This window comes from Corythoichthys intestinalis, chromosome 17, assembly GCF_030265065.1.
Source record: "Corythoichthys intestinalis isolate RoL2023-P3 chromosome 17, ASM3026506v1, whole genome shotgun sequence".
Taxonomy (NCBI): Eukaryota; Metazoa; Chordata; class Actinopteri; order Syngnathiformes; family Syngnathidae; genus Corythoichthys; species Corythoichthys intestinalis.
This window is the reverse complement of record NC_080411.1, coordinates 8351294-8468701: the sequence shown is the minus strand read 5'-3', so window position 1 is coordinate 8468701 and position 117408 is coordinate 8351294. Positions and strand designations below refer to the sequence as shown.

Genomic DNA, 117408 nt, shown 5'->3' with positions numbered 1-117408 from the left:
AAGAATTTATTTGCAAATCATGGTGGAAAAAGAGTATTTGGTTAATACCAAAAGTTCATCTCAATACTTTGTTATGTACCCTTTGTTGGCAATAACGGAGGCCAAACGTTTTCTGTAACTCTTCACAAGCTTTTCACATACTGTTGCTGGTATTTTGGCCCATTCCTCCATGCAGAACTCCTCTAGAGCAATGATGTTTTTGGGGCTGTCGTTGGGCAACACGGACTTTCAACTCCCTCCACAGACTTTCTATGGGGTTGAGATCTGGAGACTGGCTAGGCCACTCCAGGACCTAGAAATGTTTCTTACGTTGCCCTGGCTGTGTGTTTAGGATCATTGTCATGCTGAAAGACCCAGCCATGTCTCATCTTCAATGCCCTTGCTGATGGAAGGAGATTTTCACTCAAAACCTCTCGATACGTGGCCCCATTCATTCTTTCCTTTACACAGATCAGTCGTCCTAGTCCCTTTGCAGAAAAACAGCCCCAAAGCATGATGTTTCCACCCCCATGCTTCACAGTGGGTATGGTGTTTTTCAAATGCAATTCAGTATTCTTTCTCCTCCAAACACGAGAACCTGCGTTTGTACCAAATCGTTCTATTTTGGTTTCATCTGACCATAACACATTCTCCCAGTCCTCTTTCTGGATCATCCAAATGCTCTCTAGCGAACCGCAGAAGGACCTGGACGTGCACTGGCTTCAGCAGGGGGACACGTCTGGCAGTGCAGGATTTGAGTCCCTGGTGGCGCATTGCGTTACTGATAGTAGCCTTTGTTACTGTGGTCCCAGCTCTCTGTAGGTTATTCACTAGGTATCTAAAATGCACCTCAATCGGCAAAACTTAACTTAAATCTAACTTTAAATGATGAAACAGTTTTAAAACTTACACGTCGGAAATAGACGGAAGGAAACTAATACAATAACGGGGGCAATTTTACAACTTTAAAGATTGATTCACAACAATGACTTCCACACATAGCAAAGGTTATCATCTAGTTATCGCAATACCCCTGTGTCTAGTTAAGTTTAGGGTAAAGAATTGGGCTATAGCCAATTGTCCCAAAAACCCTTTAAACTTCAGATTGTGTGACCAGTTTTTTTTTTTTCTTAGACAAAAACAAAAAAAACTAGGGCTGTTAAAATTATCGCGTTAACGGGTGGTAATTAATTTTTAAAATTAATCACATTAAAATATTTGACGCAATTAACGCACATGCCCCGCTCAAACAGATTAAAATGACAGTACAATATAATGTTCGCTTGTTACTTGTTTTTTGGTGTTTGGCGCCCTCTGCTGGCACTTGGGTCCATCTGATTTTATGGGTTAGTACCATGAGTGAGCATGGTGTAATTATTGACACCAACAATGGCGAGCTACTAGTTTATTTTTTGATTGAAAATTTTACAAATTTTAATAAAACGAAAACATTAAGAGGGAGTTTTAATATAAAATTTCTATAACTTGTACTAACATTTATCTTTTAAGAACTACAAGTCTTTCTATCCATGGATCGCTTTAAGAGAATGTTAATAATGTTAATGCTATCTTGTTGATTTATTGTTATAATAAACAAATACAGTACTTATGTACCGTATGTTGAATGTATATATCCGTCTTGTGTCTTATCTTTCCATTCCAACAGTAATTTACAGAAAAACATGGAATATTTTATAGATGGTTTGAATTGCGATTAATTACGATTAATTCATTTTTAAGCTGTAATTAACTCGATTAAAAATTTTAATCGTTTGACAGCCCTAAAAAAAACCATGAAAATTATCACCAGTTACTTTGTCAAGTAACTAATTACTTTTACATTCAGGTAACTGAATTACTAATGCAATTACTTTTCGGGAGAACTAATTTGTAACTGTAATTAATTACTTTTTTAAACTAAGATTAACAACACTGCAGTGGACAAGCACCCACCATAAAAAATTTCAACCCGCCCATCATTTCTATTAGGGTTGTTCCGATTCATGTTTTTTTGCTCCCGATCCGATCGTTTTAGTTTGAGTATCTGCCGATATTTCCCGATCCGATTGCTTTTTTTTTGCTCCCGATTCAATTCCAGTCATTCCCGATAATTTTTCCCGATCATATACATTTTGGCAATGCATTAAGAAAAAAATGAATAAAACTCGGACGAATATATACATTCAACATACAGTATATAATAAACAAACTGTATTTGTTTATTATGACAATAAATCCTCAAGATGGCATTTACATTATTAACATACTTTCTGTGAGAGGGATCCATGGATAGAAAGACTTGTAATTCTTAAACGATAAATTTGACTTTGTATATTGTGACTAAATATTCCCATCTAGTGTATTTGTTGAGCTTTCAGTAAATGATACTGTAGCCATTTAACTTCTGCCCAAATGCATGATGGGAAGTGCAACCATGACTGTGTGTCGTGGTACCAATTGATATATCTTCTCTGCGTCGGGAAATAACATAGGGTGTTAAGAAAAAGATCAACTACTACCTTTCTTCCCCACATTGCTTCCCACGATTATTCTAATCTTTGGGAGAGGGATTGTAAGGCTTCAGCCATTTAAAAAAAAGGCTCCAAAGGCTGCCAAAATTCTCTCTACTCATTTTACGCTGCCTTTTAGCTCTATATACTGTATGGGTAAAACGGCGCCATTATAGATTGAACGCGGCAATGCGTGAGTGGGTCTTGCAGCGCATGTGTTCATTGCGTTAAATATTGTAACGTGATAAATGTAAAAAAATATTAATTCTCGCCGTTAATGCGATAAATTTGATAACCCTACCTTAAGCTTGAACTAAAGACTCTGGAAGAGTGTAACACATTATGTCTGTAACGTTAAATACAATTAGAAAACGATTTAGTTAAAAAAATATATATATATATTGAAAAAAGGCTTTTTTTTTTGCCAATTCCAATACTTTGAAAATGACGTGATCGGACCGATCGATCGGGACATATCTATTTGTTACTGTAATTAATTACTTTTTAAAACTAAGATTAACAACACTGCAGGGGACAAGCACCCACCATAAAAAATTTCAACCCGCCCATCATTTCTATGTGGGAGAACTTGCAAAATCGCATTGTTCAAATACTTATTTTTCTCATAGTATGGGAAGACAATCTAAATGACCTATACAACTGAACTCATATAATGCAAATAAGGTTGCTTAAAAGTTGGGGGGGACAATTAGAGGATCCTGAAAAGTTGGTAGTGTGACGTCTCTACCGTCCTTATGCAAACCTACGCTCTTGTATTATTTACATTTTTTGTGAATTTTTTGTATAGATAGATAGATATATAGAATTATTTATAAATAGATGGAATTATTTAATGAGTAATTTGATAGTTTTAGATAGACAGTGGGTTTGGAGATGGTCGCATTTTTTTTCTCTCGTGTGCTGCAAAACTTCACCAGACAAGTTTGTAGAGCTGGTTCAGTGCTCTTATGGAATGTGTCTCTTCTGCGGAAGTCACCGCCGCATGTATGCGTGAGTGGTAAAGTAATAATGGTCGTACAATCCGTATGATAATGACGATAACAAGAGGGAGTGGATGATGAAAGAAGCTTTCGGATGAGGATGCTGAGACGTTGATTGAGATTCAGTTGGGGGTTGAATACAAGAGTGAATTTACTTGTATTTAATTGATTCGTTGAGTTTCATCGGAACACATCAGAAGTTGATGGATTGATGCAATGTGGATGTGATTAACTTCTTTTTTTCCCCCTCTAACATGAGAGGAAGGTCCACTAGAGGATAAGTCCCTTGCTTTTATTGGCACCGCCTCCTTTTACAACCCTTTACGCGTGGACACACACAACACACGTATACATACACACACTTCCCAGATGATTTCATTTCCTGTATCGGAGGCTATTTCGGTTTATTTGAATTTCCCTCTTCATTGTCTGCTTGTCGGCTGGATTTATTATTGTTTTTGTGTCTTTCCTTCTCTTTTAATAATCGTTGGTGTTGTTTTGTTTTAGCAGCACTTGTAAATTGACACATCATTGGTGTTTTTTTTTAAACTTAAATATCTTTATTGTGTTGTGAATGACAACATTTAATGTGACTTTCTGTAACTTTTCATCAATTCGTTTTGACACTTTCTGCATACTTTAAAAGTACAAATATTTAATTTTGATTTACCAAAAGTAGTTTTATATGTTATAGAAGTAACTATGCGTGAATCTTAATATTTCAACTTTTATCTCGGAAACACTTTCACACACAAATAGATTAAATTTATATATGGCGGAAAACACTCAGGTGACTTGAAGTTCTGCTCCGAGACCCCCAATTTGGCCAAATTTCCAAAATTGTCATCAAATCATTGGAATGCTTAAGATCTCAATTTTCTTGGGGAAGAAAATTTTTGAACAGGAGGGCATTTTTTTTAAAGATTTTTTTTAACCCCTAAACCCTAACTTGAGCTGAGAGCATGAGAGAGCATAATTAAAGACACCATGATTTTAACGAGATATTATGGCGAACTTATCTTGTTTTGATCCAAAAACCCCATGTAGCATGTCTCATCGAGTGTCAAGACACACACCTCTGAATTTAGACTTACATTGACCCCTTCTCACTTGCTGAATGTGTCAGTCCATTCCCCCCCCACACACAAAAGCACTATTGTTTGGCTATGTTCAAATACTGGAATTTAAATTTGCTAATAAAATCCATTTATTCTGGAAGTTTCCAAAAATGTTTCTTTGTTAGCTTTTGAAAACAAAGGTTTGAATCGAACGGTGTATCACCTGAACCAATACATATGCACTGCAAAAACACACTTCCTTAAACTAGTTAAATTCCCTTGTATCCAGTCTAAATCTACTAAATGAGTGACATGTTTTTTTTTTTTTTTTTAGTAAATTTTACTCAGATTTCTTGAAATTAGAAAACTACTAATTTATAAGGTGCATAAAACATAACTCATTGATATTGAGCTTACAAGTCATTCATTACTCATTACCCATCAAATTATTAATGACATATTACCTTTCAATAGGCATCATTATAAATGCTTTACAAGTTAACAAATCGAATCAACAATAAATCATTTATCAACAGTTTACTAATGATCTATTAACTAGTTATAACATAGTTATTATAAAGTGTTACTAAATTATCGAATTTAGATCAGTTCTGCTTTTTGCATTTTTAATTCATTGCATAGCTTGTTAATGGTATATTAGTAGTTTATAAGGTAAGTATAAATCATTGACATTTAGCTTACAAGTCATTTATTACTAATTAACCATCAGTTTATTAATAACATATTACCCATCAATAGGCATCATTATAAATGCTTTACAAGTCGTTAACAAATCAAATGAAAAATAGTTTATCAACAGTTTACTAATGATCTATTAACTAGTTATAACAGTTATTATAACGTATCAGTTCTGTTTTTTGCATTTCTAAAAATGCAACACATTTTCCAAGCACTTTATCAACTACACTCGCATTTCATTCATTGCATAGCTTGTTAATGGTATATTAGTAGTTTACAAGGTGTAAGTATAAAGCATTGACATTTAGCTTACAAGTCATTTATTACTCATTAACCATCAGTTTATTAATGACATATTACCTATCAATAGGCATCATTATAAATGCTTTACAAGTTGTTAACAAATCAAATCAACAATAAATCATTTATCAACAGTTTACTAATGATGTAGTACTAGTTATAACATAGTTATTATGAAGTGTTACCAAATATATTTAAAGAATTAGATCAGTTCTGCTTTTTGCATTTTTAAAAATGCAAGACACATTTTCCAAGCACTTAACGACTACACTCGCGTTTCAATCATTGCATAGCTTGTTAATGGTATATTAGTAGTTTATAAGGTGTAAGTTTAAATCATTGACATTTAGCTTACAAGTCATTTATTACTCATTAACCATCAGTTTATTAATGACATATTACCTATCAATAGGCATCATTATAAATGCTTTACAAGTTGTTAACAAATCAAATCAACAATAAATCATTTATCAACAGTTTACTAATGATGTAGTACTAGTTATAACATAGTTATTATGAAGTGTTACCAAATATATTTAAAGAATTGGATATGTTCTGCTTTTAGCATTTTTAAAAATGCAAGACACATTTTCCCAGCACTTTATCAACAACACTCGTGTTTCATTCATTGCATAGCTTGTTAATGGTATATTACTACTTTATAAGGTGTAACTATAAATCATTGACATTTAGCTCACAAGTCATTTATTACTCATTAACAATCAGTTTATTAATGACATATTACCTATCGATAGGGCATCATTATAAATGCTTTACAAGTTAATAAACACTTCTCAAATCAACAATAAATCATTTATCAACAGTTTACTAATAATGTATTAACTAGTTATAACGGATAGTTATTATGAAGTGTTACCAAAAATATTTAATGAATGAGTTTCGTTCTGATTTTTACATTTTTAAAAATGTAAGACACATTTCCACAGCACTTTATCAACTATACTCGTTTCATTCCTTTTTTAAATGGCCATTAAATGATCATATATCTTAGTAGGTCAAAGGCTTTGATAACTTTAAATATGAAACTTATTTGTAAGCACTCGAGAGTCAAAAAGTGTATTTTTTTAACAGCTTTATTAAAGCACACTTATTGAACACAAACGTACATACAGAAACATATTCAAGTGCAAATGTTTTTTCCACAACCAACACTAGTTTGTGTCATTCTTTCGCACTGGAAAGTACTTCTTAACAGCTATGTGTGGCTCTCATGGCAGGATACTGTGCGCTCTTGTGTAGCCTGCAGATGCAGAAGCACCACCGTCCCCCATTCCACACATTCCAGGATTTCCCAGCAAGCATTGCAAGCGAGCCCAAACAAGTCACGTTCTTGCACTGGGGCGGAATTTCACACAGTCAAGTGACTCGCGGCGGCTTGTCTTTCTTTTTCGGGGGCCCCTCAACCGACGCGTAGTGGTGTGCTATCACAGAAACAAGTAAATGAGTCACTTTGTGAAGTGACAAAGACATTGTTTTTTTCTTAAAGTTGTGCACCAGCGGTCTGGAAAGAAGGGTCTTTCAGCGCGGCACAAACAAACAACTCTTTGCTCCGCAGGTTGCCCTCAGGGTTCAAACATGAGGCACACACGGGAGCACTGACACCTAATCTCAACAACCTGAGAGAGGACGACGAGAGGGACGGCTTGGGGGGAGGGCGAGGGGCCTGCATTCCTCCCCAAACGCTCCCCTCACGCCCCCAGACCTGCTATACACTATAAGGATGCTGAAAAACACAGAGGCCCACCCTCCTCCACTTCCACTCCAACGCTTCCTTTTAGCACAAACTCACACGACTGTTTGATGACACAACAACACACGGGTTAGTATAAATAAGTTGTTACCGTTTCATGTAATGGACAATATTGTCACCTCAGACAATGAGGTTTATACTATTTGGAAGTTAAAACCATGAAGAATTCATGTTCCGCTATTTTTACTAAAGAATTTTTAGTGGGGTGGATTCCCAACCACCCAAGAAAACCAATATTGAATTCTGTTCCTGAAATGTACAAAAGCAGGATTGTTTTGGGGCTCATTTTCAGTAGGTGTGTGGAATTTAGCAATTTTTAAACAAATAATTACTTGTTGACCCCGAGTTACGACGGACTCGATTTACGCGATATGGACTATACGACGCAGAAGTCGCGTCCGCCATTGTCTCCAGTTGTTTTTTAAGCTGCGCAAACCATACCATATTTTACAACACAGTATTTTATTTTTAAATTTCTTAACTTGACGTGTTCTGTCCTCACTAAACAGCTTGACACACAGCAAACAAGGCAATTTTGGTTTTTGAAGCTTTTTCTTTCCTTCACTTTTGACAATTTGTAAAGCTAAAGAACACATATGTACACTTATGTTCAAAACGACACGCATTTTAACAATAAAACACCTGACACAAAACAAATAGTCTTCAAATGTCCATCTCCTCTGGTCAAAATGTAATTTAGTAGATTAAATTAGCCTAATTTACATAGCAAAGGTTTGCTATCTTAAATGCTACCAAACAAGGCAATTTTGGTTTTTGAAGCTTTTTCTTTCCTTCACTTTTGACCATTTGTAAAGCTGTAGCACACATATGTACACTTATGTTCAAAACGACACAAATTTTAGCGATAAAACACCTGACACAAAACAATTGGGTGTTCAAATGTCCATCTCCTCTGATCAAAATATAAATTTAGTAGATTAAATTAGCCTAATTTGCCTTGCAAATGTCTGCTAGCTTAAATGCTATTAAATACGGCAATTGTGGTTTTTGAAGTTTTTTCTTTCTTTCACTTTTGACAATTTGTAAAGCTGTAGCACACATATGTACAGTTACGTTCAAAACGACACATATTTAAATAATAAAACACCTGAAACAAAACAAATGGTGTTCAGAAGGCCATCTTTTCTGATCAAAATGTAAATTTAGGAACTTAAATTAGCCTAGCAAAAGTCTGCTAGCTTAAATGCTACCAAACAAGGCAATTGTGGTTTTTGAAGCTTTTTCTTTCCTTCACTTTTGGCAATTTGTAAAGCTTTAGCACACATATGTACACTTATGTTCAAAACAACACACATTTTAGCAGTAAAACACCTGAAACAAAACAAAAGGGTTTTCAAACGTCCATCTTTTCTGATCAAAATGTAAATTTAGTCAATTAAATTAGCCTAATTTGCCTAGCAAAAGTCTGCTAGCTTAAATGCTATCAAACAAGGCAAATGTGGATTTTGAAGCTATTTCTTTCCTTCACTTTTGACAATTTCTAAAGGTGTAGCACACATAAGTACACTTCGGTTCAAAAACACACACATTTTAACAATAAAACACCGTACACAAAACAATTGGGTGTTCAAAGTCCATCTCCTCTGGTCAAAATGTAAATTTAGTAGATTAGCCTAATTTGCCAAACAAAAGTCTGCTGGCTAAATGCTATCAAAAAGGGCAATTGTGATTTTTGAAGCTTTTTCCTTCTTTCACTTTTGATAATTTCTAAAGCTGTAGCACACATATGTACACTTCTGGTCAAAACAACAACATTTTAGCAATAAAACACCTGAAACAAAACAATTGGGTGTTCAAATGTCCATCTCCTCTGATCAAAATGTAAAATTTTGTAGATTAAATTAGTCTAATTTGCTTAGCAAAAATCTGCAAGTTTAAAGGCTATCAAGGCAATTGTGTTTTTTGAAGCTTTTTCTTTCTTTCACTTTTGACAATTTGTAAAGCTTTAGCACACATATGTACACTTATGTTCAAAACAACATACACTTTAACAATAAAACATCTGACACAAAACGATTGGGTGGTTTAATGTCCATCTCTGATCAAAATCTACATTTAGTAGATTAAATTAGCCTAATTTGCCTAGCAAACCTGTGCTAGCTTAAATGCTATCAAACAAGGCAATTGTGGTTTTTGAAGCGTTTTCCATCCTGTACTTTTGACAATTTGTAAAGCTCCTTGATGTCTGCAATTTCTGCATTGTGACCCTTGTTATATTACCGTGTTTCACCCATAAAATCCCCCATGCTAGACAGTGTTTTTAGATCGAAACAAGGTAAGGACACGATAATATCTTGTTAAAATCAGGGTGTCTTTAATTATGCTCCCACCTGAAGTTAGGGTTTAGGGCAGTGGAGGCGGGCCGTATACCCACATTTAGTCTAGCCCCCCTGAACAATACCAGAGAGCATTTTGATTTTTTTTCCCCCTATAGTGTTACTTATTTCCTGGCTTTTTTCTGTGAACAACACAGAGAGGGTTATTTGGTTATTATCTATTTAATTAGTAGGGTTACTATTATTCATTATTATTATTATATTATTTTATTTACTTTTGTTCCGTGAAGAATCCAGAAAGGGTTAATGGATTGTGGCTTTCTGAAAAACAATATTTTTTTACATTTAGGCACTGCAATCATCACACTTTTTCTGTTAAAAACTGACCGCGGCCCCTCATCAGAGAAGGGAAAAGTTATGTGGCCCTCACAGGAAAAAGTTTTGGGACCCCTGGTTTAGGGTTTTTTTTTTTTCTAAAAATGCCCTCCTGTTCAAAATTTTTCTTCCCCCAGAAAATTGATATTTTAAGCTTTTCAATGACAAATGCATATAGGATAATTTTGAAATTTGGCCAGATTAGGGGTCTCGGAGCGGAACTTTAAGTCACCTGAGTGTTTTCTGCCATACATGCTTTACACTCTGCAACACTACCGGAAAAAGCTGAAATACTGTAACATGTTCGGAGCTTTTGTTCGGGAAAAAAAAAAAATTGCTATCTGATCGGATGCAAAAATATTTGATCGGGACATCCCTAATCATTTTCATTACATACAGTGCCCTCCATAATTATTGGCACCCCTGGTTAAGATGTGTTTTTTAGCTTCTAATATATATATATATTTTTCATTCAAATAATATGGGACCTTAATGGAAAAAAAAGAGAAAAATCCAACCTTCAATACAAGTGCATTTATTCAGTGGGGAAAAAATCCCACATAAAGAAATAATTATTTGACATCAAATAATGTGTGTCACAATTATTAGCACCCCTGGTGTTAATACTTTGTACAACCCCCTTTTGCCAACAAAACAAGGTCTGGGGACTGAGGTGGCCATGGGAGGAGCTTGATTTTGTGTCTGGTGAACCATTTCTGTGTAGATTTGGCCATATGTTTAGGGTCATTGTCTTGCTGAAAGACCCAGTGACGACCCATCTTCAGCTTTCGGGCAGAGGGCAACAGATTTTGATTTAAAATGTCCTGGTATTTCAAAGCATTCATGATGCCATGCACCCTAACAAGGTTCCCAGGGCCTTTGGAAGCGAAACAGCCCCACAGCATCACTGACCCACCCCCATACTTCACAGTGGGTATGAGGTGCTTTTCAGCATGCGCATCTTTCGTGGCACCCCAGACCCACTTAGAGTGTTTGGTTCCAAAAAGCTCAATCTTTGTCTCATCTGACCAAAGCACATGGTCCCAATTGAAGCCAGGAACCGTTGAAGCCTGGTTGTTGGCAAAAGGGGGTTGTACAAAGTCTTAACACCAGGGGTGCTAATAATTGTGACACACATTATAATTGTGACCAGTGTTGTTAATAACGGCGTTACAATATAACAGCGTTACTAACGGCGTTATTTTTTTCAGTAGTGGGTAATCTAATTAATTACTTTTCTCATCTTGGCAACGCCGTTACCGTTACTGAGGACGGAAAGGCATGCGTTACTATGCGTTACTATATTGGTCGAAAAGTCTGAGGGAGACGGACTCACCGAGACGACAGAGCAGAGCAGGAGTAGGGAGGAGGCAAGAAAGTTGTGACGCCGAGCAAACGCGATGCTAGGTAGCTCCAATAATACATGTTGTAGCCGATAGCTAGTACAAACTACGCCCGCATGTTATGGTAGACATGGTAGATATCACATGTACTGTACATAGATATAACTAGATGCAAAATGACAGACATGGCACTAAATGAGTTAGTAGACAGCCGCCATCTTAAAGCAGTAGACTTTTTAGGACGGCTCTGTTGTAGAGAACCTTCCTAGCGAACCTAAGTAACTTTTTATCTAAAATACTTCTAAATCGGCAAAATCTTGACTTGAATCTATCTTTAAATGATGAAACAGTTTTAAAATTTTCATATGTCGAAAGTAGAGAGAAGGGAACTAATGCAATAATGGGAGCAATTTTAACAACTTTTAACAGTTGATTCAGGGTAAAGGGTAAATTAGGGTAAAGAATTGGGCTCGGGCCAATTGTACCAAAAACCTTCACAAAAAACTTCACATAGTGTGGCCAATGTTTTTTTTGTTTTTTTTTTTGAGGGGAAAAAAAAAAAAAAATTATCACCAATTACTTTGCCAACTAATTACTCTTACATTCAGGTAATTGAGTTACTAACACAATTACTTTTTGTGAGAAGTAATTTGTAACTATAATTAATTACTTTTTTTCAGTAAGATTAACAACACTGATTGTGACACACATTATTTGATGTCAAATAATTATTTCTTTGTAGGATTTTTCCCCCACTGAATAAATGAACTTGTATTGAAGGTTGGAGTTTTCTCTTTTTTTCCATTAAGGTCCCATATTATTTGAATTTAAAAAAATTATTAGAAGCTAAAAACACATCTCAACCAGGGGTGCCAATAATTATGGAGGGCGCTGTAACTTCCACCGAGGAAACAAAAAAATAGTTTTGTGAAAGGAGGTGGCATCTATAGGGGAATGTAACAAAAAATTAGGGATGTTTTTTGTCTTAACTTTTGACGTGTTTTCCCTTAATAAAAGTGACTCACACAGTTTGGATAGTAAAAAAAAGTGAGTAAACAGTGCAGGAGGCTCCACCACCTGCCATCAGCCATCAAGTCAACCAGTCCACTTCCACTGGCCAGTTCTGAGGCCAAATGCTATGACAATACTATTGCACTGCTAGAATGGATGGTACAGTAGTGCAACATTGTCAAAGCAGCTGACCTCAGCATGTGTCAGCACACGGACTGAATAAAGAGATAGAGAGGAGGGTGTGGGGGACCTAGAGGGCAGCCATTTTTGCTCTCCATCTACATTTAAATAGGGTTACTTGCAATGAGGTGTTGGGGGTAGTATTGAAATATTTGGAGGTGGTATGGGAAGTTGTTTTCCCCAAGGGTGGGGAAGCTACGGTTGGTGGACCATATGCAGGCAGTTTGAAGTGTTTGATTGGGACCACCGTGCGAGTTGAAAAGAAAATAAGTACTTATGAAAACCCAGAAATCCTCGTGATATATGATTAACAACATCAATGTGTAGGAAGATGTTTTTGCTCGTACACCAAGGGGTGGGGAAGTTGTTGGTGAACCATATGCGACCATTTAGCGCATTCATCTTGGATCGACGTGAAGTTCCAAAAGCAAATACAAGTATAAAAAAAAACATAATGAGTGATAATCCAAATATTCAGCAGGTTCTTTTAGTTCATAGATTAAAGGAAAACTAGGTAACTTTTCAGCCTTCATAAAATATTTTCATAACATTTGTGATATGTCGACTTTGAAAAGGGTGGCAGGAACCCTGCCACACAAAAAAAATACAAATGTGCTGACTGCTTTACGGCATACATCACTTCCCCCTTTCTTTATAAAGATGGAAGCCGATGCGAATGAGGCAAAGATGGCAGAGCAACAAAAGAGGCAAAAAGTTTTGTTTGAGGAGGAAAAAAAAAGAGAGGCTACCAGGATATACAGATTAAACATTGGCCCGGCTTTCACTCGCTGGTGTGACACCCCACCCCCCTTCCCCCAATTGAACTCGTCGGCGCAGACGAGTTCAGGTGCGGTGGAGGGGTAAGCCACACGGTTGCTAACCGTCATATGCTATTGTTTAGCCACAACTGGATTCATTACCTTATTACTATCAGTCCTTCACAAAGCCACTGGAAACAGAAAAGTTGTTTAACCAACCTGCGACCAGGAAATTGATTTTTATATTCATTGATGATTTTACAACACTGTGTGCGCTCGTTCTCATGGGAAATGCAGTCTTCCTAAACCCCTTCAGATCTGAGCATACTGCTGAAGGACATGACGTGTTTGCGTCTCTAAATCAATAAATACACTGAATTAGGTTGCTATTGTGACTTCTGGGAGATGATTGGACGGAATTTTACCTGTCGAAATCAAATCATGAGGTTTAGCACGCCCTCTTTGCTATTTTTGGCTCTCTGAAAATGGCTGAGACAAGACGGAACTTCAAAAACGCAAACGTAATTGCTCATTTCTCATTAAAAACAATAACTTTAACATTAAAAATAAACAATAAAAGTCATTTCTCATTAAAAACAATAACTTTAACATTGAAAATAACCAATAAAAGCATAGAAATATCCCCAACCAAAAAAATTTGCACTTTGTTCTGGTATTTGAGTAGTAGAGGTGGGAATCTTGGGGCACCTAACGATTACAATTTGATTATAAATCGATTATTGATGCACCCACCGCTTTTAATGTTTCGTACATTAGTTCCAAAATTGTTCAAAAATCCTCTCAGGCTAAACCAAACTACTATTTCAGTATCAAGTTAACAGTTCAAAACAGTAAATTAAATACTCATGTCCCCATTCAAAATTGCTAGCGTTATTCCATAATTTCCCTTCTGTCTACTTTTGATATGTGAAAGTTTTAAAACTGTTTTAAAGATAGATTCAAGTCAGGATTTTGCCGATTTAGGAGTATTTTAGATAAAGAGTTAATTAGGTTCGCTACAACAGAGCCTTCCAGAGAAGTCTACTGCTTTAAGATGGCGGCTGTTTACTAACGCTACTACTACTACTACTAATCTAGTTCTCTATACATGTTCTAACGCTGTCGTCAAGTGTCATTTCGCATCTAGTTCTAGCTATATGTGATATCTACCGTAGCATTCGGCCGTAAGTTTGTAGCAACTAGCAACTGGGCGTCGTTAGTAACGGCTGTCGGCCGCAGTCAGGTATCATTGTTTTTTTTTTTTTATCTAGCGGCACGAGTTGAACATATTTACTCTCGGTCCGTTCTTCATTGCGTCCCGAAGACCACGCTGACTGTGTTTTAGTTCCACTTTACCTGGTATAATTTAATAATCGGAATTTGGATATTTGTGAATGGGTCTCGAATCTTTCACTGCCAAATCGCGAATAATCTAGGAATCGGAAATTCGCACGCCTCTACTGAGTAAAGTAAAAATCAGCAAAGACAGAAAACGCAGGTCTGAAGGAGTTAAAGCAAAACACTACCGCTTTTGTCCACCAGCGTCGCCAAAAACGACCGAAACTGAAAAGTTACCAAGTGTTGCTTTAAGGGTTAGTGAGCCATAAAGCATTTTAGTGCTCCAACGATTAATCAACTCGAGTATTCGATTAGAAATTAAGATTCAAAATAAATTTAGCTGCTTCGAATATTCGTTTGATTAAAGTGGCGTTGTAATGGTTTGTTTTGGGGTTTGCATTTAGCTTTATTGATTTGGGTGGATACACAGCCTCTAGTATGGCCTCATTTCAGGTGGCTGAATCCGGCAGCTCCCTGTTAAGACAAACATAAGCTACGTTTTTGTTTGAGCCTAGGTTTTTTTTAATGCAATCGTAATTTAGTTTATAGGTATATTAAGCTGTTTTTGTTGTGGGAATATGTGTCTGAAACATTTGTTAAGAGCATTGTAAAAAAAAGTTAGCATTTTATAGCATTTAAGCTAGTGTACGGTACTTTTGCTATGTAAGTTAGCCAATTGTTCTTTAGTTGTACATAGATCATTTATTTTTTTATACCGTTTGACGATCAGCTCTTTGCATTTTTTATGTTCTTATCCGAATACTCCATTATTCGAACTAAATAGTTTGATTAATCGACTACTAATCGATATTTGCAGCTTTAAAGCATTTGATTGAGACTCACAAGCATGTAGATGTTTAAAACACGAATTGTAAATGGTTTTAGAATGAGGTAGTGCTGCAACGATTAATCGATTAACTCCAGTATTTGATTATAATATTCAAATTAAATTTTTCTGCCTCGAGTATTTGTTTAATTAAAGTGGCGTTGTATTGGTTTTGAAAGTGTTTGCATTTAGTTTTATTGATTTGTGTGGGTACACTGCCGACTAGTCTGCCTTATTTCACATGGCTGAATCCAGCGGCTCCCTGTTAAGACCAACATAAGCTAAGTTTTTGTTTAAGTTTTTTTTTAAATGCAATCGTAATTTAGTTTTTGTTGAGAGCATATGTGTCTGAACCATTTGTTAAGAGCATTGTAGAAAATTTTTATTTAAAATTATTGCATTTTATAGCATTTGAGCTAGCGTACTTTTGCTATGTAAGTTAGCCAATTGCTCTTTAGTTGTACATAGATCCTTATCTATTAGTTTTTTTATACCGTTTGAGGCTCAGCTCTTTGCATTTTTTTTTAATGTTCCTTATCCGAATACTTGATTATTCAAACTAATTAGTTCATCGATTAATCGACTACTAAAATAATTGATAGCTGCAGCCTTAAAGCATTTGATTGAGACTCACAACCATGTAGATGTTCAGAACACGTGTTGGAAATGGTTTTAGAATTAAGTAGTGCTGCAACGATAGTATTCGATTAGAAAAAAAAAATATTCGAATTAAATTTTGCTGCCTAGAGTATTCGTTTAATTAAAGTGACTCTGTATTGGTTTGTTTTGAAAGTGTTTGCATTTAGTTTTATTGATTTGAGTGGAAACACGGCCCTCTAGTCTGCTTTATTTCACATGGCTGAATCCAGTTGCACTCTGTTAAGACCAACCTAAGCTAAGTCTTTGGTTGAGCTAATGTTTTTTTTTTTTTTTTTTTATGCATTCAGTCGTTTTTTGTGGGAATATGTGTTTGAACTATTTGTTTAGAGCATTAAAAAAAAAAAAAAAAAGTTGGCATTTTATAGCATTTAAACTAGCGGACATTTGCTATGTACGTTAGCCAATAGTTCTTTTGTTGTACATATATCCTCATTTATTTATTTATTTTTATACCGTTTGAGGCTCAGGTCAGGAATTTTAATTTTTTTATGTTCCTTATCCGATTACTCGATTATTCAAACTAATTAGTTCGATTAATCGACTACTAAAATAATCGATATTTGCAGCCTTAAAGCATTTGATGGAGACTCACAAGCATGTAGATGTTCAGAGCACGTGTCGGAAATGGTTTTAGAACGAGATAGCGCGTCAACGATTAATCAATTAACTCGAGTATTCCATTAGAAAAAAAAAATTCAAATTAAATTTTGCTGCCTTGAGTTTTCGTTTAATTAAAGTGGCGTTGTAATATTTTGTTTTGAAAGTGTTTGCATTTAGTTTTATTGATTTGGGTGGATACACGGCCCTCTAGTCTGCCTTATTTCACATGCTCCCTGTTAAAACCAACATAAGCTAAGTTTTTGTTTGAGCCAGTATTTTTAATGCAATCAAAACTTGGCGTTGTTTAAAAAAAAAAAAAAAAAAAAAAGCATTTTTATAGCATTTAAGCTAGCTTACTTTTGCTATGTAAGTTAGCCAATTGCTCCTTTGTTGCACATAGATTCATTTTTTTTTTTTTATACCGTTTGAGGCTCAGCTCAGGTGTTTGCATTTTTTATGTTCCTTATCCAAATACTCGATTATTCAAACTAAATAGTTCCTCGATTTATCGACTACTAAAATAATCGATACCTGCAGCCTTAAAGCATTTGATTGAGACTCACAAGCATGTAGGTGTTCAGAACACATGTTGGAAATGGTTTTAGAATGAGGTAGTGCTGCAACGGTTAATCGATTAACTCGAGTATTCGATTAGAAAAAATATATTAGTATTCGTTTAATTAAAGTGGCGTTGTATTGGTTTGTTTTGAAAGTGTTTGCATTTAGTTTTATTGATTTGGGTGGATACACTATCCTCTAGTCAGCCTTATTTCACATGGCTGAATCCAACTGCTCCCTGCTAAGACCAGCATAAGCTATTTTTTTGTTTGAGCTAATGTTTTTTTTTTAATGCATTCAGCAGTTTTTTGTGTGGGAAAAACATTTTATAGCATTCAAACTAGCGGACGTTTGCTATGTAAGTCATTTAATAGTTATTTTGTTGTACATATACATGTATATATATATATTTTTTAAAATACAGTTTGAGGTTCAGGCCAGGTATTTTATGTTCCTAGTCCAATTATCCTATTATTCGAATTAACTAGTTCATTGATTAACCGACTACTAAAATAATCGATACCTGCAGCCCTAGAATATGGGAAGTTGTGAAGTTGGGACTCCCGTGTAATTCTAAATCCTAAAACTAAACTTCATAAAAATCTCCATATTTTTGTGGTGTGGGTCCATCAACCAATGCCCTTTTAATATTGCACTGCTCATCCCCAATGGCCAGTAGTGCAACAGAAAAAGGGCAGTGGTCAACAACCATGGAGCCTCCATTGCACAGAAAAATGAAAAATGACACAAGTTGAATGATCAAATGTAAAATAAATAAAAAGATACTAAAATTACCCCCCTTGTGTACTGTTAAAGACTGGGCACATTGACAAAAACTGCTGAAGTGTTGAATTAACTTCCTACATTTAACAGCGTCGCTTCTACTCTCGCCCTCGGAGAATGGGAATTTCCCAGCATGTGGGCCCATACCATTCTCTTCAGTCAATGACATGCATTCTAATTTGGGTAAAGAGGAGGAAGAGGAGGAGGGGGTTAAAGTGAGGAAGAAAAGGAAAGAGGGGAGAGGAAGCGAGAAGGGGGGGGGTCAACATTAAAGCCTTCCACACCTTGCCTATCAAACTATTCCTCGTACTAACTTACCAAAACTAGTTTACAGTGGGGTTAAAAAAAAAAAAAAAAAAGTTGGGGGGGAAAAAGCTCAATTTGTATGTGCGTTTGCGCAACGCCACCCGTGGGTGTTACACAACGTACACAATCCATAGCATGACGCGAGCTATTGGACGGCGAAAAAGCAGAACATCATGTGGTCGCATGGTGCTATTTACCTGCTTACCCTCTCTCTCTTTTTTCCGCCATGTCTACAAAGAAGGACAAGAAGAAGGAGTGCGCGCGGCCTATGCACCTCCTCCACTCCACTCCACGCGAGCCAGCCCCGAGTCTCTCTTCGCTGCCAGCTCACGGTGCAACACTGACGACTTGTTAGATTGCACAACAGGCTCGGTTGCACGCACACGCCCGCAACGTGAAAATGTAACCCTACACCCACCCTACCAACCGACCCCCTCCTCCCCTTCCTCCCAATCATCGGATACCTATTAGGTGGCCAAATAAGGTGCACTTTATCCTCTTCGAGCCCCACCCCACCCACTCCACCTACACGCCCTCACTTTGTTATCCACGCGTGGAATCAAGTTTGTGCACGAGATTTACGCAGGAAAAAGCTACAACTCACCGTGGAGAGATACCCCCCCCTCCTCCTCTTTTCTCACACACCGACCCCCTTTTCTACCTCTCGTCTACCCACGCAATACTATCAGCGGGAGATTCCGCGGATAGGCCAAGAAAAACAAAAACGACAGGGGAAAAAGCGAGCCTCTTTCCTCGAAATCACGCCGCGTGGAAAGAAAAAAAAAGGGGGGGCTATAGCTTCGGTACTCGCTGTCCCCGCGTCGTTAACGGAGCCGAAAACGGAGCTGAAAAGCGTCCGAAAACGAGCGTCGAGTCCCGCATAAACGTCCTCTTGTGCGTCTTGCGGGGGTGCCGGTGAAAAAAAAAGTCTTCCACGCACACGTAACACACACGGCCATCGCGCATACCGGACTCCATCTTTGACTACTTGACATTCACAGGCTGGCGAGGCTCGAGTCGCCGCTTTTGCATTGCCGCTCGCTGATTGGCTACCTCCTGCGCTAGTCCTCGCCCATTGGCCAGCTCTTGGCGGCCGCCCCGCTTCATGCACGCTTCTCATTAGCCGAACGCGTTGACGCGTCACTCCCAACAGCCAATCCCTTTTCAGTTAAGTCCCATTCACAAAATTCCACCCAAACTCCTCCTTCTCCCCCTCGCGGTATCCTAATTATTTTATTCACTTTTTAGGGGGTGAGGGCCCGCTTAAAAAAACAAGGAGGATGGCTTATGATATTATAATCAAGCTTTAATTGACTTCCGTTAGGTTGGACGTTTCACCAAATATGGCGTCTCCTCGTTTACTTCCGTACTGAATCGGGATTAAACCAACCGATGTGGATTAAATAAACAAATAAACTAACATTTTCGTGTTGGGGAGAAGCGGTCTGTGAAATTTGGCATTCCTGGACCAGAGAAGCTGAAATAATGACATTATCCCCCCAACCCTAAACTCGGGTCCACTGATCGTGTAGTCCTCAGTGCATTTTTTAATGTACATACAAGGCGGGGCGTGATAAAGGTTCGACTCATCGTCCTCCTAAAAGTGTCCCAACGAATGTCACACAAGTTAATTCAAGCAACCCGACCACAAGAACTTTTTGTGTAATAAATTCTGATAGTGACGGCCGGTGGTCCTCAGTGTCCTGCTGTTAAATGCACAAACTACACTAGGACGAACACTCGTGCTGGGAATTAATGCGGCAAGCGCCTGATTAACTCATTCATGACGTTGGAGAGCACACATACATTTTCACGCACGCACGCTGACAATCAGTTGAAAAAAATCATGCTGTGTAGTCAAGTTGAAAATGTTGCAAACGAGAAAAATGTTACAAACAAGGCAGGCAAAGGTAATCCCAAAATAAAATCAATAAACTAAGTGTTCTAATTGTTTGAACTAACTACAAAAAAATTACAAGTGTATCCATAAAGTCCACTAAAAATGTTTAATTTATAGACAACACAACAAAAACAACAACAAAAAACACACACAGGAACTGTTAGAAAATTCAACATTTTTTAAAAGTTTTTAAAACTTTCATTCATCTTGAAAGATGTAAGATAACGGATAGCACATTAGCACATCAATTTTGGCTCTGCCCAAGGATTCGACAATATTTAAATGGTACTCAAAGGTATTCAAAACACCAATTGATCCTGACCCCATAATTGCTCGGTTTGGTTTCTCTGAAACATTGCAAAAACTGGGTTATAATCGGACTTTTGTGATTGCTTACGGCATGATAATAGCCAAAAGGTGTATCTTAAAATTATGGAAGTCTGATGTCTCACCCCACTTTGAAACATGGCTCAGGGAATTTACAGGAGTGTTAAATATAGAAAAACTAAGGTATGAGGTATCAGGCGACCCTCAAAAGTTTCTGATTGTATGCCAACCAATATTGGAACACTTGAATTTATAGTAGACCCTTACTCCTCTCCTCCTGTCATCATTTGATGTATACGTGGACTTTGGTTAAAACAAAAAAGAAAAGAAAATGTGATGAGTACTTCAAGGTGTTTGTGTTTTTGTGTATATGTATTGCAGTTTGTATAGCACATATTTTTGGGGAAATGTACTCGTGTAGAGTATGTAGTTGTATAGCTTGACATACATTTCTTCATGCGGAGATTTTTTTGTTTGTTTTTTTGGGTTGTTTTATATCTATGTATGTGTGTATTTCGTCTTCTGTATGTCAAGGTGACGGTAGAAAATGCCAACAACTGATAGAACTTGATAGTCACTGTTTGTTGTTCATTGAAAACGTTTGTAAATAAACATGGTAAAAAAAACTTTCAGTAAGCTCAAAATAAATAAGGTTTAAATGATCCAACAGCTTTCAAATGAGACTTCACCTGCTTCACTCTTTATGCTCATTGAAATTCTTGATCTTTCATAATCTAATTAGCATTAATAGCTAATACAATTTAATACAACATAAAGCAGTGCAAGTATAGAAGACAACTATTAAGTTTCTGAATGAATGACAAGAACTGCATTATGGTTAAAAACCAAGGGCGTAGATTTGGTCTCAACATAACAATACATAACACTCGAGTCACGTGATTTCGAGAAACTGCCGATAAAGAGACCCGATTCGATACCCAAAAAATAAATACATAATTTAAACAAAAGTTCCAAACATCTTATAGCACTGTATTTCCGATTCCTCTTTTTCCAAGAGTAATTTCGTAGGATAAAACGTGTATATTTTTGTTTCTTTTGGAAATGTCATTGTATTTCTGGATTTTTTTGTTACTTTATGCTCTTAAAAAATACATAAATACATAAGTGTACTGCCCAAAACACTGCATTTCCGTGCTGAATTCTGCATGGCTTTAACTCCCAAATAGTGTAAACATAGCCTCATTGTCTGAGGTGGCAATATTGTCCATTAACATGTATTTGTTACATGTTTTGGTGCATTTTTATGGCTTAACAAAAGATTCATGTCTGAATTTTGGGGGGCTTGGAACGGATTAAGCAGTTTACATGGGCGTTTACATGGAAAATGTGTCTCTACTTACAGAATTTTCAAGGTAAACTACTTCCAGAACTAATTAATTCCGGAAGTAGAGGTACCACTGTACAACACTAACAAAATATGCACCCACAGTCAGGCCATTTCTAGAATGACTGACTTAAATGTACTTGTGAAATATACAGTGGACAGGAAAAAATATGTATCTTGTGATGTAGCATATGGCAGAAAACACAGACAAGACTGAAAAAGCAGTTTCTGCTCTTGCACTCCTCTTTAAAAGAAACTGCTGTATTTTAAGCTAAAACAACTGTTGTGTTTGATAGAACAATATGTCTATATGCTGCCATCGCAGATTCATGGCACATTAAACCCCCGAACTATTTTTAATTTGTCCGTTTTACCCTGAAAACCCCCGTTTACAGACGTCACGCAACCGCTTTTGTTTCAACCCACCCATAAAACAAAGATTATTAATTATATCTATTATTCAAAATGTCTGTCGTTTTTAGCTTAGAATCATTCATTGATGTCTCATATTTCATAAAAAAAAAAAAACTTTAAAAAATTATTCACTCGCATATTTTTAACTATTAAACAAATTACGTCACAATGAAAAAATGGCGTCTGTAAAAAAGTCACCGATATCTACCTCATAACTATCGCTTAATTGTATTTTTTTTTTGTTACCGTCGCATTTTCTCCGATATGTTAGATGATAAATAATTGATCCAAACAAAAAAAAGTTGGGGAAAAAAATGGTTAAAATGGTAATATATGAAAAAGAAAATCTCAACCACTCCTTGATGTCTGCGATTTCTGCATCTCGACCCTTTTTATATTATCATGTTTCACCCATAAAATCCCCCAAAAATCCAGCTGTGGCCATTCACAGCTGTGTCTTGACACTCAGTGATACATGCTACATGGAGTTTTTTTGGATCGATACAAAGTAGGTACACGATAATATCTCGTTAAAGTCATGACGTCTGTAATTCTGTTCTCGCGTGCTCTCACCTCCGGATGGGGTTTTGCTGTTTAAAAAATATTTTTTTCTAAAAAATTCCCTCCTGCTCAAAATTTTTCTTCCCCCCAAAATTGAAATTTTAAGCTTTCCAATGATGTATCACACATGCATATCGGACAATTTTGAAAGTTGGCTAAATTGGGGGTCTCAGAGCAGAACTTCAAGTCACCTGAGTGTTTTCCACCATATTTAAATTCTACTATGAGTACACCATCACAGAATACCAAAAGTGATATCACATTTTTCTGCATTGGTGTCTTGTCAGACACACATTTACGATCAATATTTGTGAATAAAGAACCACGCCAAGTATTTTGTCTTCTAATATGTTCAATATGTTCTCCAAATATATGGCGGAAAACACTCAGATGACTTGAAGTTCCGCTCTGAGACCCCCAATTTAGCCAACTTTCAAAATTTTCCGATATGCATGTGTGATACATCATTGGAAAGCTCAAAGTCTCAATTTTCTAGGGGAAGAAAAATTTTGAACAGGAGGGCACTTTAAAAAAAAAAAAAAAAAAAAAATTTACAGCAAAACCCTATCTGGAAGGGAGAGCACGCGAGTGCAGAATTACAGACGCCATAACTTAAACGAGATATTATCGCGTACTGACGTTGTTTCGATCCAAAAACTCCATGTAGCATGTATCACTGAGTGTCAAGGCACAGCTGTGAATGGCCACAGCTGGATTTTTGGGGGATTTTATGCGTGAAACATGGTCATATAACAAGGGTCGCGATGCAGAAATCGCAAACATCAAGGAGTGGTCGAGATGTTCCTTTTCATATATTTACCCTTTTAAACGTTTTTTTTTTTTCAAATTTTCTTTTTTGGATCAATTATTTATCATCTAACACATTGGAGAAAGGGCGACAGTAACCAAAAAAGTACAATTAAGCAATAGTTATGAGGTAGATATCCGTGACTTTTTTACAGACGCCATTTTTTTCATGGTGACATAATTTGTTTAAAAGTTTAAAATATGTGAGGGAATTATTTTTTGTAGTCGTTTTTAAAAAAAAATTTTTTTTAAACAAACAATGAGACATCGATTAATGATTCTAAGCTAAAAACTAGAGATTGACCCGATCACGTCATTCTCAAAGTATCGGAATCGGCAAAAAAATATCGGCCATGCCTTTTTCTAATATATATATATTAGGGCTGTCAAACGATTAAAATTTTTAATCGAGTTAATTACAGCTTAAAAATTAATTAATCGTAATTAATTGCAATTCAAACCATCTATAAAATATGCCATATTTTTCTGTAAATTATTGTTGGAATGGAAAGATCAGGCACAAGATGGATATATACATTCAACATACGGTACATAAGGACTGTATTTGTTTATTATAACAATAAATCAACAAAATGGCATTAACATTATTAACATTCTGTTAAAGCGATCCATGGATAGAAAGACTCGTAGTTCTTAAAAAAAAAAAAAAAAAAAAAATGTTAGTACAAGTTATAGAAATTTTATATTAAAACCCCTCTTAATGTTTTCGTTTTAATAAAATTTGTAAAATTTTCAATCAAAAAATAAACTAGTAGCCTGCCATTGATGTCAATAATTACACAATGCTGCTGATGGGAGCTGAAGCCTATAAAATCAGTCGCACCCAAGCGCCAGCAGAGGGTGGCAAAACTCCATAGACACAACAAGTGAGCGTTTCACTGCACTATCATTTAAATCTGGCTGAGCGGGCCATCTGCGTTAATTGCGTCAAATATTTTAAGTTAACGTGATTATTAAAAACATTAATTAACGCCCGTTAATGCGATAATTTTGACAGCCCTAATATATATATATTTTGATTAAATCGTTTTCTAATTGTATTTAACGTTACAGACATAATATGTTAAACTCATCCAGTCTTTAGGTTTAAGGTAGGGTTATCAAAAATTTCCCGATAACAATGGCAATTAACTTATTAAAAATTGTGTCACGTTAAAATATTTAACACAATTAATGTATGCGCTGCACAACCCTCTCAATCATTGTCGCGCTCAATCTGTAATGACGCCGTTTTACCTATATAGAGAGATAAAAGGCAGTGTGAAATGAGTAGAGTGAATTTTGGCAGCCTTTGGAACCTTTCGTCAATTGGCTAAAGCCTTGCAATCCCTCTCCCTGTGATTAAAAATATAATTGGAAGCAATGTGGGGAAGCAAGGTGGCAATTGATCTTTGTCTGAACACCTGAAGTTATTTCCCAAAGCAGAGAAGTTATATCCATCTGTAGCGCGACGCACAGTCATGGTTCCACTTCCCATCATGCATTAGGGCATGGCTGCAGTATCATTTACAGAAAGCTCAACAAATACACTAGGTGGCAATATTTAGTCACAATATACAAAGTCACACGTCTTTCTATCCGTGGATCCCTCTCTCTCACAGAAAGAATGAAAATAATGTAAACGCCATCTTGAGGATTTATTGTCATAATAAAGAAATACAGTAGTGATGTACTGTATGTTGAATGTATATATTCGTCCGAGTTTTATTCATTTTTTTCTTAATGCATTGCCAAAATGTATATGATCGGGAAAAATTATCGGGAAAGATTGGAATTGAAACGGGAGCAAAAAAAAGCAATCGGATCGGGAAATATCGGGATCGGCAGATACTCAAACTAAAACGATCGGGATCGGATCGGGAGCAAAAAAAGCTGATCGGAACAACCCTACTAAAAACGACAGACATTTTGAATAACAGATATAAATAATTACCTACGTTTTATGGATGGGTTGAAATAAAAGCGGTTGCGCGACGTCTGTTAAAGGGGGTTTTCAGGCTAAAACGGACAAATTAAAAATAGTTCGGGGCCTTTATGCGCCATGAATCTGCTATGGCAGCATATAGACAAATTGTTCTATCAAACACAACAGTTGTTTTGGCTTAAAATACAGCAGTTTCTTTAATAGAGGAGTGCAAGAGCAGAAACTGTTTTTTCAGTCTTGTCTGTGTTTTCCACCATATATATGTACTGTTCAGACTTAAATTTACCCCTTTTCACTTGCCGAAAGTGCAGGTCCATTTCCCCTCCCTCAAACACACGTTTGATTGGCTGTTGACTTGCATTCATTTAACATGTATATGGCGGAAAACACAGACAAGACTGAAAAAGAAGTTTCTGCTCTTGCACCCCTCTTTAAAATAAACTGCTGCATTTTTAGTCAAAAGATCTGTTGTGTTTGATAGAACAATATGTGTATGTGCTGCCATAGAGATTCACGGCGCACTAAGCGTCCGAACTATTTTTAATTTGTCTGTTTTACCCTGAAAACCCCCGTTTACAGATGTCGCGCAACCGCTTTTGTTTCAACCCAGCCATAAAAAGGTAGTTAATTATATTTATTATTCAAAATGTGTGTCGTTTTTAGCTTAGAATCATTCATTGATGTCTCATATTTAGTTTTTAAAAAACGACTTAAAAAAAATATTCACTCGCATATTTTTAACTTTTAAACAAATTATGTCACAATGAAAAATTTGGCGTCTGTAAAAAAGTCACTGATATCTACCTCATAACTATCGCTTAATTGTATTTTTTTCGTTACTGTCCCATTCCCCCCCATATTTTAGATGATAAATAATCGATCCAGACAAAAAAAAAAAAAGTTTAAAAGGGTAAATATATGAAAAAGAAAATCTCAACTACTCCTTGTTGTCTGCGGTTTCTGCATCGCGACCCTTGTTATATCACCATGTTTCACCCATAAAATCCCCCCAAAATCCGGCTGTGTCCATTCACTGCCGTGTCTTGACACCCGGTGATACAAGCTACATTTTTGGATCGAAACAAGGTAAGTACGCGATTAGGGTTGTTCCGATCATGTTTTTTTGCTCCCGATCCGATCCCGATCGTTTTAGTTTGAGTATCTGCCGATCCCGATATTTCCCGATCCGATTGCTTTTTTTTGCTCCCGATTCAATTCCAATCATTCCCGATAATTTTTCCCGATCATATACATTTTGGCAATGCACTAAGAAAAAAATGAATACAACTCGGACAAATATATACACTCAACATACAGTGCATAAGTACTGTATTTGTTTATTATGACAATAAATCCTCAAGATGGCATTTTGGAACACTTAAATTCTTTATTAAAGTACAAATAATCATGTAAATAACCGTAATTAATCACAAATAAACAATGAGGTTAAATACTGATAGCATTTACTAGTGCAAAATAATGGAAAGTAAACAGTTTCAGAACACTGACTTTGCCTTTCCAACATTGTTCAAAACAATTCTTAAAAAAAAAAAATTCTAGCATTATTATTATAGTATACTACTATATATAATAGTAGTATAATAATTATTCATTGGCAATCATATTTGTCATAAAGGGTGTCATTTGAAAGCTATTCTTAGTGTAGAATCTGTATTCTGTAGTATTTACTCTACATATTATAATATTAATTCTGAAGTATGTTGGATTTACTCCAGAAATCGTTATCTATATGACGAACATGACATGCTTTTATTTTGAAATGTTTACCGGAAGTACATTCGCTAAACCGTTAACCGAAAGCTTTACACTCTGTAAAAAAAAAAAAAAACATTCTTCATCTTTGCTTGTTGTGTCACTAATAGATTTTTTTTTCGTTAGCAAATACTGTTAACCAGCTGTTGGGTGTTATTGTACAGTGCCTTGCAAAAGTATTCGGCCCCCTTGAACCTTGCAACCTTTCGCCACATTTCAGGCTTCAAACATAAAGATATAAAATTTTAATTTTTTGTCAAGAATCAACAACAAGTGGGACACAATCGTGAAGTGGAACAAAATTTATTGGATAATTTCAACTTTTTTAACAAATACAAAACTGAAAAGTGGGGCGTGCAATATTATTCGGCCCCCTTGCGTTAATACTTTGTACATTATACATTTTGGCAATGCATTAAGAAAAAAATGAATAAAACTCGGACGAATATACACATTCAACATACAGTACATAAGTACTGTATTTGTTTATTATGACAATAAATTCTCAAGATAGCATTTACATTATTAACATTCTTTCTGTGAGAGGGATCCACAGATAGAAAGACTTGTGACTTTGTATATTGTGACTAAATATTGCCATCTAGTGTATTTGTTGAGCTTTCAGTAAATGATACTGCAGCCATGCCCAAAAGCATGATGGGAAGTGGAACCATGACTGTGCGTAGTGCTACCAATTGATATATCTTCTCTGCGTTGGGAAATAACATAAGGTGGTAAGGTCAATTGCTACCTTGCTTCCCAACACTGCTCCCTATGATATTTCTAATCGTAGGGAGAGGGATTGTAAGACTTTAGCCAATCAAAAAAACAGCTCCAAAGGCTGCCAAAACCCACTATATTCATTTTACGCTGCCTTTTATCCCTCTATATAGGTAAAACGGCGCCATTACAAATTGAGCGCGACAATGCGTGAGTGGGTCGTGCATTGCGTTAAATATTTTAACGTGATACATTTTTAAAAAATTAATTACTGCCGTTACTGGGATAAATTTGATAACCATACCTTAAGCCTAAACTAAAGACTCTGGATGAGTGTAACATATTATGTCTGTAACGTTAAATACAATTAGAAACCGATTTAAATAAAAAATATTCATATATTAAAAAAAGGTATGGACGATATTTTTTTGCCGATTCCGATACTTTGAAAATGACGTGATCGGACCCGATCGATCGGCATCATCTCTACTTCCGAGCATACTCTAATACGCAAAATGGCTTTTTTTTTCAGTGAACAGCATTTCTTAACCTGAAAAGACAGAAATGCCAAACGTTACACAGAAAAACTTGAAACGTTTTCAACACAAGCTGTGAAAACTTGAGGACATTCCAACGAAAATTGTCAAAACTATTGGCCTACGAAATGGGGTCAAACATTTTAGAACACCCTTTATTTATAATTGCTCTTTACCTTAAAAAAATGTTTCATCCGATTACTCGATTAATCGATAGAATTTCCAGTCAAATATAGAGCTGAAACGAATACTCGAGCAACCCGAGTAACTTGAGTTTAAAAACTGATCCGAGTAATTTTATTCACCTCGAGTAATCGTTTATTTTGACAGCTCTAAGCATCACGTTTTGCTCGGACTACTTTTAATGCGGGACAACGCCCTGATGTCACGTGCGTAGAGGAAGAGGCAAAAAAAAAAAAAAACTTACTGCAGCCGACAGCCGCTACAAACGACGCCGACGTTGCTAAATACTAGCCTGCACGATGCTACGTTGGTAGCAGGTAGCGTCTGATGAGTCTCATAGACATCACATGTATGTTGAACTAGATGCGAAATGACAGACTCGGCCGCGTCTGGGCAGCGTTAGTAAACGGCCGCCATCTTAAAGCAGTAGAGCGCTAAGCGCTAATAAAGAGCGCTAAGCGCTGGATTAACGTTACTGTCACTAGCTCATGTAACGTTAGCCCTGCGGAGGGCTAGGTTTCTATTAATTATGACCACTGTCGATGCGTGGCTAACGTGTCTTACAAACAGGCTTTAACATAACATAGTGTTGTGGAGTGATGAGGGTGTAAAATAAAAACTCAATAATGCTAACTATCAGTTTTAGCTCAGTAGTCATTGCTGGATAAAACACCAAGTAGCACTGGTCCCTAATGTGCTCCAATACAGCCTGTATCATACATTTATTTTGAACACTGCAAAAAACTCAAAATCCTATCAGGACTTACAGTTTAGACTAACTTAAAACTTAAAAATGGCTTGACACGAATAGAAATTCAATTGAAACACGTGGGAAAAAATCCTAACTTTTAAGTGATGTGTGTTATCAAGCGTAATGACATTTTTAGGTATATATACAGTGCCTTGCAAAAGTATTCGGCCCCCTTGAACCTTGCAACTTTTCGCCACATTTCAGGCTTCAAACATAAAGATATAAAATTTTAATTTTTTGTCAAGAATCAACAACAAGTGGGACACAATCGTGAAGTGGAACAAAATTTATTGGATAATTTAAACTTTTTTAACAAATAAAAAACTGAAAAGTGGGGCGTGCAATATTATTCGGCCCCCTAGCGCCACCTTTTGCTCCAATTACAGCTGCAAGTCGCTTGGGGTATGTTTCTATCAGTTTTGCACATCGAGAGACTGACATTCTTGCCCATTCTTCCTTGCAAAACAGCTCGAGCTCAGTGAGGTTGGATGGAGAGTGTTTGTGAACAGCAGTCTTCAGCTCTTTCCACAGATTCTCGATTGGATTCAGGTCTGGACTTTGACTTGGCCATTCTAACACCTGGATAAGTTTATTTTTGAACCATTCCATTGTAGATTTGGCTTTATGTTTTGGATCATTGTCCTGTTGGAAGATAAATCTCCGTCCCAGTCTCAGGTCTTGTGCAGATACCAACAGGTTTTCTTCCAGAATGTTCCTGTATTTGGCTGCATCCATCTTCCCGTCAATTTTAACCATCTTCTATGTCCCTGCTGAAGAAAAGCAGGCCCAAACCATGATGCTGTCACCACCATGTTTGACAGTGGGGATGTTGTGTTCAGGGTGATGAGCTGTGTTGCTTTTACGCCAAACATATCGTTTTGCATTGTGGCCAAAAAGTTCAAGTTTGGTTTCATCTGACCAGAGCACCTTCTTCCACATGTTTGGTGTGTCTCCCAGGTGGCTTGCGGCAAACTTTAAATGAGACTTTTTATGGATATCTTTGAGAAATGGCTTTCTTCTTGCCACTCTTCCATAAAGGCCAGATTTGTGCAATGTACGACTGATTGTTGTCCTATGGACAGACTCTCCCACCTCAGCTGTAGAGCTCTGCAGTTCATCCAGAGTGATCATGGGCCTCTTGGCTGCATCTCTGATCAGTTTTCTCCTTGTTTGAGAAGAAAGTTTGGAAGGATGGCCGGGTCTTGGTAGATTTGCAGTGGTCTGATGCTCCTTCCATTTCAATATGATGGCTTGCACAGTGCTCCTTGGGATGTTTAAAGTTTGGGAAATCTTTTTGTATCCAAATCCGGCTTTAAACTTCTCCACAACAGTATCTCGGACCTGCCTGGTGTGTTCCTTGGTTTTCATAATGCTCTCTGCACTTTAAACAGAACCCTGAGACTATCACAGAGCAGGTGCATTTATACGGAGACTTGATTACACACAGGTGGATTCTATTTATCATCATCGGTCATTTAGGACAACATTGGATCATTCAGAGATCCTCACTGAACTTCTGGAGTGAGTTTGCTGCACTGAAAGTAAAGGGGCCGAATAATATTGCACGCCCCACTTTTCAGTTTTTTATTTGTTAAAAAAGTTTAAATTATCCAATAAATGTTGTTCCACTTCACGATTGTGTCCCACTTGTTGTTGATTCTTGACAAAAAAAATTAAATTTCATATCTTTATGTTTGAAGCCTGAAATGTGGCGAAAGGTTGCAAGATTTAAGGGGGCCGAATACTTTTGCAAGGCACTGTATATATTAAATAATATCTAAAGGTTTTTTTGAGGGAAAGCAGTGAATTAGTGTTTTTTAAAATTTTTTATTCTAGTTACATCTGAGATGCAATTGTTGGCTGTTTTCAACAATATACATCGAAAATAAAGACATTGATTGACTGAAAATGGTTCAAGATTAGATGTCTTGTTTTCTCATGTATATTTATAATTGCGCTTCACCTAAAAACCTATTTGTTTTATCCGATTAATCGATAGAATTTTCAGTCGATTACTCGGTTACTAAAATATTCGATAGCTGCAGCCCTTGTCGAATATTCAAGTGCTAAAATATTCGATAGCTAGTAAGCTAGCAAGTCCATTTAAAATAATTGCCATAGACTGAAGTTTTTTTTTTGTGGTTTTACTTTTTTTTTTTTTTTTAAAATGGAGTTTTTTGCTGAAAAAAATGACTCAAGCAGAGTAGGTTAAAGAATAAAAAGGGAGAAAAAAAAAAATCACCTTAATGTTTTGGAACATGTTTCTGTTTTAAAAGGATCCCGAAGGGGAAGTAAAAAGGATTTTTCAGACCACATGTATGTAGTGGTAGTAGTGTGTGTGTGAGTGAGTGAGTGAACTGTGGGCCCTGGTGAAAAAAGCCTTTTAAAAGACGCAGCTTATTGTTGCATCTTTTTTTTTTTTGCCCCCCAGCAGCTCCCATCCTCCTAAAATGTACCTCCTTTCTTCCTCTGCACTTTGACCTCTTCCCTTCCCCCATCCACGTTTTCATCTACCCTAGCGCACACACACACACACACACACGCACGCACTCGTACACGCACAGCCTCTCGCTCACCCCCAAACTCTCCCATCAGGCCAAACCAGTGTGATGGATCGTCATTGATGATTTGGAAGAAGCTTAATGGTGAAGTTTTGGGTGGCCGTGGGAGGTTTCTTCTCCTTTCTCATGACGGAGCAGTGACTGGACCCCACCTCTTTCTGTTCCTCCCCCCCTTGAAACAGACTCTGACTGCATGCATGCATGACATTCCAGCTGTGTGGGTGGCACTTTTTTCCCCCCTTTTCTTTTGACTGCGTTTTCGACAGTATACCGCATCTAACGGCGTAGGAAGTACCACCGCTCCATTTTACCTGGTTGAAAATAATCTCATAATATTAGGTACACCTGCACAAACTATTAAGAACGCATATGTAAACCTTTACGAAGATAATGAAGCTTAATCAATTACTAGCATGTGTGAAACTGCACTGAATAGTACTTTTTTTCCTCCTCATTATTTGCTGCTAAATAAGGTCATTTCTAACCTAAATACCCTAATCTTCGGACTATAAGCCGCTACTTTTTTCCCTCATTTTGAATCCTGCGGCTTATAGTCCAGTGAGGCTTATTTGATTATTTATTTGGATTAATAGGTAACACTTTGTTTGACAGCGGCATCATAAGACTGTCATGAGAACGTCATAATTATGACATGACACGACACTATCATAGGCATTACTGAATTATTATGACAGATGTCAAAATGTGTCATGTTGCATATTATGTCACTAACTCCATTTATGTCCAGCTCAGATCTTTTACGTCCATTTTTAATAAAGATGCACCGATACCGATACTAGTATCGGCAGGGGGCGCCGATCCGGCCCGAAATGGTGGTATCGGTATCGGCGAGTACCAACAAAGACGGCGCCGATAGCATTTACCGGTCCATTATTATAACATTTGACCACAGACTTTTTCTCCTCCTGGCGCTCACTACACTCTGTCTCTGTGTTGTGTGATGACACGTGAACACCAAGCAGCTATCGCTATTGGCCTGCTCCAGACCAATGAGAGCGGGCCAATAGCCACTCCTGACCAATCAAAAGGGGGCTTTTTCATATGGACGAAAAACAAACCAGGAAATATGGCGGTGGTCGGGAAATATTTCCAAATAGAAATCCAGTCGATTAAAATCAATGACTGCATGCAAGATTTGCGGCCTGAAAGTTTGGAGATGTGGAGTTAAATCGGCCAGTTTCAATACCTCGAACTTGATAAAACATTTGAAGACGAAACGTGAACGAACACAACGAGTTTGAGCCTGCAAGAGCAGGACTGCTATCCAGAGGAAGAAGCCCGCTGGACCGGAGCAACAATCTCTGGTCAGTTCACTTCGTCTACTTTACTTTTATTGTCTTTTACTGAAAGAAATGCCGCAGTAATTTGGGAAGTGTTTCCAAAGTATTGTTGCCACCTTTCAGAAATAGAAATAAGGGACTCCCACCTCCCGAAAAAAAGGAGAGACGGGATGCTGTGGTCAATTATTATTACTTATAATTGTTAGCGTCCACAAATGCGGAAACAAGGTTGAACCTCGAAGCAGACAACAAGCGGGGGATACATAAAAGGGTTTAATGATTGCAAACAAAAAATAACACGCGATCGCGGGACAGTAGAAATAACAAAAGGAGTCCGTGACAGCAGGTCGACGGACAAACTAAGACGATAGGCAGCGGTTACAAACGAGAGCAGCACACTAACAGAAAAACCCAATGCAGGGGCATAACAAGGAAATGTAGCGAGATTATTGTGCCAGATGTCAAATAGCGATCAGCAAGGCAAATATCTTGGCAGCCTTCTCTGAGATAACCCGTGCTTAAATGCTGCGTTGATGAGCCCCCACGCCCAGCAACAAAACACAATCTAACCAGCAGCAGAATGTGACAATAATTTCATGAAAGTTGCACTGTTTGGACTTTGAGAGGTTTAAAAAAGTTTATTCAGTTCATTCAGAGCTTATTATTATGAATTTATTTTTACTTTCTTTCTGTTGGGCTAGTATTATACATGTTTTATTAATTTCACAAATTCAGCACTATTCTGGCCTTTGAGAGCGGAAGGTTTATTCAACTATTGTCTAGGTTTATTCAACTATTGTCTACTAGGGTTTAGTGTACTTTTTCCTATTTTGCAAAGGTAAGCAACAGCCTGACAAAGCCTTGATAGCAAAGATTTCACATCCAATTATGTAGCTCTTTGGAAAATATATATATATATATATAATATCGGGGTGGTATCGGTATGGTATCGGTATCGGCCGATACTGCACAGCCAGGTATCGGTATCGGGGCCAAAAAATGGTATCGGTGCAACACTAATTTTTAAGTGGGATAATTTGCTGGATGACACATGTAATTATGACAGTATTATGACACCACTATCCAAGAAAATGTTACCAAATACCATAACTAGCTATTAATGAAACAATTGGAAGAGTAACTGAAGCAATAATTAGCACAGGACATGAATTGATTGTTTTTACATCTGTAGCGCCGCAATGCATGCTAGGAGGAATGTTGGATGACAACAGTGGTGGCAGCAGAGGTTGACTGTCTCCCCCAAGGGAGCAGTGATGGCCAAATGAGGATTTTTAAAACAATAAGGCTTTGCACCAAATTGGTTCAAAGCTTAATGGTGGTTCATTTGGTTTCATGAAAGTCTTATGATGCCATTGCCAAATGAAGTGTTACCAGTTAATATTTTTTGGAGTAAATATCCCATAATACAATGAGGACAACTGCGGCTTATAGCCCAGTGCGCCTTATCAATGAACAATTTGCCGTTTTTATGTCAAATTTGGTGGCTGGCGGCTTATAGTCAGGTGCGCCTTATAGTCCAGAAATAACTTTTTTTTTTTCCCCCAAAAGGCAGAGTTGTTGATAGATATCCTGAAAAGACAGAAATCCTTATAATAGGCCCGAAAAGTGTGAGAGACCCTTTAGCTGCCCAGATAGTCACTCTGGACAATGTAAGTGTAGCCTCTAGCACCACAGTTAAAAACCTAGGAGTTTTATTCGACCCTGATTTATCGTTTAAAGCTCACATTAAACAAACCTGCAGAACGGCCTTCTTTCACCTAGTTTATCTAAAAGCGATGCAGAAAAATTAATTCACGCGTTCGTTACATCGAGATTGGATTACTGTAACTCCCTACTTGCAGCTTGTCCTAAAAGTTCTCTAAAAGGTCTTCAGCTTGTCCAAAACGCAGCAGCAAGACTTTTAACAGGAACCAATAGAAGAGAGCACATCACCCCTGTGCTCCAGGCCCTTCACTGGCTTCCAGTGGAGTTTAGAATTAAATTTACAATCCTCCTTCTTACATTTAAGACCATTAATGGGTTGGGGCCATCTTATCTCACCGATGCTCTGGTTCCATACCGCCCCAACAGAACACTTGGCTCTCAGAATGCAGGTCTACTGGTAGTTCCCAGGGTTTCTAAAAGTACTGTCGGAGCTAGAGCCTTTAGCCACCAAGCCCGTTTTATGGAATCAGCTTCCAGCTAATATTAAAGAAGCCGAGACAGTCTGCACATTTAAGATTAGATTAAAAATGTTCCTATTCAACAAAGCTTATGGTCAGGCTAGTTGAAGTCGGAGTAGACTCAAAGTTTAGTCTAAGTTGCACTAGAAGCTATAAAGCTGGGGGAAGTACAGCCACTGAGTTCTATCTCCTTTTTCTCACTCTACCTACCACTTATCTTACTTTATTTCTATTTTCCAACGTTAATATCTAGTTGTCTAGTCTCTTTATCACTAGTCACCCGGTGTCCCCTTTCCCCCCTCCCCTCTGGGGAAGGCCTATTTTTCAGCTGCAGCCTCCTGACTGTCCGGACCCCTGGCTGGATGGACGTCCTCGTTGCTACCCCCGTCTCATCTGGCTAGATGGACCTCTTCTTGTTCCTTTACTCCACTGCATCTTTACGGACTGTAACTTCGCCTTCTAATTCCCATTAGCGGTCCTGGGGCTTCCTGTCTATCTGTCCTGGGAGTGGATCTCTCCTGACTTTGGTACTCCCCAAGGTTTCTCATTTTCTCCCAAAGACTCTGTAGTTTTTGGAGTTTTCCTTGCCGACATGGAGGGTCTAAGGATGGGGGATACCCAGGACTTTAATTTATTTATTCATCTTTGTTGCTTCATTTGCTGTTTCTGATTGTGTATCATATTGCCTCCGCAAAGCCCTTTGAGACAATGTTGTTGTGATCCAGGGCTATACAAATAAAATTGAATTGAATTGAATTGATAAATGAGGTAGCTAAATTATTGGAATATTAGGAGACAGAATACTTGGCGTGCTTCTTTATTCACAAATAATGTTTGGAAATGTGCGTCTGAGGGACACGAATGCAGAAAAATGCGATATCACCTTTGGTGTTCTGTGTTGGTGTACTTATAGTAGAATTTAAAGCAGAAATGTGAAGCAATTTCATAACATGCCAAACAGGGTCACAATTAGGGTTGTTCCGATCATGTTTTTTGCTCCCGATCCGATCCCGATCGTTTTAGTTTGAGTATCTGCCGATCCCGATATTTCCCGATCTGATTGCTTTTTTTTTTTGCTCCCGATTCAATTCCAATCATTCCCGATAATTTTTCCCGATCATATACATTTTGGCAATGCATTAAGAAAAAAATGAATAAAACTCGGACGAATATATACAGTGCCTTGCAAACGTATTCGGCCCCCTTGAATCTTGCAACCTTTCGCCACATTTCAGGCTTCAAACATAAAGATATGAAATTTAATTTTTTTGTCAAGAATCAACAACAAGTGGGACACAATCGTGAAGTGGAACAACATTTATTGCATAATTTAAACTTTTTTAACAAATAAAAAACTGAAAAGTGGGGCGTGCAATATTATTCGGCCCCTTTACTTTCAGTGCAGCAAACTCACTCCAGAAGTTCAGTGAGGATCTCTGAATGATCCAATGTTGTCCTAAATGACCGATGATGATAAATAGAATCCACCTGTGTGTAATCAAGTCTCCGTATAAATGCACCTGCTCTGTGATAGTCTCAGGGTTCTGTTTAAAGTGCAGAGAGCATTATGAAAACCAAGGAACACACCAGGCAGGTCCGAGATACTGTTGTGGAGAAGTTTAAAGCCGGATTTGGATACAAAAAGATTTCCCAAGCTTTAAACATCTCAAGGAGCACTGTGCAAGCCATCATATTGAAATGGAAGGAGCATCAGACCACTGCAAATCTACCAAGACCCGGCCGTCCTTCCAAACTTTCTTCTCAAACAAGGAGAAAACTGATCAGAGATGCAGCCAAGAGGCCCATGATCACTCTGGATGAACTGCAGAGATCTACAGCTGAGGTGGGAGAGTCTGTCCATTTGACAACAATCAGTCGTGCACTGCACAAATCTGGCCTTTATGGAAGAGTGGCAAGAAGAAAGCCACTTCTCAAAGATATCCATAAAAAGTCTCGTTTAAAGTTTGCCACAAGCCACCTGGGAGACACACCAAACATGTGGAAGAAGGTGCTCTGGTCAGATGAAACCAAAATTGAACTTTTTGGCCACAATGCAAAACGATATGTTTGGCGTAAAAGCAACACAGCTCATCACCCTGAACACACCATCCCCACTGTCAAACATGGTGGTGGCAGCATCATGGTTTGAGCCTGCTTTTCTTCAGCAGGGACAGGGAAGATGGTTAAAATTGACGGGAAGATGGATGCAGCCAAATACAGGAACATTCTGGAAGAAAACCTGTTGGTATCTGCACAAGACCTGAGACTGGGACGGAGATTTATCTTCCAACAGGACAATGATCCAAAACATAAAGCCAAATCTACAATGGAATGGTTCAAAAATAAACGTATCCAGGTGTTAGAATGGCCAAGTCAAAGTCCAGACCTGAATCCAATCGAGAATCTGTGGAAAGAGCTGAAGACTGCTGTTCACAAACACGCTCCATCCAACCTCACTGAGCTCGAGCTGTTTTGCAAGGAAGAATGGGCAAGAATGTCAGTCTCTCGATGTGCAAAACTGATAGAAACATACCCCAAGCGACTTGAAGCTGTAATTGGAGAAAAAGGTGGCGCTACAAAGTATTAACGCAAGGGGGCCGAATAATATTGCACGCCCCACTTTTCAGTTTTCTATTTGTTAAAAAAGTTGAAATTATCCAATAAATTTTGTTCCACTTCACGATTGTGTCCCACTTGTTGTTGATTCTTGACAAAAAATTAAAATTTTATATCTTTATGTTTGAAGCCTGAAATGTGGCAAAAGGTTGCAACGTTCAAGGGGGCCGAATACTTTTGCAAGGCACTGTATATAACCTGTTTTGACCATAGTATGTGTAAAGGCAAAAAAAGCCTATGACCATACTTGCTGTTTGAATAGTTTTATGTTTGACAATTCAACACAATCTTATTTTTTTCTATTGAATGTTTATCCTAACAAGTTGTATCAATATTATCAAGCTTCAAAACGGATGGTCGAGCATGTTTGGTTGTCAATGGGACATCAACATTACAAATTTTGAAAAAATATTTTGGGATTTTATTGTCTTTTTGGGTCCAAAATGTGGATTATAATTGGTCAGTGAAGAAAACAACAGTTTGGACATGAAGTTCAAGGTGTCCTTAAAATAGGGACCCAACTTGGCCATTGTGAACAATTTTTTCTTTGAAATATAAAGGCAACATTAAATGCATGTAAATTCAGCCAAAATAGGCTTAGGTGTTAAAGGGTTAAAGAAACTTTGTAGTGTTTACTTTGGAATTGCTGCATTTGCGGCCATGATTAACATTACGCGCATGCGCAGAACCGCATTGTTGCGATTTTTGATGGGTTGCAAAATTTGTCAGGACACCAGTCCGTGCAAAAAAGACCCAAATAACACCGGCCCATGATGCAAAAAAGGTTGGGGACCCTTGATCTCAATCTACTGTACACTACAGACAACAGCACCTTGCTTAGCTGCTTTTTTGTACAACAGAAGTGCAGCCAGCGAGCAAACAGCGACCCTGAAACGCTCCCGTACTTACTTATTGACGAGCCCATTGATTACCTATGGATTATTTCCTGGTGTGCATGCAGTGCAGATGATCGACAACAAAGCTCATCCATAACTCACAGTTTACAACCTCTTTTCACATGCAGTATACACACATGCACACCTCCTCCTCTTCAACTATAGTGCATGAACAGAGTCCAAGAGGTAAAAAAAAAAAAAAGCTCAAGCCCATTAAATGAACTTCAGAGGAATTCCTCACTTTACATACGGAATGCACTCGAGGTCGAAGGGCAAAGGGCCAGAGGGGAATCCACCCGCGCCCGGGCAGGCCGGCCTTATTTAAACAAGCCTGGAATGCCTGCTCGCCGGTGTGCAGGAAGATGAGGAAGAGGAAGGAAGTTTTCTGGTAATAACGTGAGCATGCACGAGGGGCCAATAAATAGCAACACTCTATAAATGGGTCCTAATGCCTGCTTGAGAGCACCTATTACTAAAAACCTATACTAAAGATCGAAACACTTTGAATTTACGCTGTTATAAAAGTTTGTGATTTCTGTTGTGGCTGGAGTTTTAACAACAAATTAGCAGCCTATAACAAGTAAAAGTTGCTTTGAAAGTATGAATGTTTACTGACTTGAAGGTGCAAAATTTTAGGAGGCAAAACCTCCCTCCCCCGAAAAAGTTATACCTCTCTCAGTTTGTTTCTTTCAAACAACCATTTTGACGCGGAACAACTTTTTAAGTGTTAAAAGCAAGGGCGTAGGTTTTGTCTCTATATTGAGATAACCTGCATGTACATTTTTTACTGAGGGCGGGACATTAATAAGACCAAACAGATTGGGTAAACGGGTAATTTTTCTCACGAATATGAATCTAATTAATTGATAGGCTAAATAATCAATGCAAAATAAATTTGTATTGACATATACTAACTAGAGATCGACCGGGTCCGATCGCGTCATTTTCAAAGTATCGGAATCGGCAAAAAAATATCGGCCATGCCTTTTTTTGATATATATATATATATATATATTTTTTTTTAGGGCTGTCAAACGATTAAAATTTTTAATCGAGTTAATTACAGCTTAAAAATTAATTAATCGTAATTAATCGCAATTCAAACCATCTATAAAATATGCCATATTTTTCTGTAAATTATATATATATTCTGTAAAATAAATTGTTGGAATGGAAAGATAAGACACAACATGGATATATATATACATTCAACATACGGTACATAAGGACTGTAGTGGGCATTTCACTCTACTGTCATTTAAATCTGTCTATGCTGTCCTCACTCCGAAGCGTCGACTTTTTCCAAAGCTAGACAGCTAGTGAACGACGCCTTAATAATTAGACTTCTTCCTTTTTCATCCGATTTATTAATAAAATGGCCTCAAACCATTGTCCTCTTTAGACCGTCATAAAACTACAAAAAAAAAGTACACAAGCATTGCATTAGCAACAACGTTAGCTTAGATTCTATACAGGTTCACTAAAGATAAACAAAAAGCGTCTCATACAAAAAATATAACATTTCACTTACTAAAATAATATGTAAATTCTTTACAACAACCATACATACGGACAAATCTTGTCCAAGGATCATATAAGCACAACATTATCAGCCCGAGACGTCGTGCAGCCATAATGAACTGGCAAGAAAACAAACCATGTCGCAAAGTGACCACAAGAGTTCGCTGTTGGACAGCACAAAAAGCCTTGCTGTAAAACTTACCAAAAGGCAGAATACTTTCTGAGCGGGTCATGTGCGTTAATTGTGTCAAATATTTTAACGTGATTAATTAAAAATAATTAATTACCGCGCGTTAACGCAATAATTTTGACAGCCCTAATTTTTTTATTAAATTGTTTTCTAATTGTATTTAACATTACAGACATAATATGTTACACTCATCCTCTTTAGTTTAGGCTTAAGGTAGGGTTATCAAATTTATCCCGATAACGGCGGTAATTCATTAAAAAAAAAATGTATCACGTTAAAATATTTAACGCAATTAATGCATGCACTGCACGACCCACTCACGCATCGTTGCGCTCAATCTGTAATGGCAGCGTTTTACCTATATAGAGAGATAAAAGGCAGCGTTAATTGAGTAGAGTGAATTTTGGCAGCCTTTGGAGCCTTTTTTTTTTTTGGCTAAAGCCTTACAATCCCTCTCCCTACGATTAGAAATATCATGGGAAGCAATGTGGGGAAGCAAGGTAGCAATTGATCTTTTTCTTAACACCTTATGTTATTTCCCAACGCAGAGAAGATATATCAATTGGTAGCACCACGCACAGACATGGTTCCACTTCCCATCATGCATTTGGGTATGGCTACAGTATCTTTTACTGAAAGCTCAACAAATACACTAGATGGCAATATTTAATCACAATATACAAAGTCACAAGTCTTTCTATCCGTGGATCCCTCTCACAGAAAGAATGTTAATAATGTCAATGCCATCTTGAGGATTTATTGTCATAATAAACAAGTACAGTACTTATGTACTGTATGTTGAATGTATATATTCGTCCGAGTTTTATTCATTTTTTTTCTTAATGCATTGCCAAAATGTATATGATCGGGAAAAATTATCGGGAATGATTGGAATTTAATCGGGGGCAAAAAAAAAGCAATTGGATCGGGAAATATCGGGATCGGCAGATACTCAAACTAAAACGATCCGGATCGGATCGGGAGCAAAAATACATGAGCGGAACAACCCTAATACTAACTTTCACACTGCATATTTATAACGTCTAATCTGATCATTTTATTTAATCTAGTTGAATAATTTTCTCAATCTTGTTTTGAGTGTTAAAGCATAGTTAACAGATTAATACGTCAGATTATTCACATTTAGGGCTGCAGCTATCGATTATTTTAGTAGTCGATTAATCGATGAAATAGTTCGTTCGAATAATCAAGTAATCAGATAAGGAACATGAAAAATTAAAATGCCTAAGGTGAGCCTCAAACGGTATAAAAAATAAATAAATGAGGATCTATGTACAACAAAAGAACAATTTGCTAATGTATGTAGCAAATATCCGCTAGCTTAAATGCTATAAAATGCTAAGTTTTTTTTTTTTTTTTTTTTTTTTTACAATGCTCTTAATAAATGGTTCAGACTCATATTCCAACAAAAAAAGGCTAAATATACCTATAAACTAAATTTCGAATGCATTAAAAAAACATTCGCTCAAACAAAAACTTACGCTTACGTAAGCTTACGTTGGTCTTAACAGGGAGCAGTTGGATTCAGCCATGTGAAATGAGGCAGACCAGAGGGCAGTGTATCCAAGCTCATCAGTAAAACTAAATGTAAACACTTTCAAAATGAACCATTACAACGTCACTTTAATTAAACCAATACTCAAAGCAACTAAATTTAATTCCAATATTTTTTTTTTCTCATCGAATACTCGAGTTAATCGATTGATAATATATTATTTACTATAATAATATATATTAATATACTAAAATTTTGCTTAAAATAAGTGTTAGCTTATTTTCAGTTCGCTATTTTTCTTATTTCAAGAAATCTGAGTAAAATTTACTTGAAGCAGTGACAGATCATTTCACTTATTTCAGGTAGATTTACACTGAAAACAGAAATTTCACTAGTTTTAAGGAGATGTGCTTTTGCAGCGCATATGTGTTGGTTCAGGTGATACACCGTTCAATTCAAAGCCTTCTTTTCAAAAACTACTAAACAATCATTTTGAAAACTTCCAGAATAAATGTCTGGATTTTATTAGCAAATCTTAACTGCAATAGGTGAACATAAATTATATTAACATACACAATAAATACAAACTTGTTAATAATCTCTTAACTGACCAGGAAGCAAAAAATAAACATTTGTCTTAAGACCAACGCTGTCTAAATAAAAAAAATAAAAAAATAAATACAACTGAAAAAACTTAGTCAAGGAATAACGAAAAAATAAATAAAAATGGAGCCTTCCTTCAGGTAAAACACTACTGCTTTTGTCCACAAGCACAGTCAAACCCAACAAAAAAAAGCTCTTTTGGGCTGCTTTAAGACCACATAAATAAAATAGAAATTGGGGAGAAAACCTTGGTTCACTACATTTCTCAGTTTAATTAACGCTAACAGTAGAAAAAATACAGGAGGATATTCCTCTCAAAACAGCTTACTACTCGAGTTCAGGAAATTCACAGATCAATTTTATGATAACTCTGATGCAGGTCAGACTGTCAGTAGCAATAGTTGTGGTGTGTTCCCCACCTCCACAACACTGACATTGTCTTTTTACTAGGGCTGTCAAAATTATCGCGTTAACGGGCGGTAATTAATTCTTTAATTAATCACATTAAAATATTTGACGCAATTAACGCACATGCCCCGCTCAGATTAAAATGACAGAAGTGTAATGTCCGCTTGTTACTTGTTGTTATTTGGCGCCCTCTGCTGCCGCTTGGGTCCGAATGATTTTATGGGTTTGGGGAGTGAGTTTGGTGTAATGACATCAACAATGGCGAGCTACTAGTTTATTTTTTGATTGAAAATTTTACAGATTTTAATAAAACGAAAACATTAAGAGCGGTTTTAATATAAAATTCCTATAACTTGTACTAATATTTATCTTTTAAGAACTACACGTTTTTCTATCCATGGATCGCTTTAAGAGAATGTTAATGATGTTAATGCCATCTTGTTGATTTATTGTTATAATAAACAAATACAGTACTTATGTACCGTATGTTGAATGTATATATCCGTCTCGTGTCTTATCTTTCCATTCCAACAATAATTTACAGAAAAATATGACATATTTTATAGATGGTTTGAATTGCGATTAATTACGATTAATTAATTTTTAAGCTGTAATTAACTCGATTAAAAATTTTAATCGCTTGACAGCCCTACTTTTTACTATACTTACAGTGGTTGATGCTAGCAGAAAAAAACTAATATTCCTCGTCTTTGAAGGGGCAGAGGAGACGCCATGTTGTATTAGTGATATTTTGTGTCGGGACTCGGGACTGTGATTGCGTGTTTGGGGAAGGGGGGGGCAAGTCATCAGCCAATCAAACGTCCGTTTGAGTAAAAAAAAAATGGACTGGCACATTAAGCAAGTGAAAAGTGGTCAATGGAAGTCTGAAGATAATAAAAGTAATTCACTTAATAATGATCGAGTCACTTCTTTCCTTACAACATCTAGAAGAATCTAAATGACCTTTACACTGAAGTCATTATATAATGCAAATCAGGTTGCTTAAAAGTTGGTGGGGACAATTTGAGCATCCTGAAAAGTTGGTAGTGTTATGTCCCTACCGTCCCTATTGGTTAAAAGTGGCTAAAATAAATCATGAGTCAATAAACAAGTTGATACTCAAGCATAAATTTCAGATTAAAAAATGTCTTGCACTACACTGTAAATTAAAAGTTTGCCAATTTTACACAATCATAAACATTGGAGTAAATGAATACTTTTAAAAGTGTCAATTTAAACTACTATTATTATTATTATTTGATAATTCTAGGCACATTATTTGGATTACAAGATTGTGAAGGTGTGCCTAATAAAATGGCCAGTGACAGCAGCAGCAAAGAAAAACTTTCTGCTAATTGCAACATCTTATTTTTGTTGATGTAAACACTTCAAAATATGTGGGGAAATTGTTGTCAACAAATAACGCAACATTAGTACACTTTTGTGAGCGGAAGGAATGATTTTTCTGGTATTTAAATAAGCAATCGGTCTCATTTTTAGGTCAATTCAGTGTACCCAGGGGTTGTGCTGACTAATTTTAAAATGAATGCACATAAAGATTTGGAGTTTTTTTTCTTCTCCCATTAAAGTACATTTTGTGTTGCTATCCAATCAGCTATCTCGAGGTAACGGCCCCTTTAAAAGAGGCCCTCCAGCTAAAACCACTCACACCAGCTATACTTGTGATAAAGAAAGTTTGGCCACCCAGAATAACAGTTATAATTCATACAAAAAGTCTATTTTTACAAGATTTTTAAGTACCATATATTAACACAATGTTTTGTGGTGATATATAGTTATTTCCCTGTATGATATAATAAGATAAAGTATTTATAATTAGAACAATATACATTTACTGTAACTTCACTTAAACATATAATTCACACTTTTTAAATGATATACACTACAGTGCGATATATTTAGTCAAAATTATTATTTTTTTTAAAAATGGTAAATCATAGTCATTCTTTTTATAATTAACAAACCAGAACAAATGGAAACATAATGAGTCATTTTATAGGTTTTTACGTTTTTAAACATGTCCAAAATATATAGGCCACCATCAGATATGGTGACTTTTAGTGATTAAATTTTTTATTGTAATACTGTATAAGTTGTCATACTGTAATACTAGAAAAAAAATAGTGTGTTAAAGTGTTAAGTTTTAAAAAAGTGTTTTGATGTTTTATTAAATCTGAACTGCACTGACATTAAAAAAGCAGGAAACTTCCCCTTTCAAAAGTGGATTCTTGTGTTTCTTCGTCAGTTCATTAGAATAGACCAGAACAAATTAAAATTATAGAGTAACTGTAAAGTGTAGAATATAGAAAAATGTGCAAAATTAATAGAAGACATATAAAAGTGGTCTTTAAAGTTTATGACCTACTTTTTTCCTGAATGATTACAATCTGAAAAAATGTCGATGTAAAGCTTCCATGCAGGTTCTAATGTCTTATATGAATTTTTAAGATTTTACCAATTGTTAAAAACTGTTTTTATCCGTAACTTTTCATAAAATCTGCCTATCAAGAGAAGTGTCCTAAAAAGACTAAAAAGATTTCAGATTGCAATAAAATTTTTCCTCTTTTAGAGGCTTACAACAAAAAGAATCAATCAATTGAATAATCAATTTACTGGTTAGTGTGTGTGTGTGTGTGTGTGTGGGCTGAGGGGAATAGCAGTGTGCGTGTGGCGTAGGGGGTGGGAGTGGTGTCGGTATCCAATGAATGAAACAGTGCTCTAAATGTAAATGAATGCGTCTAATAGCAGCTGGCCATCATCACCTGGCCTGGTCATGTGACGTACGAGCACCCCTGGACAACAAAACCCAGCGTTGCCGGTTCTTTCTCCCCCCCAATTCTGTTTTTAGGACCACCTCGCCAAATTTCCTTTCAAATGACATGCTACAATCCCCATGGCCGTGGTGGAATTCTAGCCACTTCAAAGCGGCGTAGGGCCGGCCGGGCCGAGCGGCCAATGACGGATGAGGGGCGGGCCCCTGCCTGCCTTGACCTCCCCGACCTTACACCCTAGTCTGCACCCCTCCCCCTCTCGCAGCAATCCCAGCAGCCTGTGTCGTGCTCTTCAACCCCCCATCTTCCATGTCAGTAAACCCACCAAAAGCCAGTCACTGGTCAATTGAGCTCTCCTAGCTTAACATCTGTCACTTTTAACCATTATTGGGAGTCCATTAAAGACATTCATCTCATTAATTAGAGGCTTTGCAATTAATAGATCACAAATATTTGACATAATAATCTATGTTTGCCTATGTAAATTCAATTTGGTCAGGTCTGAAGGGGATTTAATGTAGAGCAGAGGTGGCATTAATATATTTTCGTCATTCTTGCTACCCCGAATTAAACAGCGGTTAACTTGAAGTCCCTCAAATGTTTTTGGTGTTCTTTTTCGTCATCAATGATGGCTGCAAAGCAAGCAATGAAGATGTTTGTAAGTATTCAATTGTAGGGTGTAAAAAGTCACGGGAAGTCACACACACAAAAAAGCTCAAATACTCAAGTACAGATAGCCCGAAACATCTACGTCATTATTTTCCCACACTAATTTGTACGAAAACAATAGAAAATTCAACATTGTGATGGATGTATGTGTGGAAAAACATTTTTAGGTCATCAATATATAACAATTCAAAGAAAATATGTTTGGAAAGGGAGTAAAACACCCAAAAAACAAAAAACTACAGAGGCATCGGGCAACGCTGAATTTATTCCGAATCAAAATATAAAGAAAAAAATTGCAGGTTTTCCCCTACATATAAATGATTGTGGTGCACCGCCAAACCAAAATAAAAGCTGCCACGCCTTGCAAATGAGATTTTTTTAAGATACATTCTAATTCATCATTTGTATAATTTAACAATACATCCAGATGAATATATATAGCTCATTATTTACACACTATTAGTCAGAAGTTGTCTGAAATAGCAAGTCAATACAAATTGTTCCTTTAAATGCTTTATTTTGAAAATCACATCGGTCATCCTGTTGCAAGCTTGTGTGCTGACTACGTCGGTACGGCGTTGGAAATTGGATGAAAAATCCACAGAAAAGTATTTCAAGTTAATAATTGTAATTATGGTTTTAAGCCTGTGGAAAACACCTTAATATTGACATTGACATAACGTTTAAATTCCGACCCGAATTGTCACGTCCTAGCATAGCATTTGTTCGTTGCTGATGTCACTGGTTGTGGTTTCAGATGAGTATTTTGAAGTATTTAGAAAAGATTTAAGATGTCAACGGACCAGGGTCCGTTAACAGAAGGACTATTATTTTTGTGGTAATGTAGTTCGTATCTAAAAGTTGGTCATTATTCATCTAAATCAAAAAGAATTTGCTTTTAAACATTTTTTTGAACAATATATATTCTTGAATTAAGAAAATTTCTGACAATCTTTTTTAAAGCGTAAATATACTATTTTACTGCTTTAAGTAAATTAAGAAAAATAGCTAGCTAGAAATGAGCTTATTACAAGATATCTAAGAGTAAAATTTACTTGCAGCACTGGCAGATAATTTCACTTATTTCTGGTAGGTTTACACTGAAAATAAGGGAATTTAACGAGTTTTTGGCAGTGTACTAATAATGCTTTATTGTGGCTTCCAGCTAAGTAGCGGCTCAAAGCTACATTACGCCTACATAATAATACGACTTTTTAACGTAGCAATAGTACAAATTCATTGCCGTAGTCCTTTTATTTATTTTGCCCTTAATACTCAATCATAAATGCAGACCATCATTTCCGAAATAATTCAATAGCCAATATTTCAAATAGACCTTTCTTATGGTTCCTCTTGTAAAAAAAATAAATGTTAAGAAAAATTCTCACATGTCATGATATGTAGCAATTTTGCCGTGGCACAACATGGTGGGGCTGTCCAACTCCGATGCAGCTCACCACCAAAGCTTCAAAAAATCCTAGGGGAAACCCTACATTGGTAAGTTTTATGAATCAAGGGAAAAATGATTAGGATGTTTAAAATAAACATGCCTGCATTTGACACCCCCCCCCCCCCCCCCCAAATATATTAAAAAGAAAAATGCACTTTCACGTGACTAACTAATATCTAGTTGTACAGAATGCGGGGTTTTCCTACAGTACTACAACACGTATACTTTATAAATATCAAAGCTAATATGTAGAAAAATATCAATTAAGGCAATTATTATTGTCAAATCTACTCTGTTCTTCTCTACTCTTATAGTGCGAAAAACCACAACGATATCAAACAGACACACAAACGAGCAAAAAAGCAGACAAGCAAGCAAAAATAAATTAATAACAGACTATACCAGGATTCCTCATTGTTGGGCAGCGTTAATGCATCCACATCGTCGTATATATTTTTTGTTATGTGTAGTGTTTTTAATAACAGATAGAAATACAGTAGTACCTCTACATACGAAGTTAATTCGTTCCAGGACCCTGTTTGTAAGTCGAAATGGTCGTATGTCAAGCAAGATTTTCCCGTTTGAATACATTATAATTCCATTAACTTGTTCTACAGCCCGAAAATCTACACTAAATCCTTACTAAATACTGCTGCTACTATTATAAATGGCAATTACACAAAGCAAAACAAATAAATTATAAATTAAAAAAATGGAATAATAATAATAATAATTCCTGTAATAATGGAACAAATCGGGTTCTAATGTGGCAGATGTGTTTTGTGTGCTTTACCTGAACGCACCACATGGCTGACGTGACTGAGATAGATAGGTGCTGTAGAGATTTTACTATCTCTTAATAACCTGTTGTTTTTGGAGTCAACTGCGGCGGACAGTAGGCGTGTTGTGTTGCACAAGTTCGGAAATAAATGATTGAAAACCTGACGAAGCTGGCGATTTTACCACAATAATAATTGTCACCTTAACTTATAAAGACAGGCGAACGGAACTCGTCGGAGGACCGTTGAGATAGTAGACATTTTACGGCCGTATTGTCGAGCCAGTTCACAGATGCGCAGACAAGGCTCATATTTTTCTGTTATTTCCATTTTGATTTCAACGGTATGCGTCACCTTTTTTCTTTTTTCTGAAAAGCTGAAAAAGAACATAGTTTGTGAACAAAACGTAGCGCTATCATACCTTTAAGCCTTTGTCCAGGGATGGGGCAAGAGCTGAAGAATTATATTCAAGTGTGTCAATGAGAGCGAAAAAGGAGCACGTTTAATTTGAAGCACTTTTAGAAACATTTGACGGGTATCAATTAACCGGTCATGGACCAGAAAGTATGTTAGCTACTAGCTAGCAACCACAGATCAGCGCTCAAATGAGTGACATTTGAGTTATTATAGTCGATATCGAATTGATGAAAGCAAATCCAAGGCATGTTTGTGCAGAGCAACAACAATATAAGTTATATATCATAAAAGATGCTCTGTCTTTTTTTTTTTACATACAGGTACAAACCTAGCATTTTTGAAACCAATGAACTGCTAATGCTAACAATTGTGTTCATTTCTGTATGTAACAAAAACTCTTTAAAAAAAAAAAAAAACAAAACAAAACAAAACAAAAAAAACCATGCGCTTTGCTTCAAGTTTACTTCACGTGTGGAGCGCGCAGCCACCTTTCAACTTGAATTAAAAACTTGCTACTTGCTAAACTGTGTCAAAATATTATTGCAAAAATAATAGCCAACTACAGTATTTATTTGGTTTGGTTAATGAGATTTTTGCTCACAGGGGTCAGTACATCGAGCTATGGATGTCGACTTCAATTTCACGAGGCGTGAACAATGTTTGTTTTGAATATAGTTCATTTAGCACGTAGCATTAAACCTTCTGCTTTCTTCGGAAATGTTCTTTTCTTGGATTGGCCATTTGCCTACCAGGGGTCAGACAGCTTCGCAAATCAGCGCATGTGACAGCAAACATTTACTTTTAGAGTAACAACAGTACCATAATCAGATTTAAAATTCCTTTTGCCTTTTTAGTTCATAATATTTCATGATGTCATTTTTCAGCACAATGAGATTTTATGAGATAAAAAGCGTGTGTTACAAAGATTTTTTTCCCCATAATGTGTTCATCCACAATGGGCTTTTTATTTCATAATGTTTTTCAGCACAATTAATTGCCTTCTGTCAATCCAATACATTAGGCGGAGTCAGTTAAGTGATTGGCTTGATCGTGGAGTCTGGCTAGCTGCGCTAGCATTTGGTAGCATCAATGAACTGTTAGGTAAAGCATCTAATCAAAAACACACCGCAGCTGAGATAAAGGCTTTTCATTACTATTCAACCAGTTCGCGACTTCTCTGAGTAATCTGAAAGTGACGCTACCAAATGCTAGCACAGCTAGCCAGATTTCACGATCCAGCCAATCCCTTAACTGGCTCCGCCTTATGTATTTGTTTGACAGCACACGCTTTAATGTGCTGGAAAACGAATTTATGAAATAAAAAGGCCATTGTGGAAAAATACATTATGAAAAAAACCCTTTTGCAAAATCTTTTTCATAATACAGTGGTACATTGACATACGATCGCTTCGACACAAGATCTTTTCAATATCCGACGTAAAATTTGACTCTCCATTTGTTTCTACATCCGACGAAATGCTCTAAATAAGTTGATCTACGACAGTGCCACAGTTTGCTTTCATGCAAGACGGAAGGGAAATTATGGAATAACGGGAGCAATTTTAACAACTTTAACAGTTGATTCACAACATTAAATTATTTGAATGTAGTTTAAAGCTGCTGATACAGAATGGGGACTTGAGTATTTTATTTGTTGTTTTGAACTGTTAACTTGATATTGAAATAGTTTGATTTTTGAACAATTTTGTTCCTCTGAGTCATAATTGAATCGTTATGTGCCCCAAGATTCCCACCTCTAATTGATATATTATTACATTTTTTATTGATACCGTATTTTCCGCACTATAAGGCGCACCTAAAAACCTTAAATTTTCTCAAAAGCCGACAGTGCGCCTTATAATCCGGTGCGCATTATATATGAATCAATATTGAGCCGTAACAGTTTTTTTTTTTTTTTTTTTGACAGATTTATACAAATTTGCAAACAAATAGGGGCTTACAAAATTGCACCATTATAATAAGAAAACCACAAATAACACTCGCCATCAAAATATACAAAATCTTACTTGCTTACCATGTTCAAAGAAAGAATTGTTAACAATGGCCTGCTTTTGGTTCCTTTTTTCAGGACACCTTGAACTTCATGTCCAAACTGTTGTTTTCTCCACTGACCAATTATAAATCAACATTTTGGGACCAAAAAGACAAAAAAATTCCCCCCCAAATTTGAATACATAGTTTTATATTTGATAATTCGACATAAGCAGCAGGTATAGTCATAGGCGTTTTTGGTCTTTATACATGCTCTGGTCAAATACAGTGCATACATTGCAAAACAGTGGGAAAATGATAACCCATCTAACACAAAAAGGGTGACTGTGGAAAAGAAAGTTCCCCTCCACTATGTGATATAAATGTTGCACTACATGTTTTACCTTGCTGTTGTGTTGCTGTTTTGTTGACATTCCCTTTAGCGCAGCACTGTCTAATGCAGGGGTGGGCAAACCGGTCCTCGAGGGCCGCAGTTAAAGTCTTTGTTCCAACTGATCCAGCACAGAGCTTTTAACCAATGAGGTTTCAATGGAAACAAGAAGCACCTGACTGCAATCAACTGATTGCACTTATTACACACCAGATTGGTGAAAAGGTGTCTTTGCCCACCCCTGGTCTAATGGATGCATAAAATAACCCCAGCCTCTACTGTAGCGTTTATTCTATGCGCCTTATAATGCAGTGCGCCTTATATATGGAAAAAGTTTTAAAATATGTCATTCATTGACGGTGCGCCTTATAATCCGGTGCGCCTTATAGTGCGGAAAATAACATAATTTATTTGTTTTGGTCTGTGCAATTGCTATTTGCAATAGTACCAGCAGTATTTATTAAGGATTTAGTGTAGGTTTTTGGGCTGTGGAGCCATTTCAACTTACAAACAAGGGGAACGAATTAGCTTCGTATGTAGAGGTACCACTGTATTACCATATTTGACAATTTAAGGTCCATTTTATACAATTTCTTTTTTTTTTTTTTAACCGTTTTGAGGTTCCATAGTTGTAGACGTTCAATCCATTTAAATTGGGAGAATTTGTTCATTTGCTGCCAGCCCTTCAGTTCAAAAGGATTGAATGCCTATTACCGTCAATGGATGCCAAAATGTTCCAAATTTGACCATTCATAGTTTTATGTGGTGAACTAATATTTTATTCCCACCAAATGATACTGTTTGGTCTCCACGCGAATATATTTTTTTGAAGTTATTCAAAATAAAGGATAGAATATAGCTTCAATGGTGATGCTTTGGAGGAAGCGAGGATTCCATTCATTGAATGTGTACTGCTTTATAGTAGTAGTAGTGATAGAGCGAGAGGGGAGAGAGAGAGAGAGAGATCCGCGTTTGAGGCTTTTCAAAACTCTTGACTCAGCGCCTTTGCTTTGTCATTGAGGCGGCCATTTTCTGTTCATGAGGTCTACTCACGCCCCTTCCCCCTTTTCGCCACTTTACTCGCCTTTTGCTACTGTACTTGTGTTCAAGGACTGCTCCTACTTTCAGAAAAGGTTTCCTTTTCTTTTATTTTCCACTTTAAATCTCGTAAAAGCTATTATGTTGTTATGACAATGTTTAAAATGTGTAAAAATCTGAGGTTGTCATGAATTTATGTATATATATTTTATAAATTTAATACTGTTGACTATGATATTCATACACAAGCTGCCATTTTAGTGAATGAAGTAGAAATAATGTTTAGGTCGTTAAACAATGTTCTATACCTGCGATGCTCGATGTCAGAAGTTGCGTTGTGTCGCCCTCTGCTGGTCATACACCCACGGGCAGCAATATTGAACAGGTTTTGACAGCTGGCGAAGCAGAAAAAGCACCTGCAATGGTTCGCTAAAGTTTGAGAAATAAGTTTTGAAAAATCAGACAAAAATATACAGGCCAATTTTCCACACAATATTCTAATTATATGAGGATACGCGGTAAAGAGGTTGAATGCAAGGGCGTAGGTTTGCATAGGGACGGTAGGGACATAACACTACCATCTTTTCAGGATGCTCAAATTGTCCCCACCAACTTTTAAGCAACTTTGTTTGCATTTTGTAATGAGTTCAGTTATATATGTAATTTAGATTGTCTTCCCAATGTTGTAAGGATAGAATTTACCCTGCCATTATTAAGCTAATTATTTTAATTATGTTCACTTACATTTATCCCTTTTTACTTGCTGAATGTGCCAATCTTGCCTCCCCTCAAAACGCACGTTTGTTTGGCGGATGACTTGCCCCCGCCGCCCCCCCACTCCCGAAACACACACAGCCCCGACAGATTCATGTCGACAACATGCCGCCTCCTCTGCCCCCTTCGAAGGGGAGGGATATTACAAGTTTTTTTGGCCAGCAGCATCTTCTGCAAGTAGTGTAAAAAGTAGTGCTGTCAAACGATTAAAAAATTTAATCTAGGTAATTAAAAATTTTAATCTAGGTAATCATACGTCAATTGTGTGATTAATCATGATTAATCACATTTCCCTCGGGATGAATACAGTTGCTCTTCAGGAAAAAAAATCTAGGAAAATACTATAATTGACTTAAAATTTGTTTTAAGATGAAATGTATGGTGTGTGAATGAATGAATAATTAACCAAATAGAGTTTTAGTGTTTTATTTAACAACTCAGCTCATATAAACTAAAAAACAAATTGTCTGTATTATACAGCAAAGAGTTTTGACAGATTAAAGTGCCTCAGACTAACAATGTGGCTCAAGTACCATTTGGCATATTACCCAAAATTAACTGCCAATTTAAAGAGCAGACAAGCACAATACAGTAACAATAGCTAGTGTTTCAAATAATGTGTAAACTTGTCTGTTAAATTCAACATTTCCCACAAATAAATGCAGCATTTGCAGTTTTACATTAAATGGCCTGAAAGCTGTGAGAGATATAAAAAAAAACCAACAATTTTCACACTTAACTGAAAAACATTACACTAAACTGTGTGTAAAGGTGTTTAGAAACACTGCTTAAGTTAGCCATACACTTTTTTTTTTTTAACCAACTTCTCAGGCAAACTAGCTTGTTGATATTTTCAGATAACAGAGCAGACCTTCTTTTGAACAATGTACCGTCAAAGAAAACAGTCTCTCGCAGAGAACGGTTGTGGCAGGTGTGACCAGATACTTTTTTTGCAAGGTGGGCCAGCTTACCGTGGGCACTATTGTGCGCAGACCACCACTGTAGTGGACATGAGTCCATGCTGGCACTGCCTTGTACCTGTCTAGGGGTTTGTCATTGGTTGTTGTTGTTTGTTGTCATTGGATTTTCAAGGCCCTCGTCTTTGACTATGTTAATGGGTCTACACCAGGGGTGGGCAAACCGGTCCTTGAGGGTTGCAGTGGGTCCTGGTCTTTGTTCCAACTGACCCAGCACAGATAGTTTAACCAATGCGGTTTCAGCAGAAATGAGAAGCACCTGACTGCAATCGACTGATTGCACTTGTAAAACAGCAGATTGGTGAAAAGGTGTCCTCTTAATGGGTTGCAACAAAAACCCGCACACACTGCGGCCCTTTGAGGAATAGTTTGCCCACCCCTGGTCTACACTCTACAGTCTCTGGCTACCCATGTAGCGATAGCAGCAGTCAACCTGCTTGGTTTCTTTTTGTTGGCAAGTCCGAGTCCGCACTCTGCCAGTGTAGCTTGATGACTGCTGCTTGTTCCCGCAGTGTTAGCGTCATTGCTAACACTAGCGAAGATATGCTTTGCCCGAAGGTGGTACTTTAGGCTGGTTGAGCTTCGATCGAAGGACAGTTCATCACAGCAGTATCTGCACACAACTTTGGTTTTATCCAGGTTTCCATTAGGCGCTTTTTAAAACAGAATTTGGTCATCATCCTCACTCATCGTGGCTGGCATTTTATCCTGCATAGCCGCGCGGAGAATGTAAACATCAGCGTATGGGACTACGGGAGGCAGTTGTGGCCAAACTTGGTGTGAGCGGTAAATTGAGTTTTTTTTTTTTTTTTTTTTTAATGCGTTAATATTTCCAGATTAATCATGGTCGTTAACATGTTATTGTTGACAGTAGGGTTGTTCCGATCATGTTTTTTTGCTCCCGATCCGATTGCTTTAGTTTGAGTATCTGCCGATCCCGATATTTCCCGATCCGATTGCTTTTTTTTTTTTGCCCCCGATTCAATTCCAATCATTCCCAATAATTTTTCCCGATCATATACATTTTGGCAATGCATTAAGAAAAAAATGAATAAAACTCAGACGAATATATACATTCAACATACAGTACATAAGTACTGTATTTGTTTATTATGACAATAAATCCTCAAGATGGCATTTGCATTATTAACATTCTTTCTGTGAGAGGGATCCACGGATAGAAAGACTTGTAATTCTTTAAGGACAAAAGTGACTTTGTATATTGTGACTAAATATTGCCATCTAGTGGATTTTTATGAGCTTTCAGTACATGATAATTCAGCCATTTAACTTCTGCCCAAATGCATGATGGAAAGTGCAACGTAATGGTACCAACTGATATATCTTCTCAGCGTTGGGAAATAAAATAGGGTGTTAAGATCAACTACTACCTTTCTTCCCCACATTGCTTCCCACGATATTTCTGATCGTTGAGAGAGGGATTGTAAGGCTTTAGCCAATTAAAAGAAGGCTTCAAAGGCTGCCAAAATTCTCTCTACTCATTTTACGTTGCCTTTTTCTATGCATACATAATACGGTGGTGCCATTATAGATTGAATGCGACAATGCGTGAGTGGGTGGTGCAGCGCATGCGTTAAATATTTTAATGTTATTACCGCCATTGACGCGATAAATTTGACGGCCCCACTTTAAGCCAAAACTAAAGACTCTGGATGAGTGTAAGAAATTTTGTCTGTAACGTTAAATACAATTAGAAAACGATTTCATTAAAAAATATATATATTAAAAAAGGCATGTCCGATATTTTTTTGCCGATTCCGATACTTTGAAAATGACGTGATCGGACATCTCTAGTTGACAGGCCTAGTAAAAAGACATCAATGTTGTGGAGCTGGGGGAAACATCACCAATTTTGCTACTGAAAGTCCAACCTGCATCAGAGTTAGCATAACATTAAACCGTGTGAACCTGCTAACCTGAAAAACTACTGCGGTCAGGACACCCTCCACAAGGAATAACGAAGTCAAGCTAGCCGTCCCTCATTTGGATCATTGTTTGCATTATGGTAATGCAACGCGGTGGCTTCAGAGTCCAATTCCCTTTATTTAACATGAACATTAACTGACACAAGAAAAAAATCTGTGAAATGAAATCACACATCAGAATTTCATGAGAGTACTTTGGTTCGAGTCTTGAGGAAGTCTAGTATGCCTCAGTTGTAGATCAGTCCTTGGATATATTGACGTTATATCGTCCCTACCAATGTTGTGACCAAACCTATGCCCTTGCTTGAATGAATGAAGGAGATTTTTCAACCAGCTCCTTGACAATGGCCCTGATACAAATAAAGACAACAAGTATTTACAGTTAGTCATGTTTATTTACAGCACAATCCTCAACGACGGAGGGAGACAAAAATGTTTTTGTTTGTGCGTGGATGGAACGTATCCGGATTCACGTTTCATCACGACACAGTTTCTATCGTATTGAGTCACTATTTGTCTATATACAGAATCCATTCACTCGCAATATCTATGTCGCTGCAATCCTCCACTGGAGAGAAAAACCAAAGAATTGAAAAGAAATCCATTGAAAAAAATCTTGTCCACAATGATCGTCTTCAGCTAATTATATATGCATATATATACACACATATATATCGGTATATATGTATACTTATATATGTATATAAATCTATATATTTTCTTGCCATATTCAGGGAGAGGTGATAGGGTTTGTGGTTTTGACTTTTCAGCTTTATAGAGGGTCCTCAGGTCCCAAATATTGAGCCATTTTACCCTTTCCTTTTCTCCTCCCCTCAGTCACAAATGTCCTGAGCACAAACTCTGCTGTGTACATGGGGGGGGTCTCGCATAATAGGTCCAGTCCAGGCTCCAAAAAAAGTCCAGAATTAGCCCTCCTAAATGATTACACTGTACACTTAACATGCATGTCCGGAGTAAAAAATAAAAATGTTGAAAAAGAAAAAACTGTGCCATCCTTCGGGCTTCCTCACCTCTCACATATAAATTAGAAATGAACTGACAAGCACCACAAAACTGTGGATAGACAAAAAATATAAAGTAATGATAAAAAAAAAAAAACCCGACAACAAAAAAGACCGGTTACAGTAAAAACATCCTACGTTAGCTTTTAGTTCTGTTGATCGATTTCAGATTTTTAAAGTGATTTCCTCCCCCCCTCAGGTCCAAAACACACACACACACATACGCGCATACATGTAACCACAGTACGTGTTCATCTCCTACTGACTTATCACAATAGTCAGGTCCTCATCACGCTTGCTTGCTTGTTCTGTGCCCACATCACCGTGTAGGTAAGCTTCTAATGTCCCTATAGGATGACTTGTGCAAAAAAAAAAAAAAAATTGTTAAGAGACAAATGGGACAAAAAGGTCTCCTGTAAGAATGTAACATACCTTCACAATTCAGTTCAACATTCATTTATTTGAAGAAACATCATAATATATATATATATGTATAAAAAAAACACTGTTTACATTTCCACCTGTCTTGACTTGTCCCCCTTACTTTGAAAAACAAAACCGCAATTTAGTACATATTTTACAAAAAAAAAAAAAATAATAATTACACTGGTGAGTTGGAGCATTCCGCCCTTGTTGATGCCAACCTGACTATTGTCACAGCCAGTCTAAATTAAAAGCAAATAAAAACACGTCATCACACCCCTCTACACACGCACACGCGCACACTTAAGAACAGGAGTGGGACACCAACAACTGCTGACATTGATGGACTTTGCTTTCTTTTTACCTGTGTTTTCACACAAGCAAAACACACAAAGGGTTCACAAGTCAACCGGCTGTTAGTTTTAAACCCACCTGTTGCTCAGCATGCGCTCAAATACTAACTCAAAAGATGGCAAAAATACATGTGTACACTTCTATACAAACGGAAGCCACGCCTGCCGGGAGTGTGCTTCGCAATTTAACAATGCATCATTTTCTGTATACGCAGAGAATAAAAACCTTTTCTAAATAAAATACATTGTCTGTGTGGATGGGTGAGCGAGGATACAGCAAATGACCAGAGAGGAGGACGACCACTGTATGTGTATGCTCCCCTCCTCCCGTTCAGTGCGCGGCCCCCTCCCGTCTCCACGGCGACACTCCGTGCTTGTTTGACATCGCTCCGAAATAATATTAATAATGTCAAGTGTAATGACCACGACAATGCTAAAAAAATATATATCACCCCCAATGTCTCACAAATGTAAGTCCACAAACGGAGGGGGGGACAGGGGGGAGGTCATGTGATCTCATGTGACAAATCAATGCGGCGGAAAGACGGGAAGGAGGGGAAGTGAAAGACTAGCAGGATGTGCTATGATGATGAGGAGGAAGATGTGTTGTGTGCTGTCACAAACACTCCCATACTTGTGTCCTTCTGAGGTGGGGGTTGGAGGGTGGTCTCCGCAGACATCGGTGGAACGCATGAACGAGTGGTGACGACGTGGCCTCGCTGTGAGGGTACCCCTCTACTCTCCCCACCCTTCCGTCCCCGCTCTTCCATGGGAAAGGGGGGTCCGCCGTCCTTCCCCTGCTTGTTAATTGGCCGAGTGCATCATACCTCCAGGAAACGGGAGGTGGGCTTGGCATGGAAGGGCTCAGACCACATGCGCCGCAAATCCCCCTTAGGAAGACACAGAAACACGTACACATGCGCACACTGTTTACATCGTGGGTGCATAAAGTTTGGCGCCGTTGTTTAATCTGGTCGAATGTCATTAATATCAGTGGTTTTTTTAACCTACTTTGAGCCTCGGCACACTTTTTTCATTACAAAAAAATCCCAGTTTTTTCATTACAAAAAATCCCAAGGCACGCCACCAGCAAAAATAATTTCTGTAGACAATATGAAGTAGTGTATTGAATAGGAATCAAACAAACACAAAGAAAAACACATTTTAGAATCATATTTTACTCACTCAGAGTGACACCTGGGCTTCTGTATTGGAGTAGGTATCACTGCAGCCCCATTGAAAGTTAATCACGCTATGTTCAGTTCTTTACATTCTAGCGTAAAGATGGCTTTGGATTTTTGCCTTACACCAGAAACTCCCCGAGGAGAAATGGTCTTTGTTTCCTTTTGACCGCTATTCACTGAATTGTATCTAGTTCTGAGTTAGCATCTTTCCTTTTTAAAAGCCTTTACCATTGCTGTCACCGTTATAGTTTCACTAGCTAGCCGCTAGCCTCAATGCTAGCCGCTAGCCACTTACCTCTTACTAGGGTTGTTCATGTTTTTTTGCTCCCGATCCGACCGTTTTAGTTTGAGTATCTGCCGATCCCGATATTTCCCGATCCGATTGCTTTTTTTTTTTTGCTCCCGATTCAATTCCAATCATTCCCGATAATTTTTCCCGATCATATACAATTTGGCAATGCATTAAGAAAAAAATGAATAAAACTCGGACAAATATATACATTCAACACACAGTACATACTAGAGGTGTGCAAAATTTCCAATTCTTCGATTATTCGCGATTCGGCCGTGGAAGATTCGAGAACGATTCACAAACATCCAAATTCCGATTATTGAAATATGCCAAGTAAAGCGGAAGTAGAACACACTCAGCGCGCCGCGCGGTCAATGAGCAGCGGAGCGAGAGTAGCTAAACATCATGCTTCTCATTACCCGGCCCCTCGGGTAATGCCAATGCTCAACTCACGGCTCTAGCTCAACTCATGCCACAAGATAAAAAAACACAACAACATACCTGAAGCTGCTACAAAAGTACGTCATCCACATAATGTTACGGTAGATATCATTTATATAAGACTAGATGCACTACGGTAGCGGTAGCGTTTGCAGCACATCTACAAAAAGCTAGATGCAGACGTAGTAAACGGCCGCCATCTTAAAGCAGTACACTTCTCTGCAAGGCTGTTGTAGCGAACCTTCCAAGCAAACCTAATTAACGTTTTATCTAAAATACTCCTAAATCGGTAAAATAGTGACTTGAATCTATCTTTTAAATAGTTTTAAAACTTTCACATGTCAAAAGTTGACAAAAGGGAAATTATGGATTAACGGGAGCAATTTTAACAACTTTAACGGTTGATTCACAACATTAAATTAATTGAATGTAGTTTAAAGCTGCTGATACAGAATGGGGACTGGAGTTTTTTTATTTACTGTTATTTTTGTATATTTGTTTACTGCTATATGTTAACTTGATACTGAAATAGTAGTTTGGTTTAGCCTGAGAGTATTTTTGAACAATTTTGGAACTAATGTACAAAACATAAAAAAAATAAATAAAAAAAAATAAAAAAAAAAGGGGGGGGGGGGTGCATCAATAATCGTTTTAGAATCGAATCGGACCATCTGAATCGTAATCATAATCGAAACGTTAGGTGCCCAAAGATTCCCAGCTCTAGTACATACTGTAAGTACTGTATTTGTTTATTATGACAATAAATTCTCAAGATGGCATTTACATTATTAACATTCTTTCTGTGAGAGGGATCCACGGATAGAAAGACTTGTAATTCTTAAAGGATAAATGTGACTTTGTATATTGTGACTAAATATTGCCATCTAGTGTATTTGTTGAGCTTTCAGTAAATAATACTGTCGCCATTTAACTGTTCTGCCCAAATGCATGAATGGGAAGTGCAACCATGACTGTGCGTAGTGGTACCAATTGATATATCTTCTCTGCGTTGGGAAATAACAAGGTGTTGAGAAAGAGATCAATTACTATCTTTCTTCCCCACATTGCTTCCCACGATATTTCTAACCGTAGGGAGAGGGATTGTAAGGCTTTAGCCAATTAAAAAAGGCTCCAAAGGCTGCCAAAATTCACTCTACTCATTTTACGCTGCCTTTTAGCTCTATATATAGGTAAAACGGCGCCATTACTGATTGAACGCGACAATGCACGAGTGGGTCGTGCAGCGCATGCGTTAATTGCGTTGAATATTTTAAGGTGATACATTTTTAAAAAAAATTATTTACCACTGTTAACGGGATAAATTTGATAACCCTACCTTAAGCCTAAACTAAAGACTGGATGAGTGCAACATATTATATCTGTAACGTTAAATACAATTAGAAAACGATTTAATTAAAAAAAATATATATATATAGATTCCGATACTTTGAAAATGACGTGATCGGACCCGATCGATCGGGACATCTCTACCTCTTACGTATTACTAAACACAGTAATTAGCTACTTATTGAAACCTACAGATGTGGAAGAGCACAGGTAGTCCCCGGGTTACGACGGACTCGAATTACGCAATTTCGACTTTACGATGCCAGTTTCGTAAACAGTACCTTATTGTACCACACGGTATCTTTATTTTAACTTTACCAACTTGATGTGTTCTGTCCTCACTAAATGTGAAGTTGTTCAGCTTGACAGAGAGCAAAAACAAGGCAATTGTGGTTTTTGAAACTTTTTACTTCCTTCACTTTGACAATTTGTAAAGCTGTAGCACACATATGTACACTTAAACTGCTGGCCAAAAGTACTGGCAACCCTGCAATTCTGTCAGATAACGATCAATTTCTACCAGAAAATTATTGCAATTGATTTGGTTGTAATATGTTCATTTATTTTGCTTGCAATGAAAAAACACAAAAAAAGAGAATGGAAAAAAAACAAATAAATCATTACAATTTTACACAAAACTCCAAAAATTGCCTGGACAAAAGTATTGGCACCATTTGAAAAATCATGTGATGCTTCTCTAATTTGTGAAATTAACAGCACCTGTTTACTAACCTGTGGCACACAACAGGTGGTGGCAATAACTAAATCATACTTGCAGCCAGTTAAAATGGATTTAAGTTGACTCAACCTCTGTCCTGTATCCTTGTGTGTACTACATTGAGCATGGAGAAAAGAAGACCAAAGAACTGTCTTGAGAAGCAAAATTGTGAGGAAGCATGGGCAATCTCGAGGCTACAAGTCCTCCCACAAACCTCCAAAGACCTGAATGTTCCTGTGTCTACTGTGCGCAGTGTCATCAATAAGAGTAAAGCCCATGACACTGTGGCTGACCTCCCTAAATGTGGACGGAAAAGAAAAATTGAGGATAAATTTCAACGAAAGATTGTGCGGATGGTGGATAAAGAACCTCGACTAACATCCAAACAAGTTCAAGCTGTCCTGCAGTCCGAGGGTACAACAGTGTCAACCCGTACTATCCGCCGGTGTCTGAATGAAAAGGGACTCTATGGTAGGATACCCAGGAAGACCCAACTTCTGAACCAGATACATAAAAAAAAAGCCAGGCTGGAGTTTGCCAAAACTTAACTGAGTAAGGCAAAAACGTTTTGGAAGAATGTTCTCTGGTCAGATGAGACCAAAGTAGAGCTTTTTGGGAAAAGGCATTAAAATTAAGTTTACGAGGGAAAAAAATGAGGCCTACAAAGTAAGAACACGGTCCCCACAGTCAAACATGGCAGAAGTTTCCTGATGTTTTGGGGTTGCTTTGCTACCTCTGGCACTGGAGTGCTTGATCGTGTGCATGGCATTATGAAGTCTGAAGACTACCAACAAATTTTGCAGCATAATGTAGGGCCCAGTGTGAGAAAGCTTGGACTCCCTCAGAGGTCATCGGTCTTCCAGCAGGACAATGACCCAAAACACACTTCAAAAAGCACTAGAAAATGGTTTGAGAGAAAGCACTGGAGACTTCTAAAGTGGCCAGCAATGACTCCAGACCTGAAGCCCATAAAACACCTGTGGAGAGATCTGAAAATGGCAGTTTGGAGAAGGCACCCTTCAAATCTCAGAGACCTGGAGCAGTTGGCAAAAGAAGAACAGGCTAAAATCCCAGTTGAGCATTGTAAGAAACTCACTGATGGATACCGGAAGCGGTTGTTCGCAGTTATTTTGTCTAAAGGTTGTGCTACCAAGTATTAGGTTGGGGGTATCAATACTTTTGTCCGGCCCATTTTTGGAGTTTAGAGTAAAACGATAATGATTAAATTTTTTTTTTCCATTCTCTTTTGTGTTTTTTTATTGCAAGCAAAATAAATGAAGATATTACTACCAAAGCATTTGTAATTGCAATCATTTTCTAGGAGAAATTATTGTCAATGTCAATTAAAGTCAATGGCAGCCAATAACTTAATTAAAACGTTCAGTAGATGCGTTTACTTGGGTTGTGATTTGCAAGTGCTAATATGTCAAAGTTGCCGTGTGTACAATATTAGAGCTGAAACGATTACTCGAGAAACTCGAGTAACTCGAGTTTAAAAACTGATCCGAGTAATTTTATTCACCTCGAGGAATCGTTTAATTTTGCCAGCTCGAAGCATAATGTTTTGCCCGGACTACTTTCAATGAGTGACAACACGCTGACGTCACGTGCGTAGAGGGAGAAGCAATAAAAAAAAATATAAAAAACCTTTCTGCAGCCTACAGTCGCTCCAAACTACGCCGACGTTGCTAAAAACTAGCCCGCATGATGTTACTGTGGTAGCAGGTAGCATCTGATGAGTCTCATAGATATCACATGTATGTTGAACTAGATGCAAAATGACAGAGTCAGCGGTGTTAGTAAACAGCCGCCATCTTAAAGCAGTACAATTCTCTGCGCTAATAAATAAGATTAACGTTACTGTCACTCGCTCATGTAATGTTAGCCCTGCGGAGGGCTAGGTTTCTATTAAGACCACTGTCGATGCGTGGGTAACGTGTCTTACATACAGGCTTTATTTAGTCTGTGAAAACATAGCGCTGTAGAGTGATGAGGGTGTAAAATGAAAATATGATAAAGCTAACTGTCAATTTTAGCTCAGTAGTCATTGCTGGATAAAACACCAAGTACCACTGGTCCCTAATGTGCTCCAATACAGCAGGTATCATACTGTACCGTTGACAAAGAGTCACCCGCTTCGTTAGGTTGCAATTATTTCTTTTTTGCGAACTTGTGGAGCGACAACAAAAACAGGAAGGGACGGCTCTCGCTCTCCCGCACCTCCCTCACCCCCGCACGTCACACGGTGCATTCAGGAATGCATGCAAATATCCCCGCCATGTTATAACCTGATATGTTACAATACATTTATTTTGAACACTGCAAAAACTCAAAATCCTATCAGGACTTACAGTTTAGACTAACTTAAAACTTAACTAGAATCTAAAAATGGCTTGACACAAATGGAAATTCAATTGAAACACGTGGGAAAAACACTTAACTTTTAAGTGATGTGTGTTATCAAGCGTAATGGCATTTTTAGGTAAGAAATATACAGTGCCTTGCAAAAGTATTCGGCCCCCTTGAACCTTGCAACCTTTCGCCATATTTCAGGCTTCAAACATAAAGATATAAAATTTTAATTTTTTGTCAAGAATCAACAACAAGTGGGACACAATCGTGAAGTGGAACAAAATTTATTGGATAATTTAAACTTTTTTAACAAATAAAAAACTGAAAAGTGGAGCGTGCAATATTATTCGGCCCCCTTGCGTTAATACTTTGTAGCGCCACCTTTTGCTCCAATTACAGCTGCAAGTCGCTTGGGGTATGTTTCTATCAGTTTTGCACATCGAAAGACTGACATTCTTGCCCATTCTTCCTTGCAAAACAGCTCGAGCACAGTGAGGTTGGACGGAGAGTGTTTGTGAACAGCAGTCTTCAGCTCTTTCCACAGATTCTCGATTGGATTCAGGTCTGGACTTTGACTTGGCCATTCTAACACCTGGATACGTTTATTTTTGAACCATTCCACTGTAGCTTTGGCTTTATGTTTTGGATCATTGTCCTGTTGGAAGATAAATCTCCGTCCCAGTCTCAGGTCTTGTGCAGATACCAACAGGTTTTCTTCCAGAATGTTCCTGTATTTGGCTGCATCCATCTCCCGTCAATTTTAACCATCTTCCCTGTCCCTGCTGAAGAAAAGCAGGCCCAAACCATGATGCTGCCACCACCATGTTTGACAGTGGGGATGGTGTGTTCAGGGTGATGAGCTGTGTTGCTTTTACGCCAAACATATCGTTTTGCATTGTGGCCAAAAAGTTTAATTTTGGTTTCATCTGACCAGAGCACCTTCTTCCACATGTTTGGTGTGTCTCCCAGGTGGCTTATGGCAAACTTAAACGAGACTTTTTATGGATATCTTTGAGAAATGGCTTTCTGCTTGCCACTCTTCCATAAAGGCCAGATTTGTGCAGTGTACGACTGATTGTTGTCCTATGGACAGACTCTCCCACCTCAGCTGTAGATCTCTGCAGTTCATCCAGAGTGATCATGGGCCTCTGGGCTGCATCTCTGATCAGTTTTCTCCTTGTTTGAGAAGAAAGTTTGGAAGGACGGCCGGGTCTTGGTAGATTTGCAGTGGTCTGATGCTCCTTCCATTTCAATATGATGGCTTGCACAGTGCTCCTTGAGATGTTTAAAGCTTGGGAAATCTTTTTGTATCCAAATCCGGCTTTAAACTTCTCCACAACAGTATCTCGGACCTGCCTGGTGTGTTCCTTGGTTTTCATAATGCTCTCTGCACTTTAAACAGAACCCTGAGACTATCACAGAGCAGGTGCATTTATACGGAGAATTGATTACACACAGGTGGATTCTATTTATCATCATCGGTCATTTAGGACAACATTGGATCATTCAGAGATCCTCACTGAACTTCTGGAGTGAGTTTGCTGCACTGAAAGTAAAGGGGCCGAATAATATTGCACGCCCCACTTTTCAGTTTTTTATTTGTTAAAAAAGTTTAAATTATCCAATAAATGTTATTCCACTTCACGATTGTGTCCTACTTGTTGTTGATTCTTGAGAAAAAAATTTAATTTCATATCTTTATGTTTGAAGCCTGAAATGTGGCGAAAGGTTGCAAGATTCAAGGGGGCCGAATACTTTTGCAAGGCACTGTACATACATACATATATATATTTATAAGATCTAAAAGTTTTTGGAGTGAAAGCAGTGAATTGGTCTTTTTTTTCTAGTCACATCTAAGAGGCAATTGTTGGCCGTTTTCAACAATGTACATCGAAAATAAAGACATTGATTGACTGAAAATGGTTCAATATTAGATTAACCCTTTAACACCGAACGTGTCGGCAGCGACGCGTTTACGCATGTCGTCTTTGAAGCTTCGTCACGCTGTAATTACGTCACCCACGTGCTGCTGGTTGGTCTCATTTGAAAGTACGGAAGTTGATGTCCACACCAGTTTTTATTTGAGGTCAATCGACCAAGAAAAACGGGAGATAATGTCATTTGAGTTTTATAGTTTTATTGCACTCATAAATATGCATTAAAACGCTGCATGGACCATGTATCTATCTCCATATTTCCATCATTTCTTGTCCTTTTTCAAAACCGAAAGCAGCACAAAAGACTACGTTGTGATGTCAAGAAGGGCAAACCGAATGTGGACATTTTTCATAATTTTCCGAGCGAGGCGCCAACTAAGGAAAAGGAGGCATGCTGAAGCAAGCAACGGCCAGTTTGAGCGAGCGACTTTGAAACGTGCAGAACGAATCTAAAACTAAATTTAGCGCAAGCTAATGCATTATTTCATTAACACAAGGAAGAAGATGAGCCGTATCTGTCGTTTTCCTGGGATGAGTCGGCGTCTCGGCGAGTAGAAATGACAGGCTGACAGCAGCGTGCAAACGGCGAAAGAGTAGGCTGTGTGACGTTGTGTTTGACGCAGCTCCGTGACCTGTTCATGCAGAAGCTTTATTGAGTTCAAAAAAAAAAAAAAAAAACTTTATTGGGTCGTATGCCAAAAAAATTAGAATTGAACTGAACTACTTGTCAATATTTTTGAAAATACTTTTTTTCAATGTTATATATATATTTTCTTCACAATAATCTTTTCAAATTTTATAAAGATGAGTGTTCGAGAAGCTTGGTTGCATGCACTATATACTTCAGATAAGGTGATGGGTATAATACCTAACTTCACAAAGAGATATACTCCAAACCCTTTTTGTGTTAGATGATATATATTATTTTTTTTCTCACTATTTTGCACTGTATATAACCCGTTTTGACCATTGTATGTGTAAAGGCCAAAAACGCCTATGACCATACTTGCTGTTTGTGTTGAATTGTCAAACATAAAACTATTCAATCTTATTTTTTTCTATTGAATGTTTATCCTAACAAGTAGAATAAATATTATCAAGCTTCAAAACGTTTGGTCGAGCATGTTTGGTTGTCAATGGGACATCAACATTACAAATTTTGAAAAAATATTTTGGGATTTTTTTTTGTCTTTTTGGGTCCAAAATGTGGATTATAATTGGTCAGTGAAGAAAACAACAGTTTGGACATTAAGTTCAAGGTATCCTTAAAATAGGGACCCAACCTGGCCATTGTGAACAATTTTTTCTTTGAAATATAAAGGCAACATCAAATGCATGCATATTCGGCCAAAATAGGCTTAGGTGTTAAAGGGTTAAATGTCTTGTTTTCTCATGTATATTTATAATTGCTCTTTACCTAAAAAATATATGTTTTATCCGATTACTTGATTACTAAAATATTTGATAGCTGCAGCCCTATACAAAAAAAAAAAAAAAAAAAAAAAAATGCTCATTTTGCGGGCTACTCTCTTTGCCTACCACTTTCAATGGCAGCCAATGAGTTAAAAGGGGCTGCCATGTGACAGTACGTCTGTATTGCCCTCTGGTGGCCATAGCGCACACACCAAAATGAGCAAAGTCCACCACGATAGTCACTAATATGTTGTTCCTGAGGGTCATATGAGTAGCCAGTGAGCCTGTTCTAAAAATAGCTAAGCAATGATGGAAGTAGAAGTGATTGTTTCAAATTGCAAGTAAATAATGTGTTGACATTTGCTGCTATGGATCAATTTCATGGATATTTCAAACGACCAAACCGGTAATTTATATGACTTTTCATTCACAGAGAACACAGCATATAACGCTTTACATAATAAAACAGAAACAAAAGCAGAACAGATGCCATGTGTGCACGTATACACACACAAACACAGGTTTTACACTTATATTGTTCTTAATCACATGCATACATATTTTAGAGGAATAAAATGAAGCTCTGTGGGAATAAAAGACTGCGGCATCAGTGCTGCTAAACCTGCTTGTGTGCTTGCAAAGCAGTATGGATACCTCGGTCATCGGGGAACAGTACGCCCGCCCCGAGTTCTCACTTGCTGGCCAGGAAAACATCATGCGCATACAGAGATCGACATAAATTTAGATTTTAAGAAAAAAGGAGGTGTCTGGCTGGACGTAGTTCACGGTTTTACTAAGGCCATCACAACATTCTTATTTGGCAGTATTGTTAAAGTGGGGGAAAAAAAAAGAGACTGAAACCAAAAACACACTTTTTTAATCGTGTTTCGGTCCGATTTTGCAGTCTTAATAGTTATTCCATCACAACCAGAGACCTTGATCATGAATGACTAAAATTCCTTTATATCTGTACTTTTTGAAAACTGTAAATGTGGTTGAAATTAAATGGTTACAGAAACGAAGGAAATTCAAGATTGTAAAATCTAAGAAAATTGATAAAAGAGTTCAGACTTCTTGAATCCTTGCTTTTTGCAAAGAGGCAGTATGCATATCTTGAGTACATGTACAAACCTCTCACCCTCATTTTGATCTGGCAAAAATGTTGGAAAACAAAATCTCATCTCATACATATGTCTAGAGTATTTCTTTATAGAAAGAAATTGTACTTGACTCATTTAACAAACAAAATCTGCTTCGACGCTGTGTCCGTTATGCTGTACATTCATTAAGGGGTTGCCTGTGTTCCCTTCCTGTTTCCCGTGTTGCCTGGCAACTAGCAGTGGAGCGTGGCTAATGAGACAGCTAACATCACCGCATCCAAGACCGGGAGATGTAGCAAATAGCACCGCAAGTGAATCACATATGCGGTGTCGACAATGTCATGTCATGTCGAATGCATGTTTTGCCGCAGAACATGAACAAACATACCTTCAGGTAGGCCATAGTGAGCAGAGGCAGCAGGGTGAAGGGCACCAGGTAGAGCAGAGCAGGCTGAGCAGCGCGATGGATCCTGGATGCCACGGTGGCCGTCAAAAGACCTGGTAACGCAAAACAAGTCAAATAGGATACATTAAGGAAAATTTTTAATAGCTTGGGTAAAAATAGTTAAATATCTGCATTGAAATTAGTGCTGCAACGATTAATTGATTTACTCGAGTATTCGATGAGAAAAAAAAACATTCAAATTATATTTTGCTACTTCGAGTATTCGTTTAATTAATTTAATTTTGGCGTTGTAATGGTTTGTTTTGAAAGTGTTTGCATTTAGTTTTATTGATTTGGGTGGCTACATTGCCCCCTAGTCCGCCTTATTTTACATGGCTGAATGCAGCTTCTCCCTGTTAAGACCAATAAGCCAAGTTTTTGTTTGAGCTAATGATTTTTTTTAATGCATTTGTTATTTGTTTTAAAGGTATATTTAGACGTTTTTTGTGGGAATATGTGTTTGAACTATTTGTTAACTCATTTGCTCCCAAAAATGTATAAATACATTGTATTTTTAATTGTTTCAGTGTCCCAAAAATGTATTTATACGTCTTTTGCGTTTTTTTTAGGTTCTATAGGTTCCTATGTATCTAAGATACAGTGCACAAAGCTCAAAACCCATTTTAAAGCAATAAAACTGGCCACTGGAGGTCAGTAGCGCATTTGGTAAGAACTCATCTCGGGCTAAGAAAGGAAGTGAAGAAAAATAGTCAGGATACGGAAGTTGGAGGGATCTTGTGAAGACGCACAAGAATTTGAGAAAAATCGGAAAAAAAAGGCAAACGACACTGGAGGAGTGTTTTGAAAAGAAAACGAAACCATCGTCAAAGAAGGATTAAAAAAAATCTATCTTGATGAGACCGACCGTGACGTCCACAACAGGGTCAGGCTCCACACGCGTTCTGCGGAGCTCACGTTGCGTTACTCCTTACCCCGAGGTTGAAACCAACGATGAACATAATGAAGATGATGAAAAAAGTGAGACCGATCTTGATCCGGACTCATCAGAGGCACCTCATTCAACCGGGAGCAGCCGAGAGCCTTCCCCGTTCTTATGTGCGCAAATAGTTCAACAGTTCAATGGTTTAGTTATGTGTAAATAAATTGTTACTTTGCGATCAAAAGCTCTATTTGTCTTGTTGTTTGTTATTTTGTAGAACAAAAACATTATTCAGATGTTTGGGATGTCAAATAAGCGAAAAATAGGGGGGAAAAAAGTTATGTTTGAAATGTATGCTTTCACAAAAACCACAATTTCTTTGTTTTTTCATCAGAAATTGGAAAATTGCTCAAACTAAGCTATTTTCTAATGCTGATTTCTAAAGAATGGAAAAAGATATGAATTAACTTTTTCCTGCTGAAAGAACAGAGTCTAATCTTTCTTTTGGTGGGTTCCATGTTAATATAGCAATAGAACAGAATTTTCTGTGGGCCTTGCAAAATCGGTCAAAATCCAGTAAAACGGCCGGGAGCGAAGGACCTTGCTCCAGTGAAAATGGCTGGGAGTGAATGAGTTAAGAGCATTGTAAAGAAACGTTGGCATTTTATAGCATTTAAACTAGCGGACTTTTTCTAGGTAAGTTGGCCAATTGTTCTTTTGTTTTACATATATCCTCACTTATTTATTTATTTATTTATTTATTATACCATTTGAGGCTCAGGTCAGGTATTTTAATTTTTTATGCTTCTCATCCAATTACTCGATTATTCGAACTAACTAGTTCATAGATTAATCGACTACTATAATAATCTATAGCTGCAGCCCTAATTGAAATAACCAAGTAAGTCTTTAGTTTTCCTTTTCCTTCATTGGTCACAGTAGTTGGATATTTGAATTTGGTGACCTGCTAGCAATGTGACAAAAGCCAGGCCCCTTAGTGACGAGAGTATAATCCATCCTGCTGTTATGTATACATGTTGGCTCCAGCTGGACTTACTACTGGCTTAGCAGTTCATGGGGTTAGTTTCACACACACAGACAAAAAAAAAGGCTCAAATACTTAACCCATAGGTATTTTGATTGTACGAAGAATTGCCACTGTATGACGTGAGCAGATGCTGAAAACAGAGGATTTTGTGTGGAGACAAACTAAATTCACAGTGTACGTTCACCTTTTTCATTGCCAAATTCAAACACTAACACTTCTAAGCGTTTTCAAGGAGTTGACGCAAAATTCAAGCATTTTTCAAACCTTGAAAACACGACTAGAGCTGAAACAATTACTCAAATAGTTCGAGTAACTCGATTTAAAAAATTTATCGAGCAATTTTCTCCGCTTTGAGGAATCGTATAATTTTGCCAGCTCTTAGCAAGACGTTTTGCCCGGACTACTTTTAATGCGGCACAACGCGCTGACCCGCTTCTTAGATTATTCGCAATTCGGCCATGGAAGACTCGAAAACGATTCACAAACATCCAAATTCCGATTACTGAAAAATGCCAATTAAAGCGGAACGAAAACACAGTCAGCGCAGTCTTCGGGACGCAACGAGGAACGGACCGAGCGTAAACATCATGCTGAACTCATGCCGCTAGATAAAAAAACAATAATACCTGACCGCGGCCGACAGCCTCTACAAAATACGCCCGCGTTATGCTATGGTAGATATCTTATGCATATAGAACCAGATGCGAAATGAGACTCGGCAGCATTAGCACATGTATAGAAAACTAGATGCAAAACGACAGAGCGAACCTAATTAATTTTCTATCTAAAATACTCCTAAATCGGTAAAAGTCTTGAATCTATCTTTAAATGATGAAACAGTTTTAAAACTTTCACATGTCCAAAGTAGACAGAAGGAAAATTATGGAACGACGCGAGCAATTTTAACAACTTTAACGGTGGATTTACAACATTAAATTAATTGAATGTACCGTATTGGCCCAAATATAAGACGGCCCTGATTATAAAACGACCCCCTCTTTTTCAAGACTCAAGTTTGAAAAAAGACTTTTTGAACACCAAATTATTTTTTATACAGAAAATAATTACAGTACATCTGAAACAAATGATTATAACAACATATTTGAGAGAAAAAGCATGTTATTTTGCCTCATTCAAATCTTACATCTGTACATTTAAATATGTAAATTAAAGTGCAATCAGATTCGTAAATGAATGGCTTCTGGTTTTGAAATGTAAATAAACCAATCTATTTGTGATAAAACAACAAAATTGCAATAACTGCATTAACCATCACAGTGAAGTCTACCTGTAACTGGTCTAGAAACAAATCTGAATAAGGAAAAACATTGCAATAAAATAATGCAAACTGGTTAAACTTGAGAGTAGCTGAGATCTGTCATGACAGAACATCGCTTCAATGATATCTGGCGCTATCTAGCGTCGTGAATGGGTATAATGTCTAGACCACGAATATAAGACGACCCCCACTTTTTAAGTCTTATTTCAATGCAAAAAACACCATCTTATATTCGGGCCAATACGGTAATTTAAAGCTGCTGATACATAAATAGTAGTTTATATAAGCTGTTCTTTCAGCAGGAAAAAGCCTGTGAGGATTTTTGTACAACTTTTGTAACTACTGTACGAAACATTAAAAGCAGCAAATAGCTGGTGGAGGGGCATCAATAATCAATATAAAATTGAATCATAGTCTCTGAAGTGTAATCGTAATCGAATCGTTAGGTGCCCCAAGATTCCCACCTCTAGCAGCGGATATATTTGATTTCAACCATGCATGAATATAGAGGTAACGACTAAGACACCGACGAAAGCGAAGAGAAAGGCACCAAGAAAAAGCAGAAAATATCACAAGTTTGGGAGCATTTCAAGCTGGACACCAAGGCCAACACTGTTTGATGTATTCACTGTAAGAAAGTGCTTGCATAACACTACAGCATGTCTTTAATGCTGCAGCTCCACCAAAGGCACCCCGTTTACTCCGAGAGCGGGGGACCCATACCCGAGACAAGGTAAAATTAGATGAATGTAGCGCTAATAAATATAAAATTAACGTTACTGTACCTTGCTAACATAACGCTAGCCCTGTGGAGGGCTAGGTTTCTATTAATTATGACTACTGAGGCGTAGCTTTCATACAGGCTTTATTTAATCTGTAAAAACACAGCGCTGTAGAGTGATGAGGGTGTAACATAAAAACATAATAAAGCTAACTGTCAATTTAAGCTTAGTAGTCATTGATGCATAAAACACCAAGTAGCACTGGTGCCGAATGGGGTCCAATACAGCTGTTATCATACATTTATTTTTAACACTGCAAAAACTCGAAATGCTATCACGACTTACAACTAACTTAAAACTTAACTAGAACTTAAAAATAGCTTGACACAAATGGAAATTCAATTGAAACACTTGGGAAAACACCTTACTTTTGAGTGATGTGTGTTATTTAGCGTAATGACATTTTTAGGTAAAAAATAAGATTTTTTGTTGTTGTTTTAAAGATCTTTAAAGTTTTTTGAGTAAAAGGGGTGAATTTGTTTGGTTTTTTTCTAGTCACATCTGAGATGCAACTTTTGGCCGTTTTCAACAATGTACATCTAAAATAAATACATTGATTGTCTAAAAAATGGTTAAAAACAAGGTGAAATGTTTTATTTTCTCATGTATATTTATAGTTGCTCTTTGACTAAAAAAATGTTTTACCCAATGGCGTACTATTGTGCTACTTTTCTCCGGTAATCTCTCAAAAACGAACATGCCGATCACACATTGCTTTTTTGGAACTTGTAGAAATGACTCTAGACATTACGGCATATGAAGGATGTTTTCTTCATACGTTTCCCGAAATCAAAAACTCAGAGGAAAAAATGTGAAGACTGAATCAACTTGCGCGGACTTTTAACGCCAGCTCGGCAGTAAACATTTATGCAATAAACATCTTGTTGGGTTGGCATTGTCTTTCAGAGGACCATTACAGAGGCCATTTTGATATTTTTAACTTAATTTTTAGCGTGATGTTGTGCCATGCTGCTTCTGTCTGACAATGAATGACCTGAAAAGAATTAAAATGGTATCTGACTGCCACTGTTACATTTTCTGTTGTAAAAAAACAACTTTAGTAAGGGGAAGTGCAAATAAATTATAGAATTAAGATTTGTTATCAATGAAAAAATTAAAAGTGTTCGTTGGCTGTCGGTGAGTAGCATTTGCGATCGCTACACAAAACAAACAATATAAATTACCCCCCAGAACGGTCAGAGACGTAGGCCAACCAGAGGATATAATATATAAGAAAGACAGGGCTGGTGGTAAAGGATAGCTTATTAAAACAGGAGAATGCCATTGTCAGTCACGTAAGAAGCTAAGGCTATGCTTCGGTCGGCTCATTTTTTTCAGCCCTCGACACTCAAGCCATCCATTTAACTGAACATTTTTAGGTTCTTCCACATCTTTGCCAGTGAAATTGGCACCAGGGACATCATTTTCGGAAAGAATTCATAGGTTTAGCTCTGTAAACATCTCCTTCGTACACGATTTCTGTTCATTTCCTATCGGGGACAAAGGGTCGCGTATCCTCCCTTAGCAACAGTAGCTAATGTCTTGAATATCAATGAACGGAAGTGACGTGTTGCTTGCGGTACACCATTCCTTGATTAATCGATGGAATTTTCAGAAGAATTCGCGATTATTAAAATAATTAATAGTTGCAGCTAAGCCTGTCGCAATATTCAATAATTCCATTTATCGCGCGATGAATAAAAATGAAGGCGGTAATTTTCCCGCTGCGATTTATCACCTTTCGTGCACGTGCGTGCATGCGGCAGACGTGCTGTTAAAAGTTCGGATTCCTCGTTAACAACTGCGCAAAATGCATCTTCGTTCTAGGTACGGCAAAAACTAGCGCCGGAGCCAATCATTCCCATTAAATCCTATTGTTCAAAGTATACAGGCCGCGTCAGTGCTCCGGAGTGACTGTGGACCATCTATGGCGCGCCGGTGTTGTTGACGTGTGGGCGCTCCCGTCAGGAGTAACATTTCACGCAGGGCGGCTATTTTTCGGCACAACGCCGGATATTTACAACAAATTCCGCCAAAACATTGTTACCGACTTGGCTGCTACGAACAACCTCGTTTTGACAACGAACAGCTGCTTCAAACTCGTCCTGTTTATGAAAGCCGATTGTCATATGCTGGTGTTGTGTAGTCATGAGGAGATGTGACTTCAGCGGCGCTTGCTAACTTTTTTAATGCGCGCACACACTAGATATCATGAAATGGCAAACTAGATGTGCTACGTCCCATGCCATTGGCTATGTGAGCCCAGAGTGATTATGGGACACGTAGTCCAGATACTACATCGATGAATTCTAAAGTGTCATGACTGAATGGAAGTCAAGAAGGCCAAATCAATCCATACCAGCGACTACAGATAATGTTGCAATATTGTTAATTCAGTACGTGACACAGATGGATTCGGACCAGAAATAGGATGTCTTGCTCATGTAGTAAACTTAGCTGCTAAGAGAGCTGTAGCCATCAACAGTGTGCCCTGCCTCACTTTACAAACAGTAAAGATTGTTCTCAGCACTTTTATACAAAATTTTTTCAGATCAGTAAGAAGTAAGCACATAAATATTATGCACTAAAATGCATGTTTATATGATGGCAATTTAATTTTTGCTTGTTAGCAAAACAACAACAAAAAAAAAAACGAAACAAAAAATATAATTGTTATTTTTTTTAAAGAGCATTAAATGTATTGAATCGGATCGAAAATCGTGTCCCCCGTATCAAAAATCGTACCGAACCATGACTTAACTGTATCGTTGCATCCCTATGGAACACCATTGCAGAAGCTATGACGGGAAAAGTTTTCATTTGCCTAAATGGTTAAGTTATTAAGTGCAATTTATTTATTTATTTTTTTTTAAACACATTTTATTTATTCTGTGTTTCTGTGCGGTATCAATATTGTTGTTTTTTACTTAAGAGGTGTGGTCTATTGTTTTTAGTTGTGATTTCTTAAAAAGTATTTTTGAATTTAAGAGTAAATATCGCGTTTAAATGGGTGTACTTGATCTATTAATATATACTGTATTCTCACTGTTATTGTAAATTGGTTAAAAAAAATTGAGGGGGGGGAGAGGCGCAATAATATCGCATATTGCAATAATTTATGAGAATAATTATCGCACACTAAAATTTGTTATCGCGACAGGCCTAGTTGCAGCCCTAAACATGACAGCATTTTCAAGGATTTCAAGGACCCGTACGAACCCTGCTTATAGCCCACATTGATTACTCACCTACAAAGTATCCAATGAGAGTGCAGTGGAAATAGGAGACCCGCTGCATACGTCCCGACATGTTCCCTGGTCCGGACGGCTCCCCGCTCGCTTGCTTCTTGTAGTTGTCGTAGCGCAGGACGAAGCACAAGAGCAACCCGGGCATCACAATGTCTCCGATTCCCAGCATTGAGAAGTGACTTCCTGTGGAGCTGTGACACAGGAAGGACATGTTGGTCATTTTGTTATACTTTTTTCTCAATATCTTGTCATTGTGTGCTATAAAGTACAACGAGACCAATTTAGTGGAGAAATTTTCTTTAAAAGCGCAGTGAGGCTGTAATGCTCACTGTAGCGGAAAATTAAAGATTGCGTAGAGAGAATAGTGGAGAAAAAATAATTTAAAAATATATAAATGAAGAGAAAATAGAGGAATCCAACATTATTCTTACCTGGGAAAGACCAGTTTTCCAGGTAAGGATAGGCGGGGGACGTCACGCCCCATCCCTGGCCCCAGGTGCAGCTTCCTGGACAGGACGTCAATGGGGTTTTCTGCAGGTTGTGTGGCGACTTTGACCATCACGTTGCTGTTGAAGATGTAGGCCGAGAAGAACACCTAAAGGAAAATTGAGGCATTAGCATGTTGTTGCATTTCTCTGCTTACATAGCTGTTGCTAGGCGCCCACATATGCCGAGAATCTGCCGCAGAAAAGACTGATCATTTGCTTTTATTGGTGTGTGCTGCATTTCCCTCCCCCCAAATTCACTTAAAATAATGTGACACTAAAAGAAGGTATTGTTTTGCTCCAGGGATCCCCCCAACTTTGAAATGTACTAAGAAACAGTCGTAAAACACATTTGTTCATTAAGACAACAGCCCAAAACACGGCAATAAGTATGTGTGCTAACAGAGAGCTTTTGTGGTTTAAGATCATAGATTAAAATAAAAATTGGCTCATCATTTGTGCTTTGTCTACAAAACCTTATAACAATGTAAATTAGTGTAAATGATGACAACAACACTTGACCTTAATATTCAGACTATAAGCCACACATGATTATAAGCCATCACCCACCAAATTTGACACGAAAACGGCATTTGTTCATAGATAAGCCGCACCGGACTATAAGTCACAGCTGTTCTTAAGGGATATTTACACCAAAAGATATTACCCGGTCACACTTTATTTGACAGCGGCGTCATAAGACTGTCATAAGACTGCTGTTACGACATGACACTGTTATGAGCATTAATGAATGCTTATGACAGATGTCCGTTATAAACAGACCAGAGTTCTTTTTCCTCAGATAGTCTGCTTTGTTTTGTAAATGTGAACGTGCATCAAAAGTAGTTGGGGCGCCGGCGGAAGACAACCGAATGGACGTCCAGGATGCCACACAGTGGACAACCGAGCAGAACAACCGGGAGGACGACCAGGACCACCCGTGCAGCGGACGATGCCGTTGAGTCCATGCTGCTCGCCAAGCAGAGACAGGCGGCGATGAGGGAAAAGTTCCCCCCGGCTGTGGCGGCCACAACAGCGTCATGTCTCAGTTAGTTATGTGTAAATAAATTTTTACTTTGCTATCAAAAGCTCTATTTGTCTTGTTGTTTATGTTATTTTGTAAAAGGAAAACATTCAGATGTTTGGGATGTAACTAAAGCAAAAAATAGCTGTGTTAAAGTCAAAGTTATGTTTGAAATGTATGCTTTCACAAAAAGCTCAATTTCTGTTTTTTTCATCAGAAATTGGAAAATTGCTCAAACTAAACTATTTTCTAATGCTGATTTCTAAAGAATCGAAAAAGATATGAACTTTTTTTTTTTTTTTTGGTGGGTTCCATGTTTATATAGCAATAGAACAGAATTTTCAGTGGGCCTTGCAAAATCAGTCAAAATCCAGTAAAACGGCCGGGAGCGAAGGGCCTCGCTCCGGTGAAAATGGCTGGGAGTAGAGGCGTGCAAAATTCCCGATTCTTAGATTATTCGCGATTCGGCCGTGGAAGATTCAAGAACAATTCACAACCATCCAAATTCCGATTATTGAATTATACCAGGTAAAGCGGAAATAAAACTGAGTCGGCGCGGTCTTCGGGACGCAGTGAGGAACGGACCGAGAGTAAATATCATGTGCAGCTAATGCCGCTAGGTAAAAAAAAAAACAATAATACCTGACTGCGGCCGTCAGCCGCTACAAACAGCGCCCAGTTGCTAGTTGCTACAAACATACGGCTATGGTAGATATCACATATATCTAGACTAGATGTGAAATGACAGACTTTCCCGCGCTAGTAAACAGGCGCCATCTTAAAGCAGTAGACTTCTCTAGAAGGCTCTGTTGTAGAGAACCTAATTACTTTTATCTAAAATACCCCTAAATTGGCAAAATCTTGACTTGAATCTATCTTTAAATGATGAAACAGTTTTAAAACTTTCACATGTCGAAAGTAGACATGAGGGAAATTAAGGAATAACGGGTGCAATTTTAACAACTTTAATGGTTGATTCACAACATTAAATTAATTGAATGTAGTTTAAAGCTCCTGATACAGAATGGGGACTTGAGTATTTTATTTACTGTTTTTAACCGGTAAGTTGATACTAAAATAGTAGTTTGGTTTATTTAGCCTGAGAGGATTTTTGAACAATTTTGGAACAAATATACAAAACATTAAAAAAAAAAAAAAAAAATTGGGGGGAAGGGGGCATCAATAATCGATTTATAATCGAATCGGAGTCTCTGAATCGTAATCAAATCGTTAGGTGCCCAAAGATTCCCACCTCTAGCTGGGAGTGAATGAGTTAATGTCAAGTAGGTGAGCAACTGTAAACTGTATATAATTTGCAAGGGGACTGTTGTAAACAAAGGATCCTTTGTATTTTCAAGCAGCCAAAAAATCACTTATTGTTTAGTGTCTGCTGATATTGTTTCATAATCACCCAGGTCTATGATTGACATTGGCATTAATGTAATATGAGGTTCATAAATCACAGCGACATGCGCTAAAGTCAATAACACGACGGCCGCATCCAAATGTTTTTGCTCAAACTAATTTCAAAGGCAGTGAGCTGATGACAATTAGCTTGTCCTCGTCTATCTTTGCATGAGACATTTTGTGTGTGTGTGAGCTGTGTCAGCTGCTACAATGGTGATGTCCTTACCCAGAACACGTCATAGATGAGCAGCCCCGACAGCAGCAGGCACGACACCTTCAGACTGGGCAACCGCACAAAGGCGATCATGGCCACGCACAAGCCCATGGCTAATGCTAAAGGGGAATAAAATCCACAAAATATGTTTAAGATTGAAAACAAACTAAACACACAAGGTTACTAACTGCGGAAACAATGCAGAAGGCATATGTTAACAATCCGAATGGATTGACAACACTGTAATTATAGTTTAGCCAATCATATGCATCACTGGCCGCATGGAGCATTGTGGAATCATGTTGCATATATGGACATTTCGGCTTTAAAGCAAAAAAATCTCTGTTCGGTACGTACTTCGGTTTTGAGGTCACGGTTCGGTTAATTTTCGGTACAGTAAGAAAACAAAATGCAAAATATAAATGTGCTAGTTGTTTATTACACACCTTTGTGCTTTCAACAATAGGAACAGTAGCCTATACAAAGCTAGAATTCTGCTCAAAAAGTAGCGGGTATTTAAAGATAATCCAACAACAATTTGCATTTCAGACCCCGCGTATTAGTCAGCTTTCTTTCTGAAAGAAAGAAGAAAAAAGAAGTCCTGAGCTAAAGAGAAAAGCAATCCCAATGACAAAGATTTTAACATTTATTTTACAAATGAAATGACTCAATGAATCTTTTTTTTTCGTATGAACGGTTTTCAAAAGCTTTATTGGTGGATTTTCTCAAGTTAAAGCGCCACACAGAAATTAATAAATTTATTTGTGTAAGCAGGATCTGTGTATTATTCTTATTATTTAATTACAGATGTTTTAGCTCATTTCATTTTATTTTATTTAAATGGGCTACTTTTTTTTTATTATGTGTATTTTGTGTATATTTTATGTTGTATAACTTTAGTTCCTATTTGAATATTAGTTCCTACTTGTTTTGTTGTGGTAGGAGGGTTTTGTATTGAACACAGGGGCCGAGAAGACAGCAGTAAATCAACAAAGACAAGTCAACTGTGCCCCGATCTACCACTCAAGAGATCTAATCGACTCAATAAGTGGGTTATGATTACATATTATTTTGAAAATCGACCGGATCCACCGTATTTTTACACGAGTGACTTCCGGTCTGCCCGATCCTAGCTACCGGTAGTAGTCTCGCCTCAAATAATAAACTCTGCCGTTCTTTTTGCGTGCATCGCGTTGAGCCGCTTCTGGGACGCGTCTAACACGCGGCCGCACTGCGACTGGTGTGCATTGGCTGATTGACTTTAACGCCCGCGTTTCACTGCGTTCTCACAGCGGCCATGTTGTCCTGCCGTTGACATTTCTTGGTTATACTCTCCTACCGTGTTGGTCCTCATTATAGTAGAGAAGCCTGAGTAAATATAATATACACAAAGAAACTGTAACCCGATCGACTCACAGCCTCGAAAAGTAAGGTTTACATTATGTCAGAAACTCGTTCGATACACCTCTGTTCCGAACCGAGCACCACGTACCAAAACGGTTCAATACAAATACATGTACCGTTACACCCTTAATTTTGACACGGTTTCCCCAAAGCAATTTAATCAGCCGAATTGGCCCTGCCAGCGTGGCGAGTGTTTGACCTATTCATCTAGCCACACTACAAGTCAAATCGTCAGTGGCAATGCCATAAATGGGGCGCACTTTGGTTCGGTGCTGTGTGTACTACATAAACTTTGCTGTGATTAATGGTGCCAACTGGCAAAATTGTGTTGGGCAGTGTGACGCACCATCCATGAGGAGCCAATGTCCGGTCAGCACCCAGATGAGCACCAACATGACAGAGAGGGAAAAGGACAGAAGCTCTGCCAGAGTGAAGCGGCCACAGCAGCCGAATGAAATCCTGTAAATGGATCCAAAAGTGACACATACTTAGAGACAATGATACAGACAGAGAATACTATATAAACATGTAAACATGTAAAGACATCCATGATAATGACAGTGCAAATTTAGAATCTCTGAAGAAGGATTGGTTGCTGAGTGGGTGGGTTGTTGCCACTCCTTGTGGTTCACCATTGCAATGGAACAGCTGCGATTTCCAGACACCAGGCTAAACTTAACCTTTAGCTTCATACAGAGCTCAAAAGTTCTTTTCCTTTTTGTAATCAAGCAGACATTTTTACACCGTAATGGGGGAGAAAGACACAGCTATAAAATGCGCACAGAAATAATGAGGTTTTTAAAATGCATTTCCCCAATGAAAAAAGGCTACGAATAAAGTTGAGAAGGCGTCGTCTGCTCTTTTTAATCTAGCGCCTTTACGTTTTCCGGAGCTGTGACATGTAAGTAGATAAGATGTCTTCGTTCATTTTGCAGAGGCATTGAAATTGGGCAATGTGATTTGCTGCTTGTTGCATTAACGGTGGAGGCAATGGCAAGAGCTTTATCAGCTTGGCATATGAAATACAACAGTGGAACAGTGGCATCATAAAATCAAATTATTATATGATTGTTATTAAAATATTACCATATTTTCCAGACTAGTCGCACTGTTTTTCATAGTTTGACTGGGCCTGTGACTTAAACTCGGGTGCAACTTAAATGTTGATACTTATACTCTAAGCGTACACTCTCCTTGGAGTTGGTGTAGTTGTTCAAAAGTAATGAAGACTGAAGACTTGAATGGATTTGGTAGTGATTTGGAGGGTTGATAACCGGTGGTTTTGTTTGTTGTTATCTGAATAGCTCAGTGCTTCTCAATTATTTTCTGTTACGCCCCCCCCACCAAGGATGATGTAAATGTTTCACGCCCCCCCCAACACTCTATGGCCACTGCAAATAATATAATTTGTCTATATAATTACTATTATGCCAAACATTGTGTCCTTTTTTCTATTAAAGAAAAAAAGTAACATAGATAAAGGTGCGCTTTATTGGAAGTTAACATTTTGTTTGTAACAGAAAAGACTTAGAGCGCATACATTTGCCTAAATTAAAAAAAAAAAAAAAAAAAGTCACATCCAAACTAGGCCTGTCGCGATAACAATTTTTAGTGTGCGATAATTATTCTCATAAATTATTGCGATATGAGATATTATTACGCCCCCCAATTTTTTTTTAACACATTTACAATAACACAGTGAGAATACAGTATATAATAATAGATCATTACACTGATTTAAACGCGATAAATATTTTCTCTTAAATTCAAAAATACTTTTTAAGAAATCGCAACTAAAAACAATAGACCATGCCTCTTAAGTAAAAAAAAAAAAAACAACAATGTTGACACCGCAGAGAAACACAGAATAAATAAAATGTGTTTAAAAAAAAAAAAAAAAAATTGCACTTAAAAACTTAAGCATTTAGGCAAATGAAAACTTTTCCCGTCATAGCTTCTGCAATGGTGTTCCATAGGGATGCAATGATACAGTTAAGTCATGGTTCGGTACGATTTTTGATACAGGCAACACGATTTTCGATCCGATTCAATACATTTAATGCTCTGTAAAAAAAAAAAAAAAAAAAAAAAAAAAACAACTATGTTTTTTTTCGTTTTGTTTTTTTTTTTTTTTTTTTTTTGCTAACGAGCAAAAATTAAATTGCCATCATATAAACATGCATTTTAGTGCATAATATTTATGTGCTTACTTCTTACTGATCTGAAAAAAATTTGTATAAAAGTGCTGAGAACAATCTCAAACAAGGGCACACTGTTGATTGCTACAGCTCTCTTAGCAGCTAGGTTTACTACTTGAGCAAGACATCCTATTTGTGGTCCGAATCCATCTGTGTCACGTACTGAATTAACAATATTTGCAACATTATCTATAGTCACTGGTATGGATTGATTTGGCCTTCTTAACCTCCATTCAGTCATGACAGTTTAGAATTCATCGATGTAGTATATGGACTACGTGTCCCATAATCACTCTGGGCTCACATAGCCAATGGCATGGGACGTAGCACATCTAGTTTGTCATTTCATGATATCTAGTGTGTGCGCGCATTAAAAAAGTTAGCAAGCGCCGCTGAAGTCAAGTCTGCTCATTACTACACAACACCAGCATATGACAATCGAGTTTCATAAACAGGACGAGTTTGAAGCAGCTGCTCGTTGTCAAAGCGAGGTTGTTCGTAGCAGCCAAGTCGGTAACAATGTTTTGCCGGACTTCGTTGTAAATATCCGGTGTTGTGCCGAAAAATAGCCGCCCCGCGTGAAATGTCGCTCCTGACGAGAGTGCCCACACGTCAACAACACCGGTGACCATAGATGGTCCACAGTCACTCCAGAGCACTGACGCGGCCGGTATACGTTGAACAATAGGATATAATGGGAACGATTGGCTCTGGCGCTAGTTTTTGCCGGACCTGGAACGAAGATGCATTTTGCGCAGTTGGTAACGAGGAATCTGAACTTTTAACAGCACGTGCACGCGAGGCGATAAATCGCAGCGGAAAAATTATCGCCTTCATTTTTATTTATCGCGCGATAAATGGGATTATTGCATATTGCGACAGACTTAATCCAAACTGTAAAAGTATACTGACACACATTTGACCATTTGATACTGAAAAATGTAATGAAATCAATAAATAATAATATTCTAGTACGCAATTGTTGGCTGTTTTCAACAATGTACATCGAAAATAAAGTCATTGATTGACTGAAAATGGTTCAATATTAGATGAAATGTCTTGTTATCTCATCTATATTTATAATTGCTCTTTACCTTAAAAAAATGTTTTATCCGATTACTCGATTAATCGATAGTTTTCAGTCGATTACTCGATTACTAAAATATTCGACAGCTGCAGCCCTATTGGATTTAATATCTTTTTTTTTTTTTTAATACTATTTAAGACCCTAAGGATACCGTTATAGTCCGAAAAATACTGTGCTAGATTTTTTTAGGCACTAATTTAACAATACAATGAGAAAGACATATTGCTTTGAAAAGCAGAAATAGATTGTAAAGGGTGGCATTATTGTGTTCAGATTAAGTGATCAAGAACCTCCAAAGCCATAAAACTAAGTTAAAAAAAATTCTCAAGGCTCAATGTTATCAGATAATCCAAAGTGGAATAACGATGAAATTGTACTGAATTTTAAACAGTGGAATTGCATAGTTTTTCATATATCAGCATTAATAGCAAAGAGGAACTTGGAATTTCTGAAACCTTTAAGTAATACTATTAGAACAATGTGCAGATTGAATATAGAGCGATGAACTAAAAACAGGTTTTTAAAAAGTCTTACTTGTTCTGTGGTGAGCAGGGCCTAGTCAGATACTGGCACATTGGCAACAAGAGGAAAGCAAAAGCAATTGTAGCGAGCACTGAGGAGAGAAAATAGAGCACAGAACAGCAATGAGATACAGTAAGCTCATTCTTGTCCTTTTGATGTGTCCGCTTCACGGAGCAGCTAATAATCTTTACACTTTCATCAGCAAAGCACCAAAAAAGAGGCACACGACTGTGTACGTAGGCCTTAAAGCACTCATTTACTGTGCTTCGCGGCGCATACCTGCTGTGCAGATGGTGAAGACCACCTGGACCGAGTCAAAGAAGAAGAACATGACTAGCAGAGACACGGAGGCTCCTATGGGTAGGAACAGTGCCTGTGTCGAGTCTATAGTCTGAATACCTGTTAAAAAAAACAACAAAAGTTAACAAAAACAACACACAACCATTACATAAATGTAATGCTTTTAAGATAACACTCACTGTTGTTTGTGTTGCTGTTGTTGAAGGACCCCGTTGTAGTAGGGTTGCCGTCTTTGTCCTTCTCTTGGTTTTCACAGTCCATGTTTAATGACCTGCAGCAGGGACAAGAGTGCTATAAGGACACCTCAAATTCAAAGACATCTGAAACAATTTAGCACTCCATTCATCTTGGGGTCTGAAGTGACTTGTTAGCTTCTGTGGTAGGGGCAAAGATACAGCAAAGCTAATTCAATAAACATGCTTGACACTAGTGCTGCAACGATTAATCGATTAACTCAATTAGTAAAAAAAGCTTTGAATCAAATTTTGCTGCTTCGAGTATTCGTTTGATTTGAGTGGGGTTGTAATGGTTTGTTTTGAAAGTGTTTGCATTTAGTTTTATTGATTTGGGTGGATACACTGCCTTCAAGTGGGAACATAACTCATTTAACATGGCTGAATCCAGCTGCTCTCTGTTAAGACCAACATTAGGTAGGTTTTTGTTTGAGCTAATGTTTTTGTTAATGCATTTGTGATTTAGTTTATAGGTATACTTACGGGAATAAATGTTTGAACGATTTGTTAAGAGCATTGTAAAACAACGCTAGCATTTTAAAGCATTTAAGCTAGCGGACTTTTGTTGTACTTACATCCTCATTTTTTTTTTTTTTTTGGCACGCTGTTTGAAGCTAAGCTCAGGTATTTTAATTTGTTTTTAAATCAAAGTGCAATTCTGCATAGTTAGAAGAAACACTCAGGGAATTTTATTTTGTATTCGCATTTAAAGCTCTTTTGAAAGTACAATCTTAGCAAGCCTTTTGTCTTAAATCTCCTAAAATTTATTCTGAAATGCATGAAATGTTCCAAATCCGATTACTCAATTATTCGAACTAACTAGTTGATTAATTGACTACGAAAATAATCAATAGCTGCAGCCCTACTTGACACTAACAGGACTTATTTAGATTAGAATTGCCTCGTTTTTGCCCTCTCTCTCCACCTTTCTTTACGTCCCTTCTAATTATTTTTTCATGTTGCCTCATCTAGAATGTCAAAGAAAGTGCAAGCAAAGCCTTAAAATCAATTTAAGAAATATACCGATTATCGGCGCCAATATTTGGAAATTTGACGTATATCGGTATCTGCCTTTTTCAATCTGACCGGCCGATAAGAAAAAAAATACATTTAAAACTGGGTGATTTCAGCTCAGATGCAGCAGTACCTCTCTCTCCTGCTTGCCGTCCCCTGCACTAGTATTCACTACGTCCTCTGACTGGTTAAACAGAGTTACACTTGTATTGCCCTTTTCCACCTTTTTAAGGCCCTCAAAGCGCTCCACACAATATCCTCATCGACCTACTGGTGACGCAGCACCAGGAGAAACGTGGGGTTTAGTATCTTGCTGAATGATATTTAGACGAAGTCATCAGAGCTATCTTTTCCGTGGAAAATTTTCAGAGAGCTATTTTTAAAAACTTTTATTTAACTTTATAAGAGATAATTCTGAGTCTCCAAAATTCAGGCACTTCTGGTGCTATTTTCTACGTGTGTGATTCAATAAACATGTTTTAGGCATTTCAATGAAGTTCAGTCTTTGCATTATTTAATTCTTTTACGCCAATTTTTACACTTTTATTGCAAATGATTATCGGCTCCTCAAACTACTAATAATCGGTACCCATATCGGTCGATCTCTAATCAATTTACGCACAAATGAAATACAAATTGAAAGCGAGAATTGCATACTTTTTGGTTCTACAGTGCTGGCCAAAAGTATTGGCACCCCTGCAATTTGGTCAGATAATGCTCAATTTCTCCCAGAAAATAATTCCAATTATTAACGCTTTGGTAGTAATATTTTCCTTTATTTATTAAGCGAATGAGAAAAAAATCGTTATATCACACAAAACTCCAAAAATGGGCCGGATAAAAGTATTTGGAACCCTCAGCCTAATACTTTAGCATAAGCACAAGCTTTAGACAAAATAACTGCAGACAACCGCTTCCGGTATCCATCAATGAGCTTCTTACAATGCTCTGCTGGAATTTTAGACCATTCTTCTTTGGCCAACTGCTCCAAGTCTCTGAGATTTGAAGGCTGCATTCTCCAATCTGCCATTTTCAGATATCTCCACAGGTGTTTAATGGGATTCAGGTCGGGACTCATTGCTGGCCACTTTAGAAATCTCCAGTGCTTTCTCTCAAACCATTTTCTAGTGCTTTTTGAAGTGTGTTTTGGGTCATAATCCTGCTAGAAGACCCGGGACCTCTGAGGGAGACCCAACTTTCTCACACTGGGCCCTACATTATGCTGAAAAATTTGTTGGTAGTCTTCAGACTTCATAATGGTATGCACACAGTCAAGCAGTCCAGTGCCAGAGGCACCAAAGGAACCCCAAAAGATCTGGGAAACTCCGGCATGTTTGACTGTGGGGACAGTGTTTTTTTTTTTTTTTTTTTTTTAAGGCCTCGTTTGTTTCCTCTAAACCAGGGGTCCCCAACCTTTTTTGCACCACGGACCGGTGTTATTTGTTTTTTTTTTTTTTTTTTTTTCCACAGACCGGTGTTCTGACAAATTTTGCAACCCATCAAAAATTGCAACGATGCGGTTCTGCGCATACTCGTAACGTTAAACATAGCCGCAAAATGCGCAAATGCAGCGATTCCAAAGTAAACACTACAAACTTCCTTGAAAGAAAGGAATATTAACTTACGTTTGATCATGGAAGGACTTGTAGAAAAGTTCTCCTCAGATTCATCCTGCCATGTAAGCTTCACACAACAGCTGCACACCGCGCTCACCATTAACGACTTTGCCTTGTCATTAAACATTAATTAAGAAGCCTGCTTCACAAAAATACGATGTTGGAAATTGTAGCAAGGTTTTCAGTGCTCTTGTCGCGATGTCAGGATATTCCAGAATGACTTTAATCCAGAACCTCGGTAGAGTTGTTGTCTCAAATGTACGTTTAATAAGGTCGCCGTCATTTGCGATCTCTCTGTTTGTTCACAAACGGGTCACGAATCCACTCCTTCGCAGTTCGTGGGTCTTCGAGGTTGTAGGCTTGTCAGGTGCCCTTTTCGCCGTAAATATATCTCCAAAGACGTCTGTTTTCCAGTTATCTTTGCTCGTGTGGGGGCTAATTATTTCCGGGAACAAATGTGCTGCGCCCGCGGCCTAGTAATACGTTATTATCGAGGACAAGCGCACATAGATATATTATATACACAAACAAGATGTACTGCTAGCAGTCCAATCAATGGACTTCTATGACAACATTGTAATCTATCCCGTAGTATTATATCTAGAGTAGACAGAGATATTGGTGTGTTAAGCAGGGGCACTGGGTTAATTCAGCCAGAATGCGGTCGTTATTAAATTATTATTTCTGTGCGGCCCGTTAGCAAATGCGCCACGGACCGAATACCGGTCCGCGGCCCGGCAGATGGGGACCCATGCTCTAAATTCTATGCTAATGCCTTTTGAGCTTTCTCCCAAAAAGCTCTTCTTTTGTCTAATCTGACCAGAGAAAATGCTTCCAAAACGCTTTTGGCTTTCTCAGGTAAGTTTTGGCAAACTCCAGCCTGTTTTTTTTTTTTACATCTCTGGGTCAGAAGTGGGGTCTTCCTAGGTATCCTACTATAGAGCCCTTTTTCATTCAGACGCCAACAGATAGAACGGGTTGACACAATTGTACCCTCGGACTGCGGAACAGCTTGAACTTGTTTGGATGTTAGTCGAGGTTCTTTATCCACCAGTCGCACAATCCTTCATTGAAATCTCTCATCAATTTTTCTTTTCCATCCACATCTAGGGAGGGTAGCCACAGTGCCATGGGCTTTACACTTATTGATGACACAGCGAACGGTAGACACAGGAACATTCAGATCTTTGGAGATGGACTTGTAGCCTTGAGGTTGCACATGCTTCCTCACAATTTTGCTTCTCAAGTCCTCAGACAGTTCTTTGGTCATCTTTCTTTTCTCCATGCTCAATGTTGTACACACAAGGAGAAAGGACAGAGGTTGGATTTTAACTGGCTGCAAGCGTGATTTAGTTATTGCCACCACTTGCTATGTGCCACAGGTAAGTAACAGGCGCTGTTAATTACCCAAATTAGAGAAGCATCACATGATTTTTCAAAGGGTACCAATACTTTTGTCCGGCCCATTTTTGGAGTTTTTTTGTAAAATGATAATGATTTAATTTTTTTTACATTCTCTTTTTGTTTTGTTTTTATTGCAAGTAAAATAAATGAAGATACTACTACCAAATTATTTGTAATTGCAATCATTTTCTGGGAGAAATTGAGCATTATCTGACAGAATTCCAAGGGTACCAATACTTTTGGCCAGCACTGTATGACTGTCTATCCAAAAATGCTTTCTCATGAAACAAAAACCGTTGGCGCGCAGACTTAAAATCACGAAGTGTTAATCAAAGTAAAGCCTAAAAGTTTTGAAAAATGCAAAGCCACATCTTGACAAATGACTGGCTATTTTATAGTGGTGTCAACAATAATCGATGCGGCGATGCATCCCGATGCAGGACATGGACGATTCGATTCGATGCGGGCAACAAGCCGAATCGATTCAGCGCATTTTAAAATATATAAGTACGTTCAAAAATCTTCCCTGCGCAATTCCAGTGATGCAACGGATTTGGTTTCCCCATTTGTATTATTATTCTCATGTTAGATTTTTTACACATGCATAACTCTGTTCAAATTTCCCACCAACCTCGTAGAAGCCAAAATGTCTCCAGATGTCTGCTTTCAATGTCTTAGGTGCATCAATAATCTTTCTCGCTCCCTCTTTCTCCGCTTCAGCCATTGTTATGTTATGTCCTATCTCTTAGAGGTTAGCTCTTGGGCCCAAAATGTTAAGCATTAATGTTCGGTTCGGGTCGGGCCGCCGCGCCGACTAATAAATTATATAAAAAAATTTTTATTTTTTTTTAAATCGGATAAAAGGTGTCTGCAAAACCGCGTTTTTTTTGTGTTTTTTTTTTTTATATTAAACTTTCCCGGCATTATTTTGTTGTGTAAACGCTTTTATAATTATCATAAAAATATATAGACTATTTAAACATTAAGAAAACTTGCGTTTTTTTTCTGCCAACTGAGAATTCGTTACGAAGGGCACTTTTATTTATGCACACAAAGGCAACAGAAATGTGATCCTTTTGAATCTTCTCCTCTGTGTGTCTGCAAAAGTTTTTTTTATATTAAACTTTCCCAGCGATATTTCGTTGTGTAAATGCTTTTATAATGATCGTAAAAATATGTAGACTATTTAAACATTAAGAAAACTTTTTCTTCCTGCCAACTCTAAGAAATGAAAATAAATTGCTACTGCTGCGAGTTTTTTTCCCCGCGTCACTCCAACAAATAATGAAGAAAAAAAAAAAAATCGGGTTTTTCGGGCTGGGCCTGCAAATCTAATTAATTGATCGGGCTCGGGCCGGGCTTCAATACCAGCGGGCCGTGTTGGGTCAGGCTGGATTTTTTAGGCCCGGTCAAACCTTTATTGCACATATATAATGGGCCAGGCCGACATTTTACTTTTGTTCTACATTGCAATTTAGTTGATGTTTTGTTTGAAACGGAACTGATCCCTGGATTGATATTGCGATAAAGATGCTGCTGCACTACAATATTTTCTTTGTATTTTACTTTAATATTCACTTGAATATTTTTATTAATGGGTCGTTGTGACTAAAATACAGAGACTGTTATTACTGATTTTGCACAGGAGTTCAGATGTTGCACTGTGTGAAAGGCTGCTACTGTGTGTATAAAAAAAGAGAAAGCCCTGGTCTCATTCAAAGCACTAATTAAATGCTGTGATCTTTTTTTTTTAATTTTTAAAAAAATATGTACAGTATATCTGAAAGTATTTTCATGTGACTTCAACCAGGAGTGACACAAGAGCCAATAAAAAGTTGTTTAATGTCTGACCGCTTGTGTTGCCTCATGATTCACGAAAAATATTCTTTGCTTTAGAATTTTAATGCATCCCAGGCTTTAATGCATCGCGATGCATTGCCGAATCGAACTGAATCGTGACCCTCTGAATCGTAATCGAATCGAATCGTGAGGGCAGTGCCGATGCACACCTCTACTATTTTACCAAATGACACTCACCTGAAACTGCCATAAACGATGAGAAGAATGGAGATGAGAAAGGTGGACACCTGGCTGGAGTCGACTAAAGAGTACGCCCTGAAGAGAAGAAAGTAAAAATGTCATTAATCATAAAAATTGAGACATGTACGATCAACTCAATGCAGTATTCCTTTTTGGATTAAGATTACAAGAAATAAAATCTGTGTAGATCTTCAGAGATGAAGAGTTAAAAAGATTGCAGATAGCAGAGCCTAAAACAAATGAACTTAATTCGAGCATCGAACACCAGAGAATGATTTTTGCACTCGCTACCTTAGAGTTGATACTATAAATTGAAAACAATTTAGATTGTGCAATCTGCACTGAGACAGTTATACCACGGCAACCAGGAACTTCAATGCCCAGGAATATTGCACATTTAGTATATACAGCGGAACTGTTGAAAGGTATTGGGAAAGTGCAATTTGACTGGTGAGCTATTAGCATAGTAACTCTGCATGTTCAGTTGAAAACATTATTGCCAACAATCAAAGTGACAAGACACGTTAAATGCATACTTCATCACTACAAACTATAAAAAGTGCTGCAATGTAAGAGAGAGGATAGCTATTCTAATCCCCACAGAGACTGCTGACCATTGTTAAATGGTCACATTGTAAAACAAGAATAGCAAGAACCAGAGAATTAATAATAATAATAATAAAAAAAAAAAGAAACATCAATTTAATCCAATCTAGGCATGTGCCGGTTACCGGTTTAAAGGTTTACCCTGGTATGAAAACGTCACGGTTTCAAATCCACTAAAATTTCCTGTCATACCATAGTACAGTATTAGCTATATTTTATATGCCCAAAAAAGTGCTTGGAGCAGTTGCGCTCACCCCTTCCCCTCCAGTTTTTGCTCTGCTGGTGACACTGTTGTTGCTGTCGAAACTACACTTGAGCTTTTTTAAAACCCCCTTAAAAAAATAGTTATGGGAGTATTTTGGCTACCGTGAAGAAACAGATGGCCGCGGCTTAGAGGAGGAAGGACAGCTGACGTGCAGCAACACCTGTGCATACACATGTGTGTGCTTGTGCTACGTGCACTTGGCACACGTGCATGTTGACTACATATGAGACTCCAGTAGCTTCACAGATGTTTATTGGCCATCAACACGCTGTGGAATTAAAGTTCAGACATACAAAATAAGGAACACTTCTATATTAAATATTGTAAAACTGTAGCATTGCTACGTGGAGGCTAATGGAAAAAAGACAACGTACTAACCACTTTACTAACCGCTATTAAACATTCAGTCTTCTCCACAACGCAAAATTGTGGTTAAAATGTAACACATCAAACATGAAAACTCGCTGGATTAAAGAATTTGCAAGCGATGAGAACAAAAGGAAAAAATCTACTACTGATACAACATTCATGACGAAAGACGTGCATTTTGTTTGTTTTTTTTACTGAGTTTAAAGCCTACGGTTAGTGGCTTAGCAAACGCACTTCCGGTGAACTTTCAAAATACAAGCATGTCATGTTCAGATTTCTGGAAGCAATCGCATATACTTTAGATTCTACACAAAGAATAAATTTAAAATGACACCATTATGAAAAATCTGATTGGCAATGATGATATGATGAAATAAATGATAATTTGGCTTCAAATTTGTTGCGTGCACACTTTGCAGGACAAGCTGACAGTCATTTCGGATCAAATTAACACTTTTATTGGGCTCTAATTGGCAGACAACAAAAATGACAATGGCTTTCTCACCTATATCATATTCTGCACCTAGCTAGCTTTAAAATTACTCATTATGCATTGTGTGTGTGTGTTTTTTTAAAAAAATATTTATACATTTTAACAGTTTGTGTTTATTTTCAGAAAAACAATTTACTGCATTTTAATAGGTGATTTATTAGGTTGTACTGTCACTATATTCATGGTTGAATAGGTAATATAAATAAAAATAAAAACGGCAAAAATATCGCATATTGCAATAATTTATGAGGCAATATATCGCCTACTAAAATTTGTTATCGCGACAGGCAACACCTCCAACATCATCATCCATAACACAAAATTTAAGGTAGGTAAACGCTTTCATGCACATTTCCCACCAGCTACGAGAGTTGACTCCAGTGTGTTTCGTGTGTCTGGCGATGGTAAAAAATACTACAACGTAAGCTTGTTAACGAGGCTGTTAACATGGCCAGTTAGCATGCCAAGACTGCTAACTAGTTTCCTCTCTACCATTAGCCTACTCCCTCATTGTAAACATTTGTTCAAAATAACATTTTCATCAAATAGCCTGTGGTTTTTTTTCTCTCTGGCGACTTTGTGTTGAAAGAGGATGTGTGTATAATGTGTAAATAATGATACGAGTCATACACACGCGCGCCGTCTCTTGTTCTTACTCTCCATTAATATTCAACTACTTAAAATTAATAGTACTAGTGGTGGTATATTATTTAGAGGTGTTTTTACTTTGGTATGGAAAAAAATGTTCTTATGTTGAGCAACTTGAGCTGTGGATGTGGGTTTAGTCTCTAAATTTTATTTATTTCAGTTTTATTTAAAATATTTTTTTTATTTATCTATTTTAATATTATATTCATGTTGATGTTCCAATTTGCAAACATGTTGTGATAAAAATAAAATAAAAATAAAAAGTTCAATGGGAAAAACCCATACATTTCAAAATAACAAATTTTAGAGGTATAATTGCAATACCGTGAAACCGCGGTATTTTTGCTTAAGGTTATCATACTGTAAATATCTCACAAAGGCGCATGCTGAACCCAATCCTTATAATGCTAATATTAAAATAGAATGAGTGTACAAAAGCACTACAGTAACATTTTATGTTTTACACTGAAAAGTGGAGTGGATTCAAAGTTTCAAGTCTAATTCCACAAAAGGTCTTTGTGAGGGGAAAAAAAGAATGCTTTTTGACATTTTGAAACATTGTCCAAACTGACTAAAAACACTAATATACAACACAGACCAGTAGAAATTGCAAATTAAGTTGTGTGTTGGTACAAAACTTGGCATTTCCTATTTGCAAAAGTATCAGTTGTTAGATGTTACTCTGTTATCATATTGTCCAAAACCTGTAGGGGAAATTTCTATAGCATTCTTTGGCAACTTGGTAATCTCTACGCATTCACAGTTTTTGTGGGAATTGCAACTTGTAGTGCATTCACAGTGTCCAATGATAATGAATAAACACAATGTTTTTCTCGCTCCAAGTACTGCCTTGTGCTAATGCAAGGACTTTCTTTTAAGATCAACGTCCAGGGGTACCAATGTGCATGGGAGGCTTAAATCAGATCAAGCGACTTGATTGAAGTGTTGAGTGTTTTGACACAGCCTCGACCTGACCTGCAACCTTCTAAAGCTGGCTGGTTGCTAGGGGAAAAAGACAAGGTGGCCATTGTGGCTTGCTGCTTTCTTATAGGCGCTCTGACCAAGATGCTGACCTGTCAGTAGCCTGTCAAACTCGCTCTCCTTGGTTGAGGAATGCAGTAGAGTGAGTAAACCCTCTGTCTTATATACAATGATCATACAAATTCACAAAATGTATAGATTAACGCCACATCTACTGATTATACTGTACATTATTTTAAGTGTTTTATTTCATTAACAGTCCCTGTGAGATTTTGCTCTAAAAAATATGCATCATTCAATCCAAACAAAATACCGTATTGATTTCTCCAACTGTGTTTTGCGTGTTGCTATATGTATGAGTACACAAAAAACTTTACAACATTACAAATTACAGCCGGATTTTTACGCTTGGTGGTCAGGCTCGGTTCCTATCCTGACCCAGACAATTCAAAATAAATAGTGCTGCAACGATTAATCAATTAACTCGAGTAATTTGATAAGAAAAGAAGATTCGAATTACATTTTGCTGCTTCGAGTATTGTATTCGTTTAATTAAAGTGGTGTTGTAATGGTTAGTTTCGAAAGTGTTTGCATTTAGTTGTATTGTATTGGGTGGATACACTGCCCTTCAGTGGCAACAGTAAATATGACCACTCATTTCACATACTTCAATCCTGCTGCTCCCTGTTAAGACCAACATAAGCTCAGTTTTTGTTTAGCTAATATTTTTTAATGCATTCGTAGTTTAGTTTATAGGTATATTTAGTCATTTTTGTGGGAATATTTTTGCACCATTTTTAAGAGCATTGTAAAAAAAAAAATAAAGAATTGTTAGCATTTTATAGCATTTCAGCTAGCGGACTTGCTATATAAGCTAGCCAAATGTTAGATTCTTATTTATTTATTCATTTTTATATCGTTTGAGGCTCAGCTCAGGTGTTTTAATTTTTTATTATTCTTATTCGATTACTCGATTATTCGAACTAAATAGTTCATCGATTAATCGACTACTAATCAATCGATAGCTGCAGCCCTAAAATAAATAAAAATTTTGAAAACGCTAATAAGCAGCCCCCCCCCAAAAAAAAAGTAATCGGGTGATTTTGTGATATTTTGAAAGGTTGAGTTCAGTGCTGCAAGGACTGATCGATTAACTCGAGTAATTCGATTAGAAAAAAATCTTCGAATCAAATATGGCTGCTTCGAGTATTCGTTGAATTAGAGTGGCTTTTTGATGGTTTAAGAAAGTGTTTGCATTTAGTTTAATTCATTTGGGTGGATACACTGCCCTCTTGCGGCAACAGTGAATATGACATAACTCATTTAACATGGCCGAATCCAGCTGCTCCCTGTCAAGACCAACATAAGGTGAGTTTTGTTTGAGCTCATGTTTTTTTATGCATTTGTCATTTATTTATAGGTATATTTATATTTATTGTATTTATATTCATGTTTTGGTAGGAATATGTGTTTGAACGATTTGTTAAGAGCATTGTTAGCGGACTTTTGCTATGCATGTGAATGTGAGCCAATTGTTCTCTTGTCGTACTTTGATCCTCATTAATTTTTTTATACCGTTTGAAGCATAACTCCGGTATTTTAATTTATTTTTAAATAAAACTGGAATTCTGCATAGTTTGAAGAAACACACGAGAATTTTATTTTGTATTTGCATCGAATCGTCATCGATCGTTTGAAAGTGCAATCTTAGCAAGCCTATGTTTTACATCTCTTAAAATTTATTCTGCAATGAAATAAATGTTCCTAATCTGATTACTTGATTATTCAAACTAACTAGTCGATAGATTAATCGACTACTAAAATAATCGATACCTGCAGCCCTAGTTGAGTTGAGAATGACTACAGTGGCATGAAAATTTTTGGGCAAACCTGGGGCGCCCAAACTTTTCATTCTAGAGATATCAGCTCTTAAAACTGTGGAGTTATTGTGGTTTTCTAGTCAAATTTAATCAATTTAGTTGCACCAGACATTTAAAATACAATCAAGAAAGAAAAAAAAACTGGGTCAATATTTTTTCCAATGACTGTAAATAAGGTGTATCAAAAAACGTGAATCATGTAGCTCTGTACTCAAACTCCTAAGACGTCATTTTGACACAGAAGCAACTATTGATCAGAGTGTACCTGACATACGCTATGTAGGTCATAAAATATGCAAAACAAGAAAGCTGTTAGAAAAGACACCAGTTCATGTGTCATCTTAAAAGCGTAAAAAAAAGTGAACTTGAACGACTGAAAGAAACATTTCAGAAAGACTGACCTTGTTCCTCTCAGATTCTAATGATGTCACTGTAGCAGCTAGATAGACGCAGTTTCATCCACCACTGAGCTAATTCATATTCTAGCACCAAACTAGTTCGAGTGAATTCTGCGCACAGATGCCCGCAGAACATGGGCGAGATAGATGAATGGAACATTTAAAAACAAAATACAATCCAGGACTGTTAGAAGCTGGATGGAAGCCCAAGGAGCCATAAGTCCTCCTTGTCCACTAACAGAGTCGCCCCCTCCCATTATAAATGACACAATTCTGAATCTCAACAAGCAAACATGCGTGACTTGACCACAAAGGGGTCAGCAGTGGGAAAAGGCAACTGCTTAGGGTGACCAGAAAAAATGTACAGTACACGTAGCTTAGCTCATGCATTTTTATTCAACTATCTTTTACAGTAGCTGCAGAGTAGAGTTGCCTTGAGATCTCCAATTGGGGATAAACATTCATCTCCCTCCATTGTCTGATCCAATTATGGACGTAAACGGATAAATCCTCCAGGAACAGAGTGTAATTTGTGATAAACTGTGACCTTTTTGCCTAACATTAAAACTCATTCACCTTCTCTTCCCTGCCATTTGGCCATATGGTGTTTGCAGCCTGATTTGACATTTGTACCAGGGTCCCTCGGTTTACCATGGTCCTGACAGGGGGCATTTCATTGAAACAAACAGCACATTGTCTTTTCAGTTGATTTAGTTTTACTATTAAGGCTGAGAATATTTTTTGTTTGTTGTGGAATACACTACTCAAGCGGCTCCTAGATAAATTGAGTTTGAGCGCCCTCGTATAGTTTGTAATCTGACATTTGTACTTTGGGAGAACAGTTCTTGGGTAACAAAACAAGTCCAACCGCGGGTACCTTTGATTTGGTAGTCGTTGTCGTGGGCCGCCATGGGAAATCACTGCAAGGCTGCCTATTGCAGGCCGGGCACTTAACGGAGGTAGGCCTGTGTGTGCTTGTAAATAAGCTCAAAAACATTTTGCAGTATTGTATAAAGAATGAGTCAGGGCTAGGTATTATTATGAATACTAGGTATGTCCCGATCGCATATTTTTGCACCCGAGTCAGAGTCAGCAGATTTTTAGAAGCTGCCGATACAGAGTCTCAATCAGATACCCCCCCCCCCCCCCCACCCACAAAAAAAAATGTTTTCTTCTGCTTTGACGCTCACGGTGTTTAAAACAGCCTCTCACTTACACAATGAATGTGTTGCCACAGCACACGTCATACTGTGTACTAGGCATTCTGACCATATGATAAACTTGAGCCAAAAATAGCACGGTTTCACGGTATCATGCCATTGCAACAGCAGCTCTAAAAAAAAAAAAACCTTTTTCCATTGAACAGGATTTTTTATTTTTCAAAACATTAGAAAATTGGAACATAATTATAATGTTAAGTTAAAATAAATTAAAAAAAATATATAAAAACAACAAATATTTGAATAAAAATAAAAATAAATGCAGTCCTTTACGTGAGCCTTAACCCACAGCTCAACATTATCACCATCAGAACCAAAATAATTGAATTCTTTTCCACGAAAAGCACATGTGTATGACTCGTGTCATGTTTACATTATACACAGACTTTTTCTCAACACAAACAGTTGCCAAGGAGAAAAAACACCACGTTTTACCACCGCTAGACACACTAAACACCAGAGCTGGGAATCTTTGGGCACCTAACAATTCGATTACGATTACGATTCAGATGGTCCGATTCGATTCTAAAACGATTATTGATGCACCCCCCCCCCTTTTTTTTTTTTTTTTTAATATTTTGTACATTTGTTCCAAAATTGTTCAAAAATACTCTCAGGCTAAACCAAACTACTATTTCAGTATCAAGTTAACATATAGCAGTAAACAAATATACAAAAATAACAGTAAATTAAAAAACTCCAGTCCCCATTCTGTATCAGCAGCTTTAAACTACATTCAATTAATTTAATGTTGTGAATCAACCGTTAAAGTTGTTAAAATTGCTCCCGTTAATCCATAATTTCCCTTTTGTCAACTTTCGACATGTGAAAGTTTTAAAACTATTTTAAAGATAGATTGAAGTCAATATTTTACCGATTTAGGAGTATTTTAGATAAAAAGTTAATTAGGTTTGCTTGAAAGGTTCGCTACAACAGCCTTGCAGAGAAGTGTACTGCTTTAAGATGGCGGCCGTTTACTACGTCTGCATCTAGCTTTTTGTAGATGTGCTGCAAACGCTACCGCTACCATAGTGCATCTAGTCTTATATAAATGATATCTACCGTAACATTATGTGGATGACGTACTTTTGTAGCAGCTTCAGGTATGTTGTTGTGTTTTTTTATCTCGTGGCATGAGTTGAGCAAGAGCCGTGAGTTGAGCATTGGCATTACCCGAGGGGCCGGGTAATGAGAAGCATGATGTTTAGCTACTCTCGCTCCGTTGCTCATTGACAGCGCGGCGTGCTGAGTGTGTTGTACTTCCGCTTTACTTGGCATATTTCAATAATCGGAATTTGGATGTTTGTGAATCGTTCTCGAATCTTCCACGGCCGAATCGCGAATAATCTAAGAATCGGAAATTTTGCACACCTCTACTAAACACGCTGGAGTTAACTCTCGTAGCCGGTGGGGAACCTTCATGACAGTGTTTAATAGAGTTGGGAGTCTTTGGGAACCTAACGATTCGATTACGATACAGAGGCTTCAAATCGATTATAAAACGATTATTGATGCACCCCCTCCCTTTTTTTTTTTCTTTTTTTTTTTTTTTTTTAAATGTTTTGTACATTAGTTCCAAAATTTTTCAAAAATCCTCTCAGGCTAAACCAAACTACTATTTCAGTATGAAGTTAACATATAACAATAAACAAATATATGAAAACAACAGTAAATAAAAAAAACTCCAGTCCCCATTCTGTATCAGCAACTTTAAACTACATTCAATTATTTTAATGTTGTGAATCAACTGTTACAGTTGTTAAAATTGCTCCCGTTATTCCATAATTTCCTTTCTGTCTGCTTTTGATTTTTAAAACTATTTCATCATTTAAAGATAGATTCAAGACAAGATTCTGCCGAGTTAGGAGTAATTTAGATAAAAAGTTAATTAGGTTCACTACAACAGAGCCTTCTAGAGAGGTCTACTGCTTTAAGACGGCGGCTGTTTACTTACGCCGGAAAGTCTGTCATTTCGCATTTCTGTTCAATAATACATGTTCCAACACAGACGTCGTCTGTAATTTTGCATCTAGTTCTACATATATACAATATCTACTGTAGCCGTATGTTTGTAGCAACTAGCAACTGGGTGTTGTTTGTAGCGGCTGTCAGCCGCAGTCAGGTATGATTGTTTTTTTTTATATCTAGCGGCATGAGTTGAACATGATATTTACTCTCGGTCCGTTCCTCATTGCGTCCCAAAGACCGCACTGACTGTGTTTTACTTCCGCTTTACCTGGTATAATCCAATAATCGGAATTTGGATATTTGTGAATCGTTCTCGAATCTTCCACGGCTGAATCGCGAATAATCTAAGAATCGGAAATTTCGCACGCGTGTTTAATAGGGGTGTGACAAATTATCGAAATGGTGATATATCGTGATACTTTGTATCCCAAAAGTTATTGATATGCTCCTGCCAAGAATCGAGATATCATTTTAAAAAGGAGTCAATGTCTAAAAAAAGTAAATAAAAAGGAACCAACAAGTTGCTACCAAAATTTTCCACCATAATAGTGTCTCAGTTAACTCTAAGGCTGCATTGACGGTGCTCAACGCCCAATCCATTTAGACTAGAAACGTTCGTTCATTCGAAACAAGAGCATTTACAGTCATTCTGTCCGATTTTCAGGGCATTTACAGGTCACTTGATGTTCATTTTAGGGCATTTACAGGTCATTTCCTGTTGAGTTTGAGTCACTGCCTATTCATTTTGGTGATTCCCAGGTCACTTCCTGTTATGTAACTCAAGATAAACAGGAAATGACCCATAAAATACCCCAAAATCAACCAGAAGTAACTGAAAATCAACAGGTAAATGACCTTAAATGGCCCAAAATTACCTCATTGCCTGGCATTGGCTGCCACTGACGGCCATAGACGTTCAATCCATTTAAAGTGGGAGGGATGGCAGCGAATGAACATTCGTTCATTCGCTGCCATCCCTCCCAGTTCAAACGGATTGGACGTCTACTAGTGATAAACTCATTCAAATTCACAGCAGAAGCTTGTTTTTCTGTTTATTAGTCGTTTGTGGAATATCATTGAATGATTTCCTGACCAATGCATCGATAATCGTTGTATCGCCATATCGTCAGATCATCCTTATCGTGAGCTTTGTATCGCAAATCGTTTCGTGAGGTACCAAGAGGTTCTCACTCCTAGTGTTTAATAGAGGTGGTAATCTTGGGGCACCTAAACAATTCGATTATGATTCAGAGGCTACGATTCGATTATAAATCGATTACTGATTGCCCCCCCCCTTATAATGTTTCGTACATTACTTCTAAAATTGTTCAAAAATCCTCTCAGGCTAAACCTAACTAATATTTCAGTATCACGTTAACGGTTCAAAACAGCATACAAAATACTCAAGTCCCCTTTCTAGCAGCAGCTTTAAACTCCAATTATTTTAATGTTATGAATCAACCATTAAAGTTGTTAAAATTGCTTCTGTTATTCCATAATTTCCCTTTTACTTTCTACATGTGAACGTTTTAAAACAGTTTTATAATATAGATTCAAGTCAAGATTTTGCCAATTTAGGAGTATTTTAGATAAAAAGTTAATTAGGTTCGCTACAACAATGTTCCAGAGAAGTCTACTGCTTTAAGATGGCAGCTGTTTACTAACGCCAGCAAGTCTGTTATTTCGCATCTAGCTCTCTATACATGTTCTAACGCCGCAGTCGTCTGTCATTTCGCATCTAGTTCTATATATATGTGATATCTACCATAGCATTATGTGGCTGTATGTTTGTAGCAACTAGCAAGTGGGCGTTATTTGTAGCGGCTGTCAGCCGCAGTCAGGTATTATTGTTTTTATATCTAGTGGCATGAGTTGAACATGATATTTACTCTCGGTCCGTTCCTCATTGCGTCCCGAAGACCGCGCTGACTGTGTTTTAGTTTCGCTTTACCTGGTATAATTAAATATTTGAAATTTGGATGTTTGTGAATAGTTCTCGAATCTTCCCAGCTTAATCGCGAATAATAAGAATCGGAAATTTCGCACGCCTCAAGTGTTTGATAACCTTTAATTTTGTATAAATGCGAAATCATATTGAAGGTATTGCCAACTCAGCAGTCACTAGGGCTGCAGCTATCGAATATTTTAGTAGTCGGTTAATCGATAGTTAGTTCGAATAATCGAGTAATCGGATAAGGAACATGAAAAATTTAAATACCTGAGCTGAGCCTCAAATGTTTTTTTTTTTTTTTTTTTTTAAATGAGGATCCATGTACGACAGAAGAACAATTGGCTAACTTACATAGAAAAAGTCTGCCTGCTTAAATACTATAAAATGCTAGTTTTTTTTTTTTTTTTAACAATGCTCTTAACAAATGGTTCAGACACATATTCCCAGAAAAACGGCTAAATATACCTATAAACTAAATTATGAATGCATCAAAAAAACATTAGCTCAAACAAAAACTTAGCTTACATTGGTCTTAACAGGGAGCAGTTGGATTCAGCCATGTGAAAAGAGGCAGAGGGCAGTGTATCCACACCACTTTAATTAAACGAATACTCGAAGCAACAAAATTTAATTTGAATATTTTTTTCTAATCGAATACTCGAGTTAATCGATTAATCGTTGCAGCACTAGCAGCCAACCTTCACAAACATATTTTACATGCCCGTTGGCCCTCCTCCTCTAAGCTCCCGGCCGAAAACGGCCGATGACGGAAAATTGTTGCAGTTTTGAAACTGTGATATTTTCATTCCACGGTATACCTTGAAACCGGTAATCGGCACATGTCTAATCTAGGGCTGTCCCAAACGACTAATTTCCTCCCGATTAGTCAGCCGACTACTTTTACGATTAGTCGACTTATCTAATAATTTTTTTTTTTTCTACTTTAATAATGAATTTTTTGTTGAAGCTTATTAATTCACAAAAACATTTTGGAACACCTACATTCTTTATTAATGTATAAATAAATAACTAACATAAATATCAATAATAAATCACAAACAATGAGGTCAAATGCTGTAGTAGAGGGCACACTGAAATATTACCACCATTATTTTGAATGAAAGGCACACATACTCACAGTAATAAAAATTAAATATATAATATTAATTTTACAGTATACTACTATATGTATATACACAATACTTTATAATATAAAGTAACTAACGTTAGTGCAGTCATGGATTACAGTAAGCAGGCCAGTGCTGTTTCCATGTATATTTTTATTATATTATGTATATACAGGATATATGTATATATTTTCCCCAAGTGGGAGCTTCCATGATCCTACTAAATGTAATAGTAATAAAAAAAATATATTATATATATATATATAATAACTATATCATATATATTAATTATTTTATTACATTTATAAAATGTATTTATAATTTATAAAATTGCACGTTGATACGACGCACATAACGGTAACTTCCATTTTAAAAAATCGTTAGAAAGTTGTATGGATTTACAATCCGCTAACTTGTTGTTTCTTGTTGTCTTCGAAAATTATACTTGGGTGACGGCGCTTCAAGTGTTCGTTCATAGCCGACGTGCTACCGTGGTATGCAAGCTCAGCTTAGCTAAGAGTATACACAGTGGCACCCTCCATATTTTCCTTGAAAAAATTCCAGGCTCTGGCTATTCTGGTCCGCTTTTTTGGCTTCATGCCACTTTTACGTGTCACCAATTCTGCCCTTTTTGGAAATTGGCGGTGTTTTCAACTCCTCGCTGTAGTGAGGAGCGAACCGGTGAGTCACTTGGCTCGTTGTCGTCGGTTCGTCCGATTTCCTCCTCAGGAAGGCGGCGGCGTGCATAAAAACACCGAGAAGCGTCGGATGGCTCTTTATTGACTTTTATTGACCAAAACAAAAACGTGGGGGGCGGCCACTGAACTCCGCGCTACCCGCGCAGTTTCCCAACTCACCGATCCGCTCCCTCTCTCTCGCTCCCCCACTTTCTTCCTCTTTGCTCAATCTGACAATGCCGGTCACATTGAAATAACAGCAGCTCCCTTGGGGGTGCCAGTAACAACCGCTTTCATCGCGAGCGCCTGCCATTCTTAACTTTATCCGTATGTAAAATTTTTTTTAACCCGTCATTACCCGTTGACGGTATGTTTTGCCCGTCGACGCATTTACATCATCGATGAATGTCGACGTCATCGATGACCTCGACAACATCGACTAGTCGGAACAGCTCTGGTCTAATCGCAATATATCGCAAACCCCACCAAAGTCGTAATGTCAGCTTTTTCCAATATCGTTCAGCCCTAGTCTGGGCCACTATGGCTTGGCTATTTGGCACATGAACAGATAAAATAACCACTTTATTTTCCCTGAGGTATCATTCGAACCCTAGAGTGGGATCCTAGCAACGTTTTAACATCCAGCAGCATCAAAAACACATGGGGGTAAATTCTTTTGAGATAAAAAAAATAAAAATAAATAAATAAAAAAGCTCTATTCTATTGTGTTACCTACCTGAGAAGAAAATGAGTAACATTAATATGTACCTGAGCAGCCAGACTGACAACCAACAGTAACTTGTATAACAATTAATGTGGTGTTATAAGCACCTAAAACTGTTAAACGTGAAGTTTCATTTAGAAGGGGAATATTTGTGGGTTTTGGTAACTATGTAAAAGATGAGGTTAAAGGCACATCTGCCATTAAGCAAATCATGCTTACTCTTAAATTACCCAGCTAAGATGCCGTTTTTCTGAGAATTTCATGCAAATGCGTACAAAACTCCCAGCAGAAAGAGATCAGCATCCTCTATGAGCAAGCGCCAGCACTGCTGCACTTTGTTAGGTGAGTAAATATCACCCAAGGCTAAAGATGCTGGTGTGACACATCAGCGCGCAAGAGGTGTTCAAATGAGACTGATGTCTGATTCTATTGGTGAGGCTAAACTGATGATATTGTGTGCGCCAGCGATGAAACAAGAAAGCAGGGATTTTTACATTCTGAAAAAGACAATTGTAATATTTAATCAGAAATTACACGATCTGTAAAGTAAAGAACATACGACTGAGTCATCGCTTAATTATCCATCCTCCCATTCCTGGCTGCTTGCAAACTGGAGAAAATTGCCAGGCCACTAATTGTTCGTGCCACTTTTCTTACAAATATTGTTGAGTTATCCCTGACAAATGGTTGGTGAGAAATGGATAAGGATTTGACAACCCAAGCAACTAGAACAGTAGAAGATGAATCCATGCTGATTGTTTAGCTAATTTGAAATTTATAGACATATAAGCACTCAAATTCACAGTCCCCTTTCGCAACTGTGGTTCAGTGATGTGCAACCAACTATGATTAGAAGCCATGCATCCTGTTCAATTAAAATACAAGTAGTCCCTGGGTTACGAACGAGTGCCGTTCCTACGTTGGCGACGTAACCTGAATTTCTGCGCAAGTCAGAATTAACCCTTTAAGTACCCCTAAATCTCAAAATAACTACCCAAAAACACGTATTATACACCGTATTATTAAAATAAAGTAAAAAATAAGACACTGCACCTACCATAGAGACACTGTTACGTGACCTAAAAGTGAAAAAAAAAGGACTGGAGACAAAATGGCGGATGAGAATCCGGCGTCACAAAGTCGAAATCACCTAAATCGGGTACGCCGTAACACGGGGACTAACTATAGCTGGATTGCTTGCTGTCTGCACCATGCTTCTTGACATAATGAGTAGAGATGTCATTAGTTATGCAAATTACACTCTTGAAAATATGGCGGCTTACATCCACAGCTTGTCTGCAAATGGAAAATGTGTTTAAATAAGTGTGACTTATGTTTTCTTTCTTTTGAACAAATCAAGCTGTTGCTTCAATAAGTGTTAAAAAAAAAAAAAAAAAATCGCAAATTCCGTCCATAATAGACGAATGACCTTATCTTCATAAATCATGTAATCTTGATGTCAATCCAGTGCGGGTTATTTGTTGATTTATTTGGGTTAATAGGTAACACTTTGAAAGCGGCGTCATAAGACTGACAAAAGTCCGCCTTAATTATGACATGACACTATCATGGGCATGAATGAATGCTTATGACAGATGTCATTCAGTGTCATCCGGCAAATTATATCACAAACTCCATTTATGTCTTGCTCAGATCTCAAAAATAAGATAATTTGCTGAATGCACTGTGAAATATTTATTTTTTTTTACAAATGAAATGCCTCAATGAATCTTTTTTTTTTTTCTTATGAAAGGTTTTCAAATGCTTTATTGGTGGATTTTCTTAAGTTAAAGCGCCACACAGGAATTAAAAAATGTAATTGTGTAAGCAGGATCTGTGTATTATTCTTATTATTTAATTACAGGTATTTTAGCTCATTTCAATTTATTTTATTTAAATGGGCTATTATTTATTTTATTATGTGTTTGTATTTTACAAATGTCATATAGTATTCATTTATATTGTATATTTTTTGTTTTATAACTTTAGTTCCTATGTGAATATTAGTTCCTACTTGTTTTGTTGTAGTAGGAGGGTTTTGTATTGAACACGGGGCCGTGTTGGTTATCATTATAGCAGAGAAGACAACTGTAAATCAACAAAGACAAGTCAACTATGACCCTATCTACCACTCAGGAGATCTGATGGACTCAAAAAGTAGGTTACGATTGCATATTAGTTTGAAAATCGACCGGATCCACCGTATTTTTACACGAGTGACTTCCGGTCTGCTAGCTAATAGTATTGACGCAGGAGGGCCGCGTCTCGCGTCAAATAAATAAACTCTGCCGTTCTTTTCGCGTGCATTGCGTTGAGCCGCGTCTAACACCCGGCCGCGCTGCGACTGGTGTGCATTGGCTGATTGACTTTAACAGCCGCGATTCACTGCGTTCTCGCGACGGCCATGTTGTTGCGCCGTTGACGTTTCTAATTTACTGTCCTACCGTGTTGGTCCTCATTATCGTAGAGAAAACGGAGTAAATATAATCAACACAAAGAAACTGTAACCCGATCGACTCACAGCCTTGAAAAGTAAGGGTTACATTAAGTCAGAAACTCGTTCGGTACGACTCCGTTCCGAACCGAGCACCAAGTACCGAAACGGTTCAATTCCAATACATATATCGTTACACCCTTAATAACTAGCAATTAATGAAACAACAGGAACAGTAACTGAAGAAATAATTAGCACAGAACATGAATTTTGATTATTATTTACATCTGTAGTGCTGCAGTGCATGCTAGGAGGCATGTTGGATGACAAGTTTTAACGGCAGGTGGCAGCAGAGGTTGACTGTCTCCCAATGAGAGGAATGATGGCCAAATGAAGTTTTCTGAAGCAATGAAGCTTTGCAGCCAATTGGCTTAAAGCTTCATGGTGGTTCATTTGGTATTGTGACAGTCTTAAGATACCACTTTCAAATCAAGTGTTCCCAGTTAATATCTTTGGGTGTAAATATCTTATAATTCAGTGAGGACAGCTGTGGCTCATACTCCGATGCGGCTTATCTATGAAAAAATGGCATTTTCGTGTCATATTTAATGGGTGGCGGCTTATAGTTAGGTGCGCCTTATAGTCCGAAAATTAAGGTAGTTGTTTGCGGATTGCTCCATATCATACATTTGATTTAAAATGAAAGCCAGTTTTCTTTTCCCAAGCAAAAAAATACAAACAAGGTCATCGGTGAAAAAAAAAATTCTTGGTAAGTGTAAAGATAAACCAAACTAAAGACAATCGGGATATTTTGTCTCGACTAGGGATGGAGCCGACCCAACCCATTATCAGTGTTATGTTTTATGTTGAAATGACTCCACAAGTGATTCCCTCTGGGCTGCGCAGCTACCTGCTCACAAAAATGTGAAATGGATTTCCTCAAAGAGGAAAGAGGTCTGTCTCAACGAGAGGCGGACTAATGAGACCCTCTTCCGTTTGCAAAAAGCATTCCACCGGAGGCAGACGATGGAATTTTTCCAATGAACAGGATTCCCTGTTTTCTGACTACCTTTTCGGATTTTGCATATTATTTGCTTGAAGTTAGGATCTTAGTAAACCCTGATATAAAATCAACACAAATTATTAGAATAATGGGAACAAAGCTCTCTATATCAATGCATCCCTAGTCTTCACTAAGCAGGTCCAACGCACAACAACCTTATAAGGCGATCCTATGAGAAGATCTTTGTGTATGAGGCGTATATTTGTGTATGAGGCGTATCAAGAGTAGATTTGCCTCAATAATATGGTTCGAAACTGGTTGGGTCTGACAATCTTAAATAATAAATGAGGTCAATATTTACGAGTAAAACTCTTAACGTGTGCGGTGAATGCAGACGATTCCCTAGGCAAGATGCTGTGAGGTAGAATGGAATGCAATAAAAAAAAAATTTTAAATGCCCTGCCTGATGAATAAGGAAGCAGGCGTAAATTAAAAAACAATCATGTCTTCCTTGATGTTGTTTTTGCAGTAAAGTTGCTTCCATAAACAGCAAGAAATATTTTCCAAAACAAATATTTTTTCCTGACAAGATCACCAATTTAGAACACTCCTGCCTAGGCTTTTCTGTCCTCTCAGAAGTGTCAGCACATCCTAGTTTTTGTGAGATCACGCCTGATCATGCTAGATTTCTGTCTGACGGACCAGATTGTCCATCAGCGTTGGATCAGGATCTTGTATGTTGTTTTGAGATTATCAGAGCACTCAGTACGACCAAACCTGTTAAATGCCAGGTTTATTTCTAACTAACTAGGCTTTTTTTTGTCCTCAATTAAAACTTTTTAATTTTAGCTTGCCTTGACACTGTATTCATCTCTACTTCATTTTGATAGTGACATGACTATACAAGTTGTCTAACGATACCGACTAGAGCTGAAACGATTCCTCGAATAATTAGAGTAACTCGATTTAAAAAATTAATCGAGGAATTTTCTCCGCCTCGAGGAATTGTTTAATTTTGCCAGCTCTAAGCATGATATTTTGCCCAAACTACTTTTAATGTGGCACAAAGCGCTGACGTCGCGTGCGTACCAGAAGAAGTGAGAGGCAACGGGTATATTTGATATTAACCACGCATGAATATCGAGGTATCGACGAAGAAGCAGACGAAAGTGAAGAAAAAGGCACCAAGAAAAAGCAGAAAAAGTCAAAACTGGGAACATTTCAAGCTGGAGACCAAGGCAAACACTGTTTCATGTATTCATTGTAAGTCAGCTCTTGCCTAACACTACCCCCGCCCGGTCCCGGCTACCTGCGGCCCTCCCGACGCTTCTGCACCGATGACCGCCCCGAAACCCGGGCCAGGCGCCACCCGCCCGCCTAGCCCCTGCTCCACCGAAGGCACCCAATTTACCCCCAGCGCGAAGGAGCGATAATAGGGACAAGGTAAAATTAAGCTAACGTAGTGCTAATAAATAGGAGATTAACATTACTATACCTTGCTAACGTGATGTTAGCCCTGCAGTTTCTATTAATTATGACTACTGTCAATGCGTGGCTAACGCGTCTTTCATACAGGCTAAACACAGAGCTGTAGAGTGATGAGAGTGTAAAATAAAAACATAATAAAGCTAACTGTCAATTTTAGCTCGGTGGTCATTAATGGATAAAACATCAAGTAGCACTGGTGTCCAATGTGCTCCAATACAGCAGGTATCATACATTTATTTTGAACACTGCAAAAACTCAAAATCCTATCAGGACTTACAATTTGAACTTAAAACTTAACTAGAACTTAAAAAGCTTGAGAAAATGGAAATTCAATTGAAACACATGGGGAAGACATCTAACTTTTAAGTGATGTTATCAACCGTAATGACATTTTTAGTAGGGCTGTCAAACGATTAAAATTTTTAATCGAGTTAATCACAGCTTAAAAATTAATTAATCTTAATCGCAATTCAAACCATCTGTAAAATATGCCATATTTTTCTGTAAATTATTGTTGGAATGGAAAGAGAAGCCACAAGATGGATATATACATTCAACATACTGTACGTAAGTACTGTATTTGTTTATTATAACAATAAATCAACAAGATGGCATTGACATTATGAACATTCTGTTAAAGCGATCCATGGATAGAAAGACTTGCAGTTCTTAAAAGATAAATGTTAGTACAAGTTATAGAAATTTTATATTAAAACCCCTCTTAATGTTTTCGTTTCAATAAAGTTTGTAAAATTTTCAATCAAAAAAATAAACTAGCCATTGTTGTCAATAATAATTATGGAGCTGAAGCCTGAAACCCATAAAATCAGTCGCACTCAAGCGCCAGCAGAGGGCGGAAAAACCAAAAAACACAAGTAACAAGTGGAAATTACACTTTGCTGTCATTTTAATCTGTTTGAGCGGGGCGTGTGCGTTAAATGCATCAAATATTTTAACGTGATTAATTTTGAAAAATTAACTAACGCCCATTAACGCGATAATTTTGACAGCCCTAATTTTTAGCTATAAAAAATAAGATCTTTTTGAAATACTAGCTTAGGTTTCTTGAGTGAAAGCAGTAAATTTATTTTTCTAGTCACATCAGAGGTGAAATTGTTGGTTTTTCAACAATATTCATCTAAAATAAAGACCATTTTGATTGTCTAAAATTGGTTCAATATTAAGTGAAATGTCTTGTTTTTTCATGTATACTTATAATTGCTCTTTACCTAAAATTGAAAAAAAGTTTTATCCGATTACTAGGTTAATCGATGGAATTTTCAGGAGAATACCGTAATTTTCGGACTATAAGGCGCACCTGACTCTAAGCCGCCACCCACCAAATTTGACACGAAAACGACATGTTCATAGATAAGCCGCAACGGGCTGTAAGCTGCAGCTGTCCTCACTGTATTATGGGATATTTACACAAAAAAATATTGACCATTATCACTGTATCGACATCATAAGACTGTCATAAGACCAAATGAACCACCATGAAGCTTTGAACCAATTGGCTGCAAACCTCTGTTGCTTCAAGAAGCTTCATTTGGCCATCACTGCTCCATTGGGGGAGACAGTCAACCTCTGCTGCCACCTGCTGTCAACACTGTTGTTGTCCAACATGCCTCCTAGCATGCATTGCCGCACTACAGAGTTAAACAACAATCAAAATTCATGTTCTGTGCTAATTATTTCCTCAGTTACTATTAAAGTTATTTCATTAATTGCTAGTTATGGTATGGTATTATTAACACTTCATTTGACAGCCAATCATAATTATGACATCACACAGATATGAGCATTAATGAATGCTTATCACATGTCATTTAGTGTTATCCAGAAAATTATCTCTCTTTTGAATGGATGTAAAAGATCCGAGCTGGACATAAATGGAGTTAGTGACTTAATTTGCCAGATGACTCTTAATGACATCTGTCTTGAGTATTCAGTAATGCCCATGACAGTGTCATGTCCTAATTGTGACGATCTTTTGACGCCGCTGTCAAACAAAATGTTACCAACTACTAAACCAAATAAATCAACAAATAAACTGCACTGGACTATAAACCTTGGGATTCAAAATGACGGAAAAAAGTAGCGGCTTATAGTCCAAAAATTATGGTACTCTATTAGTAAAACATTCATAGCTACAGCCCTAATACCAAGCCTGCAAATAAAGCGAAGCACCCTAAAATATAAGCCTGGTCATTGAGTTGAGGGACCACCGAACACCCAATTCAAATCGTTTTAACGTGCAGAATTTTCTCAATTACATATTCACACAAAGTTGCTGAGATGGCAAACGTTCACTACATGCGGCCTCAGCGAAGTATTGATAATTTTCATTCAAGGGGCGTGATGAAATGATCACGTCATCTAAATCGAGTCTCATCCTTCAGGGTGACTTCAGGTGTTCGTATCCCTCAACACCTGTTCAAACCGTGATGTTCGACAACCTGTCGAGTGTCATTTTGAGCCACTTTTGCCACGATTTGGTTAGCTTTTAGCCCCCCATAAGAGGACCCATTGTTATTATGTGTGGCTCGTCGATGTGCGCTGGCCCTCTCTCTCATCAGCTAACGCTAATTTGTTTGCACGGCTAACTTGACCACTAATCAGCTTATCGCTCCCGTGCATTGTCGCGTTGTCCCATATTAGAAAATAAAACTCACACGTAATATGAAAAACTAACATGAACGCATAATTGTCGTATTAAAATGTGATAGTTGACGAGGTGAATTAGCTGTTCGGCTAACTAGTTAGCATTCGTTCACAATAGCACCATTGGAATTGACCTCAGTTGAATGGCGTTAGCACGGCAACATCATTAGCAGCGGTCGGCTAACAACATTTATTTTGCTCCCATTAGAAATTTTATACATGTGACATGTTTTTCTCGGACATTGGGTGAATATATGATAGTTTGGTACGGGGAGAAAAGGCGTCTATTCATGAGTGGCATTGCCAGAAACAACACTGTAGGCTAGGTGGCTAACGGTAGCGGGCAGCGCTATGCCCGTTCGCACTCACCAAGATGAGTAGCCTTGCTCCGCCATATCGCCGACAACAGTGGGGCTCCGCTACTGTGGCTCAAACGGATTCGGGTCCACGGCGAGGACCCGTTGGGACCTCGAAGGAACTGGGGGTCGGGGTGCTCTTTCGGCGTTTCCCTTATGGTCCGTCGCCCTAGCGGCTACTTGTCGATGACAACACGATGATGCATCCTGACGGCAGTTAGCCGAGCCACTAGCCGAATATCGTGCACTCGAAACGGCTCCAGTGAATAGGATTGCTGTGGTTAGGTCTACGAGACAAAAGCACCCCCGAAACAGCAACACAAAACGTTGTTTACGCTCGTCGCTGCCCCCAGCCGAGAAGGCTCGGTCTCCAGCAATGCTTACACCCACTGTAAATCCATATTCAGCTCGATGGTGCCCGGAAAAAAACGGTTGCTCCTCAAGTCTCCAGCCTTCGCTGTTATGGAAGACGTTTGGCTTTGTTGTCTATAACGAGAGAGGCGGGGGCGCGCGTAGAGGGCTTTGCAAGTAGGACGAACACTGGGAACGTTTTTGTGACACCCGAAAGCCTAACAAAATGGACATCGTATGCACTAATAGATCGGCGCAGGTCTCAACGCGCTCAAAACAACCAATTTAGATCTTTTTGACAGATAATTAGATAGCGACCATTCCTTTAAAAACGATCTTAGGAGAGCTGAGTATTCCCTAAATATTTTGGTGAGTGCTACAAAAACAACAACTCAAAAGACGTATGCTTATTTTAGAAGACTTAGATAAACAAGTCTAAGTCTTTTTTTTTCTCCTCCAGATTTGACATACACGAAAAAGAATATTTGTTTTCATACGCTTGCTCGATTTGGAACGTTGTATGTTTTGTTATCTTGTACATGCAGTTTTTATAAGTTGCCTGAGGCAATCGTGAAGCGGTCAACTTCGAGCCCTACCCAAAGAGCGTTCCATTGGGTGCGCCTCCTACCTTCCCTACTACAAACAGGTCGGACGGTCCGACTTTTGGGGCGGGGGGGGCACAACTTGTTAATGACCCCGAAACGCAGCGTCAGCAATAAAAATAACTTACAAGAATATTTATAACAAGGGCGTAGGTTTGCATAGGGACGGGGTAGGGACATTACACCACCAACTTTTAGGGATGCTCAATTTGTCCCCAGCGGCGTCGCGACCCATTAGGCAAACCAGGCAATTGCCTAGGACCCCCAGCCAGCAGGGGCCTCAAGAGGGCCAACAGATTTAGCACACGCAGATTCACTGCCCATCCGTAGCAACATATGTAGGGAGTGTTTCAATGTCATGGAATCATTTGGCAGATTATCTAATGATTCTGTTATCTATCCCAATTAGCACTAACCATGTCACGAAGATTGTACATGTTTAAGAAATTCCAATCGACTATTAATTCCACATGACTGTTAAAAGACTCAACAAGTACTCTCTAGAAAGTACATGCCAGGTTGTTTTATGTTGATTTTCACAGGCCACCTCATTATTCATGTGACTACTTAAAGAAATGGTGGTTTAAAAAAAAAAAAAAAAAAAAAAAAGTCTATTAATGGGTCTATTCTATTCCTCGTCGAATACTCTATAAGAAAAATATTACACATATGCATCTAAAATAACCCTAAACAATTTTATTAGCAAATTTAATACTCATTTCAGTCGGTAGTCCACCAATCAGTGGTTTTTACGGAATAATTTGAATTTGGTGGGTCGTAGGGCCAATCTGACTACTGATTTCACACAAAGGTATATACCTCCGCATCCGATGGTGGTATTTTTGTGTTGCTACTCTTTCTTCTATTGCTCCAAGTCCAACTATCCCCCATTACTTGCACACGCTCGAAGATCCCCATGTTGCTTGTTGCCTGGGGCCCCCGGGGACCCTTGCTACGCCTCTGTTTGTCCCCACCAAATTTTAAGCTACCTTATTTGTTTGTTTAGTTATATAGGTAATTTAAATTGTCTTCCAATATATTGTATGGATAGAATTGACCCTACCATTATTAAGTGAATTACTGTCATTATGTTCAGACTTACCCTCTTCACTCGCTGAATGAGCCTGTCCATTTTTTTCCCTCTCAAACGCACGCTTGATCGGCTGATGACTAGAACCCCCACATTCACACAATCCTAACAGAAATACATGTCTATATGCCGCCTCCTCCGCCCTTTTTGAAGAGGAGGGATATTAGAAGTTTTTTGTTTTTTTTCCCGGCCGGCAGCAGCAACCACAGTAAGTAATGTAAAAAGTAGGGCTGTCAAAATTATCGCGTTAACGGGCGATAATTAATTTTTTTAATTAATCACGTTAAAATATTTGACGCAACTAATGCACAAATGACCCGCTCAGATTAAAATGACAGCACAGTGAAATGTGTACTTGTTGTGTTTTTCGGAGTTTTGTCGCCCTCTGCTGGCACTTGGGTGCGACTGATTCAGCACCCATGAGCATTGATGGCTCAACAATGGCGGGCTACTAGTTTATTTTTTGATTGAAATTTTTACAAATTTTATTAAAATGAAAGCATTAAGAGGGGTTTTAATATAAAATTTCTATAACTTGTACTAACATTTATCTTTTAAGAAGTACAAGTCTTTCTATCCATGGATCGCTTTAACAGAATGTTAATAATGGTAATGCCATCTTGTTAATTTATTGTTATAATAAAGAAATACAGTACTTATGTACCGTATGATGAATGTATATATCCATCTTGTGTTTTATCTTTCCATTCCAACAATAATTTACAGAAAAATATGGCATATTTTAGAGATGGTTTGAATTGCGATTAATTGCGATTAATTATGATTAATTCATTTTTTAGCTGTAATTAACTCGATTAAACATTTTAATCATTTGACACCCCTAGTAAAAAGACGTCAGTGTTGTGGAGTCGGGGAACACACCACTAATTTATTGACTGAAAGTCCGACCTGCATCAGAGTTAGCGTAGTATTAAACACTGTGAACTTGCTAACCTGTAAATTTGAGTAGAAAGCTGCTGAGAGAGATGTATTCCTGTACGTTTTCTTCTGTTAACTTTAATTCAACTGTGCATTTTGTGCATTTATTCCCTCATTAAAATTTATATATTTTCTACATCATTGAAGCAAACATTTTGAAGAATGACTTTCTCCCATGAAAATAGGTTTAACTTTTTTCACTTTACGTATGAACCAGCTATTTTTGAGAAATATATCCAATCTGTTTGGTCTTATTAATGTCCCGTCCCCAGCAAAAGTGTACATGCAGTTTATGCTGCTATAGCGTCCCTATCAATGTTGAGACCAAACCTATGCCCTTGATTTATAATAATAAGATGACAATGAACGTTTTTTGTTTCTCATCATTCTTGAGGGGAATTCTAAATCAGGGTGCTTAGGCAATACTTTTCACCTAGATCGTCAACCATTGAATATGGTACGCCCGCCGGTGTCGTGCCAATGTAGTTACGCAGGTCAAAAATTGTATCCCCTTGGAGGAGCCATATGGAGGTGGATTTGTGTCTTTAGTATTCAATCAAAAAAAAAGTTGCTTCAATCCAAAAAAATGTGTCTGACTGCAAAAATAAATTTAAAACTCAAAACAATGCATGTGAAAGCTATTTTTCTCAGATTTATTTTGGGCTTGGATTCAAGTTTTTTTTTTTGATTGAACCAACTTTTTTGATTGAAGTAATGTTGATTTGTGTTTGGGCCACATTTTGGCTAGGAGGTTTTTGTCTTTAATATTCAATCAAAAAATAAGTTGCATCAAGAAATATATATTTTTTTAAAAATCGCTTCAATCAAAAAAAGAAAAAATTCAATCATAGAAAGCGTTTTTGAATACGAACAAATATTTGAGATTGAAAAATTTGCATTTGAACACTTAATTTTTCATTGAAAAAGTTTTCTTTGATTGAAGCAATCCTTTTTGTGTTTGGGCCATATTATGGGTAGGACATTTGTGTCTAAATTATTCAATCCCAAATAAGGTTGCGTCATTAAAAAAATATTTTCAATCAAAGAAAAAAATCATTTGAAAAATCCCCTAATTTATTGTTATTATTTTTTTGAAAATTACATGCAAAGCAAATGACCATCTAAGGTGTTAGTCACATGATCTGTTCAAAAAATAATTTTGACCCATTATAAATATATATATTTTTTGTTCATTTCCTTCATTTATGTTGCAGTTTTATTGTTTTGCAACTTTTATATATATCGTAGGGCTGTCAAACGATTAAAATTTTTTAATCAAGTTAATCACAGTTTAAAAATGAATTAATCGTAATTAATCGCAATTCAA

The 117408-nt window shown here is 37.6% G+C and overlaps 1 protein-coding gene across 1 annotated transcript; it reads right to left on the bottom strand.

Annotated features, from left to right (window-relative positions):
* Positions 1-58022: 58022 nt before the first annotated feature.
* sppl3 (signal peptide peptidase 3) lies at positions 58023-113720 on the bottom strand. The gene is made up of 11 exons (XM_057818822.1): positions 113113-113720; positions 91845-91922; positions 85720-85811; positions 85520-85639; positions 85253-85331; positions 81780-81892; positions 80042-80148; positions 77331-77494; positions 76900-77090; positions 69606-69715; positions 58023-59323 (listed from the first exon to the last, which is right to left on the bottom strand). Exons 1-11 carry the CDS (start codon positions 113136-113138, stop codon positions 59255-59257), a joined length of 1149 nt encoding a protein of 382 aa, XP_057674805.1. The 5' UTR covers positions 113139-113720; the 3' UTR covers positions 58023-59254.
* Positions 113721-117408: the final 3688 nt, after the last annotated feature.

Excerpts from the sequence above, each read along its gene's own strand:
- sppl3 (XM_057818822.1), bottom strand. The coding sequence starts at position 113,138 with ATGGCGGAGCAAGGCTACTCATCTTG. Across the intron at positions 80,149-81,779 it reads ACATTGGCTCCTCATGGATG|CATTAGCCATGGGCTTGTGC; the intron begins GTGCGTCACACT and ends ATTCCCCTTTAG. Across the intron at positions 77,495-80,041 it reads TCATCTATGACGTGTTCTGG|GTGTTCTTCTCGGCCTACAT; the intron begins GTAAGGACATCA and ends ATTTTCCTTTAG.